Source organism: Haliotis cracherodii, unplaced genomic scaffold (genome assembly GCF_022045235.1).
Source record: "Haliotis cracherodii isolate W230 unplaced genomic scaffold, xgHalCrac1.p SCAF_12, whole genome shotgun sequence".
Taxonomy (NCBI): Eukaryota; Metazoa; Mollusca; class Gastropoda; order Lepetellida; family Haliotidae; genus Haliotis; species Haliotis cracherodii.
In genome coordinates, this window is record NW_027266267.1 from 14219225 (window position 1) to 14339614 (window position 120390).

Consider the following 120390-nt stretch of genomic DNA (forward strand, 5'->3'; position numbering starts at 1 on the left):
CTTGGTAATTATAAAACTTGAAGGCCATCTACATAAAGAACCGTCTTTGTATTCTTACTCTGTTATTGGACAAGTAACACGTGTATTCCTCAGTGTCTAGCCAGTAGCATCGGTTTCTAAAGGCACTGAACATAATTAAATTACCAATTTTAAGTTGTTACCGGAATTATTCGAGTATATGGAGTTACCCAACACGTGGACAATCTGAACACATGCTAACCATGCCTACTAATTAACGTTTTTTGTAGAAAGAAATGAAACCTATTTTGTAATAAGTCACAAATCGGAATGATTATTCGATATAGCTTGGCATACATGTACTGCGTGTGCGTAAGAATTATCGCCTGGGCCTGTGCTACTTATTGTAAAGTTATCTTTGGAATATTGTAAGCTTAATTCAATTTAATTTTTCGGTATTCTTAATCTAGGAGCGCCACGAAGACATTATTAGGTTGTTTCATAATCAATTTATTATTTCTAAAGAAAAATAAATTTGCAAAATACGTATTCTTTTGCAGGTTTCAGCCAACTATATTTGAAAATCACTAAAGTACTAAACTGTAGCCTTGTTATTTGGCAATGAATCAACCCTAATATAAGTCTTCTATCATATCCAGATACATATGTGACACGACGAATGGCCCTATTGTGCGTGTGACTGTTGCGTTTGAATGTGCCATTCGTCTGACTTGGGACAAATCTATCCAAATGTTATATCCAACCTACAGATTACAACCTCCCAACATTGAAGAAGAAATCAGTTTGGCCAACGATACACTGTACTATCAGTAACGCGAACTGCAACAATACTGACTGGTAAAGAGGCATTTTAACGATACAGAAATTCAACGTTATATCAATGTCACAGTGTGAGTTGTGGTTTGGTTGGGTGACATGCGTGTGTGATTTCTTCTGTTAAGACGACTGCCTTAATGATAAAGTAGTCAGAACGTCTGCCCAGAAACTGGAAGGTCTGTGGTTCGATTCCCGCTCGCATCATACCAAAACAAACCGTTAAAAGATGGTATTTGTTGTTACCCTTCTTGGCACACGGCATTAAAAGGACAAAAATGGTCGGATCAGAGTCGGATTTCTGTTTCAGGGTTGGGAATCCATGTTAAAACAAGGTAGAGTATCTCAGTTGGGTGAGGTATCATAATATTGCAGTCCTGGCATCTGGTTACGTGATGACAATACTTGACTTTATACGAATGTATCTTTGTTTACCCTAAACTGAGTGATCAGATTTCCTCATTTGGGTTCAACAACGAATGATGCTTCTCACCAAATAGTAGAAATAGGTTAAAGTCTAAGAAATCTGACACTGATAACACTATTTCAAGCGTAATGTTTCCATTATGTTTATATGATCATCAAAGCGTTCTCTTTATTTAGTGTGAAAATAGGCACTCGTGAAGAGCAACCTCCCCGTGGTGAGTGCTGGGTAATGCTAATAGCTCTTCCCCGTGTGGAACCGGGGTAGAATGTTTCCACAGCATCCCATTGCTGGTCGTAAAAGGCGACCGAATTGGGCAACCTGTTTGCCGTGCGTTGCGCCCCTGTGTCGGTGGAGGAAGAGAGTCTGGTGGTTGAGGGCACTGTAGCCAGGAACAGTGTTCCTTTTGCCCAACACACCACTTTAATTAAACTAACTCACTCACTCACTATTGTGAATATATGTTTATTTGTTATAATAAATATATCAAGTGACAAAGGTGATACATCAATAGACATAAGCATAACCAACACAATGTGACTGAGCTCCTCTAACTTACTGGTCATGGTCAACGTTTGTTTTCTGTAAGTGGCTGACTGTGCTTATATCATCTTACCTTATCTAGCAAACATAAAACAATATAATAAATACTTGGTGTTTTGACTCAAAGGAAAGGAATATAATAGTATATTACTGGAACCGATATCATGATGTCTACCGTCTTCATTATTTATTGCCATGGCCAGGACCTGAAAAGTAAAGAACTGGAGGAAATTAATCATAAAATATGACAGATTTTATATCAACTCACAATAGCATGGAATGCATACGTATCACATTAGAAAAGAAAGCGTATGACCCTGCTGAATGATGTATTACATGTTGAGTAAGTAATAAAGAAATTTTGTTCCACAGATGAATGCGATGCCCTTAAAGTGTTCCTTGTTACTGAACGATGTCATGATATATACATGTACCCACTTCTTTGCTCATGTCCATGGCCAATGGACATTAATTGTACAGAACTAGACGTAATTAAACCTAGAACATGACATATTCATTTCAACGCAATATATCACGAGACGAATATATGAACACTTGTAGTACATTAGAACAGAAAATAGAGCTTATGTTTAATGTTGTTAAATCGTACAAGCCGAGGTTGATCCATAGCAGTGACATATGACTTCAATCAGCGAGAGTGTTTGATGTTTTGGTTACCTTGAGAATGTGTCCCAGTGTTCTGATATGGTGATGCTCTGATGGACTCATAGGTGACAGGGGGAGTCTCTGTCATGCCTTCATAGGTACTTGTATCTGCTGCAGCATCCGCTGAAAATATTTTTTTACATATCTCATCAGCCATCCAGATCATTACTCCCTTCTTACCAGCAACATTATCTGAACTTGAATATTAGAAAAAAAAACAGTATTGAGCAGAAATTCGGCATCTACCTTTTGTATTCTCATAAATCTTCAACTCTGAGTACTGTTGTTTTTCTGATCCCTCCTCCACATGTGAATGCTGTGCTGGACTATTGATCAGATCTGAAACAAATATATGAGAAAACATTGTGAGTATTTTCACTGTCCAACAGATGTAGGCATAAGTGTATGATCAATATACCGAGTTATACCCAATTACCAGTACATACCTAATGATGAATATCCTCTGTTGTCCAGTTCTACGGTGTCAGGATTCGTGGTGCTATAAAATTTACAAGGACGGTTTCTATAAATCCATAATGGAATGGAACCATAAAACTGAGTATGTAAAATATGTTTTTAGTCATCCTGATCTTTATCTTTATCATATCTCATACATATAAATTACACTGTTATGCTTACTGTTGATATTTTGAGTACCTTTTTGGTGATGCATTTCCTGGAAATAATAATAGCACATATAGTATATAGTATATACATTATACTGTCTAATACACATGACACATCACAATAGTAAATGAAAATCCACTGACAAAATGATAAAGTAAACTGCAAATGACTGCATATAGCGAATTTTTTTAAAGTTGTCATTATATAAGTTGTCATATATATATAAATATATATTGACACATTTTAAAGTTGTCATTATATATATATATATATATATATTTTGTAAAGTTGTCATATATATATATATATATATATATATATATATATATATATATATATATATATTGACAACTTTTAAGAAAATTCGCTTGTACTCCTTTTCTGTCAATATGTGTATCTCTCTCTCTCTCTCTCTCTCTCTCTCTCTCTCTCTCTCTCTCTCACTCTCTCTCTCTTATATATATATATATAAATAAAAGGAGTATAAGCATTTTTTTTTAAGTTGTCATTTTATATATACACACACATATATATGTATTGACACACTGACAGAAAAACAGTACAATATATATATATATATATATATATATATATATATATATATATATATATATATATATATATATAATGCAACATTATAAAAAATAATCGCTTGTACTCCTTTTCTGTCAATATGTATTGTTATTTACATTAGGAATAAGACATCCTGACAATATTACTTTCAAACACATTTCTCTATATCATGGATCATCAATTTGAATTTATATCAGTTGACTCTAATTCAACTATATGTACCTTTTTGAACATTTCCGATCCTGTAGCCCCTTCTGTACAGTACGATCAGAATAATTCCCTCAATGAGCAAAGTAAGAAGCATGCCTCCTACTGTGGTTCCTGCAATTACCCCTGTACTCGTACATTCGAGGTTTTGCTGGTCTAGTGGATCTACAATATAAACAAAAACTTACAACATACAGGTACTAATCACTGTATTTAGGAGGAAAGATATTCGTGTCACTGTCTTACTTCCAACACAATACTTGGTGATGAATAGACTTGTGTCTAAGCGATAGTTCGTGCATAGTTTAATTCACGACTTAAACGTTTAAAGGCGATAGACCTGTATATATACTTGTCAACCATACTTTCTCCATTACTTGCTTGATAACGGTGTTACCGAAACGTAATTGTAATAGAGAAGTTGTTCATTCATATATCTTATCCTTACTTAGACTGTCGTTGTTCAAACGTATATTGCTTAAAACACAGCATAACCCGATTCATTCGCTCAAACTCAGACACATATGTTTACTAATGCATAGAATCCTTGAAAACCTTTTTTTTATATAAATAAAAGCGACAAAACTCTTCCATATTTCCCGACTATTTCATGAGCATGTGCACTATCAAAATGTAATGGTGCCGGGTGTTCGCGACAAGGTGAGCCTATCCTGTACCACTGGGTGCACCTATCACAAGGAAAGTTATTCCCCAACTCCAATTTTCATTAATGCTGAACAGAAATAATTACCACGTGATAAGTGATGCTGTACTAATATTTGCACACTGGATACAGGATCACATCCATTTTAAATAATAATATTTCATGTAATTATATAACATGTGATCAGTTACATTAGATATATATTACAATGCACTGTCCACACAAGTATGTATAAATTGGAAATCACTGCGTCAGAAATAAGATGGATTATTTTGGTCGTGATGTGTGACCAAACCTTAAATGCCCCAAACCTACACAAGTCCACATGAGAAATCCATTTAGTGCCGAAGCTGATGGGAATTCAATTATACAGTGTATTTAACAGATACTTAGACAAATTGTGACTCTTCTTGATTGATACATACCACTCTCAGTCGCAGTATCAACAAATACATATTTATTAGAATCCTCATGATAATTTCAGGAATGTAGTCGGAATATGTTTTTTTTACCTGTGTATGCCTAGTCACCTCCACCATCATCACATCATCAGTGTCCTCATAAGGATTATACACAGTCCACTTCCTTCTTGTAAACTGACGATTCTCAAGCAGAGATGTCTGGGGGTGTCCACCTTTGAACTCAGACAGCCACGATAACCACTCCGACGACGTTGTTGATTATCCATATATCTAAACTGGGTAGGTATATGTGGTTGCCCTTACAACAGAAGACTCACCTCCAAACATTATGCTGACTGTGTATGCCACTGACACACCTAAACCATAGTTCACTCTAAGGCTGTAGTCCCCGAAGTCCTGCTGTTGGAGGTTGGTAAGGTGTAGTCTGGCAATGACTGAGATGTCGGAGACAGGGCTAGAGGAACCAGTGAGGTCCTGGCTGCTGTTGGTGGTTCTACTCCAGGTGAATGTAGGAAGGGGGTAGGCCAGGATTGACACAATCGCCATCACATTACCACCCAGTCTAGAGACGTACTTCAGTTGCTGTGACTCATCCAGTCGAGGAGAACCTGGATTAATTTAGTAATCAACATACGTAATGCATCTTGAAGAAATACTAACATGGGAAAAGTAAAACTGAGACCAAATTGACTGTTGGTTATGTGACTGATTAAATTCCTCGAGTGCCAGTTTCAGCAATATAGTCTGAAATAATTACAATAGTATGAATACACAGTGTCATTTAGAAAGTGGTCAAATGTAACAAATGTTATATTTGGGATAAAACTTCTTTAGTAAAGTACATATTAACGTACTGTTATGGGTTGACAGTCATCAACCCATAAAGTACTAGAATCTGTACTTTACTAAGGAAGTGTTATCTCAAACATAATATTTGTTAAATTACAATAGCATTGATTAATCAAGAATCGTTCCGTTTTTCAGTTTGTCTTTGCACTTTTGCAAGATGGCTGACGTTACTTTTAAAAAGCAGGATCACAATATTACAGTTATGTAAGAAAAGACGCACGTTTCCTTCATTAACGTAGACACAGTTAAAACAAAAACTGTAAATAGCGATTATCATAATCTAAGATGCATTTAGAATATCCAAAGATTACATTTGACCAGCAACTCCAGCCTCTGGCTGACAGGTGCCCCGATGTTGTTAGTGGCAGTACAGGAGTAGTTCCCTCTTTGTCTACAGTCTGCTGACTCCAGTCTATATTCTGATGTCAGGGAGTTATCTGCCCTTGTCAACTCCTCAGTTCCATTCAGTAACCTGATGACTGATCCTGGGTTACTATCAATCAGGCATCCCAAGATCAATGGATCAGATTCGTTAACTGTCACTGAGCCATAGTTAGAGTTGGCAGTAAACTTCCTTATGCTCGCTTGGTCTGAAAAAAATGCCCAAATGCGACTTTGACGTGGAGAGCATTGGCTGTTGATTGGATAGGGACTAGGTAAAACAGGAACACCACATATGTACCATTTAGTGCCTCATGAAAGACATAATTTTGCTAATCTGCTTTACAATTGAGAAAGATATCCTTGCTTTAATGCTGCTTTTGTAACAATTAGATGTGTACTGAAACTGCGATTAGTGTCAGTGACTTTTAGAGTCAGTTGATTGGATCAGTACACGAAGGCAGTTTTACTAATACTATAAGAGGCATGTGTTTAATGTATTTTTAATAGTACAGTATGTTATTTGTTTACACGCTGCATAACTGCTGTGTGGTGTCAGGCAACAAACACATTTTGTTGTGCAAATTGTGTGAGTGGCGGGTTCTACCGGTTGGTCAGGACATGCTTACTCGTTTTTGCAAACACATTGTGTCACTGATTTTCAGCGATCCATTCAGATAATTTTCGTCGTCCGCTTTCCTTTTTACACCCAACTGAATCTATTTTGTTAGAAAACCAAGACTGGTTGTTCTCTAGCTTTGACGTTTTGTATGTATGTAAACTTTCTCCTTTTTTCTTTTTTTCACTACATTAAGATTTTCTTGTCTTGAAGGGGGAGAGTTATGTAAAACTAATTTAGTTTAGTTTATGTTTGAACATCCAAAACTGTTTGTTAAAATATATTTGCACAAGCGAATGGTGTTGTTTTTTTAAAGTTGCCATTATAAATATATACTGAACAGCATTGAAAACGCACCAGAAATATTACAAAAACAACTTGATTATTTTTTAGATCATTTACTGATTTCACAACTTAGCCCCGTGCATACCGACTTCTGGGTTTACCTTTGCGTTAAATTTTGGAAACTACTGCAACAATACAGAATATGATATTTTCTGGGATATGTAGGATCAACGTTTATGTAATAAACGATATTGAACTCCTGTATACTGAATAAAAGTGGACAAGTAAGGAAAGCATATATAGGTCATTTTCAAATACATGATCAAATATACAAGTTGCTTTATTAAGCGCCCTGCCCCAACTGGATATTTTCGGCAAGTGACCAGGACAAATTCTTAACATTACACTGTCAATATTTTCCTATGTATAATACACATTTGTCGTGGAAGGAAATTGTGTAGAACTTAATGCATAATAAACACTCAGTCATTGAATTTTGACTTTCTTGTGAGCCTTACCACGGGCATGTGAGCCCCTGAAATGATATGTGAACAAATCCATTTTTGAGGTTAGCTTGTGAGACCAATATTTACAGCGTGTTTTTTCTTTCTGAATGGTGAGCAGTGTACGACAAGATGGGATGACAAAATTTCATCAGCTCTAGCCTTTGATGTCTACATTTCCCAACTTTTAAGGGCTCTCAAACATTATCTGTTTAGGAGGATTAAAACAACCTCTCAAGACTCTTGCTGCAAAGATGTTTGAACGAGGCTACAACATTCAAGACCGCCTCCGTGGTCTAATGGTAGAGCGTCCGCCCGGAGAGCTGTAGGTCTGGGGTTCGATCCCTAGCCGCGTCATATCAAAAGACGTTAAAACGTTACTTGTTGTTAGCCTGTCTGGCGCTCGGCATTAAGGGGCTAAAACAAGGACTGGTCGGCTCGGAATATACTGTGTCTGAGTGGGGTATTCGTGTTAAACTGCGGCATGGTATCTCAGTGTGCTAGCACTATAAATCGGCATCAGTCCGGACTAGTACAAGCAGCCACACACACACATATACGTGCATGCACGTCGCTATATAAGTGCAGTAATCTTGGACGCGACGTTAAACCCCACTTCACCTCACCCTCACCTCAGTAAAGCAACGAGTTTTTTTATGGTCGACATGAACAATTGTATGAAAAGATTATGGACATCAAATTGTGTGTTGCCAATTGAAACTTCATGGATCAACTCTAGTTCGAAATATTGTAGCCTTTTGAAATGAAACCCAAATTGGAGGTTAAACCTTCTGACCTGCATATGCATCAATACAAAGGCAACAAACCCATATCCATATTCATGACAAAAGCATAAATCTATGTACAATCATACCAAATCATTTATACAAAAAAACATCCCTATTATTCGTTTACGCCCAGTGGAATCTGTTTGGGAAGATAATCGAGAATGATCATTGAAATCACGTTGAAATATTTAATTTATGAATCACTATTAAAAGCAATTCAACATCAACATTTATTATCAAAACCACATCGACATTGCATTAAAGTTGAGTGCAGTGAATGTATTATTGGAGTTTTGTCAAAGAAAATAGCTGTGTTTGTGGTAGCAAGAACAAAACAACTGTTGTTATCCTTGAGCGGTCATACCCAGTTGCCTCAGGAGTGCAACTTGAAAGTGTTTGACAGTTTGTCAGACATCATTTAATTCGCATATAGCTTATCTCCCTTCTTTTGACGCTCGTGATGAGGCTTGTGGTTTATTTGGATTGTGAGGGAGTGAACTGCGTTTTGCTCTGCTTTAAACAATGATTTGGCTGTATGATGAAGTGCTAGGAACATGTAAAGCTACATTTTACTGTTCATTCATATTGCAGTCATATTGAATGAATAGATAATTTAAAGTCAATAAGCCGATTCAGCTGATAATGCCAAAGCGGGTGCACCTAAATGTTAAATATAATATATCTGCATAGTAAATACGATTTAAATATATGTATTGTACATACTACTTGTGAACTAGCAAACAATGGAACTGTTGTCCACACTTTACCCAGCACTTGTAATTTAGCATGGCAAACTGCTTGGTATGATAGATAATGCTATTGTAGGTACTGGTGACACTTAAATTTACAAGTAGTAACACAACTACAAATACAGTTTCCTCCGCTTCTGTTTAAACAGAGAGATTGTCAAACCAGGTCATAATCCATTAAAACGAAATACGAAACATGGCTTTGGTACCCTATAAAATCTGTAACAAATTAACATTCAATTTTTGTGACTCACATTGAACGTTCACATTGACCTGGAATGCTGTCGTTCCCTGTTGTTGAGATCCCCCACTTGGTGTCAGCGTGTTGCTGACAGTACAGGTGTAGCTTCCCCCCTGACTCCTGCTGATTCTGCTTCTATCAAGTACAGCCCCAGTACTGACAGTAGAACCACCATAGGTCCAGGTGTAGCTTGTTGTTGGAGGGTTGCCTGGTGTGGTGTAGGTACTACAGTCCATGCTTAGATTAGAGAACTCTGTGACATTCTGCGCTGTCCGAAGTCCAGATATAGAAGGAGCATCTGAAAAATGGAAATTAGAAATCCATATTGACTGCTGTTGAACATTATACATGTACGTTCACTGGTTATTATCCAGTAAAACATGCATGACTCCTAACACTCTTATATAAACTGTTATGGCATGATTTTTTTCAATATACAATTTTTATAATAATAACAATAATATACTCAGTAACAAAAGTTTAGCAACACCGTATTTAAATACACAAAATAAGAAAACTGAACAGAGAAATTGGGTTTTTATTATCTTGACCATTGTGTTGTTTAATGTGACATTCATGAATGTATGACACAGTTGTGACAGTAATAGGAGAGATTAGGAAAAGTCACTCAAAGGACATGGGGGTTTGTTGACCATTTTCACACATGACTGTTGCTATCCCTCAGTAGCGAGTGTGACGCCCACCGGCCTGTTGTACCGCCACACAACGTTAACGCATTCCTCTAATGAGCTTCCTGATCTCACCAAGAGTGATGGTTGCCCATGCTTGTTGGAAGGCAAGGCCAAGGTCACGAATGCTGTTGACGTTAGGATGGTTCCTTCTTAAACGTCTCCCAAGGATACCCCAGGCGTGTTCAATGGGAGCAAGATCTGGAGATCTAGCCGGCCAATCGAGGACGTCAACGTTGTGTTGTTGCAGCAGATTCTGAGTCAGTCGAGCTGTGTGGGGGCGCGCATTGTCTTGTTGGAAGATGATGTCCAGGGTGAGCTCTCATGAACGGTAGAACCACTGGCGTTATCACCTGATCGCAGTACCGTTGGGCAGTCAGGGTGTTGTTCAGCACAATGAGGTCTGTTTTCCCACCCCAGTGGATTCCTCGCCAAACCATTTCACTTCCTCCACCATATCGATCATGTTGAATGACGTGCTAAGGGTCAATTCTCTCTCCACGTCGTCGCCAAACGCGGGCTCTTCCATCCGTAAACCGAAGGCAGAAGCGGGATTCATCTGTGAATAACACTTGTCTCCATTGTGCGTGGCGACATCTTTGGTGGATCCGTGTCCAGGCGACTCGGTCTTGGATGTGGCGTGGCGTTAAGTGGATGCGTCGAAGTTGACATCGAGCCCGCAAACCGGCTGAATGGAGGCGATTACGGATAAGCTGTGCATGTACACGTGTTCCAGTTGTGCGATGAAGTGCCTGAGCAAGTTCTGGTGCACTGTTTAGTCGATTACGTCGTGATGACGTCACAATGTAGCGATCTTCCCCTGCTGTGGTTTTACGGGGTCTACCGCTGCTTTCACCCGTCCCAGTCTGTGCAACACGTGTCTGTAGACGGGAAATTGTGCTGTAATGCACATTAAAGTGTCTCCCAACTTGTCTCAAGCTCATCTCTGCCCTTAACATGCCAATGGCTTTATGTCTGGCATTTTCAGGCATTCCTCTGCGTCGACACATAATTTAAATCGTGTAGCGTCCTGTGTTTTCCTTTCAACAATGAGTGCCACTAACGTTTCATCGAGGTTTTATAGCGATTCATATGACGAGATTCACGGGAGTCCCGATGTGAAGATGTCACTAAAAATCAGCGTAACTTGGTGTGTTGGTGCGATATGTCCTCTCCGTGAAGTCAGTGCATTAGTCCGTTTCTGATATTTTCTCATTTTCAAATAATGCTCAAGATTTGGGTGTTGCTAAACTTTTGTTACTGAGTGTAATAAAATCGTATTTAGACAATTTATACAATAAGAACAACAAACAAGTTTACTTTCGGGACAAGGCGTCGCAATTACTCACACTGTACATCCACATTGACTGAGGCCGAGTCAGATCCCCCACTGTTGCTGGCAGTACAGGTGTAGTTTCCTCCCTGACTCCTGCTGATGCTGCTTCTATCAAGTACAGTCCCAGTACTGACAGTAGAACCACAACAGGTCCAGGTGTAGCTTGTTGTTGGAGGGTCGCCTGGTGTGGTGTAGGTACTACAGTCTATCCTGAGACGGGATGACTCGATCACTGTGTAGGAGGGAGGCAGGCCAGATATTGATGGAACAGCTGAAAGAACATGGTGTAGGTACTACAGTCTATTCTAAGACGGGATGTTTCGATAAGACGGCAGGACAGATATTGATGGAACAGCTGAAAGAACATGGTGTAGGTACTACAGTCTACACTGAGACGGGATGACTCGATCACTGTGTAGATGGGAGGCAGGCCAGATATTGAGGGGCCAGCTGAAAGAACATGGTGTAGGTACTACAGTCTATTCTAAGACGGGATGTTTCGATAAGACGGCAGGACAGATATTGATGGAACAGCTGAAAGAACATGGTGTAGGTACTACAGTCTATTCTAAGACGGGATGTTTCGATAAGACGGCAGGACAGATATTGATGGAACAGCTGAAAGAACATGGTGTAGGTACTACAGTCTACACTGAGACGGGATGACTCGATCACTGTGTAGATGGGAGGCAGGCCAGATATTGAGGGGCCAGCTGAAAGAACATGGTGTAGGTACTACAGTCTATCCTGAGACGGGGTGACTCAATCACTGTGTAGGTGGGAGGCAGGCCAGATATTGAGGGGCCAGCTGAAAGAACATGGTGTAGGTACTACAGTCTATACTGAGACGGGATGATTCGATCACTGTGTAGGTGGGAAGCAGGCCAGATATTGATGGAACAACTGAAAGAACATGGTGTAGGTACTACAGTCTATACTGAGACGGGATGACACGATCACTGTGTAGGTGGGAAGCAGGCCAGATATTGATGGAACAACTGAAAGAACATGGTGTAGGTACTACAGTCTATACTGAGACGGGATGACACGATCACTGTGTAGGTGGGAAGCAGGCCAGATATTGATGGAACAACTGAAAGAACATGGTGTAGGTGTTACAGTCTATCCTGAGACGGGATGATTCGATTGGACGGTAGGCCAGATATTGCTTGGACATCTGTTTGTTCGAATATTCATTTCATATGTTGTGTCTCATATGAATACAGCTCGTGCAGTTCCCACAACAATTTAACGGTTCTTTCACTTGATGGTATACAATAATTACTGTTTACACATCACATGATACTTAAAGACATAAATTTGAGCTTTTGTTTTGCGATAAATGTCACACATATTCCTAATAATGATTCATAACAAATGACGCTGATCATATTTGGTATTGTAAAGAGAATGCTGAAGAATTTATGAACGAATCAATTAATTACAGGTGAGAAATAGCTATAGAATGATTTTTTTTTATACTATATCAACTATTTAGGGCGATATTTACATACTCATATAAGTCATTTGACGGAATCACTATGTGTATTATCGAACATGTTCTAGGTGTTATAGGTGGAATACTGCTAACCCAGCTCGTTTTAATGATTTACATAGTGTATTTGGTATTACATCATCCCCAATATATTGTTTTAAATGATGCATTTTACACGACCCACATAGTGTGCATTTAATCATTATATTTTAATATCAGAGAAAATTGTAAGATAAACTACACTAGAAATATGCGATAAAAGCAAAAACAGATTGGAGATACAGAGTTTTGATATAGTGAAAAATAAAGGAATAAGAGGAGCACAAAAAGTAATCATACGTGGGAACATACAGAATAACAAAACACATAACATGTGAAGTACACATAAAACACTACATAAGTAAAACATACTTCCTGAATAAAGGAATAAGTGAGTTTGGTGTGGCGCCACTTCGATCAGTTCTGTATTTCTTTCTTGGTGAAACTTAATATAACACCGATTCCGATTCGATACCTAGATCAACAGATCGCGATCACAGCTCAACAGTTAAATGGCACATGCGTGACAGCTTCCAAAACGTTTCTTAATGCTATCTTAAATATAACATATTATGAACCCTTGGTTAAGACTAATGAACCTAAACTCATATTTTTATGCAGTTGTTCTTTCAAGTATTATATTGGTAAAGATATGATCATTCAGAATCAATAACACAGAGTCACACAAATTTTTATGCTCTGTATAACTGTTTTCATAATAGTGTGTTATTTTTATTCCCTAAGGTAGAAAAATGTGGAAAATGTAACGTATTACACTAGTTGAGTGAGTGAGTTTGATTTTACGCCGCTTTTAGCAATATTTCAGCAATATCACGGCGGGGTATACCAGATACGGGCTTCACACATTGTACCCGGGTCGGGTCTTCGGCGTGACGAGCAAACGCTTTAACCACTAGGCTACCCGACCGCCCCTACACTAGTTGAAGCTACCACCCTCGTCTTGGAAAGGGGCGGTAAGGTAGCTTATTGGTTAAAGCGTTCGCTCGTCACGCGGGAGACCCTGGTTCAATTCTCAACATGAGCAAAATGTGTGAAGCCCATTTATGGTGTTCCCCACCGTGATATATCTTAAAGCGGCATCAGACCATACTCACTCTCACTCGCCTTTGAAATATTCATGTGTTCAAGCAAATTCGTGAAACAGTGTGAACATTTAAAATTCGGAAGGCAGGCCTTCTCGAAATTATTGATATTTTTATTTGTCTAATTGGAAACATAGACACCAACATTTCCCCATTCATTCAGGCATTTGTTTTAGAAAAGAAGCGACTAACGGGATCGGGTGACCAGGGTCGCTGACTTGTCATCGTATCCTGTATCGATGTTCATGATGTCAGTCACTGGATTGTCCGTTCCAGACTTGATCCTTTACAGACCATCGTCATATAGCTGGAATATTGCTGAATGCGGCATTTTACACACACACACACACACACACACACACACACACACACACACGTACATTCATAATAACAAACTTGCATACAGCACAACAAAGGCAATTACATCCATGTGTCTGGAAATCCTGGCATAACTGGAGGTCACCCATTGACTCTTCTATCCATAATAATGTCCATTATATACTTACACAACACAGAGGCAGTGACACTCACTTGTCCAGTATCTGACAGTCCACTCACTTCACACCTGTATGTCCCGGCATAGCTGGATGTCACGTGACTGGCAGGCAGCTGGATGTCCAGGGAGGAGGTGTAGTCACCAACAAACTCGCCCTTGTTCTGCCAGGAGTCCAAGAACACAGCTGTCTGAGCAGTCACTGATCCAGTGGCTATGTTCACAGCAGAGAGGCCCTCCCCCATCCTCCATGTGTACCCAGTCACAACATCCCCTGGTGTCACAGTGTAGTTGCATCTCAGTGTCAGAGCCTGCTGGTTGGGTATCCCTGTACCTCCTGACCCCGATACTGTCACTGCTCCCTCAACACCTGGAAATAAACACGCAAAACACGGAACATACTCACATAGGACTGTCCCTGATGTCACTCTAAAGATGATGCAAAATGCAATTTGGGCTGCACGCTGCTTTAATCAGTATTTCAGTTATTTCAAGGCTTCCTAGATCTCTGTGTGACAAGTCTCTGACGCACACGGGTATGGTGCTGACAAATCAAGTAAGAGCTAAGCCGGTTTATCTACAGCTTTCAATCTTGTCCTTTTAACAGCTGAAAAACATTTCCATGACTCATATATATTCTGTGATAATGGGAATTAGAACATCACAGCTGCAATCTTTCCTCATTAATAGTATGTTACACCGTACAATGTGTACGTGACATCAGATGTAAGATAAGAATTATATACAGAAAGACATGCTAATTGCTAATACTTGTGTAGTGTTTCTTTTAATCTTAAGCTTGACATACGTTTCATGAGGCTAACTGCAAGCAAAATCGTTGATGCGCTAGGAAGGGACGCCATTGACAGCAGTGTTCTGAAAAGGTAACACATCTTTTGCTAGAGAACAATACACATTCTCATCTGGAGAGTTACACATTTAGTTATGATCTGATACGTTCTAACCTGTAACTTTGCTTGTGCGTATTAATGAGTTATCTTCATAGCTTCTTTATGTAGCAGTTATCTTTTATGTTATGAAAGTGTAAAGTAAGCAGGTCTGCATCCTTTGATGATGGGTTCGAATCCAAAATTCATTCTCTTTATGATTTTTGTTTTCTCAGAACCATACCTTCGTTCGTGGTGTTTAAGTGGTACATGTTTCATATCAACATCACGTCAGATATTTCCACTCGAAGCTGACATGCCTTGATACTACTGAAAATCTGTTTAAAGCTGGTTGATCCCGACACTCGAACTCAATAAAATATATAAACTTAAATTAGGAGAAGAGTGGCTAGTTTGTTTTATTTCATGACATATTTGCATATATAGTTTCAGTCTGGAATCCTGTGTGAAAGATAAATGTACCTTATGATATCCACGCATCTAAGTATTGCTGAACGGATCAAGTGTATGAGTAGCTGATCGCCACCAACAACTTAAACGATAACGAAAATCGTTGACAGAGCGGGTCTCCGCACCTGGAACATTGTTCACTCGGGACCGGTGTGAGTTCCGTCACGCGATTACTGTAATTTTGTACCATTTCGACCTATTTCAACCCACAACAAAAACATTGACTGCAGTCGTCTTAAACTTTACCCCTGAGTCTTGTGTTACATCGTCCTTACTGATCTACCCATAGAGTTACTGACTCAAGTGACAGATCAATATTAGTTATTTATAGTACCTTCTTATCTGTGCGTTTGTTAAACGTTAGTTAAACTAAGAAAAAATATATCTGTTTGGAGCATGACCAAATACATTGTCTCACCTTTGTGTCAGGGCTGTCCCTCCTCGAATACGTTTTCCTATACCTGGGTTGTCAGGTGAGACCTCATAATGTGTAGTTTACTTCCTGGTTTATAAATACACCCGAGTTAACACTGAGACCACAACTCGCGTCGCAGCTTAAGTGAATAGGTAACACAACAAGTATAGTATCATTTGTTGAACACAGTGATCGAGATGAGGATCCAGTATGTTACTGGTGAAGTTTTTTTTTCCGGATGTGTTTGTATCAGTCAATCAATCAGTTTATTGTTGCTAAGGCCATAGGATCCATGTCACACACACACACACACACACACACACACACACACACACACAGACAGAGAGTTATCTGACATTGCATTTGCAATATATATATATATGACGACAAATCAAATATATTCTCAAGTATTTTTCAATTAATTTTTAACATTATAAAGTGGGCTTGGTTGTTTTTTATGACTTTACAATGGTTAGGTGCATCGGTGTACAGAGGACACACAAGACAAACGTGCTTTTCGTTTTCTAGACATACATTCACCTTCATTACCTTCAGAACACCAAATGTGTCATATCCACTTCTAAATTTTAACTAGGCCTTTCTGTAATTCAGTACATTAATGTTTTGGACGTATGATCCAAACTGATTGTTTCGAGTTTGACCGTTTATCTGTGGGGGGAGGAGGCAGCCCAACGAATGTCATGCAAAATCTCAGATTTCACAACCTTGTGTTATTTTATCGTGCCCCAACCTTCAGGCGTCCGGTCCCTGGGCTGACTTGAATACTCTCCACATTGCCTTATCTGTGCATATACAAAGACCAATACAAAACGCGATTAAGCTGGTTCCGTGTCACCGACCTTAGCTTACAATATGCGCATACAGGCGACTCGTTCGTGTTCAGAGCAACTACACGAGCAACAATGGCTTCACTATCACAGTCAGCATGACATTCAAAAGACTGAATACATACGGGGCCAGTTATTAGTTGCAATATCTGTATCCTCCGATAGCCATTCGTTTAACATTATTCACAACATGTATACATTAACCGATGGCTTGAAACTAGTTCACTGTGACTAGAACTTTATTATGCGAGGTGAGCAGTTCAATGATGATACAGCATGACAAAACCATGAGATCCCAGGACGGGGTTGGTGGACTGGACATTATTTTAGGTGTTTTCTTGCTGAACCGGGATTATATATAATTTTGGAAACCCTAATGCCCACAAGTATGGGATGATCACACTGTCCTTTTTGAAACCTTGTGGATTCAGCAGTTTATTTGTGGTCGTGAACGGATATTCAGCATGGTGTTTCTCAATTGATTCATATATTAAAGGATGTCCAACAGACTGACGACATATTTTAGATAAATCTATCATCACAATGAAGAGGTGCAGCAGACATGAAATCAAAAGTGAATTAATTCCTTTCACTGCACTGGCGTGAAAGGATATACCTACCTTTTGTCGAGCACCTGGTATTATCACTATTTGATAGTGATTTATTTCAATATCGTATGAGATACTCATATACGTACAAGGATCTTTTATGAAAAGTAACTTATTAATTTAACTCACTACAAAAGTGAATAGCAAACATCAATTAAACACTATTTATTTAGTGTGAATTACTGTTTATTTCCTGTAGGTTTTGGATCCAAAACAAACAAGGCAATGAAGGTGACTTTTTATAACCTATAGTAAGCAAAATATGTAATAAAATGCGATACTAAATCATATACAACGTCAAGCCATGTCTGTGTGTCCTTACCAGGAAGGCACAAAGAAAATTGATACAACATGCATAAAATGTCAACAGACAGCCGTGCACACCAAAACACCGACATAAAGAACACTATAATATTTGGACGAGCAAAGCTAATGGCAAACTTTGTCATTCATTGTATAGTTGCCTTTACTTCACATTTTGTGACATATAAATATGTTATATCGACGATTACAATTTACAGTCGCGACAACACACTTGGCTGCTATAGCCGTAATTATCAGTCAGGTGTGTGTGTTTGTCGAGCGCACAGGGTGTGAAGTAGCATAAACAGGGCTCACAGACATGTGTGTATAAGAAGCTATCTGATCAATGGGTCATGATCGGGGACGATTATCGCCGGTATCAGTCTTAATGACGTTAGGAAGTTCCTCCCTGTTGATCAGCCAGTGGCCACGCTGGACAAACACTAATGGAATGGTGTAGTCATATGAAAGTATGACATTGAAATGTTAATTTTGGTAGGCTAGCTCACCTGACAGGATGTCATTACAGACTATTAGTGAACTCTTACAATGTTTTAAGCACTAAATAGGAGCGCTATAAACAGTCAAATATTTTGCTTTTGGAGATCAGTCATAGTCAATCTCCTCACATCTGCTAAACAGGTAAGGTATCAACTTTTTGTAAACAAAGTTATGAAAGGGTGACACAGAAGTTTAGTACTATAAAGTTTGTGTCAGTCACTTAAAGCCCATGCAAGTGTTGGGGATATAACAATATGTTGTGCTATTTTAGAAATAAACGACGAGAGGGAGTGCAGTGCAGGGAGAAGAAACCATGATGGGTGCAGTGTTTTATCTTATGATAAACAAAGACCACGAAATATTATCGTTTATTTCTTAAATTTGATATCGATATTATGTACAGCCTCTTGAAGAGTGATTATAAAATTGTGCAATTTTAAAAATATGTTTACCCGTTTTTTAATAATGATGACTCCCTCAACAGAATCCGACCACGGCAATGTCGCTCATGTCCATGTTATGCACAGGTCGGTAATTCTCGTATATTCTTGCAATTGTAACGTCGATTATCTTTACCTTTTTCCAAAAAACGATTGTCACGCTTTTGGGTGACATCGTTCGGTGATCGGGTTTATCTGCGTTGCCCATCTTCATCCATGGGGCACAAATCACTAGACACTCCCCTCTCCAAAATAACGTCGTCCAATATACGAAGTCATCAAGTGGCGAGCACATGCTCGAATCTCCAGAAATTATGTCATAATATAACAATGCGTTTATCGTGTGATATACCACGCTTCGTTTTTCATTGTCGTTTGCGAGTTTTTTTGCGTAGCTATCTTATATATGTTAATATAATGCAAAGCAATAATATATTGAATGATAAAGGCAACTACTATAAGATAACAGTCATATGCTGACGTAAAAAAATATACTATATGAAAGGTAAACATAATTTTCAGTTCAGGCTCTGTGTTTTTCCCTCCAGTGATATCTTCACATCTAGTTCTTGTTTACTTGTTCCCATGGTCAGGACCTGAAACTGCATCACATTGAATGAAGATCCGGAAAGTAATTTCAAAGTTGTCAAACGATATCAGGGTAAACGTGTTGTACACCAGGACACAGAAGGAAACGTGGGTTTCTTTTTGAAACTTAAATGACTTCTTGTGTACAATATATTATGCAAGCTTTCATTCTTTTCAGGGGTATAAATATTCTAAATAATGGTTACCTCGAGATTGAGCGCCGCTATTCTGATATGGAGATGTGTTGTTTGACTCGTACGATACTGGAGGAGCTTCTGTCATGTCTTCGTATGTACTTGTCTCTGATTTGGGCTCGACTGAAAATATGATTCGTAACACATTTGCAAAGAACAAATCCAAATGTTACACATCCTTGTAAACGTAACACAAAGATGAATAGCACACCGATGATCTTTCAGTAAATTTCACTGCGTTTATCGATTGAGAACTGCTATAGTATATAGAATATCAAAGTGTCCATCTACCGTTTGTATTCTCATAAATCTTCAACTGTGTGTAATGTTGTTTTTCCGAAGCCTCTTTATCAATGCTTGGGTACTGAGCTGGACTGTTGACGTGATCTGTAACAAATCCATACGAACATACAATAACGGTGTTAGGGCGAAGTAAAAACAGTCATATTTGTGAACAAAACAATCTGACGAACATTACTGACTTCAACCTACCCAAGGATGAATATCCTATGTTTTCCATTTCTTCTATTTCGGGATTGCTTGTGCTACAAAAGTAAAGTGAGGTCCGTTTATGGCAATTAATAATAGAAAGGAACATATTCAATATATGATTTGTTTTCTGATTTTAAAGGACATCTACTTTATTACAAAATAAATTATTTCAAAACGTTTTATTCATACATTTAGTCTACCTTTTTTGTAAAGCAGCTCCTGCAAAGAAGAGAATGCATTATATAGTACCCTGTAATACACACATTAACATGTTGCCAAGGGAGAATATGAAATGTGAAACGTTAATGACTTGATACAAGAAATATCAACAACAGTTTGTGTTATAATCAAGTCCATATACATTCCTAAACTGTATCTGCTCATTCTGAGTCAGTGCTGATTTAGATGCGTAGGTAATTTTTACTTTCACGCATATGATTTATGTATATCTACTGAAGGCACACTGCAATGAAATATCGGCACATCACCTTTTCACTCTACTTGCAATAGTTTTGTAAGGTAAACATGAGATTTAACAACATACCTTTCAAGATGTTTCCAAACCTGAACCCCTTTCTATGGAGGGCAATAAGAACAAGTCCTTCAATCAGCAAGGTAAGAAGGAGGGTTCCTATCGTACTTCCTGCTATTACACCTGTGATGTTATATTCGGCATTGAGTGGTTGCTGGTTTTTTGGACCTGCAGTATAAAATGGGTATTATATATGAAATAAGTATTGACTTCTTTTTTTTACTGAAAACAGACTTTTGTATTTTGATCATGTGATGAGCTTGATAAAGGTGTCATTTACATCAAACCGGCTTTCTACTCCAAACTTAACTGAATGAGGGGGAGCACCAATTGTACCTATCAATCCCTCTAGAAACAGATAAAGGTACTCACAGCTAACATTGAATGTCCTGACATCAGATTGGTTGTATCCTCCATACTGCCATGCCCCCTGACACTGACAACGCTGACTGTTCTGACTCCTGCTGACAGTGAAGGAGAGAGTAGATGTCCTGGTCTGACCACTGTCACTGACCGATGCTGATCCAGTGCCCGGACAGGACCACGTGATAGTAGCTATAGGATTTCCTCCTGTCACCGAGCAGCTGATTGTCTCTGTGTCTCCTTCAAACATCAGAGTCTGAAAATTTGTGATAGAAGGGGGGGCAGGTGGGGGGTCTGAAACAGGAACAGACATGATAGTAACTGTATATAGAAATGCATGAAGCATGGATGAGACAGTGGAGGACATGACTATAACTGAAATCTTTAAGTAGGTGTTATCCACTGTACAATACCTTCTTTCATTAAACAGTATCCACAAGACATATATGAGTCAGTGGAAATATTATCTTTATATATCACTTTGCTTGCCCCTGTATCTAAAATGATCTTACAACCTTCACATGTACTTCAAATGTGAATCTGAACTGCTATTAATAAATTGTAAACACGCACACTTGACATCCAGTGATGCAGAACCAGTCTGTGTTGCTGATGTTCTGGTGTTTCTGACCTGACACCTCACTGTGGTCTTGTCTTTATTTGGCCTGAAGGTGAGAGTCTGTGACCACCAGGTAGAAGATCCTGTCACAGGCCCTGTGCTGCCACCTACAGGTGTTCCATCACTGTAGTCCCAGGTGAAGGTCAGGTTGGGATAAGCTGTGGTAGTACAGGTCAAGGTCAGGTTTCTGTTCTCGAAGGCTGTAGCGTTGTCTGGCATTGTGACATCAACCTGTTCTGGTCCGACTGCAATACAGTAATATTATGTGTATTACTACAATGTTCCATTAATAAAACTATTTCATAATTGCGGTTTTGTTGATAGTATCAAATCGTTTGGTTCTTTCAATCGTCACCAATATCTTCTGTCATAACTAGTATTTACATTGTACCATACCATTTCCGTTTGAACGTGACGATTCAGTCTTAGTTGGTTTGTTTGTATTATCAGTGTGTGACCTTTTACCGCATTGCCTCATGAATATCCGGGTTAGAATTGATCTTCAGCGACCTATGCTTGTCATAAGATGCGACTAACGGATTCGGTTGATACAATGTAGTGTGATACAGTACAGTACAGTTTAGTACAGTACATTACCTGCGGCTACACCATAATATTTACCATAAAGCATGTTCATAGATCGTTAATCAACATCAACGTGGTCTCCGTTATATTTAATTGACATGCTGTTTGCTGGAGAAATAAGTGTGATGAATGCACACCATGTGACTAGGTTTAAATCGTTGTGGTATTTTGTCAAGTAATTAGATTGAATGACTGCCTTACTGCTACCAACTGTATCCCACTCAGTGCACCAACTAAGGCTGAGGCTAATATTACGCTCCACCTATCGACTCATTGACAAGTATATATCAAACATCCAGTAGAGAGTTACTCACACCACACTCCCATGCGAGCACTGTCAGACTGTACTGGGGAGGGTGTGTGGATGTTGGTGGCTCTACAGTAGACTGTGTGACCTAGATCTGACCTCCCCACAGAGTTGAAGGTCACGGTACTGGTTGTCTGGACAGCCACTCCAGTGGTGCTGTTACTGGAGATCCCCACTGTTACCTCAACACTGTTCTTGTACCACGTGATAGTAGCAGCAGGGTAACTGGCCGAGGTCACACAGGTCAATGTCAGCGGTTGACCCTCAGCAGCTCCAACTTCCTGGTTGGCGGATGTGATGGTTGTAAGATACACACTGCTGACAGCAACTGTATAGAAAGTGTATTAATCGATGCATTTAATATGAAAATACAGTATATAACAAAATATCATACAGTCCTTTGTATTGGTGTCAATATCATCGGCATCAGTCAATGTATCCTGTTTATTTATGATGTTTTGGTGATGTTTTGGTCATTCATACAATTACTTACTTTCCGGATAGGAATAGGTAGAGTTGACGGTAGTCTGTGTGTTGGATGCCTGACAGTAGTACAGGGAGTTCCTACTGGTGCCTGTCAGCTGGTAGTTGATGGTGGCTGTCCAGCCAGTGTTTCCCTCTACTGCTGCTGGGCTGGTGGTCACACTGATCCCGTCTCTGTACAACGTCATGGACGGCGGTGGATTGGAGACAGCGGCACAGGAAATAGATGTAGTGTTTTTTGTAATGGTAACACTGCTCAGAGGAACTGGAATAATAACATAGCTTTATGGAATATGGCGGTAGGTTGGAGACACTTTCTACATATGAAGTGGTTCTAGTGCAGGTATCACGGTTTGTGTGATCCTTAAGTACCTACCACTGTGACGTATGGCGTGTCTTTGAAGAAAGGAAGCATATTATCAGACGATGTAAAATATTATTATTTTGCCCTGCAATTTATTGCGTGTAAATCTCACTTTGAAACCAGCTGTATCAGTATGTCACATTGAAACTTACAGTGATGGTTACACTGTAGTTTAACAAGACGAACACATAACATACTTACCTGGAACATCCATCAGTATCTGGTTACGCTCTATGTCCCCATAATGATGGTCACACTGTAGTTTAACCAAACATGCATCAAACATACTCTCCTGGAACATCCATCTGTATCCGGTTACGCCCTTTGTCCGTTTAATGATGGTTACACTGTAGTTTAACCAAGCATACATATAACATACTTACCTGGAACATCCATCTGTATCTGGTTACGCTCTATGTCCCCATAACGATGGTCACACTGTAGTTTAACCAAACATACATCAAACATACTTTCCTGGAACATCCATCTGTATCCGGTTACGCCCTTTGTCCTTTTAATGATGGTTACACTGTAGTTTAACCAAACATACATATAACATACTTACCTGGAACATCCATCTGTATCTGGTTACGCTCTATGTCCCCATAACGATGGTCACACTGTAGTTTAACCAAACATACATCAAACATACTTTCCTGGAACATCCATCTGTATCCGGTTACGCCCTTTGTCCTTTTAATGATGGTTACACTGTAGTTTAACCAAGCATACATATAACATACTTACTTAGAACATCCATCTGTATCCGGTTACGCCCTTTGTCCTTTTAATGATGGTTACACTGTAGTTTAACCAAACATACATATAACATACTTACTTAGAACATCCATCTGTATCCGGTTACGCCCTTTGTCCTTTTAATGATGGTTACACTGTAGTTTAACCAAACATACATATAACATACTTACCTGGAACATCCATCTGTATCTGGTTACGCTCTATGTCCCCATAACGATGGTCACACTGTAGTTTAACCAAACATACATCAACATACTTTCCTGGAACATCCATCTGTATCCGGTTACGCCCTTTGTCCTTTTAATGATGGTTACACTGTAGTTTAACCAAGCATACATATAACATACTTACTTAGAACATCCATCTGTATCCGGTTACGCCCTTTGTCCTTTTAATGATGGTTACACTGTAGTTTAACCAAACATACATATAACATACTTACCTGGAACATCCATCTGTATCCGGTTACGCTCTTTGTCCTTTTAATGATGTTTACACTGTAGTTTAGCCAAACATACATCAAACATACTTTCCTGGAACATCCATCTGTATCCGGTTACGCTTTATGTCCCCATTACGATGGCGACACTGTAGTTTAACCAAACATACATATAACATACCCTCCTGGAACATCCATCTGTATCCGGTTACGCTCTTTGTCCTTTTAATGATGGTTACACTGTAGTTTAACCAAACATACATATAACATACCCTCCTGGAACATCCATCTGTATCCGGTTACGCTTTATGTCCCAATAATGATGGTTACACTGTAGTTTAACCAAACATACATCACACAAACTTACCTGGAACATCTATCTGTATCTGGTTACTCGCTCTGCTCCCAAACTGATAGTCACACCTCCAGCTGAGTCTGTCTCTGCCGTACACGGCGTTGTTGATGGTGAGGGTGTAGTTGGTGGAGCTGGGGCAGGAGGTGGTGTAGTCAGCTGGGACAGATGGGGAGGTGGAGCTGCAGCTACCCTGACTTACACTGTAGAATGTAGTTCCACCCAGCCACCCTATAGTTGTATGTGAAGCTTCTCCTGTGAAACACATCAGAGTACAGCTTCCCCCTGCCTGCACAGAACCTCCACATGATGACGTCAGCTGATAGTTCTGGGCATTCACTGAAACAGAAGTAAATACTAGTATATTTTAACTTGATATACTGAGGTTGACAGAACGATGTCCTACCCAATGTTTCACCATATGGACAGAATCTTTATTGCTGTAAACAACTTAAAGAGACAAACTTGCGAACAGGATGTGAATGTCAATAAAGGAGCATTTAAAGAGGCAAAAATATCTGCTATCCAGTATTCCACCTATCTGACTGATTCAACTGCTTTTATCACTTACAACACATCTGATGTCACTTTATTCACGATTTGGGGAACATGTGTCTTTGTTGTCTACGACACTGCAATTCGCTCTGCAGTGTTGCAACTCTATGCTTTTCCAGATGATTGTGGGTTCGAATACCAGTTCTCCACTCATTATGTTTCTTGGTCAGTCCTTCCACACCCGCACTCGTGGGTTTCACCAAAGTGAATGTCCAAGACGTGCCTATATTGTAGGTTTCTTCATTTGGCAATCTGAGACGCCGAGCTGTAACTGAAATACTGTTCAAACCAGCGTTAAACCCACCCACTGACTCTTTTTGAAACAATTCTCGTTATTCCGTTTCTTATAATAAACATAGTACGCAGTCAGGACCTGATAAAAGTGAATATTTACCGAGATATGTTATTTTTTTTTATTCATGTTTATGATTTATGTTCACAACAATTAACCACGTGTATAAATCACACTCTTTACTATCAACATGCAGAGATACAGGGATATACCCGAAGGCGTGTCCTACCCGCTCACATATAAGTTCAATCTACTTCCTCGTTCTATTTTCAGCGACTGTATGTGTGGGGACAGAGGTGTGCGATTTATTACATTAACTCTGATAAAATAGCAAATTTAACATAAACAAGAAAACAGTCAGATACGTGTACCTACCCACGTGTTTGTGACATATGTCCACCAAGAGAGCTCCAACTGTGAGGATGAGACGGGTGTACAGCATGGCCATGTCGGCAGTGTGTGAAACTAGGTCGGGTGTCAGAAGTAATACATATTGGCGCTGGAGTACAATGTATTTAACTTCCGGCTTGAATGAATGGGCTAATGTAGACATGAAACAGGACTTTGTGTGATTTATGAACCAAGACCTAGGTCGTGTATCACACATTCTTGTAGCAGATATTAGTGTTGTGTATTATTGTATACGTATGGACTGTATGCATGTGTCTGTGTAGACATGGTATAGACGAGTATCAATTTATGATATTACAAGTAAGGTGAGTTAGTGCGTGATCGTGGCACGTGATCATCTAGCAGGACATGCGTACTCTTTTCACAAACATCCAGTGTACTCACTGGTCTTCAGTGATCCTTTCATATTATTTCCACTGCTATTTGGCTTTTACGCCTAATGGAATTCTATGCGGATAATCAAGAATAGATATCCTCAGGCGTTGCTATCTCCATTCCTAATCTCCATAGAGATGTGTATAATTTCAATTGAGAATGCTGCAAGGAGAAACTGTCAATGTATTCTTAGTCTCTTTATTGAACCAGTGAACCAGCACATATCTGTGCCTGTTTGTTACAGTCTGACTGTTGCAGTCCTTCTCACATATTGCCTTGATTGACAGGTCCTATAAACTATGATCCAACTCTCCGTTGATTGGCTACTGACGTTGTGGGCGTGTAAAGTTATGTGCATGAATTAAACAATCGCCTGATTTACGTCACGTCACAGTAAGTATTTCTAAACCTGGGATGTTCATCAATCTCGTCATTTTTGTCTGCTTTAATATATTCAACTACTTTTGGTTATTGAGGTATGAATCGAAAAGCCGATGTGCAAACTTTTGTACGAATCCGCATTCAATACATTGCAATAACAACAATCACATCACACTTTGTTTTCTTGATATCATTGACTGATACTACTGGGAAGAAATATAGTACTCACTCGATCAGTCACAAAAAGAGAGAAACTACCAGTTCAAATGAACACTTGCCTGAATGTTGGTTGCGTAAACATGGCTGAATGACTTTTTGTTATCGTTCTTGTAAGTGTATCCGTCCTTGCTAATCATCACCTCGATATTGAGCACTACTGTTCTGGTAGGGGGACGCACTGATGGCCTCGTGGGATACTTGCGGCCCCACTGTCATGCCTTCGTAGGTACTTGTCTGTTTTTCGGCATCAGCTGCAGATGTAAATGCTCAAATTGAAGCAAATCCTCTCCCACAAATGTGACCTGCATGGTACAGTAAACCTGGACAGCTAAATGTGACAACATCATACATGATAGGATCGAAATACTTGTTATTGGCAACTGTTACCTATGGGATCTTATAATCCGAAAACACCTGTCTAGGCTGTGTTGTCCTCAGTGTCTTTGGAGTTGTGTTGTCCTCAGAGTCCGTGGGAGCTGTGTTGTTCTCAGTGTCTTTGGAGTTGTGTTGTCCACGTTTTCTGTGGGAGTATTTAACTTCCGGCTTGCATGAACGGGCTAATGTAGACGTGAAATAGTTCTTAGTTTGTATTTTCCGGAATTCTTGGGTATTCAATGAATGATTGATTTAGGTCACTCGGACGACAAAACCACCACACTAGGTCGTGTGTCACACATTCTTGTAGCAGATATTGATGTTGGGTATTACTGTAAATGTATGGATTGTATTAATGTGCTTGTGTAGACATGGTGAAGATAAGTATCCATTTATGATATTATCAATAAGGTGGGGTAGTTCGTGATCGTGGCACTGATCATCTGGTTTGTTTATAGACCATCACCGCAAAGCAGGAATGGCGGGTGCTACAGGTGGGGCAAGACATGCTTACTCTTTTCGCGAACATCCAGAGTTAACACTGGTCCTCAGTGATCCATTCATATTATTTCCACTGGTATTTGCCTTTTACACCTAATCGAATTATATGCAGATAATTGAGAATGGTTATCCTCAGGCGTCGCTATTATCCATGACTTATCTCTAAAGAGATGGGTATACTTTTAATACAGAATGTTGTTACAAGGAAGGATAAACTGATTGAGTTATGCATATCTATGTATTCTTAGTCTCTTAAATGAACCAGTGAAATGTGTAACCTTGAGTATCTGGCCACTGAAATCGTTTTCAGAATGACACTGGATATAAGTCATGAAGCAACATAACAGTGCCGACATTGAGTGGTTACTCGAGCCAATGGAGTTTGCTAACACGTGGACAAACTGAACACATGCTTACCATGTCTGCCAAATAACGTTGTTTGAAAAAAGAAATGTAACATTGTTTTGTAGTAAGTCACAAATCGGAATGATTTATGTCTATAACCTGACGTGCCGCGCGTGCGTTTGTGGTAAGTGTTGTTAATCTACAGATGCAGTATTGTTGACATGTAGACTTAATTCAAACTAGTTATTCTGTATTCTAAATCTAGGAACAGCATGAAAACAACACTTGTTTGTATCATAATCAATATTTTAATTCTGAAGTCTATGAATTTGTATTCGTTGTCCCCTCTTCAGATGTTTCAGTCAAAGATAATTGGAAAACACGTCTGTCATCACAAACACAAAAATACAGCCACGATTATTCGGCAGTGGGCCAACTTATATTAGGTCTCCTTCAGAATCCTTCAGCTCATCGTCCTCTTCTGAGTCATCCTCATCCGAGTCTTCTGTCATATCTAGATCTATATGTTACAATATACCTCTCATCACTGATTTCGACCTCCCCTCGTCCTGTTTTATATTCACAAAGCGAATGGTCCTACTGTGAATTTTTCATTCTTTGGAACAAATCTATACAAATGTTATTACACCTTCAGTTTATAACATCCAAATATTGAAGAAGAAATCAATGTTTCCAACGACATTCCATGACAATGTGCACAGTAACCATATTGACTGGGGCATTTTAACGTTACATGAATATCGATGTGAACATCATTGTGAGAGTTGTGGTATGCATTGTCACTTGTGTGGTATGCATGTGTTTTTGTTCCTTTAAGACGACCGTCTCTGTGATCTAGTGATTAGAAGATCTTCCCAGAGAGTAGAAGGTCTGTCGTTCGATCCCTTGTCGCGTCATACCAAAATACGTTAAAAGATGGTAATTGTTGTAACCCTGCTTGGTGCTCGGCATTTCAAGATAAAACAAGTCCTTGTCGGTGGCTCAGAGGAAGAATACTGTTTCTGTGTGGAGTATCCATGTTTACACGCGGCATTGTATCTCAGTTGGTTGTCAATGGATGTCTGCATTTATGACAAGTACAAACAAGTAAACACATACACACTCACTCACGCACCCACGCACCCACGCACCCACGCACACACACACACACACGCACACACAAGCTCGAAAGCACGTCGCTAAATAAGGGCAATACTATTGCGACGTTAAACATTAATTCACATCACCTCACCTCTCCAATTAAGGTGAATTATTTTTCATGATATTGCAGTCCTGGCATCTGGTTAAGTGATGACAATACCTGACTTTATACGACTGCAGGGTAAAAACTAGAAACTAAAACTGGCTGATCAGGTTTCCTCATTTAGGTTCAACAAATGCTACTTCGCACCATATAATATAAACAAGTTGAACTCTCAGAAATATGAAACAGATAACAATAATTCAACTGCAATCTTTGTATTATGTTAATGAGATCCTCCTTTTTGTAATTATTTTGAAAATATATTTATTTGCTATGTGAAATATTCAGTGACAAAAGCAATACATAGATAGACATGCGAATGACCAGCATGGTGTTACCGAGCTCCTTTCATCTACCTGCCATGGTCTATGTTTGGTTTCTGTAACTGTGCCTTTATCGAGCAAACATAAAACCATGTAACCATGTTTTGTTGTTGGATCGCCGTTTAACGCCACACTTAGCAATATTCATGTTATAGAACGACGGTCTGTAAAAGATCGAGACTGGGCCAGACAATCCAGTGATGATATCATGAGCACCGATCCAACCAACTCAGCGAGCATGACCACCCGATCCCGTTATCCGCTTCTTACTACAAGTGTAGTCACATTTTACCACAAGCATGGGTTGCTGAAGACCTTTTCTAACCCGATTTTCACGGGTCTAACGATGTTTTGACTCAAAGAAATGGAATCTCATACGCCGCACGTGTTCCGTGGTCTGTTACTGGATCTGATGTAATGGTGTCTTCCTTCTTCGTTACTTAGTGCCATGGTCAGGACCTTAAAAGTATAGAACTATATATAATTCAACATAGAATATGACAGATTATATATCTACTCACAATAACATGAAATGCTAAACGTATTACATTGGGATAGAAAAGAAGGCATATGTTACTGTTTAATGGTGTTGGATCGTACATGCCCACAGTTGATCCATGGCAATAGCATAAGAGTTCAATCAGCAAGAGTGTTTCATGTGTTGGTTACCTTGAGAATGCGCCCCAGTGTTCTGGTATGGTGATACTCTGACCGACTCATAGGTGACAGGGGGAGTCGCTCCCATGCCTTCATAGGTACTTGTATCTGCTGCAGCATCCCCTGAAGATGTAATTCATTACGTATTTCAATTATAAATCCAAATCATAACTCCCTCCTTCTAACTAGTGTACTTCAATATTACCTTCACTGGAATACTTAACTTTCAACAGTATTGAGCAAAAAGGCAAAATCATTATCTACCTTTTGTATTCTCATAAATCTTCAACTGTGAATACTGTTGTTTTTCTGGTTCCTCCAAATTTGAATACTGAGCAGGACCATTTATCTGATCTGAAACAAAACAATGTGAAAACATTGTAATGATTTCAGTGTTAAATGGACGCATACATAATGGTAATTTCAGCAAAAGGGTAACACCAACTATCCAGTACATACCTAATGATGAATACCCTCTGTTGTCCATTTCTACTGTTTCAGGATTCCTGGTTCTAGGAACACAACAAGGTAGTTTACAGAAAATCCATAATGGAATGGAGCAATAAACCTCAGTGTTGAGCTAGCTTTTATATGTCTCTTTATCTTATTCCAGAATTACTCATTGTTATGTTTAACGTTTGCATTTATACTACCTTTTTCGTGATGCAGGTTCTGGAAAACAAGAAGAACCACGTGGAAAAAATGTAAAACACACATCACCCATGGCAACATATATTGTCAATCGTAAATGAAATCCACATAGAAAATGATAAAGTAAACTGTTTAAAACAACTGCAACCTTTAACAAGACGTTTGCTGGTATAACTGCGTCCTTTTCTGTCAATAATGTACATATCAATTCAACAAACAAAATTCTTACAATCTTTCTTTCAAACATATTCGCATGATGCCATTGAACATTATATTGACATTCTCCCTTTTGCCTGCAATTAATATTCAATCATTTTACCACGGAAATTTAACAAGATACCTTCTGGAATATGTCCGAATTTGTATCCCTTTCTGTACAGAACCATGTGAACACTTCCCCCAACGAGCAAGGTAAGAAGAATGCCTCCTACTGTGGATCCTACTATTACCCCTGTACATGAACAAGGAGTTTCAAGTTTTTGCTGGTCTGGTGGATCTACAATAAGAAGCAAAATATCATACAGACTTTGCCCATCACTTGTCACTATATTCAGATGAAAATATATTTGTTTTCATTTTCCTACTTTCCAACAAATTCTCATCATGCGTACATCGTTTGTGAAGCTAATTTCTTGTGTATGTCATGCTGACATATGTCCCGATCCATTCGCTCAAAACAAGCTACACATGTTTACTTTGAATTCAGGAAATCCCTGTCAACTTAAATAAAAATAGAAAATTATATTTTCGAGCATTCATTACTGGTGCATACAGATAAGTACCATTATGCTATTTTGTTATATCAGACAGAAAACGGGATAACATAACATCTCACCTGCAGACTCTATTGTGAGTGTGTATGTTACTGAACTGCCCACACCATTGTCCACTGTTAGCCTGTAGTCTCCGACGTCCTGTTGTTGGAGGTCAGTAAGGTGTAGCCTGGCAGTGACTGAGATGTCGGAGACATGGCTGGAGGAACCAGTGAGGTCCTGGCTGGTGCAGTTGGTTCTACTCCAGGTGAATGTAGGAAGGGGGTACGCCAGGACTATCACAGAAACGTTCACGTTACCCCCCAGTCTAGCGGCGTACTTGAGTTGAGTTGGGACTGTCGCAGCAAGTCGAGGAGAACCTTATGCAAAACATGTCACTGATTCAAAGCAAGGTAAACTCTGACTTGATTTGGTGGAGAAAGACACCCGATTGCTATACACATGGTAACTGTCATCTGGTTACGGAAACATACTCTAAATGAACAAATGAAGTACATACATTGAGCATATATTAAGAAGATATAGACATTATATATTGGATTGACTGATAAATTATATTAAGTAGGCTCATAATTCCTTCTATTTTCTGTCAAATTTATTAACTCTATCAGTTAATAAGGCAAGACATGTTACTGTAACATCTTAAAAACTATTATTACAACTCCCTCTCCTTCTACTACTACTACTACTACTACTACTACTACTACTACTACTACTACTACTACTACTACTAGCGTGTGGACAGATGTCAAACCCACATTACCCACATTTGACTCGCAACTCCACCGTCTGACTGACTGGTGCCCCGATGTTGTTATTGGCAGTACAGTAGTAGTTCCCTCTTTGTCTACAGTCTGCCGACTCAAGTCTGTATTCTGCTGTCAGTGAGTTATCTGCCCTTGTCAACCCCTCAGTTCCATTCAATAACCTGATGACTGACCTTGGTTTACCAGCATTATTCAACTGACACCTCAAGATCACCACATCAGATTCATTAACTGTTACTGAACCATTACGACTGTTGGCGGTCAACATACTTATACTCGCATGATCTGAAAAAAATAACCCAAATGTTGCATTTCAAATTTATACTGAATACTAGATTCAAAACGGTTAGGTGAATATGAATAGGAACAAAGATGGTTGTGAGTATGCATTTCTATTATTTGTATTATATTTCATCATTCAGTTCTATTCCAAAGTTTTCCCTAAATCCTTATATGACACCTATATCACTGAATAGAACAGAAACGATACATAAAAGTCAACACAGATGATAGAACAATGGGACCTTTTGCAGCAAGGTTCCTCCTTTGAGTGTAAATGGGATATGGTAGTTGTAATGTACAATGCATGGGTCATCTCAATCGACGTGTGACATCGTTATTGTACCTCACCCCACCATTGTCTGAAGATCACATACAGTAACTGGATGCAGAACATTCGTCATTTGAATTTAGGCAAATTAAAAACTTACATTTCCCAATGTAGTTTCTCTTTGGGGTTGTGTAACACTTCAAGTTTGCTGTTATATGACAGTCCTCATAAGGCACTTTCAGAAAACGATCATATGAACATATGCCTAATGATGTGCTGCCATCCAGCTTTAACCAATAAGGTAAAGAAACGTATCAGAGAAGGCGTCGGCCTCTGCTTGACACAACTCACGTGTAACATCCACTGAGACACTTGAGCTGTTATCAGTCCCGTGTGTATTTGAAGCCTGACACTTGTAGGATCCTGTCTGTGACCTGTCAGCCACCGGGAGAGTCAGTGTAGCTCCATCACTGTGGACTGTCCCATCCTTGAACCACTTGTATGATGTACACGCAGGTCTACAGGTGGCTGAACACAGGATACTTGGTACACTCTCTTGACCTTCCCTCCTGGTGTAGGACAGAGCTGAGGGTTGTAGGTTCACGGCATAGGGGCCATCTGTCAGAACAGTGAAACAGAGTAAACCAATGTATGTACACACAGGTGCGAAACAAAGGAAACTCTTTCCACCTGGAGTGGGGGGTTGTATGGTCACGAGGCCATCTGTCAAGTTCTAACGTACATATTGACCGGAACTAAATACACAGAGAGTTTTATAATCAACAGCGGTATAAATTGCTACGACGGCAGTCTGAGAATTTTAAACGTCGGAACTAGTTGTTTGCAGGCGACGCTGGACAGCGACTTGCGTCTGTAAAGTTTTCGTTGGGACCACGATGCTGTCGTACGAGTAGATAGCTTCCAAAGGAAATATAGCATTCCGCTTATACACCAAAGAGGCGACAACTGAATAGGAAACCCCAGCTCGCGTCGTCTCTCACCCAAAGCGGCTTAACCACAGCTACCGAGTGTGTTCTCGATTCAAGCAAAATTTAAACTGACATCACAGATTAGAATATTAATAAACATAAGTGATATGACTATTATGATAATATGTAGCGTTTGTACTTTGTAAGAAAATGCCAACATTACTCGTTTCGTCTCTTATCTCTACTAACTATCATGTTTATCACTATTCAGTGTTGCTTTGAAAGGAGGTGATGGCAGACATTTATTTAGAATATCACTGCGTCACGTTTTCGTGTAGTCCCACGCTATGGGTGAATATAACTAACTGCCCACTGTCCATGGTCAAGTAGTTGGCTACACTCCTGGGCGTATTTCTTCACTGAGGTTCGGACATATATGACCAATGTTGGCCTGGGTATAACTCGCGACGTACAAGGCAGGGTAGATACCGGCGGAGGTAGAATTTGAATTATTCTCTAACATAGAATGGTTGTCCGAACATCTGATCCCTGTTCTAGAGGTTTCGCTTGTTAAAAAATGCAACAATAAAAGTCTTCACAGCCAAATGTGAAATCATTCTCTGCGAGCATTTGTTCTACATAGCGCGGGGCGGTGGGGTAGCCTCGTGGTTAAAGCGTTCGCTCGTCACGCTTCGATTCCCCACATGGGTACAATGTGTTAAGCCTATTTCTGGTGTCCCCCGCTGTGATATTGATGGAATATTGTAAAAAGCGGCGTAAGACAATATTCACTCACTCAATCTACATGGCGCATTTGCGTAGTGCTACACATGGAATCAAGTTCAATGAAACATGGACGATATTGTATGGAACCAAATGTCATTGACTGGTCAGGTCACTGGTACAAGTAGCTACAACTATACCAGTTTGGTACAATTTGAGTAACTATCACTATATGTGATACTGCACAGGATCCTGCTTTGCATGGGATTGTTTTACAAATTGTGAGTGCTACTGAGGAAGGGGTCTACCTTATGAAGCATATTTGGAAACAACAGTACTGAATATTGGAATATTGAATGGCATTATATACATACACAGTGGCTCCATGTTGTACAGCTGGCTCCACTCTGACTCCGGACCCTGGCCTTCTGTTGCCTTACATCTGTAGTGACTGTCCCGGGAACTCACTGTGAAGGTGTAGAGAGAACCAGGGGAGGTAACTGTGATGTTAGTGTTGTTACGCTGCCAGGTGTAGGTCAAGGTCTGGCCATGGTCAGCTGGGACAGTGGTAGAGGTGGAGCTGCAGGTCAAGGTGAACTGTCTTCCAAACACAGGGGATGATGGTCCATTTAGAGTTGGTTTGGTGGGTTGACCTGTATTAAAAAAAGCCATCACTTTACCTGTACGTTCATAAAAATAAACCTTTTGGGGGGTTTGTGAATCGGGATATTACTCATTTATGTCTGGATTCATGGATTAATACAGAAACTTATTACGGAAAATGCATGACCATTTTCTTTGCTTATTGTGGTCCATAGACATCGAGAGTCAATTGAACGTCACTCATATAGCTTATACATTCAGTGTATACACGTATGTAAAGATTGGAGTATCAACAGTTACAAAAATACAATAAGATGAATTACATCCGGCATGAATGCCTGAATGAGAAAGACCAACAAATTATGCCAGATTATTTTATTGTTGCTGTAATTGATGCAATATCACAAAACATGTCGGTGTTCAAGAATGCAAAGCCTTCATTCTTGGGGTAACAAAAGGGTCGGATCTCACAGTCTCGAATATGTTTCTAAGTATAAATATCACAAACATTACTATTGGTACGTTACTATTATGCATTGCTTATGGGAACAAGCGACCCAAACATTTTAATTCAAGTTTGTGGCCATAACTTGTCACTTGATTGTCTTTGTTATATTTCATGCTTCTGTCAAGTCTCATCACCTGATTTGAATATACAAAGTGTCCAGGAAGAACACATTAAAGATTGTTCAACTTATATGCCAAATTATGCGAACCTAATATTATCTCCCTAAAACCAAGAATAGTACGTTTCAGGACCAGATTTTGAATGCGAAGATATACAAATATGTTTAAATTATAAGATGCAAGTGATTTCGTTCTGTCTTTTTGTTTCCTTAAACTGAGAAAACATTAGGACACTTCCGCTAACGAACAACTGTTTCCTGATTGTTTGAAAATAGAAAGTGCGGACCTTGTGTTCCATTATTGGCTAAACGATGTCGCTGATTTCGTATTGTTGTCTACAGTTGTTTGTGTTAATGATTAAATAAGCAGTTTGTAAAAACATTATTGCTGAAATATTTAACTATAACAATTGACTTAAATATGTTTAAGTAAACATATTAAAGTCAGTTCAAAAATAACATTAATTCTAAAGGCTCTCACTAAGTCACAAATGACAAGTAGTAATTGGTAATGTGATAAAGGGAATCATACATTTTAGTCGTTTGTAAATGTATTAGCCACAAATATGTAGCGAAAACATCATGTTTTATCTCTGAGAAAAAGGAAACAAGAGGCAGAGGGGTTGGCATTTAGAAAAAAAACATACCCGATTGTAATCTTGGAGACAAAACCACATTGCCAGTGAGTCAATATACTGTGTCTGAATATGCTAAGAATTCATGTTTAACTGCCACTTGGTATCTCAGTTGGCTTTGTTATATTATTATTATTTATTTATTTATTTATTTATTTATTTATTTATTTATTTATTTATTTATTTATTTATTTATTTATTTATTTATTTATTTATTTATTTATTTATTTATTTATTGTAAATAAACACATCACTTCCTGTACTGATTTATATAACTTGTTTTCATACAGTATTTGTAGCATGCATGTATTCCCTTTGAACTGAGTCACTTATCTGTGAACAATGTTAGACCGTTGTGCAGTTGCTTGCACAAGATTTTGTAAATATGTTCGTGAAAAGTGAGACCTCGTCCTGCGTTGTCTGAACGTGGATTTGACTTTTCTTAGCCAAACTCTCTGATGTGAAGCTGACACTTTCAACTAAACCCCACAGATGTCAAAACACGGTAATTAGGGGTCTGGTCACTTAATTTAAAATAAAGCATACGAAGTAAGTATAAGCAAATCAAAATCCAAATTTGGGAAACCACGTGACACCAGTTAATTTGTAAAGTGGACTTACCAAGAACAACCAGCTTCTGCCCACACTGTGGTATGATGCCAAATACTCCATTCCTCCCACATAAGTAGTCCCCAGCATCAGATCTGACAACACTCCGGAGGTCAAAGGCCATGATCCTTGGGTTAGCAGCTATATTCCCGGTGTAGGTCACACGAGCTGTGTAGTCAGGTGCTATCTGGTGGTTATTGTTATTTGAGCTGGACAACAGTACTGCACTTCCAGATGGACTGATGATCCATAGGGAAGTGAGAGCGGAACTACCTGTTACAGCTGGCACCTGCCATCTGAAGCTGGCTGTCTGAGACTCCCTCACTACCACTGGGCTGGAGGACAGTTGGGAGGCTACACCTGTCAGGAATACAATTGAATATGAACACTTGGAATACACTATATGAAACTGAGGATGCCTCAGAGTACCTACGTCACTTTGGTCTCTAGTCTCTAGTTGACACGCCCTGATAACCATGTTTAAAACCAATGCACATATGTATTCATTGTCCCTGGTAACTTTAGTATGGCTGTTAGCTTTGTGTCTATTAATAAGAAATTAACTCACCATTGAATACTATTCCCAAAATGTAAATTGTCCTGACTGCCGTGTAAAATTCAGTGATTCTACTAGTCTCTGTCGACATATTTCTGAAATAGTACGGATTGTCTATGAGTAACTGAATAATATTATTAATGTATTTGTATTTCATTGGGACCATACTGTTGCTGTGATAAAACAAAACATCTCATTCCTTGCATTTTACGTGTCCATAACCATCTAGCTCTATCATGAATATTATTCACAAATACATCATGAAATGAAAAAAGGATTGACATAAACATAAAGTGTTACATGAGTACTAAAACATTCTTTTATTTCATTTTTGTGCCAAGAATTTAAGCGGCGTCTGATGTCTGGTAAGTGTCTTCTACGTTATATTTCAAACAACAGCCAACCTTATAAACGTGTTTGTGTATCATCTCTATTCATAGTTGAAATGTTGACTTATGTGAGCATGAATTAGTGAAGTTTATAAGTAAAAAGGTGAATCAGTATGAAAGATACAGATAAATACAAAGCTTGTTAAAACTTTGGATAGTAAATTCAGATCTCCCCTTAATGTATCGCTTATAGCCAATGGTTTAAAGCAATGATTTAGTTATTGTGGTGAGACATATCGAGTCATCAACATATATGAATATGTCTCCAACTATTACATAGCTTTGTTTGTTTTTTTAAACTATTTGTTAGATCAGAGAGAACAAACACTACAGCAATGAAAAAGTAATATATTAATAAGTCAAACACATATGCTATATTAATCCGCATACCACATGCAGAAATTGCCAAGGTGTGTGCAATACATACACCATACACCGTTTATATACGTCAGCTTGGTGGGCTTTGTATTTTTAGACGTCGTTCACAGTACATACAGCTACATTTGCCCTAGGGCGTTATAAACATATGCTTAAATCATAATTTTAACAAATTTAGAATTGCGGTTGATAACTGTCCTGCTCACTCCAGTGTGAATGATCTTACCAAGGTTGACTTAGCTTCTTGTCCCCCAAAACATGACTAGCAACCCCAACGTGATGGATCTGGGTATTATTCAGAACAACGAACCAAAAGTTACGTTCTTCGAACCAAGCCCACGACGGCGTATTATATGCTGCACTGTCATGCTTACTAGGAATTAGAAATAAGCCAGCGACACTGTTTTCGTCACGCAGCCTTCACATGACATTGCAGAGTACACACTAATTTTAGATTTTATGGTGGGTCAGTTGATGCTCATGTTTTCAAAGACCTACCTTGTGTGAGATTCCTGTAGTGAGTTCCAATGTAGGCACGACAGACATGCAACCCTAGCACGCACACAGAGTGACAGGTTGAAGTTGTCCCGTCTAGATTACCTCCTGGTGAGGGGTACTCTGTGGTTACCGTGACACTGTACGTGACAGATCTACGAAAGCTCAGTACGCACTTACACGCATATATTGATCACGCCCTGGCTAGTCGTACATTCCTTGTAACTTGTACCGACCCGGCGTGTTTCCGGGTAGAAAGTTCGAGTATAAGTTGTGTACACGACATACGTGCAAGCCTATTGAGCACGCACTGATACACAGGGAATGCAGGGGACTCATCAAATTGCCACCACCTATTGTTTATTCAGTTGACTGAATACGTCTCTATTGCATAGTGTTGTGTCACTTTACCTTATTTATATGTGTTGTATAAAGATAAGCGTGTTAACAATGAGCCCTACAGCCAATACCTTTCCCCCTTCACAGTTTTAAATATGGAGCCCTATTAGGCACACAAGCAGAGATACGTATGGTTTTATCTGGTGTGCTCGAGTTCATACCACGACGTCGTGATCACGAGACACTATGTTGTGCGAGTATAATACGGACGCGTTGCTGATGTCGCGAGCTCGAGTTACTTCGGCTTTGGGCAAGAAACCAGAGCTTATGACAATTCAATGCTACCGGAGAACAGGACATGCAAATTGTGTGAGTGACAGGTGCTACCGGTGGAGAAGGACATGCTGACCTTTCGCGAACATATGGGTATCATGACTGATCCATTGATATGTCTGTTATCACTACTGTCCCTTTACCCCCAATGAAATCTAGTTTGACAGTATTCGAGACCGATTTTCCTCTAAAGTTGAAGTTTTCAAATGCATTGTTCATTGAATGCAAAACCATTTCCAAAAAGTCTCTCCTAAAATCCCTTGTACTACAACATGAGCATGTGTTATTGAATCACTATAAAATAATGTTGTCACCAGGTGTTCACGAAATTGAGAGCGTATCCTTCCATACGGTGGTATCCGTCACAAACACATGCAAAGGCAAGTCAACTATTCAAACGAGAAAGCATGAGAACATATGGCACAAGTCAAATAAGGGAATTGCATCGGACATGATTTATGTCACTAATGCTTCAAATTTGAAATGTCCTTCACCTGACTGCCATACTATTTATTTAAGGTTTACTACGGCCTTCAATGCTGAAACCCTGATCAAACTCCTTTTGATAATGAGCCCTTTGGCTCTCTTCGAAAGCTTGCTAAAAAGGGCATACACGTTTCCATGGACGGATACAATGGATCTATCTATACTTTAAAGCGGGTGTTAACGGCGGCTCATCCATAGATATACTTTATTGTTATGTTGACGTGTTGATAGGAAAGTAACATCACTCACATATATCTAATTGTCAGTGCCTGGTTGTGTTACTGGAGAAATGCAAGTGACTAATGTAAATACATACGTATTTTGTTACAATCATGTCAGGATTTCGTTTCTGAACGAAAGGACACATTCAAATGTTATTACAAATAGCCGGGGGCACGGGTGGCCCAGTCGTCTAAGGCGCCGCGATTCGCTGTGCAGAGTTGCGTCCCTTCGGCACGCCAGAAACCTATGATTGTGGGTTCGAATCCAGGTTCGCCCCGATTATGTTTCTAGGTTTGTCAGCACCATACCCGTGCTCGTGGGTTTCACCGAAGTGGTAAACGTCTGAGACCTGCATCACTTCGGGCTTTCCTCCCACATTAAGCTGACACGCCGTGATATAACTGGAATACTGTTAAAAGCGGCGTTAAACCCAACTCACTCACTCACTATTACAAATAGCCCGTGTGACGTGTCACACGCCTGTCCTCAAAAGAAATTGTTATTACAAATAGCTGAATAAAACTTCATTCACATGCCTTTAGTTTATTCATGAAATCTCACTACTGGCGTCTGACTTAATGCAGGTCACTTGAAAAATGTTATGTGTAAATGTATATGATATCGATACATAAATAGTGTTCCAAAAGACTCGAGGGGCACGTCCCACAATAAACCGGCTGACAGTGAATGTACCTTACCGGCATAATGTTCGCCTCATAATTTAAAATATCTTAATCCGTTTGGCTTGGAAACCGTTTCACGGACAGCTTCACAACGACCAGAGGAGGTACCGGTTGACCACGAAGTTACATCACTGGCAAAGTTCGTCAATTTATTTAAAATGTCTTAATCAGCATAGCTGGTGTCCCATTTTACTGACATCTTGACTGTTGGCCGAAGACACACAGAGCAGTGCTTTACACTCGGATACGCACGTGACAGGCGTTCAGTTTCAAGGTAACACGATTACATCATTGTATCTACATACACTGGTAAGAAGTTCGGCATTCCCCAGTAAGGTGTACGAAATATGTACCTTATCTGCACGTTCACATTCAGTAACCAATCAGAAACGATTATCCTAATGGAAAGTAAAATTTCTGTGAATGATCATATGGCGTAGACCGCAACTAGGCAAGGATCAGATGTTGCATTTATATATAGTGTTTAATACCAGCATGACATATTAAATAGGATGTGTCACTGTGAATTTGACTATCAGGGAAAGTACTAAATGAACTGTATTCAGTCATATCGTGACTCAACGAGGAAAACTAGATGCAATGTATAGACTGTCAACATACACATTATCCTCTATTGTATGTATGTAGGAAGTTGTTTACTAACAAAAAAAAGGTTGTTAGGAAAGAGAACAAAACACACGTCATAGAGTGAGTGAATCATAATAGCCATAGAGACAAGTATACACTTTAATCAGTTAAGCAGGATAAATATGTCTATGCATCCAAAGTACAAAATATAGCATGGGCCTCACCGTCAGACACTGAAACAAGCATGTATATTTTGCAAATCAAATTGATTTATTGTACACTGTGAGCAGATCCGCAAGTATGATGTCGAATCTAAAATTGTGTTTATAATAGGATTCAGATACATACATACACATCATCACGTTAGAAATATACTCTTAAAAAACTAGGGGACACTCACAAATAGCTTAAACTTTTAGTTTCTGGTAATACTTGTGTGATAAGAATGAATGAATTGGGAACGCATGACAAGAGGTATTTGTAGTATGTTGGTCCCTGTTCAACAGTCTGCAAATCGTGGTTGAGCCTATTGGTATTGCAAGTGACTTCTGACAGTTTCGAGTATGCCATTAGCCCGAAGACGCTCCCCGTGTTGTAGACGCCGCACACAAACAATGAATGAACCAAGTAAATCACAACTGTATGATGAGCAGAATCAATAAGACTGACAGAAATAATGGTCCATAGAGATTAATCGACCTTCCTTGAAAGTGTCCAAATCAGGAATTACAACTTACACACGTGTGTGACGCTCCTGAGTAAGGCCCGTGCAAACTATTTGATGTGTTTGGTTGTTATGTTTTACAGATATAAAGAATCTTGTACGCGTTGTTTGTCGTCCGTCCACACTTATCTTAGATCTAATACCTCGAATTAACATTTGTATACATTTCATTATCTCCTTCTCCTTAATTTTGTATATGCAATCCACGAAATTTGGTTTTAACAGTGTAGAGGTTGTCAAGAGAACCCACGAGACGCTCGAATCATCGAGTCACGTGTCATGTTCACAACGTTATATCAAACGACTCAGCAGATGGTTGTTCACTTTTGGTTAAACCATTGTAGACAACACAGGTTTCCCTTATCGAATTTAATTCTAAGGATTGACTGTTTGTTTTCGGTTCATTGAGGTGAATCACATGACTAGAAATGCCGATGTGAAAACTTTTGAAAGAATCGCATTCCTCACATTGCAATAACAACAATCACATCACACTTTGTTGGAGCATGGATCATGTTTTCTCATAACTGGTACATGTTTTGCATTTTCATTATATCCCTGACTGGTACTCCTGCGAAGAAATAGCGAAACTGAGAGCTCAAATGTAAACGTTCCTGAATCTTGGTTGCATAAATTTGGCTGCGTGGCTGATATTTCTGTGATCGTTCATGTAATTGTATCCTTTCCGGCTAAGCATCACCTCGATGTTGATCACCACTGTTCTGGTAGGGCAACGCACTGATGGCCTCCTAGGTCACCGGGAGCGTCTCTGTCATGCTTTCGTAGGCACTTGTCTCTCCTTCGGCACCAAGTGCAGATGTAAATCCTAACATTGAAGCAAATGCAAATGTTCCCTTTTCCCATTATGACAAGCATCCTTTCCTACAAATGTTACCTGTATGTTACAGTAAATCTGGAGAATTAAATGTGACAACATCACACATGATAGGATCCGTCATACTTGTTACTGGCAACTGTTACCTATGGGATCTTATAATCCGAAACCACCTTTTGTATTGTCATATATCTTAGCTGTGTGTAATGGGGTTTGTCACATTCCTCCTTCTTAAAGCTTGAATGATACTGTACTCCACTGACGTGATCTGAAGCAGACCATTATGGCTATCGTATTATAAGTGTATTTTCGACTGAGAAGTGTCAAGAAGACACCCTTGTTGTAAGATGTTTGACGGATATTTAACGATTTTTGGCTAAACACACACATCTTCTTTACGTTTGGTCAACACGATACTAACAAGTGTGAAGTTATGACGTGTTAACTGCCTGTCTAGGTTGTGTTTACCTCAGAGTCAGTGGGAGCTGTGTTGTTCTCAGTGTCTGTGGGAGTTGTGTTGTCCACAATTTCTGTGGGATTAATCATCACTGTCTGTGGGAGTTGTGTAGTGTTCACTGTTGTGGTAGTTGTGCAGTGGTCACTTTTGTGTTAGTTGTGCAGTGCTCACTGTTTGTGGGAGTTGTGCTGTGCTCACTGTCTGCGGGAGTTTTTCATTGTTCATTGTCTATTGAAGATGTGCAGTGCTCACAGTATAAGTGACTTGTGCATTGTTCACTGTCCGTGCGAGTTGTGCAGTGTTCACTGTCTGTGGGAGTTGTGCAGTGCTCTCAGTCTATGTGAGTTGTCTAATGTTCACTGTTGGTTGGAGTTGTGTTGTGCTCACCGTGTGTGTTATTTGTGCAGTGCTCACTATCTGTGGGAGTTGAGCTATCCTCACTCTCTGTATGTGTTGAGCGATCCTCACTGTCTGTGGGTGTTGAGCTATCCTCACTGTCTGTGGGTGTTGAGCTATCCTCACTGTCTGTGGGTGTTGAGCTATCATCACTGTCTGTGGGTGTTGAGCTATCCTCACTGTCTGTGGGTGTTAAGCTATCCTCACTGTCTGTGGGTGTTGAGCTATCATCACTGTCTGTGGGTGTTGAGCTATCCTCACTGTCTGTGGGTGTTGAGCTATCCTCACTGTCTGTGGGTGTTGAGCTATCCTCACTGTCTGTGGGTGTTGAGCTATCCTCACTGTCTGTGGGTGTTGAGCTATCCTCACTGTCTGTGGGTGTTGAGCTATCCTCACTGTCTGTAGGTGTTGAGCTATCCTCAGCCAGACACAGCCAGACAAAACTGCAGTTATAGGTAACTGTACTGTTATTTGTTCAGTGCCCACTATCTGTGGGAGTTGAGCTATCCTCACTCTCTGTATGTGTTCAGCGATCCTCACTGTCTGTGGGTGTTGAGCTATACTCACTGTCTGTGGGTGTTGAGCTATCCTCAGCCAGACACAGCCTGACAAAACTGCAGTTATAGGTAACTGTACTGTTATTTGTGCAGTGCCCACTATCTGTGGGAGTTGAGCTATCCTCACTCTCTGTATGTGTTCAGCGATCCTCACTGTCTGTGGGTGTTGAGCTATCCTCACTGTCTGTGGGTGTTGAGCTATTCTCAGCCAGACACAGCCAGACAAAACTGCAGTTATAGGTAACTGTACTGTTATTTGTGCAGTGCCCACTATCTGTGGGTGTTGAGCTATCCTCACTGTCTGTGGGTGTTGAGCTATCCTCACTGTCTGTGGGTGTTGAGCTATCCTCACTGTCTGTGGGTGTTGAGCTATCCTCACTGTCTGTGGGTGTTGAGCTATACTCACTGTATGTGGGTGTTGAGCTATCCTCACTGTCTGTGGGTGTTGAGCTATCCTCATCCAGACACAGCCAAACAAAACTGCAGTTATAGGTAACTGTACTGTACTACAGCTGGACCAAAACAGGTTGTTTCCAGACAGACAGACAACACTGCAGTTTCTGTGTTTCTAAGATTATAAGTTCATATCCACCACCGTCAATTACATCTATAAACATAGCAGTCGTCGCCCACATACTACATCTGTAAATATATCAGTCCATTTCCTCCACGTCAACTACATCTGTCAACAAAGCAGTCCAACTACATCTGTGAACATATAATTTTTTCAACGTCAGCTTCATCTGTGAACATATCAGTTCATGCCCTCAAGTATAGTGAGTGAGTGAGTAGGGTTTTACGCCGCTTTTAGCAATATCCCAGCAATATCACGGCGAGGGACACCAGAAATGGGCTTCACACATTGTACCCATGTGGGGAATCGAACCCTGGTCTTCAGCGTGACGAGCGAACGCTTTAACCACCAGGCTACCCGACCGCCCCCCTCCAGTATATACTGCATATTTTGTGTATGTCAGTCGTTGCCCATTACCAATAGAGCATTGCACTTCAGTAATCACACTAGGTGGTCGAGGAAATTGGGACCATTTCCTGCCGTATCGGTATCACCCGCCACTCACAAAGTGCATATAACGGCTAAGCATGTGCTTGTTGCCTGACGCCGCTCAGAAGTACTAAATCATAAGTAAAGCATGGATCAGCAGATGGTAAATAACTAAACGTGGTTAGTATTAAGCACTCACTAGCTACATTTGAAACCTCTGATTTCTGCTTAAGATTTGTTTCATTTAAATCTTCAGTCCTTGTAGCAAGCGACACTAATGATGAGCAAACGTGGATTGGAGTCCAGTCTTTGGTTTAATGTTAAGCCCATTGTACAAAGGTCCATCAACTACTCAGAAATTCCTTGCTGTGTTCGCGAACATGTGCTACTTTTCGTTTAAAGCGCGTGCTACATTGTACCTGAAATATTGTGAAATGCAGAAACCTAAAGCTGGAGCAGCTGGACTATATGCTCGACATAAAGGAAACGTTGACCCTGTTTTCATGTAGCCATGTGTATAGTCAGGAGAATGTTCAATTGTAGCTCAAACATATGCTATCTCTGTGATAACCAAACCATTGCTAACCCTTTTCACTGATTATCAACAATCTATTCACATAAGTTTCACCAATGTTGTACCTGTTTAACTCAATGGAATCTGTTTCAGCAGATGCACGAAATTGATTATTCTCTGTCTTGATGTTACGTATTTACAGAAATAAATATATACATAAATACATAAATACAGTTTAGTCTGTGTATTCTTACTCTGTTTATTGAACAAGTGAAATGTGTAATGTTGAGTATCTGGCCACTGACATTGTCTTGAGAATGACACTGGATATAAGGTGTGAAACAACATAACAATGCTTACCTAAAGTGGTTACTCGTGTATATGGTGTTGGCTAACACATAGACAAACTGAACAAATGCTGACAAGTCAACCAAATAACGTTGTTTGTAAAAAAGAATGAAACATATTTTGTAATAAGTCACAAATCGGAATGATTTATTTCTATAACCTGACGTGCTGCGTGTGCGTAAAATATATCGCCTGGCTTTGCAACAAGTATTATAAATCTGTTAATGGAATATTGTTCACATGTAAGCCTAATTCAAATTAGGTATTCAGTATTCTTAATCAATGAACAGCATGAACACAGTTAGTTGCATCATAATTAATATCTCATTTCTTAAGTCTGTGACGTTGTATTCGTTTTTCCCTTCAACACGCCTGTCGTTTATTTACTGTTAAATTTTAGTGACAAACATAAAGGCGACACGCAAACAGACATGAGCATAACCATCTCCTTTAACTTACTCGCCATGGTCCATGTTTGGTTTCTGTAACTGTCCTTGTATCGAGCAAACATCAAACGATGTAATGAAACAGTGAAATGAGTGATAAAGATGTTTTGTTGTTGAATTGTTGTTTAACGCCACACTCACCAATATTCCAGCTATATAACGATGGTCTAGAAAAAATCGAGTTTTGACAAGAAATTCCACTGATTAACATCAAGAACATCAATCTACGCTATTGAGATACGATGACATGTATCAACCAAGTCAGCGAGCCTGACCACCCGATCCCGTTAGCCGCCTCCTACCACAATGGAAAGCCGTCTTTTACGACGATCATGGTTTGCTGAAGACCTATTCTACCCCGGATCTTCATGGGTCTAAAGATGTTTTGAAATCTAATATGCTGATTTCCTTGGTCTGTTACAGGAAATGATACAATAATGAATTCCTTCTTCGTTACTTATTTCCATTGTCAGGACCTGAAAACAACAGAACTACATGTAATTAAACATAGAATATGACAGATTATATGTCAAGTCACAAGAGCATGGGATGGTAAACGTGTTATATTAGGACAGGAAAGAAGGTATATGCTTCTGTTTAATAGTTCTGTACATGCACACAGTTGATCCATGGCAAAGACATAAGATGTCAATCAGCAAGAGAGTTTCATGTTTTGGTTACCTTGAGTATGTGCCCCAGTGTTCCCGTATGGTGATACTCTGATGGACTCATAGGTCACAGGGGGAGTCTCTGTCATGCCTTCATAGGTGCTTGTTTCTGCTGCAGCATCCGCTGAAGATGTAATTCATTACGTATTTAACAACAAATCCACATCATTACTCTTCTTAATAACACTTCAATATTAACTTCACTGGAATACTGATATTTAAATCAGTATTGAGCAAAATGACAAAAGCTTTATCTACCTTTTGTATTCTCATAAATCTTCAACTGAGAGTACTGTTGTTTTTCTGATTCCTCCAAATTTGAATACTGGGCAGGACCATTTATTTGATCTGAAACAAAACAATGTGGAAATATTGTAATGATTTCAGTGCTCAACAGCCCCATACACATTGGTAATTTCAGCAAAAGGGTAACAACCAATAACCAGTACATACCTAATGATGAATACCCTCTGTTGTCCATTTCTACAGTTTCAGGATTCCTGGTGCTGCAAAATTAATAAGGTCCGTTTCAACAAGAAATATAATGGAATGGACAGCTAACCTTCAATATGTAACATACGTCTTTAGTTATCTTATTAGGGCTTTTTTACCTTATTTAGTATTTTCACATGTTCTGTAAATTGTTATCTTTAACTCTGACATTCATAATACCTTTTTCGTAATGTAGTTTCTGGAAAACAAAAATAGCCACATGGTACATAATGTAAAACACACATCACACATGGCAATAAAACTCGTCATTCCCAAACTGTAAATGATTGCATGTTTATAGTATTAACAGATTTTAAATTGAAGATGAAAATGTGTCTTTTCTGTCAATATCAATGTCGAATACATGCTAATTAGGAAATCCTAGGCCTGACAATTAGATTTTCAAACCCATTCATCAATATAATGGAACATTGTTATGAAATTATTCCTATTGACAATCGCTGTACAACGGAAATTTAACTATATACCTTTCATTATATTTCCGAGCCTAGGCTTGTATACCTTTCTGTACAATACCATCAGAACAATTCCCCCAATGAGCAAGGTAAGAAGCATGCCTCCTACTGTGGATCCTGCTATTAGCCCTGTACACGAGCATGGAGTTTCGAGTATTTGCTGATTTGATGGATCTAAAACATAAGCCAAAGATCATAACAGACGAATGCTAATCGTATGTCAGTGTAAAGGGTCGGATGAAAGGGTATTCGTGTCCAGTTTCATACTGTCAAACAAACTAATTGGTGATTGTTGGGTGATGACACAGAATACATATGTTCGAATCTCAACATATGTGTAAACGTGGTGGCTGGTATCATTGATACTGACACTGTAGATATGTAGATCACAACTCATTGGCTCGAACACAGATACACATGTTCACGTTGAATGAATAGAACCCTTGGAAACTTCATTAGATATAAGGAACATAACTTCAAGTACTTCAAAATAAGAAATGAAAAAGATTAGTTATAATTGTGAACATAAACAAGGAAAAAATGAAACTTCCAAATACAACATATGCTGATCTATTCAGTTGATTATGGTGATGAGTTGTTAATTACGTTTAACTGAAAATCAGATCAATTCATTTGTGATTCTGCTTGAGTGACACATACCTCCAGCAGTCCTAGTTTCTACTAATACATATCTGTTAGAATTCACATAGTCATTTCTAGCATGTAGTCGAAATATGTAAATATCTCCTGGTGTAAGCCCAGTCACTTCCACCACCATCATCTTGCCGGTGTCTGCATAGGTCTTGTAGACAGTCCAAAGTCTTGTAGCAAACTTGAGATGCTCGAGCAGAAACGTCTGAGGGTTTCCACCATTGAAACCAGGCAGCCACGATAACCATACCGACGACGTTGTTGCATTATCCAGGTCTCTAAACTGTGTAGGCATCTGTGGTGGCCCTTACAAAAAGATATAATGGGAAAGGGAATGCTGTCATAGCTTACTCGGAGAATTTTGTAATGTTAAGCTCTTCATTTGTACAATGACGATGCAATGATTACAGAACAGTCAGAGAAAGACATTGAAACTTATAAACAAGTGCAACCTGAAATAGTGAATGATAAATGAGAATGTCACAGCTCACCTTCAGACACTATGCTGACTGTGTATGCTACTGAACCGCCAACACCATTGTCCACTGTCAGTCTGTAGTCCCCGAAGTCCTGCTGTTGGAGGTTAGTAAGGTGTAGTCTGGCAGTGACTGAGATGTCTGAGACAGGGCTGGAGGAACCAGTGAGGTCCTGGCTGGTGGTGGTGGTGGTTCTACTCCAGGTGAATGTAGGAAGGGGGTAGGCCAGGATCGACACAGACACGTTCACTTTACCACCCAGTCTGGAGGCGTATTTTAGTTGCTGGGCAACTGTCTCATCTAGTCGAGGAGAACCTGGTTAAATGTAGACAACATATGCAATGTCTCTAGAACAAATAATATCGGATAAGTGTAGAGTATGATGAAGACCAAATGTATTGATTAATTAGAATTATTCATCGGGAGCCTTCTTTTCAACTCTGCAGTATCAACATAGGGGGCATGATAAAACAAATACACAAACGTACCGTAGGCTTGCCCTTTCCTCAACAGTGCTATTTTCATAGACACAAACATCAATGGGAATCATCACAACACTACCATTTGTATATAATATCCAAACAGATTACATTTGACCAGCAACTCAACACTCTGGCTGACAGGTGCCCCGATGTTGTTAGTGGCAGTACAGGAGTAGTTCCCTCTTTGTCTACAGTCTGCTGACTCCAGTCTGTATTCTGATGTCAGGGAGTTATCTGCCCTTGTCAACTCCTCAGTTCCATTCAGTAACCTGATGACTGACCTTGGGTTACTATCAACATGGCATCTCAAGGTCACTGGATCTGACTCGTTAACTGTCACTGAACCACCGAGAGAGTTGGCAGTAAACATACTCACATTGGTTGGATCTGAAAATATAACAGCGTGAAAATCTGTGGTTCGCTTTACAATTGTGAAGATAATGCATAACAAAGTTTATTTTACTGGAACCTGAAAAAGCAATACGTGAATTGTTCAACAATCTCGGTTTACATCGTTGTAAAGAGATGCCATTCGCGAACATTCATCGACTCCCCCGCCTAGGAAACTGGGAAAGGACGAAGGACGCCCCTAATCCAATCGTCGTGAAATTCGTGTATATGCAAGACAGGAACGACGTGCACCAAGCATCCTTCAAAGAATGGAAAGTTCTCAAGGAAAAGAAGTTTTCAATCAGGACGGATCTCCCGGTGTCGCTCAAGAAACGACGATCTCACTTGGCAGCCCGGGGATATGAACTTCGCCAGAAACTACACGCACAAACTCGGATCCTGGAAAAAGGGATTGAAGTGTCACTACAGATTCGAAAGGACAAGTTTTCTGTATGGAAGGAGGTACAAATGGACGATAAGATCGAAAATATTAAACTGTAAGTTACGTATATGCTCCCGGGAATGCTTGTAACAATCTACCAGTCCAAACGCGTGCCAATGTTTACAAACAAACCCACATGACTATCACATGACCATCACGTGACGAATACGTCACGGAAGTATCGATTGCTTTGTGAAAACGTATAGTGACTTTGCGTTGTGGTGAGTATTGAAGGCACGAAATGTTTGGAAGGAGGTTCAAATGGTCGTTTAGATCGAGAATATCAAACAGTAAGTTATTTATATATGATCCTAATAGCTTGTAACAATCAGTCAATTCAATCGGGTGCCAATATTTACAACCAAACCCACATGACTACCACGTGACGAATACTTTCCGGAAGTGTAGATTTTGTAATGAAAACGCGAAGCGATGTTGTGTTGTGTTACAACAAATGAAGGCATGAAAAAGGTATTTTCTAAACCCACTTTGGGTCTTTTACCTGCTTACTGCAAGTTATGACATTGCCTTGTCTTCTCACAGTTTCACTTATTATGTATTTCATGCTACTGCACTATGTTCGAAGCCAGAGACCGAACATTCGTTATTATGTTTGCCATACAAGTGCTGAGGAATGTTGTTGTTTTTTCTGTAAGGAGAGGGGTTAAATTGCAGCGCTAGAAATTTGGCACCAGTCCTGTGGTCCATGCCATGCTGCCGAATGGTCAAGGTATCCTAGGGGCTAGTGGAGAGTGGCCCATTTTAGGGGTTTTGCTGTGTGTAAACATCGTAGGGACCGGTGGACAAAAGCAGTTAGTTTCTAACCCTGAATTGGAGGATGAATTCGAAAACAATATAGTTTTGTTTGTTTGTATGAATCCGATTCTCTAGACATGACCAGTCTGCATATACCATGTTAAGATTTAGTAAAAGAAAACCGGCAGTGTTGAAGTATGTTTGTACATTTCTGTTGTTGACATTAGTTTACTTATTTATTATAAACAAAGGCAGATAGCAGGGCATATCTTAGTTTTACACTTATGGAGTTTGTTTTAGTTACAAAAAAATATATTTTTTCCATTCCATCATCTGTCTTTATTAATTCATGTGTAGGTATAACACATTTTTCATCAAACTTCACAGATGGATAGTAAGATTAAAATAGTCTCAGCTAATTGTAGAGGGCTTGCAGAAAAAAGTAAAAGACTTGAAATTATGAAAATTTGGCGCAAAAAGAAGTATTCTGTAATATGTTTCCAAGATATTCACATTTCTGATAAAGATAGAGACATATTTAGAAACGAATGGGGACTTAATTGCATTATAGCTCCTTTTACAACCAATTCTAGAGGAGTAGCTATTTTATTTAATAACAACACTGAAATCAAAATTCATAAAAGTTATATTGACAATAAGGGGAACTATATTATATCAGATATAACTATTGATGGGACTAAAATGACATTGACTAACCTTTATGGCCCAAACAAAGATGATCCTTCATTTTATATAAAAATATTTGATTTAATTGAAGAATTGGGAAACGAATCAACGATTGTATGTGGTGATTGGAACCTGGTATTAAATCCATCTGTAGATCTAGAAAATTATAAACATATCAATAACCCTAGTGCAAGAAAGATTATTACAGAGAAAATAGAGCAACTTGATTTAGTAGATATTTGGCGAGAACAAAACCCTGACAGCAGAAAATTTACATGGTGGAAAAAGAACCCAAAACAACAGGCTAGATTAGATTATTTTCTTATTTCACAGGATTTGTATATCCTCTCATGCGATACGGCTATCATGACAGCGTATAAATCTGACCACTCCCCAATAACATTTTCATTTTCGAACGCTTTAAGTAAAGAGAGGGGGAGGGGATATTGGAAGTTTAACACCTCACTATTGCAAAAAGAAGAGTATAGTAAGATAGTCAAGGAGACTCTAAAAGAAACATAACATGAGTATGCTGATAGCAAATATACTGAAGAGGAAATCGATTCTCATATTAAAAATTCAACATTGCAACTAAAAATTTCTAATTGTCTTTTTCTGGAAACTTTCTTAATGAAGCTAAGAGGTAAAACTATCTCTTTCTCTTCCTTTTTAAAGAAAGATAAGAACAAGAAACTAAAAGACTTGGAAGAAAATATTAGGGTTCTGGAAGATAAAATAAGAAATGATTTCCAAAATACAGATGAAAAAATATTTTCCGATCTATCAACAATGAAAAAACAGTTAGAAAAATACCATGAAGAGGAGGTAAAAGGATCCCTAATTAGGAAAAGAATAACCTGGTACGAAGAAGGAGAGAAACCTACAAGCTATTTCTGCCACCTTGAAAATAGACATTATACCACTAAACTAATTAATAGCATTAAAACAGAAAAGGGTGAAATTATTACGGATGGTAAAACAATCTTAGATGAATTAAAGGACTTTTATTCTAAACTATATAAACAGACCTACAATAATAATAATGTTAATAATAACCTGTTAGAAGAAATCAACACACCTATAATTAGTGCAAAAGAATATCAAGACCTAGAAAAAGATCTCTCAAAAGAGGAAATTAAAAAAACAGTCTTATCTATGAAAAATAATAAAAGTCCAGGAATAGACGGTTACCCTATAGAGTTTTTCAAATTTTTCTGGAATGATTTAGGAGAATGGATATTTAGATTCATACAGGAAACCTATGATGACAACTCATTATCATGTACAATGAACAGGGGAGTCATCACCTGTCTTCCTAAACCAAACAAAGACAGAAAATTGTTAAAAAACTGGCGCCCAATCTCACTACTAAACGCTTTATATAAAATTATCAGCTCATGTATTGCTAATAGAATTAAAAAAACCTTAAATACAATCATACACCATAATCAAACAGGATTTATTCCAGGTAGATGTATAAGCGAAAACACTAGGAAGCTCTATGATATCATCTTTGAAACCAAAAGACTTAACAAACCTGGCCTACTCCTACTAATAGATTTTGAAAAGGCTTTTGATACAATTTCTAAATCTTTTATAACACAAGTAATGACAAAATTTGGTTTTGGACCGAACATCATTAAATGGGTAGGTATTTTGACTTCTAATACCACTGCATCTGTTATTCAAAATGGACATCTATCATCATTCTTTGGGCTTGAGAGGGGATGTAGACAAGGAGATCCAATTTCACCCTATTTATTTATTATTGCTGTAGAAATTCTAGGTATTATGATAAGAACAAATCCAGATATAAAAGGTATAACAATTAACGATAAGGAAAGTAAACTAGGTCAGTATGCGGACGATGCTCAATTATTTCTAGATGGATCTGAAAAAAGCCTTAATACTTCAATGGATACCCTCAACAAATTCTATCAAATGTCAGGACTTAAAATAAATGTAGAAAAAACAAAAGCAATTTGGATAGGATCATTGTCTGAAAGTAATCTAGTTTTAGCACATGACTTTAAACTTGATTGGTATAAGGGAGATTTTGAAATTTTAGGGATAACTTTAAATGCTTCATTGAACGACCTTTGGGTAATCAATACTAGAAAAAGAATAGAACATATTAATAGACTACTAGCTAATTGGCGCAGAAGAACCTTAACTCTTATTGGAAAAATTACGGTTATCAAAACTCTTGCTATATCAACTCTGGAACACATCTTCTCTGCTCTACCCAATCCACCCAAAGCTTTTATTACCGACCTAAACACATTAATTTTTAGATTCCTTTGGAATAACAAAAACGACAAAATTAAGAAATCAACTATTAGCAGCAATTATGAAGATGGAGGTCTAAGGATGATAGATATTGAATGTTTTATCAATGCACTCAAACTATCTTCATTACAAAAGTATATAAAAAAGTATGAAGATTCTATAACAATCTTCCCTCTAAAACATCTTTTCAAACTTGGTTCTCATGCTGTAGAATGTTTATCTAAACATGACAACCCTTTTTGGAGAGATGTATTGTCTGCTTGGAAGATATTTTACCAAAAAATGAGTTTGTATGAATATGATTTAGACCACATTCTGAATTAACCACTCTGGCTGAACCATTTTTTTAATTCATCTTATATTATAAAAAAACTGGTTTAATCGAGGTGTTTAGAGTCTTAGAGACCTTTGCGACAACAACGGTTTTCTTAGTTTTGAAAATTTCAAACAAAAATATAAGATCCAGGGAGCTTTTCTAGACTTTCAAAAATTACTGAACAATATTCCAAAGAGTTGGAGATTTCAAATCAGAGACAAAACCCTTGATGTTAATGTAGTTAAGCTGAACAATGTATGTAAACACTTCTTTAATAACGTTAAAAAATCAAGGACTTTTTATGATGAACTGATTAGGAAGGATACCATACCGAAATCATTAGAATACTGGAATATGGTTTTTCCTCAAGTTTTGGATTGGAAAAATATACTTCTATGTTATAGAAATTGCACGCGCGACTGTAGACTTTTAGATTTTCAATATCGATTTATAAACAGAATAATTTACACTAAGAAAGAATTATTCAAGATGAAACTTGTCGATGAAGATATTTGTACTTTCTGTAAAACTGCTTCTGAAGATATGTCTCACGTATATTTTGATTGCCAATCTGTTCAACAAACTTGGCTTAAAGTTGAAAACTTCCTAAATAACAACATGCAAACAAATTTTATCCTTTCGAAAGTTAATATCTTTTTTTGTGTGTTTCCAATCAAAACCATGTAACAAATCATATTATTATATTAGCAAAAAGATTCATCTACATATCAAACATAAAACAACAAGATTTATCTTCCGAGCAATTTCTTTCACTACTAAAAGACACAATTTGTTTGGAAAGTTTTATCGCTAAAAAAAATAATCAATTTAACCAGTATGCTCAGAAATGGCAAAACTTACAATTCATAATCTAACGAAGCAGTTGAATCATACTTCCTGTTAATTAGTAATCATTTATTTCTTGTAAACAAATATTTATAATCTCCCTCTCAGTTTGAGAAAACGATACATCCAACACAACCTGCCTGTCCTCACCTATGAAAACTAGAACTTGTGTTAATTCTGTCTTATATGTACATGTTAATACCTACACTTGTAACAATATATATGGAATGGAATAATAAAAAAAAAAAAAAAAAAAAAAGAAGAAGTTTATTTTACTTTTCACTATGTTAAAGGATTGTAATGTGTAGATTATATACTTACACTGAACATTAACACCGATTGTACCACTGTCACAAGTGTAGACTATATACTTACACTGCACGTCAACACTGACTGTAACACTGTCACCAGTGTAGACTATATACTTACACTGAACATCAACACTGACTGTAACACTGTCCCCAGTGTAGACTATATGCTTATACAGAACATTAGCACTGACTGTAACACTGTAGACTATATACTTACATTGAACATCAACACCGATTGTAACACTGTCACAAGTGTAGACTATATACTTACACAGAACATCAACACTGACTGTCACACTGTCACAAATGTAGACTATATACTTACACTGAACATCAACACTGACTGTAACACTGTCACTACTCCCGTGGGTATTAGAAGGCTGACATCTGTAGGAGCCTGTCTTAGATCTGTCAGCTTGTCCCTGGAGCATGGCTCCACTGCTGAAGGCTGTTCCATTGTGTAACCACATGTAAGTACATCCGGGTCTACAAAGGGCGGAGCACGTGATTGATGGAAGAGCCTGGTGTTCTGTCACAGTGTAGGCGTAGGTTGGGGGAGTTAGGGAGATCTGGTAGGGCCCGTCTGGAATACATGGCAAAGTGGCACTGATCCCGTGATACACAAGATATAATTATAGCTCCAATAAGACACATAATACGTGTGTGTGTGTGTGTGTGTGTGTGTGTGTGTGTGTGTGTGTGTGTGTGTGTGTGTGTGTGTGTGTGTGTGTGTGTGTGTGTGGCTGTGTGTGTGTGGCTGTGTGTGTGTGTGTGTGGCTGTGTGTGTGTGGCTGCATGCATTAGTCGGGACTAATGCCAGTTACAAAGTGCGAGCCCACTGAGATACCATGCCGCAGTTTAACATAAATACCCCACTCAGACATTTTATTGGTGATGCTTTGAAACTTTATGCTGCCACAATCCATGTAATACTGCAATACAAACTTTCTATTTACCTCGTAATTTCAACAGTATTTGTTCATAAGTCCTGCAAGAGGTCATAGGAGACTACAAATCCCCTCCCACAAATTCATAAAAATATGTCAATAATACAGGGATTTTTCTGATGAATGCATTTTGTCTTGTCTTGTTTCGGGAAAGATAGTGGTTTATTTCGGGAATATATCATCCGCCTGATGTGTTATGAAATGAAATGTGACAAAGAAAGGCCAGGTGTTATTACATATGTACATATATTTATTTATTTGGAGCCCTGCGATAGAAACAAAGCTAGAGAAACAACTCATCACATTCGATTAGGTATTTCAACAATTCAGCGAGTTTGAAGATATATTGTGTGGATGCTTGTCTGGTGTTTCTTGAAAACTCGGCTGGGTCCATCGGGAGTAGATTATCAGTAGATAATAAGAGACAAGAGTAAACGTAGACATAGCGTACAGTTGCACAGTGCTACCGACGCCCCCATTCGAAGGACCAGTTGATGACCAGAAATTGACCCATAATGATTTTTAAACAGTTGGTGACGTACAATTTACTTTAGTAGATCCCTGAACTGCCTATAACATACGAACGGCCAGACTATTTCAATAGCTAATGTCACTGACGCTCTCACCTTATTTCTTTGAAAATAGTTCTTCTAAATGTAATTCTTTTTGTTTTATTAGTGAATGTTTGATAACTGTTCATATTGACAATTGATGATTGAACTTTACATGAATCAGTACTTACATTGTGGCTCCATGTTGTACCCCTGGCTCCACTCTGACTCCAGACCCTGACTTTCTCTGGCTCTACATCTGTAGCTGTGACTGTCCCGGGAACTCACTGTGAAGTTGTAGGGGGAACCAGGGGAGGTAACTGTGATGTTAGTGTTGTCACGCTGCCAGGTGTAGGTCAAGGTCAGGCCATGGTCAGCTGGGACAGTGGTAGAGGTTGAGCTGCAGGTCAAGGTCACTGCCTGGTTGTAGACAGGAGTTGTTGACACTGGACGGCCAGGAGTGGTGGGCTTGCCTTTCAAAAGACATCATGTGTAAAATAGGAGCTTGTTCATGTATACAGCTTAACATGTAAAATAGGTATATATATATATATATATATATATATATATATATATATAGCGTGGTTGGGTGGGTGAATACTTAAGTATGGTTTGTGCCATTTTAGCAACATTCCACTAATAACACGAAGATGGTAATGTTTTCTTCTTTTATCCACTTGGAGAATATAACTGGAGCCTTCCATGTAACCATGATGTATAACCATCTTCATACTGACAAAATGTTATGAATTGTATTAACACTTATCATCCACTCTTAAAGATAAGCAGGCGTGAGAAGGTTGTGTCTTTTACACTTATAACTGCCTCCGTGGTCTAGTGGTAGAGCGTCCGCCCGGAGAGCGGAAGGTCCAGGGTTCGATCCAGGGCCGGGTCATACCAAAAGACGTTAAAAGATTGTACTTCTTGTTACCGTGTCTGGCGCTCGGCATAAAGGGGCTAAAACAACCACTGGTCGGCTCGGAGTCAGTGTACTGTGTCTGAGTGGGGTATTCATGATAAACTGCGGCATGGTATCTCAGTGAGCTATACTTTCAATAATAATAAAACGAGTTTTGAAAGCGATACACAAAGTACACCCTCCCCTCCTGCATCCCCGTCTTATTTAACTTTGAACGTTTGGAACATATAAGTTGTTGCGTCTCATATTTAGAGGTCTGGGTGGTTCAGTCGTCTACATTGATGCAATTTGCTGTGCAGAGTTACGTCCCTACTGTGTGCCAGAACCCATGGTCGTGGATGTGAATGCCTGAATCGCCCTGATTATGTTTCAATGTTTGTCAGTCCTAAGCCATGCTCGCAGATTTCACCGATCAGGATAACTTCGGGATTTCACCGACATGAAGATGGACTTCCGAGACAGAACTTAAACACTGTTCAAAGTGACATATATCTTAACCCACACACTCACTCTCTGCCCATTTCATTTCATGTTTGGTTATTACACGTTCGCTAACTACTCCAGCCAGAAACTCTTAATAACGTATTTGATTTATATAATAAGACATGAATGTGGATCTATTTTCACATTGATTGACCAAATTACATTTTCTCTGCTTAATCAATCATGGTGTTGAGTTGGATCAAACCAACAGATAAGATACATTAACGATCTCAAATCTCTTGTGTGTTCAGTCAATTTTGAACAAGTCTGCGAATTCTATTATGTTCTGCAAGTTTATTGTTGAACGGAATTATAATGCACACTCGATAAGTCGAGGGACACTCGTAATTCCGTTCATTAAATAATATCTTAGAATTACCTTTATTGTTTCCCGGGGGCGGTCGCGTAGCCTAGTGTTGAAAACATTCGCTCGTCACGCCGAAGACCCGACGTGAAGCCCATTTCTGGTGATATTGCTAGAATATTGCTAAAAGTGGCGTAAAACCATACTCACTCACTCACTATTGTTTCTCGGTTGTAAGTTAGTGGTTAGTAATGTTTTTTTTATACACGTCAAGAGGTTACAATTTGCGATACTCATCAAGAAACATATTTACATTACCTAAACCCAACAGTAGTTTAAAGAACGCCTTTGAATGAATAAATAATATTCTTGCTCAACTGAAAATATATCAGATTAACTTTTATACGGTTATACTACATCAAGTTTAATTTTATTTTAAATATGAGTCTAATATGTACGTGCCAAAACCACCAAGAAATCTGTAGTTGAGAAAAGTTAACAACATTAGGACAAGTGAATGCTGGCGGTCGGCTCAATACGTTTGAATGGCATTTGTTTATTTGCATGTAATCCATTCAGTCATCAATATACCAACTGTTTAACTGCAGTCTGTTATCAGTTGAGTCAGGACGCACTTCTTTGTCAGATTTGGGTCATCGTGGCGAAATAGACTGTACAATCGTGAGTTCGAATTCTACATTGTGAATTTTTGTTTGTCAGCAGCACACACGTCTTGTGGATTTCGCAAGAGTGGTAAGAGTTTAGTAAATGCCCTCCCTCATGTATAGTGTTCACTCACTCACCACAATCACTATGTTGCCGTCAATGGATGGGCGTGTGTTCGAGATCGGGTGGGGTGGTTTTTGTTTGGATTTAAAAATTTGTAACCTAGCTCTGTCTTGGATGAACGATACGTTTTGAACTAAAATATACTTTGCTGTTACAACTTATCCATTTGTAAATTGCATTACGTTTGCAAGTATCCTCCTGGCAGCAATATCACATGGGTTTTAACCAGTGTTGCCTTGCATTCATCTACATAACCATCGTTGGTTACCTGCAACATCTAATATTTCTAGAGTGTGGTTTTATGCCGGTTTTAGCAATATTCCAGCAATATCACAACGGGGGACACCAGAAATAGGTTTCACACATTGTATCATGTGGGCAATAGAACTCGGGCGTTCCGCGAGATGAGCGGAGGTTTTAACCACAAGACTACCCCACCGTGTCTAATATTATTAGGGACAAGGAATGCAGGTATTGTCACAGAGTAACACCTCTTTCATTTTTAAAACAAAGTTTCAATGTTTACATGATCAGGACACGTGATCAAAGTCACGTGATGGAACATTGGTTTTGTTTTCAAACTGCCCTCGTGGTTGTATTTGTATTTAAAGGAGGACTTATGTGGCCTGAAATACATGTTTGTGCAACCTCGTGTCTATCATATGTAGGATCTGGTTTGCTGATCTGTGATGAACAATGTAGTGCAATCCACCAATGGAGGACATACTTTAATCTGTGTGACAGCCGTCCTAATGAGTGAGAGGTCTACCCTAATTACAAAACACGGGCGATTTACATTAATATTTAACCATATGTTTTTACTTTTCTGTGGAATATGTATGTGGAATTTAAAGACGACTAAACTATGTTTGTCATGTACGAAACGGCAACGAATCAAATACTGAGTAGCCACTCACCCAGGACAACTAGTTTCTGTCCACAGTTCTGTATCACATTACCAGGCCCTCCATTCCCACACGTGTATGTCCCTGCATCAGATGTCTGGATGTTGCTGAGGGTGAAGGTGACATTCATGGCTGCTATGTTCCCCTGGTACACCAGTCTACCTGTGTAGTTGCCAGTGGAGAGGAATACCCCAGGACCTGTCACTATGAACACAGCAGCACCAGCAGGACTGACAGTGTAGAAACTATTCCCTGGCCGCAGACCTCCCGGTGGAATCTCCCAGCTGAACCTGGCTGTGTCAGACACTGCAGACAACACTGGACTAGCACTGGGGGCACCTGATATAACACCTGCAGGAAGAAGATATATCTAGCATGTAGCATGAGATATGAGCGTACATAACGCCAAGTCGAATCGTGCTCTGTTGTGATGATTAAACAAGAAGACATTCTATTTACCATAAGTATGTAATTTTATATAAGTATATAACTCAGTAAAAATATGTAATCATTACACATGTGGGTGATACGAATTAATTACCTGCAATCACATATAATATAGTAGCAGAAGCTATCTTCATCATGTCTGTGGTCTGTCAAATCGATGAGACCTGGAATATAGGTTCATCATTTATCAGACATTTAGATGTTGTTTTGAGTATCTGAGATGAGATGCATATGAGAGAAGGATCGTGTGACTGTCTTACCAGCTGTCTAGTTTTGTCGTGATGATAATGTGTGTGACAATTGTCGTTAATGTATCAGACTGTCAATTATGCATGGGAAAAAATATGTATTTCACACTGAATGCTAATGGACGATTCAGATGAATATATGCGTTTTAACTCCCCCTTCATAAACTTCAACAAGATAGTATAATTTGTTATCATATTGTTAACTGTACTAAAACAAACAATAATTAAACATTAGTGTGATATACGTCCACATGACATATTTGTGATATCATACCTATATATGAACAGGGGCAATCGGGTAGCCTGGTGGTTTAAGCGTTCGCTCGTCACGCCTAAGACCCGGGTTCGATTCCCGACATAGGTACAATGTGTGAAGCTCATTTCTGGTGTCTCCCGCCGTGATATTGCTGGAATATTGATAAAAGCGGCGTAAAAGCATACTCACTCACTCACATAGTGAGTGAGTGAGTTAATATTTAAAGTCACATCGGCATTGTTTCAGCCATATCGTGACTTGAGCAAGTTATGCATTTATATAATATCTTAAGACCTCTCGTCGAAGGACAGTATAACAACTAGCAAAATATCACAGATTCTAATTGTAAAACTAGTTTCAGAAAAATAAAATAATCAGATTATAACAGACGACACAATATAAAAACGGGCTATAGATCATCAGCAACTGAATGCAGACCACCATACTGGGGACCATGGGGACTTACACTCACTCACATATATGAACACACCATGGGCATGATGCTGAGAAACAAGAATAATAACAAGGGGGATCTTGACTTCGAACCCACGATCATTGGATCCTGGCATGCCTAAGAAAGGCCGCCCCATGACTGAAGGAAAGAAAATCATCCTGATAAGATGAACATACATACTGGTACAAGACGTCAGTGAGAGGATAGTTTTAATATCTTCATCAAAATTTTCTGCATTTCCAACGTCAAATGAACCAAAGCAATTATCTCGCCTTAACAAAAATAACGTACCTAGTTACAAAGTTACCTTTGAGGCCAGATTTGGACAAATACGCTTTAAAAACATCAACAACTATAAAATGTCATTCTGATGTCACTGAACATGAGACCTTAGTTTAGTGGACAAAGGGACAAAACTCTGCATAGCCTATAGTACAACAAAGACAACCCCTTTCATATCCGTGTGTCCAGTTACTAGATTGTACCTGTCAAGATATGTGTTTTCATTAACCCTTCACGCACAGACAATTAACACACAGGTAACACCTATGTACCAATAGTACATAGTGAAAGTACTCGAGTATGTAGATATTGTGGGTTATTCCCAGATGTGTTGTGTCATGTGTGTTCAACATGGTGATACAAACAATCGTAAACAAATAATATGGCATGTGATAAGGTTAGAAATATGTACTTTACACATACCTGCTGAGACTTCAGTTAGTCAGACACAAATGTCGTCGTGTGTGACCGGGTAGCTCAACACGGAAGTAATATACAAGGTTTACATGCTTATCAGCCGCTTTAAACGAGTTCAGTTGTGTCTAAATATAGCGATCTGTGGCATACGAATGCATGTTTAGTGTTACATACGTGAGTGAGTGAGAGAGTGAGTGAGGTGAGTGAGTGAGTGAGCTAGTAAACGAGTGAGTGAGTGAGTGAGTGAGTGGGCTAGTAAACTAGTTAACTAGTGAGTGAGTGAGTGAGCTAGTGAGCCAGTGAGTTGAGTGAGTGAATGGCAGTCATTAGATTGTCGTGTCCAGATTCGATTATTTACAGACCCTCGTCATATCGCTTGAAAATTTGCTGAGAGCGAATTTAAACAAAAAACAAAATTACAATTCATGTATTCATCACCATTCATTCACCATGTTATCAATGTCATGTAGTATTTCCTCCAGATTACCTACCCAGGAACCTTCTGGGGCGGTGGGGTAGCCTAGTATTTGAGCGTTCTCTCGTCACGCAGAGGGCCCAGATTCGATTCCCAACATTGTTACAATGTGTGAGGCCCATTGCTGATGTCCCCCGTCCTGATATTGCTGGAATATTGCTAAAATTGGCGTAAACCCTCACTCACTCACTCACTCACTCGGGAACCTTCTGAGACTCATTAATCTTTGATATCTACCTACCTAGATATGCTTTTCTGTGAGAGGAGAGGGGAGCAAGCAAGTGGTTCATTTGTAACTGACAACGATATTGCATGTATACACAAGGTTTGGATATTATCACGTTCACACATATCTACATATACGAATTAATCTATTTACATGGCATCCAATCGTGGGGGGTTCTTGTCTTGTATGTGTAACCACCTGTATAAACAGGGATATTTTAACTGTACGAATGGGTGGATGGCAACGTTCAGCTTTTCACCATGAAGCTTCTTGGTTGAGTTGAAAGTGGCAGGCAACTGGAAATTGTAGATGCCATATTCCTCGACTTGAAGTTGAAATTCATGATAGGAAAATCGACAACACCCTCTTGTTGTAGATGACGATACAGTGACTGCCATCAAAGTGAATAAGTATTCACATTTCCAGATAGGAATTTGTGCCAAGATCCTTTTGCATATGTTTTTCACTGCTTTGCTACACGGGTTAGGATATGTCTTTAGTCCAGAAACAAAAACGTAACCTGAGCAAATATATTAATCATCTAAGTATAACTTGCCCATGTTAATTGGCCGTGTATATGCAAACATAACACTGATCAACAACAGTTGTCACTTTCTTCTTTTTATTTGTGCATGTGATGCCTATGTGTTAAGACCAAATACACGTAAAATACTAAATATATAACCTAATACCGATCAGTCAGGAGTTAAGTCAAGAGCGACTAATCAGCTTCTGTAGTTCCGTATTGGAGATGGCAATTATCAGCCCCATACCATGCAATAGTAGGCAGCCCAACGAATGCCATTGCAAACGACAATTTACTACCCTGTGTGCTATTAGATCGTACACTAGCCACCATGCGTCCCTTTGCTTGACTGAATATTCCCACATTGTCTTGTCTGTGGATATTCCGACCTTGGCTTACAATGGGCCCATACAACCGACTCTCTGGTGTTTTTAGCAAGGTTCAATAGCGCCAACAGGTTCACTATAACTGTGGCCTTGATATTGAAACGACTGAATAGATAAGGGGGCCATTCCGACACCCACACATTGAATACTATTCACAACATGTTTAGATTAGCCGATGGCTTGAAAATATTTCACTGTAACTATGGTAATATAACATTGTGTAAACAAAAATGATGATTTTTACAGGTGTGTGAGTGGCCCGGACGTTCGCTCACCAAACTGAAGAAGCTTTTGAATTAGGGAGGAGTTTTGCTATAGTTCCCGGAAAGCTTAATGTCTAATGGTATTGGATGATCACTCCGACATTTTGAAACCAGGGTCTGTGCAGCAATACCAGTAAATTAGTTTCTTTCTGATACATTTTGCACAAGTGTTAAACTATTTCACAATATAAAATGTTATCAATCATATTTTATGCCAAAATATTAACATAGCATGTATTGTCCCATTATGGTGTCATAAGTGTGGATTTCTGCGATGTAGTTAATATGCGTTTCTGGTTTAATCAATGTCAGAATAACCCATTTATTTCGATTAGACAGTAAATGAACAAAATTGCATATTTTAGAAAAGAAAAAAAACGTTTGGTAGTCTGAATACGGACCTAAGTCTGGTAATACCATCTCAGTGTATCAAAAATGGAATATTTTAATTTTACAAACATGAACTAAACAGAATTTGTTGAGTGTACATCAATGTTTATTGCTCATGTGAGTCAATCAACCAGCAAGGCAAACAGGCAATGCACATGTTAAATTTGATTTGTTGTGGCTGATCCTGCTTGTGAACTTTAAAAGTGGTTGCAAATTGGAATGTTTAAATGTTAATATCTATAGGGCGTCAAATGAGTTTACAACTTAATGTCCCGTTTATGTCTCAAATGGAATATGGTACCTGTCCCTAGTTTAAGAAACATTATTTTACCAGGGACGTAAACTTGGAATGGACAGGAGTTGAGTAGCCTACTTTTTACAAAGGATGAATAATTATCTACACAATTAAGCAATGTATGTGTGTCTTTACAATGAAAGCAAATTGCGTGTGAATTCAACATGTACAAAATGTAAACAGAGAGCCGCATCGCTTCCGAAGTGCACACCAGAACACCCCTGTGAACTAAATATAGACCACTGACTTTTTGGGGACATCATAGCTAATGGAAAACTTGTGTCATGATATCATTGCCTTTAGTTCCCTTTTTGTGGTACATCAATATATCAACTCGATGAAACAACACGATCGATGTATGTTGAAATGACTGAAGTTCATTTGTTGTTGCGAATACACAGCTTGGCTGCAACTGCCGTACTGATGAGTCAGGCTAACGTCACTTGTGTGCGTAGCGCGCTTGTTTGCAAAATCATAACAAAGGTCTTTCAGACATGTTCGTGCAATAATCAAATTGAAGAAAAAGTCATGAACTTTTCAGATGGCTAAGCTACTAGCCAACCTATCTGACAGGATTTCATAAATGATAGACAAAATACATATGTACATATGTAAACTTTTTATTATTGCTAAGTTAACTTAAGTGTGCTTACTTTTACAAATATGCAAGATCATAAAGAGGAACGCCCTATAGAGTCAATATATTTTCCTTTTTGAGACATTCATCGAAACGTCTCATTACATGTGCTCCTCTCTTATATCAAAACCTCACAAAATGGTGATCACTATGAGGTGTCCAAAAGTATAAAGTTTTATAACATATAACAATCTCTTATGCCATGTGAAAGTGAAACATAATAAATAACAAAGGTAAATGCTATCATATAAGTCATATGCTGACATGAAGATTACACTATGTGAATGGTTAACACAATTTTCACTTCAAGCGCTCTGCATTACTATCCAGTGATGTCATCACATCCAGTGCCTGTTTACTTCTTCCCATAGTCAGGATCTGAAACTGCATCACATGGAATGAAGATCTGAAAACTAATGTCATTATGTCACATTATTGAGGTACAGACTGTGCCAAAAGTCAAAATATTACAAAGTTGACATATCTACATGAGAATAGGGGAGGAAACATAGCTATTTGTTTGAAACTGTAGATCGCTTCTTGTACACACTTTAGTATTCGAGCTAACATTGTTCTGAAGCGTATAGATATTACAAGCTGTGGATACCTGAAGGTTGGGCACCACTGTTCTGGTAAGGAGATGCGCTGATGGACTCGTAAGATGCAGGAGGCGCTTCAGTCATGTCTTCGTAGGTACTTGTCTCTGCTTTTGCCTCGACTGAAAATATGATTCGTAACACATTTCCAAAGAACAAATTCAAATGTTGAATACTCGTCTGAACGTAACACAACGTTTAATGGCAAACCGGTAATCAGGCAGTTTACGACTGATAACTGATACGTATATAGAAAGTCAAACTATACATCTACCGTTTGTATTCTCATAAATCTTCAACTGTGTGTAATGTTGGTTTTCCAACGCCTCTTTATCCATGCTTGAGTACTGAGCTTGACTGTTGACTTGATCTGTAACAAATCAATATGAACATATAATAACGGTATCAGCTCGGTGTAGGCTCAGGCATATTCATGACCAAAACAATCTATCTGACCAGCATTGCTGACTTCAACCTACCCAAAGATGAATATCCTATGTTTTCCATTTCTTCAACTTCAGTATTTCTGGTGCTACAACAGTAAGTAAGATCGGTTTATGACAATTAAAAAAGGAAAGGGGCACCTTCACATCATGCTTCTTCTTTTTTAAAGGACATTTACCTTATATCAAAGGATTTTTTTATAAAACGTTTTAGTCATACATCAAGCCTACCTTTTTTGTGAAGTAGTTCCTGAAAAATAGAGACCACATATAGTACACTGTAATACACACATAAAAAATCAGAATTTAAAAAGTGAATGATATTATCCAACACACATGTTTTTCCATGTACATTACTTGATATTTCATAATATGGCTGAATAAAACAATATACTGCATAGAAGCAGCTACTGGTCCACAACGGTATATCTTGTTATAAATTCTATATTAATTTCCAAATTGGATGTGCTCATTCTGTCACTCAGTCAGTAATGATTTAGATTCGTTACTTACTTTACACTTTTACACATATAACTCATGTTTAGCGATTGAAACATCCCGTCTGTAAATGTCGCCACCCCACTCCAGATTCTACCTGTAATACTTTTATACGATAAAAATGATATTTGACAATATACCTGACAAGACGTTTCCAAACCTGAACCCCTTCCTATAGAAGACCGTCAGAACTAGCCCTCCAATCAGCAGGGTGAGAAAGAGGGTTCCTATTGTGGTTCCTGCTATTACACCTGTCATGTTACATTCGGCATTGAATGGTTGTGGGTTTGTGGGACCTGCAATATATTACAAGTATCACATGAAACATGTATTGATTTCATATTTACTGAAGACATGCTTGATATAGTTATCATACATCATACATCGATTCTAAAATGCCATCGATTCCAATTACAACGCAACTTATTTCCATGTCCATGCCCACATACAATGACAGCAATGCATCTCTGCAGAGGTCTAGCGTTATTAACTATGACATTTAGCTATTGTACAACACTGAGACAGGATAGGTTGCGGTAAAAGAGCCTGTCAATATTTTTACTCTATCCTCAGCAATCAATCGGACAGGAGATCGCACACCTGAAGATGTGAAGCCACCAATCTACCGTCACCTTTTGGTGGCTGATTCGTGTTACATCCTTTTTACAAATTGTTGGACAAATAAGTGATATAACAGGTGTGATGAACATTAATTTTTTTATTTATTTATTTTTTTTTTTGGGGGGGGGGGGGGGATTTTAGGCAATGCTGTAAATTCGTGGCATGTCCAGGAACCCCTGACTTCAGACATGCTACACACTCCATACATCTATTAATGAGGGGGAATTAACCTTTGCACCTATCGCTTCCTCAAGAAACAGTAAAAGATCCTCACAGCTAACATTGAAGGTCCTAACATCAGAGAGGTTGTAATTGTATCCTCCATACCGCCACGCCCCCAGACACTGACACTGCTGACTGTTCTGACTCCTACTGACAGTGAAGGAGAGAGTAGATGTCCTGGTCTGACCACTGTCACTGACCGATGCTGATCCAGTGCCCGGACAGGACCAAGTGATAGTAGCTAGAGGATTTCCTCCTGTCACCGAGCAGCTGACTGTCTCCGGGTCTCCTTCAAACATCACAGTCTCAAACTTTGTGATAGAAGGAGGGTCAGATGGGGGGTCTGAAACGGGAACAACCAAGACGGTTACTATAAGTGAGTGAGTTGGGTTTAACACCGCTTTTAACAGTACTTCAGTCATATATCGGCGTGTCAGCTTAATGTGGGAGGGAAGCCAGAATTGATGCAGGTCTCAGACGTTTACCACTTCGGTGAAACCCAAGAGCACGGGTATATTGCTAACAAACCTAGAAACATAATCAGGGTGACCCGGGATTCGAACCAACAACCATAGGTTTCTGGCGTACCCAAGAGATGCAACTCTGCACAGCGAATAGACTACTTGGACCCCCGTGCCCTGGTTAGTATAAAGGACAGTGCATGAAGTAAGAGATGTAACAGTATCACAGTTAACCTTCCTCGTTTGTCATCATACAGTGAGCAAAGACACTATATGATGTCCAGCCGTTGCAGGGAGGAAGAGTTGTGCATGAAGTTTCTGTTTTGTAACTTCTAAAGGAACTGATAAGTTCCCCAATGTTCTGGATAATTGAAAAAAACATCTTTGAACACTCACACTTGACATCCAGTGACACAGAACCAGTCTGTGTTGCCGATGTTCTGGTGTTTCTGACCTGACATCTCACAGCTGTCTTGTGTTTATTAGGCTTGAAGGTGAGAGTTTGGGACCACCTGGTAGAGGACCTTGACACAAACTCTGCGTTGCCACCTACAGGTGTTCCATCACTGTAGTCCCAGATGAAGGTCAGATTGGGATAAGCTGTGGTAGTACAGGTCAAGGTCAGGTTTCTGTTCTCAAAAACTACACTGTTGTCTGGCATTGTGACCACAACTTGTTCTGGTCCGACTGGAAAACGGAATAATAAAATAAAACTACTATGTTGCCAGCTTGATTATAGCGTTGTTCTGACAGACATATTTCAGCGCTCACGAAAGCTATAGCATTGCTCTATCAGACTGTATCTGTCCACCAATACATATATATCTACTACATTAAACATTCAGTGTGGCTGTGACACCAATCTCCAGTGTGGCTCTGTAAGAATAAATCTACTTTGCAAAGCCTCTCGCGTAGTTCTACCCCCACAAAGGCTCTACAATTGCTCTGATAGACCGCGTCTGATCCCCTGATAGATAAATGGCTACTTACGACAAACCTTTAGTGTTGCTCCGTTAGACTGGGACTACTTACACCAAACCTGATAGATACATGTTTACTTACACAAAATCGCCAGTGTGGCTCTGTTACACAGGGTCTACTTACACTAAACCCCAAGTGCGGCTATATTAGACTATGTCAACTTACACCAAACCTCCAGTATGGCTATATTAGACTATGTCAACTTACACCAAACCTCCAGTGTGGCTCTGTTAGACTGGGTCTACTTACACCAAACCTCCAGTGTTGCTCTGTTAGACTGTGGTGATGTCTGGCCGTTAATGTTTTCAGTCTGACAGTGAATGCTCCTCCCCTGGTCAGTCTTACTGACAGTGAATGTGACGGAGCTTGTTGTCTTCACCAGGACACCAGATGTCGTCTCTGTGCTGACTGTAGGTGTCGTTCCTGATGGCAAGGTCTCCCATGTCACAGAAGAAGTCGGGAAGCTGGCTGAAGTCACACAGGTCAAGGTCAGCGGTTGACCCGCTGCTTGTCCTATCATCTCATTATCAGAGCTGATGTTCGTCAGGGTCACAGAGTTTACCGGGACTGTAAGACATGAAAAAAATGGCACTTGATATCAAATAGCAGTCCTTTACATATCTAAACATTAACTTTTCCAAGGCCATATTATTGTATATATCTGAATTAGTTTGGTAAATCAATATTACACGTAATAATGTGGTCATGCTGGCATAAAGCATGTAAGAAAGAAGACGTCATGTACCCATTTATAGAAGAAACAAATCGACACGTTTCCATCATAGCAGATAGTAACAGGAAGTGAGTGAGTTAATGTTTATAGTCCAACCGGCAATATTTCAGCCATTTCGTGACTAAATCAAGTTATATATTAATGAAACATAAAACTGAACTGTGAAACCTGTCAACGAAGGACAGTAAAATAACTAGATTACCACAGATGTAGATTTAAAACTAGCATATCATCATAAAATTTGAACTATTTATAACAATAAACAATAAAAAATGGGCTATAGACCACCAATAACTAAAGGTAGGTCACCATACTAGGTACCATGGGAAATAGTAACAGAATTGCAGAGATTGGAAAATGGAATTGAACGAATGGGAACTGCAACCAGTTTTTTGTTTTTATTGCTTGTGGTAAACATACTAGTTTATGAATATGTTGTTGACAAACTGTGACAGCAACTAGACTGTAACCACATTTATTTGGCATGGATATGATGTTTTTCTATCATGACATGTTGGAATCCTGCATTTTGATTGGTCTGCCAGGTGTGGGGAATCTACATGCTTTTGCTGCTGACCGACTTGTCGAAAAAGAAAATATTTCTCAGGAAGCACTTTTTTCACGGAATCAACGAGTAGGATATGTATTCTTGGCACTGGTAGATTACAGACTGTGAGGTCGCGTTTGTCGGTTCACAATGTTTTGGCACACGTATCAGTAGAACAATATGAACTCATATAAGTGGTGTGTATTTCATAATATTTCAATCGTTTGGCCAAAGAGATATGTATGGATAATTAATACAAGGTATCTGCAGGATATGTAGGCAGTTGTTATTTTATGGTGTGAATTACAAAAACAAGAATACCGAGAATAAACTCCATTCAACACAACTAAAATATTACACTCAACCAATGCCACGTCACTTATAATGCTACCTTTTCTTGGTTATTACGAAATATTTCAATGTAATGTTCTCATATTCTCACAGTTCGAGAGACAATCCTATTTTCAACAGAGGAATTTTGACATGAAGTGTACAAGTATCGAATCTATGTTCAAAACGTCTTTACCTAAAATATAACAGGTTTATATCTTCCCACTTCTATGTTTCTTATTGATATTAACATCGATTAATATATTTTGAATGCTCATATAATGCCATATGTAAATGTGTGTCAAATCAATGGTTATTAACAAACACTGAACTCCACCCAAGTATGTGTATCATTTCATCATCATAATTTATTGACATGGTCAATGTTCCCGTTGTTAAGGCAAAAATATTAATAGACCCCGCTTCGGAACTTCTTAATTCTGGCATCTATATCTTAAACGCCCTGGATGAGAACGATCTAGTGCGACATACACAGAAAATAATCATTAAACGTTTTCTGAACTTCCAAGAATTTGCCAAGAACTCTTTTTGCTCTCTGTGCTCTACTCACCAGGGAACTGTATTACGTTTGAAGTGATAGATTTTGTGTACGTAGGCGGGTCAAAGGAGTCATGTTCCAAACTGACAGTGAGAGACACCTGTCTGTCGTAGAGACTGGCTGTGTTTCCTGGAAGAGACAGTGTGTTGGTTGTCTGGACCTGGCCTGATGGACATGATCCCTGGGAGGAAGATGTACTGCTTGGACGGACGCCACTCACACCCTGTAAATATAAAACAGTAGTTGGAGAGACTGGCTGTGTTTCCTGGTAGACAGAGTGTTAAAATCAGATCTATGTTCTCGCTGCCGCTAAGCAAAGATCTGAGGACATCCCATTACGGATCACGTCACGACGACCTTTCGCGAGTGACCGACGACTGAAATGACATCAGCCAAGTCGACATCAGCCAATTAGAAAGCAGCGTTTTCGAGCTTTACGGCACTCGTTTCAACCTGGCGACTTCCATTTCTGTCTACGCTTGAAAAATATATTGACACAGTTTTCGATTATTATTTTTAAAACTGAACAAACGAACATTCCGGAATGTCTAATATATGGTTGAGTGTGTATGCTTCCTTCGAACTGTGCAACACGTCCTCCGTTCAAATGTTTATCTCACGGAAACGAGAGATAGACGATAATTTTGACGAAATCAGTCGTACGGGCCGTAGCTGTAGTTCTGAATACCCTGTGTTAACGTTTTCGAGGTTGCACGATTAGAAAAAACATTCCGACTGTCACTTTCATGATATAGTAAGCGACGTTTTGATTGGTCGGATGAAAGGTCGTTCAGACGTGACCCGTAATGGGATGTCCTCAGATCTTTGTTTTGCGATAGTGAGAACTAAGATCTGATTTGAATGAGATTGGATTCCTATTTATTTTCTGACTAGATAATGGTAGCAAGAAGAAAAACAACTGGACAGAGAGTTATTCTGTTTCAAAGAGAGTTTATCGTCACAATTTCACAACATGATTGATGTTATATTCGGATTGTGAAAATGATGGTAAATATGTCATACAATTATGAATAAAGTAATAATAGATTGATTAATAGTAAATAAAGGTAACATTTCGTAGGATCAAATAATTGAAACGATCTTTTAAACTATTTACTGCTTGCAGAAATGGGCCTGACCTTAGTGTCCAGTATGCACCTTTTACAAACAAAATGTACCTTTTGTTTGTTGTATGAACAGATTATGGGTTACACAGCTGTCATTACATCTCATACGCAAATGATTAAGACATTACAAATAGCTATGAAAATATGTTAATACATAATTGTAATCCATATCAATATTTAGTTGTATGATAACAGTTCAAACATCGTTGTTTTTCAAGAGAGTGGTGCATGAGGTGTCTAGTCAGTTCCTGTAATCACAACATGAAACTTTTTATAAATCGAGCATAAACGGCAGGATCCGACCTTGCTTTAGTACATACTATGTTCATTTTCATAATGTCACACAACCTGCAAGAGCGAAGAGTTCGAGTAATGCAGAATATATATCACCAATGAACAAAATGAGGCCTTGTATTGAAAGAAACATATTGTATACTACTTTCTATACTTACTATATTTCATTTAGTAGTATGGTTGTAATGAGGTTCAACCTCACTGAATTACTGCTATAATAACAATAGTAATAATAATGATAATAATAAACAAGGAAACAAGAAATTCAGGGTATTGACACCCTCACACGAAGAATCATGTCAGACAAAAGGTCCAACCACCCTCGCTCTTCCCTCAATCGCTTATATTTACCAATTATGATGGGAGGGCGTGGTTTGATTAATGTGGAGGCTGTTCTGAAAGAATTGTTTAGTGCACTTTTGCACACATTTATTTGTCTGATGATCCTCTTGTGAAGCATGTCAAGAATCATGATGAAAACAAGGCATTCCACATTTTCCTAACCAAGCCAAGGATGTGGGACATAATCTCAATGTCGGTGTTGATTTTGTTGATGGTTCTGTACTGCTGTACTGTACGGAAATGAGTGTCAACCAAGCGAAGTGCCATATCAAGTCGGTCAAGGGAAGGCTATCTGAAGACCACTGCATCGAGTGTATGTGCAGTGTTTTGAGAAGATCAACAACCCTGCAGTCCTTCGCTTGGATGAAGTGGGCTGGCCTGAAAAGTGAAACAGAAGGCTTTCTGTTTGCTGATCAGGACCAGTCGCTTTGAATTCCCACTCGAAACCGTCAATGTGTGATTTTGCATCAAAATGTAAATGTGAAATGTAGAATTATGTAATGAATTTAATGAAACTGTCCAACACATTGTCAGTGGATGCCCAGCATTGGCACAAACACAGTATCTTAAGCGACAAGATGGAGTGGCTCGATCACTTTATTACCGTCTTCGCCATGCATGTGGTCTTGTAATTAAAGCGACAAACTCTTTTCAATATCCAATAGAAACTTGTGCATAAAGCAGAGTCGATTGTAAGATTTCGGCTATTTCATGAGCAGATCAATATATATAATATATAATACCAGGTGTTCGCGAAAAGGTATTTTCTATGATGATTGTCTTTTTGTAAACATGGTGACTTTAAACTTGTAAAAATGTTAAGTTTACCTTATTTAGATGTTTGTTTTGTTATGAAGGTTAAATGATTCTGTTTTGGCGGATTAACGTATCATAAATACCTAACTATTGAGCTGCTGGGGCGGCCAGTTATATTTTTTCAATTGTTCAGTGGTTCATTTCCTTGAATGTTTAGCGAAAATAAAGTTGATATGCTGAGTAGATTAGAAGATGAGTGATACGGGACGGGCGGATGGGCCCATCAGAAACAGACATCGGCGATGTCACGGTAAACTTAAAATGAAAGGGCCATTACCTGATATTACATTATATTAAAAAAGCCAATCATACAAGATGAGGGAAGCCACCTATATGAACACATATTTCCCTACCTGTTGGTATCTCCATGTGATGACGGCGGCAGGGGCAGCACACGGGGTGGTAACTGTGACGGAGATGGTGTTCTGTGGGGTCACGGAGGACGGGAGAGAAGTCAGTTGTGGAGAGAATATCACAGAGCTCCAGTCCAGGACAGCTGGTAGGAGGAATGATACAATTAAAATTATGATAGAGATATTTAAAAATCACACAGCCTCAAGAATATATGTCAACACAGGACCACACTGCATGACAACTCTGAATGTTTCAGCATCTGATCCGTACATTCAAATTGATATTACTATGAAAACCAGTATTATATAAAAACAACATTCCAGACTATGTTATAACAATGTATGTAATGACTCGTAGAACTAGAGTGAGTGAGTGAGTGAGTTAACATTTAACGTCACATCGGCAGTATTTCAGCCATATCGTGACGAGAAGTACATTAATAATACATAAATGTATACAATATAAAAAGCTGTCAACGATGGACAGTAAAATTACTAGAATATCACAGATTAATATTTAAAACTAGCATACAACTATAAAAGATATATATAACGGTACAATATAAAAAAGGGCTATAGATCGCCAGCAGCTGAAGGTAGATCACCATGCTAGGGTCCATGGGGACTTACAGTACTTTTGCTACCTGCATGGACCCCAGCCGGATTTACATCATCCCTTCCGCTGTTGGCGATTAATGACAAATTTAGCCAGAATAAATGAACATATATACTACGTCTAAAAACGAGCAGAAATAAACATACTTTGAAAGACGTGGTCTTACATACCCTCTCAGGGGGACAATAATTTTACACTACTTTAACCCCCTTCGAGGATATAGCCACTAACAATCTCAGTTACTGAATAATTCTACCAATTATAAAAGTTATTTATTTAATTACAAACTATTACAATCAAAATTTATGCAGTAATTCGATTTCCTTTAAAAAACCAATAATTAAATGACTACTTACCTGATAAAAAAGATCCTTGATACATGATACCTTGAAATATTGATCCCTTGTGATGGAAAAATCAATGCAGTCAAGCAGGACATGCTTGACCGTGATTCTTTCATCACAAGGGACACAGAATGGAGGATCCTCACCTTTTAAAATATATTCATGAGTATAACGTGAATGGCCAATACGACATCGTCTTAAAATGACCTCTTCAAATCTGGACTGACAGCCCAAGTAGGTATAACCGATATTCGCTTTTATTGCATGTAATTTATTTATACCCACTTGGGTGTCCCACTTCTTCTGCATTAGATCTCTGATGTAAGATCTAATGACAGGTTTATAATCACTGTATGGTAAAAGAAGTGGTGTCACAGATTTGTTGAGTGCTGCTTTTGCGGCAGCATCAGCCAGTGTGTTACCAACAATCCCAACATGGCTTGGTAACCAACAAAAAACGATGTCATATTGGCCAGTCGCAAGATCATTAAATAACTCAAGAATTTCAATTAAAAATGGATGTTTACATGACATATTTTTAATAGCCTGAAGGCATGAAAGTGAATCTGAAAAAATAATGAAGTCTTTAGATTTTGATTTCTTCTTGATATAGTGTAGTGCTGTTAAAATTGCGTGCGCTTCTGCTGTGAATATTGAACTATTATCGGGTAAACGTGAAGATACTGTTCTGGATCCAATGATGGTGGCACTAGCAACTGCGCCACCATCCTTGGATCCATCTGTAAATATAGATTTATATGTGTCATAAGTGTTTCTTAATTGATTGTATTCTTGTTTGTAAATAAGTGGATTTGTATCAGATTTCTTAAGTTTAGTTAATGTGAGGTCTACAGTTGGTCTTACCATCTGCCAAGGAGGCGATGAAAATAGTTTTGTGGGAGCTATATCCTGAAAGTTAATGTTCGCAGCAGAAATGACTGATTTAATTCTTATTCCTAGGGGTGGAACAAGAGATGTTTTCTTATTGTAAATATCTTCGTACAGAGGATTAAATACGCAATTAAAGGCTGGATTTGACTGATTGGAATATAATTTAGTGATGTACTGTAAAGATAGTTTCAGACGGCGTTGTTTAAGAGAAGGCTCATCCGCCTCAACAGACAGACTTGGAATAGGAGAAGTGCGAAAGGCTCCAAGGCAAAGCCTCAGGCCTTGGTGATGGATAGTATCAAGTTTTTTTAAATTACTTTTACAGGCTCCACCATAGACGATGGAGCCATAATCAAGTTTGGAACGGATCAGTGACCTGTATAAGTGTAGGAGGGTTGTCTGATCCCCTCCCCACTTGGAATTAGATACAACTTTTAATAAATCAAGCGCCTTCAGGCATTTAGCTTTAAGTGATTGAATGTGTGGTAAGAAAGTTAAATGGCTATCAAAGATGAGTCCCAAGAATTTGGCCTCCTTTACAACTTTGATAGGGGTGCCATTCAAAAATAATTCAGGGTCTTTATGCGGCTTATATTTTCTGCAGAAGTGTATACATTTAGTTTTAGACATAGAAAATTTGAACCCGTTTTCGAGAGACCATTTATGAATTTTATTGAGACAGATTTGTAACTGCCTCTCTATGGTATGCATATTTTTACCACAACAAGATGCATTAAAATCATCCACGAACAGTGATCCATCCACTGAATTACTTAAAACCTTGGACAGACTATTAATTTTAATACTAAACAAGGTGACAGACAAGATACTGCCTTGTGGGACACCCTGATCCTGATTATAATGGTCAGACAGGGTTGTACCCACTCGGACTTGAAATTGTCTGTCTGTTAAAAACTGAGATATAAAATGAGGTAAACGACCTCTCAAGCCAAAATCATGTAAATCCTTCAAAATGCCATGCTTCCAGGTAGTATCGTATGCTTTCTCAAGATCAAAGAAAATTGATACTACATGTTGTTTATTAACAATAGCATTTTTAACATAGGATTCTAACCGTACTAAATGATCAATAGTACTTCTATTTTTCCGGAAACCACACTGAATATTAGTGAGAAGGTTATTGGATTCCAGATACCAAACTAATCTATTATTCACGATTCGTTCCATGGTTTTGCAAACACAACTGGTTAACGATATAGGGCGATAATTTGATGGATCTGTATGATCCCGGCCAGGTTTTGGTATGGGGACTACAATGGCATTATGCCACGAAGGAGGAAAATTCCCTGAAGTCCATATTTGGTCAAAAATGTCTAAAAGTGTCTCAAGACATGATTTAGGCAAATGCTTTAATAACTGATAGTGGATATTATCATCACCTGCTGCAGTATCATGAGCTTGCTCAAGAGCGGTATGTAGCTCATGCAATGAAAACACTTCATTGTAATCTTCACCATTGTTTGAGTCAAAATTAACATTTTTCTTTTCCTGATGTTTCTGATATCTCTGAAATTCAGGAACATAATTTGAAGATGAAGAATTTTTGGCAAGAGTTTCGCCAAGTTTATTTGCAATATCAATTTGATCAGTTATACAGCAATCACCGTCTTTAAGATGGTGTACAGACGATTTGTAACCTTTGCCTTTTATTCTTGTAACCATGTTCCATACCTTGGACATGGGTGTCCGTGAATTGATTTTAGAGACATAGTTCCTCCAAGATTGACGCTTATTTTGCTTATAAGCACGTCGTGCTTTGGCACTAGTAATTTTGACATTATTCAAATTATGAACAGTAGGGTGTTTGCGGAAAAACCTTTCCGCTTTCTTCCTACATTTTCTTGCTTGTTTGCAGTCGTTAGTAAACCATGGTTTACGAATATGAGGATTTGCAGAGGACTTAGGAATTGTTTGGTCAGCAATATCATTAAGTTGAGCCGAAAACAATTGAATGGGATCGTGTACATTTCTGAAATTTTCAGGCTTTAATTGTTCAGTACATAATAATTCATACAAAGACCAATTTGCCTTTGTAAAATTCCACCGCGATGAAGGGGGGTCATCATTCGGTTTCACAGCTTTTAGAACAGTAGGGAAATGATCACTTCCACAAAGGTCGTCATGTACGGACCATTCAAATTCATTGTAAATATCTGAATCTGTAAGGGATAGATCAAGTGCAGAATAACTTCCCGTGGCAGGATGTAAATAAGTGCTTGAATCGTCATTAAATATACATAAATTATTATCTGATGCAAAATCTTCAATGATTTTCCCCTTATTGTTGGTATTTGGACTTCCCCATAGAGGGTTATGCCCGTTTAAATCGCCCATGATGATGCAGGGCTTCGGGAGCTGATCATATAGCTTCTGAATATCAGACTGTTGAAGAGCAGACGAAGGTGAAATGTACAAAGAGCACAAAGTAAGTGTTAGGTGCAAAGTTAGTCGGACTGCACAGGCTTGAAGATTAGTATGAAGTGAAACAGGGCTGTGGATCACTCCCTGCCTCACCAAAATCGTAGATCCTCCCGTAGCTTTATTTCCCGGTGGAGAAAATGAATGATATGACGTGTACTGACGCAAATCAAAGTTGTCGGTCTGCTTAAGATATGTCTCTTGGAGACATAGTGCAGATGGTCTAAAATCTTGTACCAACAATTGTACCTCATTAAAATTCTTCCTGAGTCCTCTGCAATTCCACTGAATCAAATTTAGGGAGCCACTCATGGAGGCTCAACTGGGGATCTAGAACGTAAGGAATGGCCACTACCACTTACTGGGTGTGATGGAGTGACGTCCATATCAAGCGGTTCAAACGAATTGTGAACCGTTACAGGGGTTTCTAATAAAGGAGGCACCTCCACATGCTGGAGTGCCCTGATTTTTTTCCTCAACTGTTTCTTTTTCTTATTTGTCATGGGGATTGTCTCAATTTCATGTTCAGATGTTGGGTCAGATGGTGGTTCAGATGGATCTGGTGTTGCATTCTCTGTCTGAGAGGCTGATGTACTCGTCTGTCTATTTTGCGTCTCATCAAGTGTGACCTGTGGATCTGTCACCCAAGATATGTCAGTTTGACATGAAATAGAAGATGTTGTAACCTTGGGAGCATTTGGAACAGGAGCATGAGAAGAAGAAACTGCAGCAGAATAAGAATGAGGTGAAGATGGAAGAGGGACTAATTTCTTCGCTTCAAAAAAAGAGATATTGTTGGTGTACTTAATTTTGAGGATTTGCGACTGATGTTCAAATTTTGGGCAGGATTTTGATGATGCTAAATGTGGACCATCACAATTGGCACACTTGATTTCATTTGAGCACTCAGGGCTCTCATGAGCACCACTGCAACGAATGCAGACAGTTTTGTGAGTGCAGGTCTTGGCACCATGGCCAAATAGTTGACATTTAAAACATCGGAGTGGGTTGGGTATATATACCTCCACACCGATGTTACAATAGCCTGCTTTAATTGATTTGGGGAGATTAGAGAGTCTGAAAGTAAACAGGTAAGTGTTTGTTTTGATAATATTATTGTCTTGTTTTCTAGTGAAACGTTTCACAGAGGTAACGCCTTGATTTGTCAATGCTGCTGTAATTTCTTCTTCCGTCATGTCAGACAGACACTTTGCACGATCTCTAACAATTCCTCGACAGGAGTTCAGAGACTTGTGCACTGAAACAACAACCTGGGTGTTAACAAACTGCTGGAGACCCAGCAGATTGACAGATTGCTGTCTCCGTGCACATTCCACAAGAAGCGAACCATTTCGGAGACGAGTTACGTTTTTTACTTCTCCACAGGCACTCTGAATGCCCTTGGAGACAGCAAAAGGATTTAGTTTAAGAGGGTTTCCATCAGAAGACGAGATAACTATGAACCTAGGCCAAGAATTAGCAACATCTGGAGAGACATCTTCATCAGACGACAAAGAGTCCACATGGCGACGTTTATTCGTTTTCAAAGAACCAGGAGTTGGGTTGTGAGACATGGTGTGGTAATAGTATTCGGCACCCCTGATCCCCACCCGCCATCGAGTGTCAAAAAGGACGACGCTGCAGTGGAAGCCAGACTACAACACCAGGGCTACAGGGGTGGTATACTCCAGCAAATACAACACGAATAGCTACATTTGTCTACCAAAAAGAAATGTCCAGCTGGTTCGGCCCGTGACAGAACAATGGAGACATATAGAATTCGGAGGTTGACATCACCAGATTGGCCCATGAGCCACCGCCTTCTGGCATAGGACTCTAGGCAATAATTATATTGGCATAAGTTGGAATATCATATTACATCATAAAAATTGTTAAAGATGATATAGATCTAAAGTGGCACTTTTCCATGCACAGGGCATGGCGTGACCAGCCGATTGATAGAATCGGGCCAATTCTACCACCCGTCTAGGTGAAGTAAGGGTCGAAGTGGTGTGTTGGGCAAAAGGAACACCGGTTCCTGGCTCCACTGCCCTCAACCACCAGAATCCCATCCTCCACCGACACAGGGGCGCAACCCACGGCAAACAGGTTGCCCAATTCGGTCGCCTCATACGACCAGCAATGGGGTGCTGTGGACAAATTCTGCCCCGAGTCCACACGGGGGAAGAGCTATTAGCGCTACCCAGCACTCACCACGAGGAGGTTGCTCTTCACGAGTGCCGTAGAACTAGAGAGGGAGTTGAGTTTAACGCTGTTTTTCTCTGTATCCCAGTTATATCCCAGTTTATTTTTGCTGTAAGTTATTAAACAATTGCAGGCTTCATTACAGCTGTTGTAGTATGAAACATATGATCATTTAGGTATCTTTAACCGAAATACATGAATTGATAGTGATTCAAAAACACATGCTAATGATAGTGTTGGATTCATACTATAGACTATTCTTTTAGTAGAGAGTGCCTATGAGTAAGAAAGGGATTGTATTTATTATCTTTATATGTATTAACCAAACTTTTTTTTATTAGTTTTAATCATTTTAACACAAACCTTGGCTTTCCTGAAAGGTGCGAGTTGTTGTCTGCTATCAAGTGTTATATATTTATTAGTTTGATTTTTTTCCATTTATCAACATGTAATTCAAACACATATAACGTACCTGCAAACTGTGACAATGCGATGTTATTTGATACGGTACTGTTATATTCACATCTCCATGTCCCACTGTCTCTGGTGGAATTGAGTGACCTTATGTCAAGAGTCAGGATCCTGGATGTACTGTCCAGACTCACATTGTATCCTGAGACACCTGTTCCACAGCTGCTCGTTGATATACAGCCTCCCTGGTTAGAAGTAGGACCCTTCACGAAGATAGCAAGTGAAGTGATAGCTGCATCTAGTGTACAGAAGATGCTGAAACCGTAACCCTCCACAGGAACACGTCTGTTGGTGGTAAGAACTGGAGCTGAATCTGAAACAGTGTGATACACATCTGCGCCAGTTAGTATTTCACAAGTTTCGCCTCTTGCACTAATGTGTGAATCTTCAGTCTCTTCAATTTCTTGATATTATGACATATAAATATTTATTCTGAAGTGTGGCATACAATGTAAAGGTGCAAATGGGATATATAAATTATGAGTCCCTGTCAGAGTATATTTGTATTATTGCTGGTGTTTTCCAAACGTTTCAAATACACGATTTGTGAAAAAAACGGTATCTTGTTGGGACTAATGCAGTAATATATTTATTCCCAATTTTCACATTTAACATTGGCTAAATTGAAGACATCGCTGATATAAGGGTGAAGTAGGAATTCAAGATTCCTTGACGATGATCCGACCAGATACTGTTTTCTCACAGAGCAAACTAACATGCAGCATTCGGCCAAACACGCATTTGGAAGACAGCTTACTCTGCTTGCCTAATCGAAAATGTCACGTGGACCCACATTCGAAGCGAAACGCACTTAAACCTTGCTATAGTGAATATGAACTACGTCCAAAATAACTGTTTGGCAAACTACTATTGTGTCAATTCAAAATAAGCTTCCAGACAGATGATTAATTTTTTATGAAATCCATTTTAATTGCCGTTAAACAACACCATCTGTTCCATTTATAAGTTCGAAAACTTCACAACACAAGATTAAATCGAATGACACTTGGTCCTACCAGGGCTACTGTTATTTGCAACATGAAGTCAAAGATTGCATACCGTCGTGAGAGAAGCAAATTCGTATGCAGTTTAATTAAGCAATTTGCACTGAATGTACATAGCTATAGAATGACCTGCGAGGTACGAACGATAACGGAAAATATGTCAAGAGTGAAATTAATGTCCAAGCTTTATCAAGGAACTTAAACATTTATTTCACGAGTGACATATTTTCCATAATCATTCATACCGAGTGGGTTATTATTCATTACACATAATCATATTAAGGATTAGTTTATAGAAGAATATTACTATCGCCAATCAAATATCAACTGTTTTGTATCAATCCGCATATGAACCAAAGACTGCCCACTCAATCACACCCCATTACGCAGTTAACATGTTGGTACGCGTGAAAAATGTTGTTCTTTTAAAACAATTTATAGATCACATTATTGCACTTAAATTTCTGTCTGACTGACACAGTATACTCTATCTGACCTTGATAACAAAAGACATGTTTAAAAAAACAGGTTTTTTTAATCAAAGCTTGCTTTGACAAGATCTCGCTATTGTCAGAAAGCCGCCGACGAGCAACAGCATGGACATACATTTCAAATTGAGAATCGGAAACACGGAAAACCGTCAGTCTTTTCACGTGTTGTTCGAAAACAATGCCAATACCTATAACAAGCAATCAATTTATTCGGTAATAAGGCCTCAGGCCCACGTCTTGATATATACAATTTAGTTTCACATCAAGTGCTGCATGAAATAATATTTACAGGTAAGAAGAATGAAAGCAGATAGCATTTTTAACATAATTGGCTAAGTTCTCAAGGCGGTTTACATCAGAAGAGTTTAACATTCTAACCAGTGTGTCTTTACGATTATTTCCAGTAATGAAGTCTAAATATGGGAAATATTTTGAGCGAATATCTTCGTAAATAGGGCAAACAAGAATGAAATGAATTTCATTTTCAACTGCCCTCAACTTGCACAATGGACAAAAACGGAGTGTCTTATCGATGCCATCCCTCCTTCCTGTGTTATGCATAATTCCCAGTTCTCAAATACGTAAAAGGGTAAGCATACGTCGCTTTTCTTATGATAATACATTTAATAGATACGGTTCAAGTGATAATGATGTCTTAAATAATGAATACAGTTCTAATTTCGAGCATCCAGACACTTCAGAATACCATGATTGTGCATGACAGTCCTTAACCCTCAGTATAAACTCACTTATAAAATATTCAGGATCACCAGCACCTTGAAATTCCCACACATGTCCAAAGCCTTGAGAATATAACATATTCTTAATAGCAGAAACCCATGTATTCCTACCAACGGCATCAAACCTAACTAACATATCGTAACACCGTTTTGGAAATCTCCTTTGAGACATATTAAGAAGCTTAAACCAGTATCTTAAACATCTTCTGTTAGAGTCAATATAAATACCATATCGACCACATTCTCCGAGCACTGCAACATTTGTGGATTTGGAACCGATACCCAAAACAGATTTAGAAACCTCCCTTGTAAACGTACGAGAAACAACCATTAATGAACCACCAAAATCTCTGAACCATATGAAATAATAGGTTTAATCTCAGAGTCGAACATTTTAAACAACACTTTGGGAGCGATATTTCGATATTTTTATAACTGAGCTGTTTTATTGGAATTGAAGCTTTACTTGCTTTAAAAAGTAATGTCTGAACTGTTCTCGACCAAGACAGCCTATGTAGAAACCTTGACAGGCATATGCCCCAGTTTCCATTTCTCGTAGTTCCTTAACTTACCACCATTACGAAAAACTAAGATATCAGTTTTATCCATGTTAACTTTTAGACCCCATTTGTTACAAAATGTGTGTAAAACATCAATCTTCTTCTGTAGTTCAAGAACTGAATCTGCAAAAATACACAAGTCATCCGCATATAAGAGAAGAACCAATTCCAGTAAATCCTCATGTACAAATATCCCTCTACCACCACACTGCTGGATGTCCTCTTCCAACTTGTTTATGAATAACGAAAACAAAAGAGGACTTAAAACGGACCCTTGTCGTACACCACTGAGACTGTTAAAATAATCTGAGATGCTACTCCATGAAATTTTAACACAAGCGATAGTTTTAGAATAAATGTCCTGTATGATAGTAAATATTTTCCCATGAATTCCATTTGAATGCAGAACAAACCAAAGAAGATCCCTATTAATAGACTCGAAAGCTTTCTGAAAGTCTATGAACATACAGTAAAATCTTCCTTTTGACTTAGACAAATATTGCTGCACTAATGATTGAAGAATAAACATGTTATCCACTGTGGAATATCCTTTTCGGAAGCCAGCCTGACATTCCGGGAGCTTATCATATAACTCAACAAAATGCTTTAATCTATTATTCAAAACCTGGGTAAAAACCTTACCACAAATATCCATCAAGGAAATGCCTCTATAATTGTTAATAACATGAACATTACCTTTCTTATGAAGAGGGAAGATAATACTTTTAGACCATTGATCTGGAAAACTGCCTCTACATAGAATGTTGTTTAGCAAACTGTCAACACCCTCATTGTTACACACATGACAATTCATTCTATTAACTGGATGTTCTGTAATAACAGCTTTGCAGAACGCAACAAGATCTACATCAGTTACATTATCAGTAATATTCAAAACAGTTTTAAAGTTATCAATCCACTGAGAGACACCAAAACTTGGTGTTGTTACGGGTTGCTTCCGTAGGTGAAATGTCGGTTCGGACCAAAATGTTTTTGAATTTCTCTTATCATTACAGGAGTTGAGAATATTTACAATAGCAGATTCTTCAAATACATCCTTTTTTTCGCCGGCATATTTCTCAGAATTTATTGCGGACTACATGAAAGTTCTTTAAAGTATCTATATCTCCACTAATTCTAAACATGTCTAACAGTTTGTATTTGTAGCATTTCATATTTTCACATTCTGCATCAAACCACGGCGAAGAAACACACCTGCTAATGTTAGTGTTACGAATGTTGCTTAGAGCCATACCACTGTCCCCAGCATACTCTTGAATTATCGATGTCAAATGTTCAACCTTTTTAGAAGAGGTAGTACACTGAGATATATCTCCAACTGGCATCTCAAGTAATCTGTCTTTCAAAGGTACATAAAAAGGTTCAACGTTCTGAGAGCGCCATATATATTTCGGTATTGAAACGCTTTTTTTCTATTTGATCTGCAGGTTTTGTCACATTAGGTCTACACTTAAGACTACAGTTAACTGGGAAATGGTCTGATTCAGTACGTGTCTGAACAGTAAAGTCTGATAATGAATAAAAGAAATCAGTTGAAGCAACAAAATACTCGACAATGCTGGCCCCAGTGTTTGGAAAACACGTGAATGATCCCTGTGCATCGCTGGTAAAACGCCCATTTAGAAAGTGAATATCGTATGTGCAACAACATATATGTACAGAAGTCATGTTTGTTAGAGGAAAGTGTTAAAACTTTGAAATGTACGATTGCTGTCACAGTATCGGATTGAATGACCCGACTTGACTAAAATATGAAACAGCCAAAACCAGGAAGGACAAGAGAACAGGCGTTACAGTTTAGTACGGACAACAAATTGTATGAACATGGTGTTTGATTGGTGCGTTTGGGCGATCGGTTTTTTTTTCATCTGGGTTTTTTATCATCAAATTTCATTTTTTCCGGACAAGATTAAATTTTAGAAACTTTAACAAAACTTACCCAGATATTGAAATGACAACTTTTCATGCAAGGGTTACTTGGGGTGACGTTTTTTTTTGTGGTGCAAACCGAACTTGATGCGTGTGGCTATCTTCTTTGGTTTAATATAGTGTTTATGAATATGTCTCGCTCACATGAGTTTGCTTCAGTTCTGCCTTGTGGCTGCAAAATGAATGACGTCTCTCGATTTTTTATGAATGAAATAAGTAGTCCCGGTTTGACCGAGGTTACTGTTATCCAATCAAAACAAATAAAACAAGGTCAACCTCGTACAACACACGTGTGACGTACGGATTTAGTATCTTACCACCTGTATCTTCACCACGTAGGTAATAAATGTATGTTTACACTCATGTACGTGACAATATGACCAAACATGTTTCATTCATATACACTTCACGGCTAGTTTGCATTTTGTGTCGTTTGAGTGAGTGAGTGAGTTAATATTCAAAGTCACATCGGCAATATTTCAGTCATATCGTGACTTGAACAAGGTATAGCACATATAACAACTGTCGTCAAAGGACAGTACAGCGACTAGCAATATACCACAGATTATAATTTAAAACTAGTTTTAGATCAATAAAATGATTGGATTACGACAGACGACACATTTTAAAAACAGGCTATTAATCACCAACAACTAAAGTTAGGCCACCATACTAGGGACTATGGGGACTTGTGTCGTGTGAGAATCGAGACTGTTTGTTCACTAATATTGATGTTTTATATTTACTATGGTCACAGAGACCGTATGTGAAGATGGATGAACACAGTTATCGGGACGAACGTCTCGGAAACCATATATTTCTCGGTTTATTGTAGATGCACAGTATTCATCAGCCATCTTGTCTTCAGAATGTTTCATAGATATGTGTTTATAAGATGTATTTTGAACTTGCCATTACCAAGACAAGTGTATTGTGCGTTTGTTAGTGACAGCTCTGTCGGGTATGACAATGCGGAAAGTCTTAAAACTAGAGATGATGCCAAACAACACCCGTAAATCATTCTATATAGACGTACCTTGATTATACGTCTACCTTTATTAAACGTTGATGATTCTAGAGAACAACACCCCCTTTCTTGCTTACGCGCCAGGGTCACATTGCAAATAGGACAGGGCTTGGAATAGTAGTGAGAATAGAGCTACAACCATTTAGCACTTGATCCGCCCTGCGTAGTAGAGGTGTTGAGCAGGTGACGTCTTGTCTTAACGTTGGCAATCTGTGCGTAAAATTTAAACTTTAACTGTGTAGAATGTTATCGAGTGTCGTCGATGTTTCTACTGTTCTACTGTTAGTAGTCAGGTTTGGTTCATACTCTAAAAATCATTAAACTTTATTCTTAGGTTTAAAGGCGACTTGCAGTTACTCACAGACTCTATAAATGTACTCCGGCTAAAGCAGGAGTTTTATCACATAGAACTACGGCGGATATTACTGACTGACATCTGTTTATCTCACATAACTAATTGTGCTATACGCACATGTTAAATCCGGAAGATCGCCTGAGCCCTTAGGAACACGACGAATGAAATAATGACCAAAGGCAGACAACATGTGATTCGTATATTGATCATGAAAATACTAAGATAATAAGTTCTGTTAAAACTGTGATATCCCTCACGAACGTAACATCACTTCACATGCTTCGAAAGAAAATCGCACGTATGTGTGGCATTTGTCACTAAATATTGTGACCACACATATAGTTACAACTCTATCTTCAAAGTTTCAGGACAATGTGACAAAAATGAAAGCAAATGTCATCTGATCTTTACACTATGTAAAATGACTGACTTCATTATAGATATCATCTGTTTGTTGATAATCAGATAGGACAGTTAGGCAGAATGTAGGCATCCCCATGGGCAAAAATCGAGAGTCTGTCCGGAGAGCGGAAGGTAGAGCGTTCGATATCCAGCCTCGCCAAATGATAATAGTTGTTGTTACCGTGTCTGCCACTCATCATTAAGAACAAGGGATGGTTGGCTCGGAAAATACCGTCACTTAGTGAGGTATCCATGTTGAAATGTGGCATGGTATCTCTGTGGGCTAGCACTATAAAACACGCCCTATATAAGTGCAGTAATTTTGAATGACGTTAGACCCCATTTCGCCTCAAACGTATAGTCACCAGACTGATCATCATGCAACCGACCATTGAGAGTATGGATACCAAATGCTCGACAATGTTCGGCTGACTTAAAGCCGTAGTTGTTATTTGTTAAGTTATCCATTTACATTCTGGAACACATCACTTGGATACTCCGAGTTAACAAAAGTTTGGTTAATGTTCCATTTGTGCCACGAACCTTGAAGATTTTGTTAAATACATTGAAACTAGAATTCTAATGTTACAAAGTTAAGGAGCCTTACTTCCTACCTTGTGATCTCACCGCAGTTCTTATTAATAGCTTGGTTATGTGAATAACACACACTATTGTCCAACCATAGTGATATTAAGACATAACTGCTAAGCATTGTAAAACATTTAGCCATTACAGTTATAGAAAATACACCAGTATCTGCATTTCTTCTAATTTATCTAATCCAAAATACACCAGCCATGAATCAGAGTTCGCACGCGCATGCACGAGTATTCACTTTATCTTACGTTTCCTTATATCAAAGTGATAATCTTATTTACGGGAATTGTATATGACATTATTTTATGTCATGTAAACATTTATTTTCACGACTAGAGATGTGCTAGCATCCGTAGTACCTTTACTACTTTTGCATTATTTCATTTGGCTTTCGTCATTCTTTCCATTCAGGGACAGCGGTTGCCACGAGGTCTCTAAGTGTTGCAAATTAAGGCGCGAAATGTTGAATCTTTAGCCGTGACATGATTCCTGTATCGTGGGGCGTTCGGGTTTCTGATCATGTTCTCAGGTCTGTCCCCGCCTCACTCATGGAGTGAAACATGTTTCACAGAAGTAGTTAACCTAAATATCCAAGTAATCGTATGACCAGTAATCGATACATGACTCTACCATAGATATATGTACCATGACTATTACAAAGATACACGAGTTCCGATCATAACTAGCAGTCCCCTTACCTGTACGAGGAATCTGTCCTACATCCATCAGAATCAGAAGTGAAATGTATTTGAGATATCCACAGGTTAAAATTTTAGACCTGACGCTCACACATACACAGTGTTGTCATCTGAAGTGTACTTTTAATTCTAATGTACTTACGGGTAGGTGGGACAATATGTAGGTCAGACCTATAGCGAGATATAAATAGATGAGCGCGCCATACCCACAGATCATATGTATTCTACAGCCAACAGCGCATAACACATTGGTCCTAACTATCTGACACATCGTTTCTAAGTACTGCTTATATCCAATACGTCCCCCTGAAACAACCCTGAAACAAACAATGTGTGGCGTGTGAGAAAGTCGCGGACATAAAAACAAACCAGACCTCTATCTAGTTTCTAATCCCAACTTTATAGTTTCGTATTTGCACATCGCGCAGGTCACGCAGGCCACGGATCAGAGTGAGTGAGTGAGTTGGGTTTAACGCCGCTTTTAACAGTATACCAGTTATATCGCGGCGTGTCCGCTTAATGTTGGAGGAAAGCCCGAAGTGATGCAGGACGTTTACCACTTCGGTGAAACCCACGAGCACGGGTATGGTGCTGACAAACCTAGAAACATAGTCGGGACGAACCGGGATTCGAACCCACAATCATAGGTTTCTAGCGTGCCCAAGGGACGCAACTCTGCACAGCGAATCGCGGCGCCTGAGACGACTGGGCCACCAGAAATATAGCAATGTTGATCAGTTGGATTAGTGACTGAGTTAGGCAGCATGATTCCTTAGAGTTTCTAGGGCTTCGGTCCTGTCCCACACTGAAGCACATGTACCACATGTGGTGCCCCCTCAGTGAAGCATCAACAATTCTGTTGTCACACCGCCTAATCCGGCACATTGGAACAGATTCCATTCGTATTTGACGCATCAGTGACAAAAATGATGTCCAATGCAAGTCCTTATTTTTACTTTGAAATGTGTTTGTGACGGGGGCCATTGGTTGGGCAGGATACGCGCTCTTGTTATGGTCGGAATTTTCAACTGACTGCATTTGGCAAGGGTTTCTTATGAATATGGAAATTGTTTTGTCACTTTTATTTGATACTTGATTATGGATTATCACAACATACGATTTTCTATAACTCACATTGAGATAAGCCTCGCATTGTTCTTGGTTGAATAACCCATATCAGTACGATACGACATCAACACAGTCAGCAATAACAACATTGAGCTTTTTGTATCAAATTATACAATCGAGCATGCTCTCTCTACGTAGATTTCAAAGAGTGTCTAACAGCTCTTGCTCAAAAGTTCTTTGCATGTATAAAACAACATTTTGAATTTTTGGATTCGATAACAATTTATTATTATCTACACCGGAGAAGATTCTGGGAACTCCCAGATCATACCCCTTTTGGTAGATTCTGGAAAAGTGGGGTAGACTCAGGGAAGTCCCCAAACTCTACCGCTTATACTCTGAAGGGGGGTAGATTTGTGTACCGGTTAATTTGCACCGGGAATCGGTGTTTGACACAACACCGACTGAGAAAGTCAGTGTTAATTTTTACCATGTATCACTGTTTCGATGCAACGTCGACTGTGTAAGGCAGTATTAAATTGTACTGGGGAACCACTATTTTGACACAGCATCGGCTGCGAAAGGCAGGGCTCAATTGTAACTGGGAATCACTGTTTGTCACAACGTCGGTAGTGCAAAGCAGTGTATGTTTGTACTGGGGAATCACTGATTTGACACAGCATTATTTCACACTGTGAAGAATCGATAAACGTAATAGCTTAGTAAGTATCACTATGTTTCAGTATTCAAATCGAAACGATCGTTGCAGTAATTACTCGTACGTTAGTTCAAGTCAGGCAATGGTCACACTTGTCAATTTCAGACAAGCAACAAATATATGCAAAAACAATTGCATAAAGGGTATTTGTGGACAGGTTTACGGATGGTCCTAACCAATTTTAGTCAGGGAAGAATATATTTGATTGTGTGATTGTGTGCAGGATGTACTTTGAAAGATTAAAACATGACCAGAAGTATGAAGTTCTTGTACCTAGAACTGACTTTACATTATTCCTTACATTTACATAAATAACTAGCAAACACAAAAACTACAATCATTCTCATTAGATACCATTTCTATGGTATCTGGCCAAGCGAAAGCGAGTTCAGATATCATAGAAAGTTCACGAGTGTATAGAGGTTATCACGCGAGTGTGTTTGGGGATAGTAAATATCCTGCATTAGGAATACACATTGTATGTACAGAGCCTTGGCGAGCTAAAAACATAGTGTTTATTCCTAATACAGGATATTTACCATCCAAAATCACACAAGCGTGATAACCTCTTTATCATATAATGTCATTCTTTAATTCTGTGCTTGAAAATCGCTTTCCCTCTCTCACAAACATTACCTAAACATTGCGACTTCTCCTGGAATGCGGGCATTAATATTTATACGTCACAGGGTAAGAGGTGTGTCAGTCGGACGGTGACAGTAGCCAATATAGTTCCAACTGAAATCTGTTTCTTATAGAGTGGCGAAGCAACATATACGCAAAACAACAATTGTTTTTTACTTGCATTTCGCGGCAATCAATCGGTCTCCGCTAGAGTAATTGTCCTTTGTCAAAGCGAAGCTACTCTAACCCCAGTCTATGAGATGTCACAGCCACGCTCAGAAACGATTTGATGGAATATGGTGCTTTATGTGCCTGTTCGGTTAAAGTATTACAAGCTGCGGTCCCAATTAGCTGAAGAGTTATCATGAGACCCAGCTATTTATAGGAGCTAACAGTCTTAAGTGGTACATTACGATATGTCCATCTTTCGTATCTAGATAGTCTGCCACCATTTCTGAATACAATAATGTTAGTTTTGTGTGTGTATATTTCAATTCCCAATCTTTTACAGTATTCTGGCAAGAGATACAATCGTCTTTGTAACTTCTTAATAGAATCTGCTACCAGTAATAAATCATCTGCAAATACTAACATAATTATGTTATACATTTTCTCTGATATGAACACGCCTTTGTCTAGCTTAGAACTAATAAATTCCACTTATTCTTCAATAAAGACTGAAAAAAAGTAAACGACTGAGAGTATATCCTTGTCTTACATTGACGGAGCACGCAAAAAACTATAAACATATACATACTCTGAATAACCCTAATGAACTTACTGTGAATACCATTGTTGAATAGTAAAAACATCATCTTATTTCTATTCACAATATCAAAAGCTTTCCTAAAGTATTCTTCGACCGCCTCCTTGGTCTAATGGTAGAGTGTCCGGCCGGAGAGCGGAAGGTCCGGGGTTCGATCACCGGCCGCGTCATACCAAATGACGTTAAAAGATGGTACTTGTTGTTACCCTGTCTGGCGCTCGGCATTAAGGGGCTAAAACAAGGACTGGTCGACTCGGAGTAAGTATACTGAATGGGATATTCGTGTTAAACTGCGGCATGGTATCTCAGTGAGCTAGCACTATAAATCGGCATCAGTCCGGACCAGTACAAGCAGCCATACAAACACACACACGTAAATGCACGTCGCTTAAAGTGCAATAATCTTGGACGCGACGTTAAACCCCATTTCACCTCACCTAAAGTCTTCGAAAGCACAGAACAAATTACGTTATTTACAGGTAATGTGTTTCTGTACTAACGACTGTAAAACGAATATGTTGTCTGCAGTGGAATGGGTTTTTTTGGAACCCAACTTGGTATTCTCCAATGATATCTTTATCTTCAAGGAAAGTATCCAATCCTTTTATCTAGAATAAAGGCAAAATTCTTACACATGGTGTAAAGTAATGAGATTCTTTTATGGTAAGTAGGGTCTTCTGTTTTGCTTCTCTTATGTATGTGTAATATGATCATGATGATTGTAGCCCAAGCACCAGGAAAGTTACATGTCATCAATATTGAGTGAGATATTGAATTATTTTAGAGAACTCTGAGAGAATACAATCATCCCCTGGTGATTTAGGAGTTATAAGATTATCTATCGCATGTGATATTCACAAAATGTAATATCTGATGACAGATCATCAGGGTGCAGACATTTTTCACAATCAGTAAATGTATGTATTGATAAGAAACTCTCCACCTCGGGGCTAGACTCTGCATCCATCTCCACGTTCATCTGTTGGTTTAGTAGATTATTGAAGCGTAGCTGCCAAAAAAAAACAAGGATATTGTTACATGTGAAGGACGATTTTTGAATTATTCTGTACAAATTTCAAAACGCTCTCACAATTGCGTGATATACATAAAGTGTTACTAACTTTCAATATAAAATTCATAACTTTTTTACGACAATTATTTTTGAACTTTATTCTGACTTTTTTTTACATCAGAAAGCTTTTTTTATTTGGGCTAAGGCGGAAATAGGTGGAATAAATTCAACAGGGCAGGAAATGTCCTCATCAATCGGTAGATGGTCAAATGAGTAATCCTCAAGTCACTCAAGTTACCCGTTCTAGCAATCATGTCTCCACATAGTGTTAGGACACTGTCCGGATGCTCTTCTTAAAAAATAGCTATTCATTGCTCCAGACCGTCAATATCATCGCGTTACTGGTGGAACATAAACAAAGAGCAGTATCAGGCGTTTTCCAGCAATGCAGTATGTGTTATGAAGAAATAGTGTCGGACATTCTAAACCCGTTAAAATAACTTACACAGGTCACATTTAATATATACTGCGAGACCTCCGCTATAGCGACCTTATTTCTCAGTCTTTTCGACTGGAAACATGAATATTCGCGAAATATATGTGGAACCTCATTTAAACTTTTTGCCCATGTTTCCAACAAGCGGAATATCTGTATACTAGAAAGGAAACTGGCAAAGCCAAGTATGCTTAGCTTGTATAAAGTCTGTTTACGTTCCAGTTAAGGATGGAGCACCCATTCGGGGTTGCATCACAAGTGTAGAGGTGCCTTGAGTGCCTTGAGTCTAGGCCGAATCTCTGTGCAAATACTGCATCTTTGTCATCTCTCGATACAAATTTTGCAATGATTGGGGCACAAGACTGTCGTGAACGTAGCCTGTGTGTTGTATCAAACTGTATATTTCAACTTGATGTTCAGTCATATCTAGGTGGTGACGTGAATAACTGTCACTCTTGTCTAATGCATTGTCTGGTTCCCAAATCTTCACCGACTGTTTGTCAAGTTTATGATTCAACTCTGCATTTCTCGTTTCATGCTAGCTAAGTGCTTATCTAAGTTTAATGACTGAGCATCAACCTTTTTGACAATAGTTCAGATAAGTTTGTAAGTAAGTCCTACTATTTGTTCCGATATCACCAGTTCTTGTGACGGTCATGGATTACTGTCCATGTCAATGGCTAGGGTCACTGTGTTTGTGAAAAATGAAAGCAAATGTCATCTGAAGTTCTCTGAGAAAACAATGTGTGAAATGAAGGACTTCCACCTACGTACAATTTGGTGGTAAGACATTTCAGCAAAAAGTAGGCATCCTTATTGGCAGCAATTGTTCTCCCCTTCTTTCAGATCTGTTTCTTTATGCATATGAATCAGAATTTCTGTTCGGACTGGCAATGTCAAAACAAGGTAATTTGGCCAAGAAGTTTATCATAAACTTCAGGTATATCTATGATCTGATATCGTTCAATAACAACCAAACAGCCCATTTCCTTCCACTGATTTACCCACCTGATCTAGATATAAAGGAGATCAGTGAGACCACCTCATCTGTTTCATATTTAGATTTATGTATAAAGATTCAGAGTGACAAAACACTCTCCACAAGATTGTATGATAAGAGGGATGACTTCAACTTTCCAATAGTCAACTTTCCCTTCATGTCGAGCAATATTCCTGCCTTTTGTGTTTACATTTCGCAGCTTTTGAGATACAATCAAGCATGCTCATTCTACCGCGTGTTGTCAAAGTTGTTTGATCAAGGTAACAATATTTCCAGAAGTTTCATAATAGTTATGTGGAGGACATTTCCAAATTTGACGCATCAGTGACAAATATGATGTCTTGGGCAGTTCCCTATTTTGACTTGTACCATATGTTCCTATTTTTTTCAGGTGAACAGTTGATTTGCCTTGCATGTCTTTGTGACGGGTGCCACCGGTGGTGCAGGATACGCTCAACCTTTTAGCCAGTTTCATACTATTTGATAGTGATTCATAAACACATGTCGGAAATGTGCAATCGACTGTGTATTGGATGTGGAAAGGGTTTTGTTGCTTTAATTTATAACTGATTCTGTGTGCCAGAAACTTATGGTCGTTGGTCATGACACCAGGTAACACACGTCACTCACACATGTTCTGGAAAAAGTAAGAGTTTGCTTGTTGCAATACAACTGCACGAGATGGCAATATTCAGCCACCATACTTTACACAGGAGGAGGCAGCTCAACGAATGCCATGCAAACTCTCAACCCTGTGTTATTTTATCGTGCCCCAACCTTCAGGCGTCCGGTCCCTTTGCTGACTTGAATACTCTCCACATTGCCTTATCTGTGCATATACAAAGACCAATACAAAACGCGATTAATCTGGTTCCGTGTCACCGACCTTAGCTTACAATATGCCCATACAGGCGACTCGTTCGTGTTCAGAGCAGCTACACGAGCAACAATGGGTTCACTATCACAGTCAACATGACATTCAAACGACTGAATAGATAAAGGGCAGATAATACAGTTGTAATATTCTGTCTCCTCCGATAGCCATTCGTTTAACATTATTCACAACATGTATACATGAACCGATGGCTTGAAACTAGTTCACTGTGACTAGAACTTTGTTATGCGAGGTGGGCAGTTCAATGATGATACAACATGACAAAACCATGAGATCACAGAACGTGGTTGGTGGCCTGGACATCATTTTAGGCGTTTTCTTGCTGAACCGGGATTAAATATCATTTTGGAAACCCTAATGCCCACAAGTATGGGATGATCACACTGACTTTTTGAAACCTTGTGGATTTAGCAGTTTATTTGTGGTCGTGAACGAATATTCAGCATGGTGTTTCTCAATTGATTCATATATTAAAGGATGTCCAACAGACTGACGACATATTTTAGATAAATCTATTATCACAAAGAAGAGGTGCAGCAGACATGAAATCAAAAGTGAATTAATTCCTTTCACTGCCACCGGCGTGAAAGGATATCCCTACCTTTTGTCGAGCACCTGGTATTATCACTATTTGATAGTGATTTATTTCAATACGTTTATGAGATACTCATAAACGTACAAGGATCGTTTATGAAAAGTAACGTATTAATTTAATTCACTACAAAACTGAATGGCAAACATCAATTAAACACTGTTTATTTAGTGTGAATTACTTTTTATTTCCTGTAGGTATTGGATCCAAAACAAACAAGGCAACGAAGGTGACTTTTTATAACCTATGGTAAGCAAAATATGTAATAAAATGCGACACTAAATCATATACAACGTCAAGCCATGTCTATGTGTCCTTACAAGGAAGGCACAAAGAGAATGGATACAACATGTATAAAATGTCAACAGACAGCCGTGCACACCAAAACACCGACATAAAGAACACTATATTACTTGGACGAGCAAAGCTAATGGCAAACTTTGTCATTCATTGTATAGTTGCCTTTACTTCACATTTTGTGACATATAAATATGTTATATCGACGATTACAATTTACAGTCGCGACAACACACTTGGCTGCTATAGCCGTAATGATCAGTCAGGTGTGTGTGTTTGTCGAGCGCACAGGGTGTAAAGTAGCATAACCAGGGCTCAAAGACATGTGTGTATAACAAGCAATCTTATCAAAGTGTCATGATCGGGGGCGATTATCGCCGGTATCAGTCTTAATCACTTTTGGAAGTTCATGCCTGTAGATCAGCCAGTGGCCACGCTGGACAAACACAAATGGAATGGTGTAGTCATATGAAAGTATGACATTGGAATGTTAATTTGGGGAGGCTAGCTCACCTGACAGGATGTCATTACAGACTATTAGTGAACTCTTACAATGTTTTAAGCACTAAATAGGAGCGCTATAAACAGTCAAATATTTTGCTTTTGAAGATCATTCATGGTCATCACCTCGCATCTGCTCATCTACTAAACAGGTAAGGTATCAACTTTTTTGTAAACAAAGTTAGGAAAAGGTGACACGGATATTTAGTACTATAAAGTTTGTGTCAGTCACGTAAAGCCCATGCAAGTTTTGAGGATATAAGAATTTGTTGTGCTATTTAAGAAATAAACGACGAGAGGGAGTGCAGTTCAGGGAGAAAAACCATGATGGGTGCAGTGTTTTATTTTATGATAAACAACGACCACGAATTATTATCGTTTATTTCTTAAATTTGATATCAATATTATGTACAGCCTCTTGAAGAGTGATTATAAAATTGTGCAATTTTAAAATATGTTTACCCGCATTTTAATAATGATGACTCCCTCAATAGAATCCGACCACGGCAATGTCGCTCATGTCCATGTTGTGCACAGGTCGGTAATTATCGTATATTCTTGCAATTGTAACGTCGATTATCTTTACCTTTTTCCAAAAAAATGATTGTCATGCTTTTAGGTGCCATCGTTGGGCGATCGGGCTTATCTGTGTTGCCCATCTTCATCCATGGGGCACAAATCACTAGACACTCTCCTCGCCATAATAACGTCATCAAATATACGAAGTCCTCAAGTGGCGAGCGCATGCTCGAATCTCCAGAAATGACGTCGTAATATAACAATGTGTTTATCGTGTGATACACCACGCTTCGTTCTTCATTGTCGTTTGCGGGGTTTTTTTGCGTAGCTATCTTATATATATAAATATAATGCAAAGCAATGATATAATGAATGATAAAGGCAACTACATAAAAACATATACTATATGAAAGGTAAACATAATTTTCAGTTCAGGCTCTGTGTTTTTCCTTCCAGTGATATCATCACATCTAGTTCTTGTTTACTTGTTCCCATAGTCAGGACCTGAAACTGCATCACATTTAATGAAGATCCGGAAACTAATTTCAAAGTTGTCAAACGATGACAGGGTAAACGTGTTGTACACCAGGACACAAGAGGAAACGTGGGTTTCTTTTTGGAACTTAAATGACTTCTTGTGTACAATATATTATGCAAGCTTTCATTCTTTTCAGGGGTATAAATGTTCTAAATAATGTTTACCTCTTGATTGAGCGCCGCTATTCTGATATGGAGATGCGTTGTTTGACTCGTACGATACTGGAGGAGCTTCTGTCATGTCTTCGTATGTACTTGGCTCTGATTTGGGCTCGACTGAAAATACGATTCGTAACACATTTGCAAAGAACAAATTCAAATGTTACACATCCTTGTAAACGTAACACAGAGTTGAACAGAACACCGATGATCTTTCAGTACCTTCACTGAGTGTATCGATTGAGAACTGCTATAGTATATAGAACATCAAAGTATCCATCTACCGTTTGTATTTTCATAAATCTTCAACTGTGTGTAATGTTGTTTTTCCGACGCCTCATTATCCATGCTTGGGTACTGAGCTGGACTGTTCACGTGATCTGTAACACATCCATACGAACATACAATAACAGTGTTAGGGCGGAGTAGAAACAGTCACATTTGTGAACAAAACAATCTGACGAACATTGCTGACTTCAACCTACCTAAGGATGAATATCCTATGTTTTCCATTTCTTCTATTTCGGGATTCCTTGTGCTACAAAAGTAAAGTGAGGTCCGTATATGGCAATTAATAATAGAAAGGAACATATTCAATATATGATTTGTTTTCTGATTTTAAAGGACATCTACCTTATTACAAAATAAATTATTTCAAAACGCATTATTCATACATTTAGTCTACCTTTTTTGTGAAGCAGTTCCTGCAAAGAAGAGAATGCATTATATAGTACCCTGTAATACACACAATAAACATGTTGCAAAGAGAGAATATGATATGTGAAACGTTAATGACTTAAAACAGGAAACATGCACAATAGTTTGTGTTATTATCAATTCCATTTACATTCCCAAACTGTATGTGCTCATTCTGAGTCAGTGATGATTTAGATTCGTACGTAACTTTGACGCATATCATCCATTTATATCTCCTGAAGGCACACTGAAATGAACTATCGTCACATCACCTATTCACTCTACTTGCAATACTGTTGTAAAGTAAACATGAGATTTGACAAAATACCTTTCAAGATGTTTCCAAACCTGAACCCCTTCCTATAGAGGACCGTCAGAACTAGTCCTTCAATCAGCAAGGTAAGAAGGAGGGTTCCTATCGTACTTCCTGCTATTACACCTGTGATGTTATATTCGGCATTGATTGGTTGCGGGTTTTTTGGACCTGCAGTATAAAATGAGTATTATATGAAATAAGTATTGACTTCTTTTTTTACTGAAAACAGACTTTTGTATTTTGATCATGTGATGAGCTTGATAAAGGTTTCATTTACATCAAACAGGCTTTCTACTCCAAACTTAACTGAATGAGGGGGACTTACCAATTGAACCTATCAATCCCTCAAGAAACAGAACTCACAGCTGACATTGAATGTCCTGACATCAGATTGGTTGTATCCTCCATACTGCCATGTCCCGTGACACTGACACTGCTGACTGTTCTGACTCCTGCTGACGGTGAAGGAGAGAGTAGATGTCCTGGTCTGACCACTGTCACTGGCCGATGCTACTCCAGTGCCCGGACAGGACCACGTGATAGTAGCTAGAGGATTTCCTCCTGTCACCGAGCAGCTGACTGTCTCCGGGTCTCCTTCAAACATCAGGGTCTGAAATTCTGTGATGGAAGGAGGGACCGGCGGTGGATCTGAAACAGGAACAGCCATGATAGTAACTATACATAAATATGCATAAAGCATGGATGTGACAGTGGAGAACATGACTATATCTGAAATCTTTCACAAAATGTCTAAGTTGGTGTTATCCACTGTACAATACCTTCTTTCATAAACAGTATCCACAATACATACAAGAGTCAGTGGAAATATTATCTTTATATATCACTTTGATCGCCCCTGTATCTAAAATGATCTTACAACCTTCACATGTACTTCAAATGTGAATCTGAACTGCTATTAATAAATTGTAAACACGCACACTTGACATCCAGTGATGCAGAACCAGTCTGTGTTGCTGATAATCTGGTGTTTCTGACCTGACACCTCACTGTGGTCTTGTCTTTATTTGGGCTGAAGGTGAGAGTCTGTGACCACCAGGTAGAAGATCCTGTCACAGGCCCTGTGCTGCCATCTACAGGTATTCCATCACTGTAGTCCCAGTTAAAGGTCAGGTTGGGATAAGCTGTGGTAGTACAGGTCAAGGTCAGGTTTCTGTTCTCGAAGGCTGTAGCGTTGTCTGGCATTGTGACATCAACCTGTTCTGGTCCGACTGCAATACAGTAATATTATGTGTATTACTACAATGTTCCATTAATAAAACTATTTCATAATTGCGGTTTTGTTGATAGTATCAAATCGTTTGGTTCTTTCAATCGTCACCAATATCTTCTGTCATAACTAGTATTTTCATTGTACCATACCATTTCCGTTTGAACGTGACGATTCAGTCTTAGTTGGTTTGTTTGTATTATCAGTGTGTGACCTTTTACCGCATTGCCTCATGAATATCCGGGTTAGAATTGATCTTCAGCGACCTATGCTTGTCATAAGATGCGACTAACGGATTCGGTTGATACAATGTAGTGTGATACAGTACAGTACAGTTTAGTACAGTACATTACATGCGGGTACACCATAATATTTACCATAAAGCATGTTCATAGATCGTTAATCAACATCAACGTGGTCTCCGTTATGTTTAATTGACATGCTGTTAGCTGGAGAAATAATTGTGATGAATGCACACCATGAGACTAGGTTTTAATCGTTGTGGTATTTTGTCAAGTAATTAGATTGAATGACTGCCTTACTGCTACCAACTGTATCCCACTCAGTGCACCAACTAAGGCTGAGGCTAATATTCATCTCTAACTCTCTACTGGATGTTTGATATATGCTTGTCAATGAGTCGATAGGTACTCACACCACACTCCCATGCGGGCACTGTCAGACTGTACTGGGGAGGGTGTGTGGATGTTGGTGGCTCTACAGTAGACTGTGTGACCCAGATCTGACCTCCCCACAGAGTTGAAGGTCACGGTACTGGTTGTCTGGACAGCCACTCCAGTGGTGCTGTTACTGGAGATCCCCACTGTTACCTCAACACTGTTCTTGTACCACGTGACAGTAGCAGCAGGGTAGCTGGCCGAGGTCACACAAGTCAAGGTCAGCGGTTGACCCTCAGCAGCCCCAACTTCCTGGTTGGCGGATGTGATGGTTGTAAGAGACAGGTTGCTGACAGCAACTGTATAGAAAGTGAATTCAAACATGCATTTAATATGAAAATACAGTATATAACAAAATATCATACAGTCCTTTGTATTGGTGTCAATATCATCGGCATCAGTCAATGTATCCTGTTTATTCATGATGTTTTGGTGATGTTTTGGTCATTCATACAATTACTTACTTTCCGGATAGGAATAGGTAGAGTTGACGGTAGTCTGTGTGTTGGATGCCTGACAGTAGTACAAGTAGTACCTGTCAGCTGTCAGCCAGTGTTTCCCTCTACTGCTGCTGGGCTGGTGGTCACACTGATCCCGTCTCTGTACAACGACATAGACGGCGGTGGATTGGAGACAGCGACACAGGAGATAGATGTAGTGGTTCTAGTTATGGTAACACTGTTCAGATGAACTGGAATAAAAACACAGCTTTATGGAGGTAGGTTGGAGACTCTGTCTACATATGAAGTGGTTCTAGTGAAGGTATCACGGTTTGTGTGATCCGTAAGTACCTACCACTGTGACGTATGGCGTATAACTACAATCTAAGCTCTGCATACACAAGGAAGGAAGCAAATTATAAGACGATATGGCCTGCAACGTACTGCATGCATATCTCACTTTGAAACCAGTTCTATCAATGTGTCAGTTTTACATTTTTACTGCATGTGTATATGTCACAGTGAAACTTACAGTGATAGTTAGACTGTAGTTTAACCAAACATACACATAACATACTTACCCGGAACACCCATCTGTATCTGGTAATGCTCTATGTCCCCATAATGATGGTTACACTGTAGTTTAACCAAACATACATCAAACATACCCTCCTGGAACATCCATCTTTATCCGGATACACTCTTTGTCCCCATAATAATGGTTACATTCACGCAAATCCATCTGTATCCAGTTACTCTCTTTGTCCCAATAATGATGGTTTCACTGTAATTTAACAAAACGTAAATCAAACATACTTACCTAGTACATCCATATGTACCCGGTTACTCTCTCTGCCTCCAAACTGAAAGTCACACTTCCAGCTGAGTCTGTCTCTGCCGTACACGGCGTTGTTAATGGTGAGGGTGTAGTTGGTGGAGCTGGGGCAGGAGGTGGTGTAGTCAGCTGGGAGATAAGTAGAGCTGCAGCTACCCTGGCGTACTATGTAGAATGTAGTTCCGTTCAGCCACTGTATAACTGTATGTGAAGCTTCTCCCGTGTAACACATCAGAGTACAGCTTCCCCCTGCCTGCACAGAACCCCCACATGATGACGTCAGCTGATAGTTCTGGGCAGTAACTGAAACAGTTGTTCCACCATATGGACACAATCTGTAAACAACTTAAAGTGACAAACTTGCTAACAACTTGGGAATGTCAATAAAGGACAATGTAAAGGCAAAACTATCTGCTATCCGGTAGTCCACTTGTCTGACTGCTTTTATCACTTACTATACATTTGATATCACATTTATTCACGATTAGGGGAACATGTGTCTTAGTTGTCTTTGACAATGCAATTCGCTCCCAAGTGTTGCATCTCTTAGCCTTTCAAGATACATATGATTGTGGGTTCGGATATCAACTCACCCTCATTATGTTTCTCGGTTTGTCAGCACCACACATGCGCTACTGGCTTTCATCAAAGTGAATGTCCAAGACGCGCCTCAATTGTAGCTTTCTGAGACGCCGAGCTGTAACTTAAATATTGTTCAAACCAGCGTTAAACTCACTCATTGATCCTCTAATAAACAATTTCCGTTATCCCGTTTCACCTGATAAAAGTACATATGTATTCGGTATTCGGAAACGTAAGTATGATTTCTATATATCCATCACTATAATACCGCATAGATACATCACGCTCTTACTTACTAACATGCAGAGGTTCAGGGATATAACTGCAAGTGTGTCCTACCCGCTGACATATACGCGTGCAATCTACTTCCTGGTTCTATTTTCAGTGAAGATATGTGTGGGAACTGAAGTGTGAGATTCATATCGTCAACGTGAAATAAGTCCTAACACATTAAAAGCACAAGCAGTCAGATACACATACTTACCCACTTGTTTGTGACATATGTCAACCAACAGAGTCACAACTGTGAAGACGACATGTGTATACAACATGGACATGTCGGCAGTGTGTGAAACTAGGTCGTGTGTCAGAAGTAATACATATTGGCGCTGGAGTACAGTGTATTTAACTTCCGGCTTGCATGGACGGGCTAATGTAGACGTGAAATAGTTCTTAGTTTGTATTTGTTCGGAATTCTTGGGTATTCAATGAATGATTGATTTAGGTCACTCGGACGACAAACCACCACACTAGGTCGTGTGTCACACCTTCTTGTAGCAGATATTAATGTTGGGTATTACTGTAAACGTATGTATGAGTGTGCTTGTGTAGACATGGTGAAGATGAGTATCTATTTATGATATTACCAATAAGGTGGGGTAGTTCGTGATCGTGGCACGTGATCATCTGGTTTGTTTATAGACCATCACCGCAAAGCAGGAATGGCGGGTGCTACCGGTGGGGCAAGACATACTTAGTCTTTTCGCGAACATCCAGAGTTAACACTGGTCCTCAGTGATCCATTCATATTATTTCCACTGCTATTTGCCTTTTACACCTAATCGAATTATATGCGGATATTTGAGAATAGTTATCCTCAGGCGTCGCTATTCTCCGTTACTTATCTCTAAAGAGATGGGTATACTTTTAATACAGAATGTTGTTACAAGGAAGGATAAACTGATTGAGTTATGAATGTCTATGTATTCTTAGTCTTTTTAATGAACCAGTGAAATGTGTAATCTTGAGTATCTGGCCACTGAAATCGTTTTCAGAATGACACTGGATATAAGTCAGGAAGCAACATAACAGTGCCGACATTAAGTGGTTACTCGAGCCAATGGAGTTTGCTAACACGTGGACAAACTGAACACATGCTTACCATGCCAAATAATGTTGTTTGAAAAAAGAAATGTAACATTGTTTTCTAGTAAGTTACAAATTGGAATGATTTATGTCTTTAACCTGACGTGCCGCGCATGCGTTTGTGGCAAGTGTTGTTAATCTATAGATGCAGTATTGTTGACATGTAGACTTAATTCAAACTAGTTATTCTGTATTCTAAATCTAGGAACAGCAAGAAAACAACACTTGTTTGTATCATAATCAATATTTTAATTCTGAAGTCTATGAAGTTGTATTCGTTTGTCCCCTCTTCAGATGTTTCAGCCAAAGATAATTGGAAAACACGTCTGTCATCACAAACACAAAACTACAGCCACAATTATTCGGCAGTGGGCCAACTTATATTAAGTCTCCTTCAGAATCCTTCAACTCATCGTCCTCTTCTGAGTCATCCTCATCCGAGTCTTCTGTCATATCTATGTTACAAGATACCTCTCATCACTGATTTCGACCTCCCCTCGTTCTGTTTATATTCACAAGCGAATGGTCCTACTGTGCAGGTAACTGTTGTTGAATTTATCATTCTTAGGAACAAATCTATACAAATTTTATTACACCTTCAGTTTATAACATCCCAATATTGACTAAAAAATCAATGTTTCCAACGACACTCCAATGTGCACTCCAATGTGCACTGTAACCATATTGACTGGGGCATTTTAACGTTACATGTATATCGATGTGAACATCATTGTGAGAGTTGTGGTATGCATTGTCACTTGTGTGGTATGCAAGTGTTTTTGTTCCTTTAAGACGACCGTCTCTGTGATCTAGTGATTAGAAGATCTGCCCAGAGAGTAGAAGGTCTGTGGTTCGATCCCCTGTCGCGTCAAACCAAAATACGTTAAAAGATGGTAATTGTTGTTACCCTGCTTGGTGCTCGGCATTTCAAGATAAAACAAGTCCTTGTCGGTGGCTCAGAGGCAGAATACTGTCTCTGTGTGGAGTATCCATGTTAACACGTGGCATTGTATCTCAGTTGGTTGTCAATGGATGTCTGAATGTATGACTAGTACAAACAAGTATACACATACACACTGACTCAGGCACACACACACACACACGCACACACAAGCTCGAATGCACGTCGCTAAATAAGGGCAATACTATTGCGACGATAAACATCAGTTCACATCACCTCACCTCACCTCCTCATTTAGGGTGAATTATTTTTCATGATATTGCAGTCCTGGCATCTGGTTAAGTGACGACAATACCTGACTTTTTACGACTGCATGGTAAAAACTAGAAACTAAAACTGGCTGATCAGGTTTCCTCATTTAGGTTCAACAACAAATGCTACTTCGCACCATATAATATAAACAGGTTGAACTCCCAGAATTCTGACACTGATAACAATAATTCAACTGCAATCTTTTCATTATGTTAATGAGATCCTCAAAGCGTTTTGTGTAATTATTTTGAAAATTATTTATTTGCTATGTGACATATTCAGTGACAGAGGCGATACATAAATAGACATGCGAATGACCAGCATGGTGTGACCGAGCTCCTATCATCTACCTGCCATGGTCGATGTTTGGTTTCTGTAACTGTGCCATTATCGAGCAAACATAAAACCATGTAAAAATGTTTTGTTGTTGGATCGCCGTTTAACGCCGCACTCAGCAATATTCAAGTTATAGAACGACGGTCTGTAAAAGATCGAGACTGGACCAGACAATCCAGTGATGATATCATGAGCACCGATCCAACCAACTCAGCGAGCATGACCAACCGATCCCGTTATCCGCTTCTTACTACAAGTGTAGTCACATTTTACGGCAGGCATGGGTTGCTGAAGACCTTTTCTAACCCGATTGACACGTGTCTAACGATGTTTTGACTCAAAGGAAAGGAATGTAATGTGCTGTACGTGTTCCTTGGTCTGTTGCTGGATCTGATATCATGAAGTCTTCCTTCTTCGTTACTTATTGTCATGGTCAGAACCTGAAATTATAATAAACATAGAATATATATCAGATTATATATCTACTCACAATAACATGAAATACTACACGTATTACATTGGGATAGAAAAGAAGGCATATGTTACTGTTAAATGATGTTGGATCGTACATGCCCACAGTTGATCCATGGCAATGGCATAAGAGTTCAATCAGCGAGAGTGTTTCATGTGTTGGTTACCTTGAGAATGTGCCCCAGTGTTCCGGTATGGTGATGCTCTAATGGACTCATAGGTCACAGGGGGAGTCTCTGCCATGCCTTCATAGGTACTTGTATCTGCTGCAGCATCCGCTGAAGATGTAATTCATTACGTATTTCAATAATAAATCCAAATCATAACTCCCTCATTCTATCTAGTACTTCAATATTACCTTCACTAGAATACTTAAACTTCAACAGTATTGAGCAAAAAGGCAAAATTGTTATCTACCTTTTGTATTCTCATAAATCTTCAACTGTGAATACTGTTGTTTTTCTGATTCCTCCAAATTTGAATACTGAGCAGGACCATTTATCTGATCTGAAACAAAACAATGTGAAAACATTGTAATGATTTCAGTGTTAAATGGACGCATACATATTGGTAATTTCAGCAAAAGGGTAATACCAAATAACCAGTTCATACCTAATGATGAATACCCTCTGTTGTCCATTTCTACAGTTTCAGGATTCCCGGTTCTAGGAAGACAAAAAGGTAGTTTACAGACAACCCATAATGGAATGGAGCAATAAACCTCAGTTTTTAGCTAGCCTTTATATGTCTCTTTATTTTATTCCATAATTACTCATTGTTATGTTTAACGTTTGCATTTATACTACCTTTTTTGTGATGCAGGTTCTGGAACACACCCATGGCAACATATATTGTCAATCGTAAATGAAATCCACATAGAAAATGATAAAGTAAACTGTATAAAACAACTGCAACCTTTAACAAGACATTTTCTGGTATAACTGCGTCCTTTTCTGTCAATTATGTACATATCATTTCAACAAACAAAATTCTTACAATATTTCTTTCAAACATATTCACATGATGCCATTGAACATTATATTGACATTCTCCCTATTGCCTGCAATTGATATTCAATCATTTTACCACGGAAATTTAACAAGATACCTTCTGGAATATGGCCGAATTTGTATCCCTTTCTGTACAGAACCACGTGGACACTTCCCACAATGAGCAAGGTAAGAAGAATGCCTCCTACTGTGGATCCTACTATTACCCCTGTACATAAACAAGGAGTTTCAAGTTTTCGCTGGTCTGGTGGATCTACAATAAGAAACAAAATATCATAACAGACTATGCCAATCACTTGTCACTATATTCAGATGAAAATATATTTGTTATCATTTTCCTACTTTCCAACAAATTATTTTGTTTGATTTTCATCATGCGTATATCGTTTGTGAAGCTAATTTCTTGTGTAGGTCATGCTGACATATGTCCCGATCCATTCGCTCAAACCAAGCTACACATGTTTACTTTGAATTCAGGAAATCCCTGTCAACTTAAATAAAAATAGAAAATTATATTTTCGAGCATTCATTAATGGTGCATACAGATAAGTACTATTATGCTATTTTGTTATATCAGACAGAAAACGAGATAACATAACATCTCACCTGCAGACTCTATTGTGAGTGTGTATGTTACTGAACTGCCCACACCATTGTCCACTGTCAGACTGTAGTCCCCGAAGTCCTGTTGTTGGAGGTTAGTAAGATGTAGCCTGGCAGTCACTGAGATGTCTGAGACAGGGCTGGAGGAACCAGTGAGGTCCTGGCTGGTGCAGTTGGTTCTACTCCAGGTGAATGTAGGAAGGGGGTACGCCAGGACTGTCACAGAAACGTTCACGTTACCCCCAAATCTAGCGGCGTACTTGAGTTGAGTTGGGACTGTCGCAGCAAGTCGAGGAGAGCCTGATGCAAAACATGTCACTGATTCAAAGCAAGGTAAACCCTGACTTGATTTGGTGGAGAAAGACACCCCATTGCTATAGACATGGTAACTCTCATCTGGTAACGGAAACATACTCTAAATGAACAAATGAAGTACATACATTGAGCATATATTAAGAAGATATAGACATTATATATTGGATTGACTGATAAATTATATTAAGTAGGCTCATAATTCCTTCTATTTTCTGTCAAATTTATTAACTCTATCAGTTAATAAGGTAGGACTTGTTACTGTAACATCTTAAAAACTATTATTACAACTCCCTCCTTCTACTACTACTACTACTACTACTACTACTACTACTACTACTACTACTACTACTAGCGTGTGGACAGATGCCAAACCCACATTACCCACATTTGACTCGCAACTCCACCGTCTGGCTGACAGGTGCCCCGATGTTGTTACTGGCAGTACAGGAGTAGTTCCCTCTTTGTCTGCAATCTGTCGACTCAAGTCTGTATTCTGCTGTCAGTGAGTTATCTGCCCTTGTCAACTCCTCAGTTCCATTCAATAACCTGATGACTGACCTTGGTTTACCAGCATTATTCAACTGACACCTCAAGATCACCACATCAGATTCATTTTATTGTTACTGAACCATTACGACTGTTGGCGGTCAACATACTTATACTCGCCTGATCTGAAAAAAATAACCCAAATGTTGCATTTCAAGTTTATACTGAATACTAGATTCAAAACGGTTAGGTGAATATGAATAGGAACAAAGATGGTTGTAAGTATGCATTTCTATTATTTGTATTATATTTCATCATTCAGTTCTATTCCAAAGTTTTCCCTATATGCGTATATGACACCTATATCACTGAATAGAACAGAAACGATACATCAAAGTCAACACAGATGATACAGCAATGCGACCTTTTGCAGCAGGGTTCCTCCTTTCAGTGTAAATGGGATATGGTAGTTGTAATGTACAATGCATGGGTCATCTCAATCGACGTGTGACATCGTTATTGTACGTCACCCCACCATTGTCTGAAGATCACATACAGTAACTGGATGCAGAGCATTCGTCAATTGAATTTAGGCAAATTAAAAACTTACATTTCCCAATGTAATTTCTCTTTGGGGTTGTGTATCACTTCATGTTTGCTGTTATATGACAGTCCTCATAAGGCACTTTCTGAAAACGATCATATGAACATATGCCTAATGATGTGCGTCCATCCAGCTTTAACCAATAAGGAAAAGAAACGTATCAAAGTTGTCGGTTTCTGCTTGACACAACTCACGTGTAACATCCACTGAGACACTTGAGCTGTCATCAGTCCCGTGTGTATTTGAAGCCTGGCACTTGTAGGATCCTGTCTGTGACCTGTCAGCCACCGGGAGAGTCAGTGTAGCTCCATCACTGTGGACTGTCCCATCCTTGAACCACTTGTATGTACACGCAGGTCTGCAGGTGGCTGAACACAGGATACTTGGTACACTCTCTTGACCTTCCCTTCTGGTGTAGGACAGAGTGGAGGGTTGTAGGGTCACAGCATAGGGACCATCTGTCAGAACAGTGTACACACAGGTGCGGAAACAAAAGAAAACTCTCCAGATCTTCCCACCTGGAGTGGGGGGTTGTAGGGTCATGAGGCCATCTGTCAAGTTCTAATATACATATTGACCGGAACTATCTACACAGAGAGATTTATAATCAACAGCGGTATAAATTGCTACGACGGCAGTCTGAGTAGTTTAGACGTCGGAACTAGTTGTTTGCAGGCGCAGCTGGACAGCGACTTGCGCCTGTAAAGTTTTCGTTGGGGCACCGACGCTGCCGTACGAGCAGATACAGTTCGGAGATATCTCCCAAAGGGAATGTAGCATTCCGCTTATATACCAAAGAGGCGACAACTGAATAGGAAACCCCTGCTCGCGTCGTCTCTCACCCAAAGCGGCTTAACCACAGCTACCGAGTGTGTTCTCGATTCAAGCAAAATTTAAACTGACATCACAGATTAGAATATTAATAAACATAAGTAATATGACTATTATGATTATATGCAGCGTTTGTATTTTGTATGAAAATGCCAACATTACTCGTTTCGTCTCTAATCTCTACTAACTATCATGTTTATCACTATTCAGTGTTGCTTTGAAAGGAGGTGATGGCAGACATTTATTTAGAATATCACTGCGTCACGTTTTCGTGTAGTTCCACGCTATGGGTGAATATAACTAACTGCCCACTGACCATGATCAAGTAGTTGGCTACACTCCTGGGCGTATTTCTACACTGAGGTTCGGACATATATATATATATATGACCATGGTTGACCAGGGTATAACTCGCGACGTAAAAGGAAGTGTGCAGGCCTGATAGGCCGGGTAGATACCGGCGGAGGTGTGAGTAGAATTTGCTTTATTCTCTAATTTAAAATGGTTGTCCGAACATCTGACCCCTGTTCTAGAGATTTCGCATGTTGAAAAATACAACAATAAAAGTCTTCGTCACCAAATCATTCTCTGCAATTTTTTGTTCTACGTGGCGCAGGGCGGTGGGGTAGCCTAGTGGGTAAAGCGTTCGCTCGTCACGCCGAAAACCCGGGTTCGATTCCCCACATTGGTACAATGTGTTAAGCCTATTTCTGGTGTCCCCCGCCGTGATATTGTTGGAATATTGCAAAAAGCGGCGTAAGACAATACTCACTCACTCACTCTACATGGCGCATGTGCGTAGTACTACACATGGAATCCAGTTCAATGAAACACGGACGATATTGTATGGAACCAAATGTCATTGACTGGTCAGATCACTGGTACAAGTAGCTACAACTATATCAGTTTGGTGCAATTTGAGTAGTAACGTAGTAACTATCACTACATGTGAGACTGCAAAGGATCCTGCTTTGCATGGGATTGTTTTACAATTTGTGAGTGCTACTGAGGAAGAGGTCTACCTTATGAAGTATATTTGGCAACAACAGTACTGAATATTGGAATATTGAATGACATTGTATACATACACTGTGGCTCCATGTTGTACAGCTGGCTCCACTCTGACTCCAGACCCTGACCTTCTGTTGCCTTACATCTGTAGCTGTGACTGTCCCGGGAACTCACTGTAAAGTTGTAGGGAGAACCAGGGGAGGTAACTGTGAGGTCAATGTTGTCACGCTGCCAGGTGTAGGTCAATGTCAGGGCATGGTCAGCTGGGACAGTGGTAGAGGTGGAACTACAGGTCAAGGTGAACTGTCTTTCAAACACAGGGGCTGATTGTCCAGTGAGTGTTGGTCTGGTAGGTTGACCTGTATTAAATAGGCCATTACTTTACCTGAACGTTCATGAAAATAAAACTTGTTTATTTGTTTGTGTAGCGGGATATTACCCATTTAAAGCTGGATTCATGGATTGATACAGCTTATTACGTGAAATGTATAACCATGTCTTTGCTCATTATGGCCCATAGAGATCAAATGTGATGTCCAAATTGAATGTCATTCATGTGCTAGCTAATATATCCATTGTATACATGTGTGTGTAAGCAGCAGTATCAATAGCAGTTACAAATACGAGTACAATACGATGAACGAAGGAGTGACTGTCTACTGACAACCCCATCACAATACAACCCACCCTACACAAGGCATGAATGTCTTAATCAGAAGGAATAACACACTGATCGTTTAATAGTTGCTGTAAAGATGCAGACTAAATGTCAATGCTCATGAATCCAAAGTATTCATTCTCGGGAGCAACAAAATGGTCTGTTCTCACTGTCTCAAATATGTTTATATCTATAACTATCTTGTCGTAACATTCAAAATCATTACTATCGGTTCGTTATTAATATGCATTGCTTATGTGAACAACCATTTTAAGTCAAGTATGTCGCTATAAACTTGTCACTTGAATGAGTTTGTTATATGTTACGCTTATTTTAAGTATTATCACCTGGTTTGAATATACACGGTGTCTAGGAAGAACACATTTCTCAAATAATTAGTTTTGTTTGAACAAAAATATGCCAAATTATGCGAACCCAATATTATCTTCCTAAAAACCAAGAATTATACGTTTCCGGACCCGATAATGAAGGGGAAAGTATTCAAACATATTTTACTGTGTACAAACTTTCTACATTAATGACAATCTTAAAACTTATCGAAATGTAATAAAATTCTGCTTACGAACAACTGTTTCCTGATGGTTTGATAACAGAATGAGCGAAGCTTGTGTTGCATTTTGACTGCTGATGTCGTATTGGTGTCTACAGCTGTTTGTGTTAAGGATTCAATGAGCACCCTGTGTAATTAGTTGTGTTAACTTTCTATAACAATTGACTCAAATATATTTAAGTAAAAATATTTAAGTCAGTTCAAAAGTAACATTATTTCTAAAGGCTTTCAGTAAGTCACATCTGACAACTAGTAATTGGTGATGTGATGAAGGAAATCACACAGTGTAGTCATTTGTAAATGTATCAGCAACAAATATCTAGCCAGAACATTATGTTTCTCTGAGAAAATGGAAACGACGTGCCTTATTGTTGACATTTAGAAAAAAAATCTCTCTCGCTCTCTTGCTTGTTTTGTAAATATGTTCATTAAAAGTGAGACCTGGTCCTACGTTGTCTGAAAATGGATATGACTTTAGTTTTTTAGCCAACGACTTCGATGTCACGCTGACACTTTGAACACAGCCACAGATATCAAAACAAGGTAATCAGGGGTCTGGGCACTAAATTTAAAACAATATACACTAAGTAAGTAAAGGCAAATCCAAATCCAAATTTGGGAAACCACGTGAAACCAGTTATTTTGTAAAATTGACTTACCAGGAACAACCAGCTTCTGTCCACACTGAGGTATGATGTCAGCTATTCCATTACTCCCACAGGTGTAGTCCCCAGCATCAGATCTGGCGACACTGCGGAGGTCAAAGGTCATGACCTTAGGGTCAGAAGCTATATTCCCGGTGTAGGTCACACGAGCTGTGTAGTTCCCTAATGTCAGGTGGTCATTGGTATTTGAGTTGACCACGAGTACCTGAGCTCCAGACGGACTGATGACATATAGGGCAACGAACCCCCTGTTACAGCTGACACCTGCCATCTGAAGCTGGCAGTCTGAGACTCCCTCACTACCACAGGGCTGGAGGACAGTTGGGAGGCTACACCTGTCGGGAACAAAATTGAATATGAACACATGGAATACACCACCTGAAAATGAGGATGCCTCACCGTACCTTTTGGTCTCTCCAAGTTGACACGCCCTGATAACAGTGTTTAAACCAATGCACACATGTATTCGTTATCCCTGGTAACTTTAGTATGGCTTTGCTAGTTTTGTTTGGATTAATATGAAATCAACTCACCATTTAATAATATTCCCCAAACGTAAATTGTCCTGGCTGCCTTGTAATATTCAGTGATTTTACCAGTCATTGTCGACTCATTTCTGAAATATAACGAATTTTCTATGAGTTACAATAACTGATTAGGATAATTATTGTATACATGTATTTCATTGTGATCATACTTTTGCTTTGATAAACTCAGGTAATTCAATGACTTTAACATGTCCATATTCATCAAGCCAATTTGAAAATATAATTCACAAATACAATGCAATTCAATACAAAAAGGATTGACATGAAAATAAAGTGTTACATAAGCACTAACACATTCTTTTATGTCATTTTTGTACCTAAAATTTATTGTCTGGTAAGATTCGTCTACCTTCTCCTTAAACTGTAATCACAAATATATAAATAAATTCCTCTGCTGGTCACCAGGTTATTAATTTCTCTTACCCGAGCAAACAACAGCCAACCTTACAATAGTGTTCGCAGAGCACAACTATTCACAGTTGAAATGTTGACAAATGTCAGCATGAATAAATAAAATTGATCAGTAAAAAGGAGAATCAGTATGAACGGTGTGGATAAATACAAAGCTTATTCAAACTTTGGATGATAAATTCAGATCTCCCCTTAATGTATCGCTTAAGCCAATAATTCAAAGCAATGATTTAGTTACTGTAGTGAGACTTCAACATGATGAATATATCTGCACATATTACTTACAATACACAAGGTTGTTTTTCAAAACCACTGTGAACTCTTTGAATTGATCGGAATGAACAAACAGCACAGCAATGTAAAAGTAATATATAAATAAGCCAAACACATATGATATATTAATACGCATACAACATGCAGAAATTACCGAGATTTGTCAAATTCATACACCATACACGTCAGCTTTGTGGGCTTCGTATTTTTAGACGTCCGAAATATACAGAAGGACGGACAATCCGTCACTCATAAAACTCACTTTGACTGAGCGATTAAGTCAGCTCATATTGAAATTAATTCAGCATGAGCGTCTATCGTGATACGCCTGAAACACATTTTAGTTAATTCAGTTCGGTCACATTACATGTAGCTACAGTTGCCTATAGGCTTTATAAATATATCCTTTAATGACAATTTTAACACATTTAGAATTCCGATTGATAACTGTCCCGCTCACTCGATTCTAATGATGTTACCAATGATGACCCTAATCTTCTTGTCCCACAACACGACCAGCAACACTATTTAGAACTTCGAACCAAAAGTTATGTTCTTAAAATGAAGCCAACGACGCCGATTCAAGCTTACTAGAAATTAAACAAAAGCCAGCGACACTGTCTTCCTCACTCAGCCTTCACATGACATTGCAGAGTACAAACTAATTTTAGATTATAAGGCGGGTCAGTTAATGCTCATGTTTTCAAATACCTACCTGATGTAAGTTTCCGGTTGTGAGTTCCACTATACGCACGACAGATATACAAGCCAAGCACGCACACAGAACGACAGGTTGAAGTTGTCCCGTCTAGATTACCCCCTGATGAGGGGTACTCTGGGGTAACCGTGACACTGTACATGACAGATCTACGAAACCTCAGTACGCACTTACACGCATATATTGATCACGCCCTGGCTAGTCGTACATTCCTTGTAACTTGTAACGACCCGGCGTGTTTCCGGGCAGAAAGTTCGAGTATAAGTTGTGTACACGACATACGTGCAAGCCTATTGAGCACGCACTGATACACAGGGAATGCAGGGGCCTCCTCAAATTGCCACCACCTATTGTTTATTCAGTTGACTGAATACGTCTCTATTGCATAGTGTTGTGTCACTTTACCTATTTATGTGTGTTGTATAAAGACAAGCGTGTTAACAATGAGCCCTATAGCCTATACCTTTCCCCCTTCACAGTTTTATATATGGAGCCCTATTAGGGACACAAGCAGAGATAGGTATAGCTTTATCTGGTGTGCTCGAGCTCATACCACGACGTCGTGATCACGAGACACTATGTTGTGTGAGCATAATACGGACGCGTTGCTGATGTCGCGAGCTCGAGTTACTTCGGCTTTGGGCAAGAAACCAGAGCTTATGACAATTCAATGCTACCGGAGAACAGGACATGCAAATTGTGTGAGTGGCAGTTGCTACCGGTGGAGAAGGACATGCTGACCTTTCGCGAACATATGGGTATCATGACTGATCCATTGATATGTCTGTTATCACTATTGTCCCTTTATCCCCAATGAAATCTAGTTTGACAGTATTCGAGACCGATTTTCCTCCGACGTTGAAGTTTTCAAATGCATTGTTCATTGAATGCAAAAAAAGTCTCTCCTAAAATCCCTTGCACTACAACATGAGCATGTGTTATTGAATCACTATAAAATAGTGTTGTCACCAGGTGTCCACGAAATTGAGAGAGTATCCTTCCATACGGTGGTATCCGTCACAAACACATGAAAAGGCAAGTCAACTATTCAAATGAGAAAGCATGAGAACATATGGCACAAGTCAAATTAGGGAACTGCATCGGACATGATTTATGTCACTGATGCTTCAAATTTGAAATGTCCTTCACCTGACTGCCATACTATTTATTTAAGGTTTACTACGGCCTTCAATGCTGAAACCCTGATCAAACTCCTTTTGATAATGAGCCCTATGGCTCTCTTCGAAAGCTTGCTAAAAAGGGCATACACGTTTCCATGGACGGATACAATGGATCTATCTATACTTTACAGCGGGTGTTAACGGCGGCTCATCCATAGATATACTTTACTGTTATGTTGACGTGTTGATAGGGAAGTAACATCTCTCACATATATCTACATGTCAGTACCTGGCTGTGTTACTGGAGAAATGCAAGTGACTAATGTTAATACATACGTATTTTGTTACAATCATGTCAGGATTTCGTTTCTGAACGAAAGGACACATTCAAATGTTATTACAAATAGCCCGTGTGACGTGTCACACGCCTGTCCTCAAAAGAAATTGTTATTACAAATAGGTGAATAAAACTTCATTCACATGCCTTGTTTATTCATGAAAGCTCACTATTGGCGTCTGACTTAATGCAGGTCACTTGAAGAATGTAGTGTGTAAATATATATGATATAGATACATAAATAGTGTTCCAAAAGACTCGAGGGGCACGTCCCACAATAAACCGCCTGACAGTGATTGTACCTTACCGGCATAATGTTTGCCCCGTAATCTAAAATATCTTAATCCGTTTGGCTTGGAAACCGTTTCACGGACAGCTTCACAACGACCAGAGGAGGTACCGGTTGACCACGAATTTACATCACTGGCAAAGTTCGTCAATTTATCTAAAATGTCTTAAGCACATAACTGGTGTCCCATTTTACTGACATCTTCACTGTTGGCCGACGACACCCAGAGCGGTGCTTTACACTCGGATACTCACGTGACAGGCGTTCAGTTTCAAGGTAACACTATTACATCATTGTATCTACATACATTGGTAAGAAGTTCGGCATTTCCCAGTAAGGTGTACGAAATATGTACCTTATCTGCACGTTCACATTCAGTAACCAATCAGAAACGATTATCCTAATGGAAAGTAAAATTTATTTGAATGATCATATGGCGTTGACAGCAACTAGGCAAGGATCAGATGTTGCATTTATATATAGTGTTTAATACCATCATGGCATATTAAATAGGATGTGTCACTGTGAACCTGACTATCAGGAAAAGTACTAAATGAACTGTATTCAATCATATCGTGACTCAACGAGGAAAACTAGATGCAATGCATAGACTGTCAACATACACATTGTCCTGTATTGTATGCATGTAGGAAGTTGCTTACTAGCAAAAAGAGTTGTTAGGAAAGAGAACAAAACACACATCGCAGAGTGAGTGAATCATAATAGCCATAGAGACAAGAATACACTTTAATCAGTTAAGCAGGATAAATACAAAGTACAAAATATATCATGGGCCTCACCGTCAGACACTGAAACAAATATGTATTTTTTGCAAATCAAATTGATTTATTGTACACTGTGAGCAGATACGCAAGTATGATGTCGACTCTAAAATTGTGTTTATAATAGGATTCAGATGCATACACATCATCAAGTTAAAAATATACTCTAAAAAAAACTAGGGACACTCGCAAATAGCTTAAACTTTTAGTTTCTGGTAATACTTGTGTGATAAGAATGAATGAATTGGGAACGCATGATAAGAAGTATTTGTAGTTTGTTGGTCCCTGTTCAACAGTCTGCAAATCGTGCTTGAGCCTATTGGTATTGAGCCAGTTTCAGGCATGCTAATAGCCCGTAGACGCTCCGCGTGTTCTAGACGCCGTACACAAACAATGAATGAAATCAAGTAAATAACAACTGTATGATAAGCAGAATCAATAAGACTGACAGAAATAATGGTCCATAGAGATTAATCAACCTTCCTTGAAAATGTTCAAATCAGGAATTACAACTTACGCACGTGTGTGACGCTCCTGAATAAGGCCCGTGCAAACTATTTGATGTGTTTGGTTGTTATGTTTTACAGATATAAAGAATCTTGTACGCGTTGTTTGTCGTCCGTCCACACTTATCTTAGATCTAATACCTCGAATTAACATTTGTATACACTTCATTATCTCCTTCTCCTTAATTTTGTATATGCAATCCACGAAATTTGGTTTTAACAGTGTAGAGGTTGTCAAGAGAACCCACGAGACGCTCGAATCATCGAGTCATGTGTCATTTTCACAACATGATATCAAACGACTCAGCAAATGGTTGTTCACTTTTGGTTAAACTTTTGTAGACAACACAGGATTCCCTTGTCGAATTTAATTCTAAGTATTGACTGTTTGTTTTCGGTTCATTGAGGTGAATCACATGACTAGAAAAGCCGATGTGCAAACTCTTGAAAGAATCCGCATTCCTCACATTGCAATTTCAACAATCACATCACACTTTGTTGGAGTGTGGATCATGTTTTCTCATAACTGGTACATGTTTTGCATTTTCATTATATCCCTGACTGGTACTACTGCGAAGAAATAGCGAAACTGAGAGCTCAAATGTAAACGTTCCTGAATTTTGGTTGCATAAATTTGGCTGCGTGGCTGATATTTCTGTGATTGTTCAGGTAATTGTATCCTTTCCGGCTAAGCATCACCTCGATGTTGATCACCACTGTTCTGGTAGGGCAACGCACTGATGGCCTCGTGGGTCACGGGGG

General features: G+C 39.0%; 7 protein-coding genes and 1 pseudogene across 7 annotated transcripts; all 8 read right to left on the reverse strand.

Annotated features, from left to right (window-relative positions):
- Positions 1-1901: 1901 nt before the first annotated feature.
- On the reverse strand, positions 1902-16314 carry LOC139458192 (cell adhesion molecule CEACAM2-like). Its single transcript, XM_071239526.1, has 13 exons — positions 16265-16314; positions 15297-15364; positions 14502-14858; positions 11372-11629; positions 9347-9631; positions 6079-6357; positions 5236-5526; positions 3848-3997; positions 3083-3101; positions 2872-2924; positions 2672-2764; positions 2438-2548; positions 1902-1965 (listed from the first exon to the last, which is right to left on the reverse strand). The coding sequence occupies exons 2-13, from the start codon at positions 15349-15351 to the stop codon at positions 1943-1945; spliced, it is 1974 nt and encodes a 657-aa protein (XP_071095627.1). The 5' UTR covers positions 15352-15364; positions 16265-16314; the 3' UTR covers positions 1902-1942.
- Positions 16315-19534: 3220 nt separating this feature from the next.
- On the reverse strand, positions 19535-26333 carry LOC139458186 (uncharacterized). Its single transcript, XM_071239520.1, has 12 exons — positions 26261-26333; positions 25054-25377; positions 23135-23389; positions 22649-22969; positions 21704-21994; positions 21140-21424; positions 20780-20935; positions 20436-20454; positions 20236-20288; positions 20035-20130; positions 19756-19872; positions 19535-19563 (listed from the first exon to the last, which is right to left on the reverse strand). The coding sequence occupies exons 1-12, from the start codon at positions 26331-26333 to the stop codon at positions 19535-19537; spliced, it is 2019 nt and encodes a 672-aa protein (XP_071095621.1).
- A 1067-nt stretch (positions 26334-27400) lies between these two features.
- Positions 27401-47378, reverse strand: LOC139457057 (cell adhesion molecule CEACAM5-like). Its single transcript, XM_071238500.1, has 16 exons — positions 47365-47378; positions 44475-44926; positions 44099-44160; positions 39657-39730; positions 38171-38253; positions 37615-37962; positions 35504-35782; positions 33829-34095; positions 32928-33212; positions 32223-32519; positions 31728-31883; positions 31390-31408; positions 31196-31248; positions 31001-31090; positions 30749-30859; positions 27401-27522 (listed from the first exon to the last, which is right to left on the reverse strand). The coding sequence occupies exons 1-16, from the start codon at positions 47376-47378 to the stop codon at positions 27401-27403; spliced, it is 2712 nt and encodes a 903-aa protein (XP_071094601.1).
- A 169-nt stretch (positions 47379-47547) lies between these two features.
- LOC139458189 (protein turtle homolog B-like) lies at positions 47548-62130 on the reverse strand. Its single transcript, XM_071239523.1, has 13 exons — positions 62073-62130; positions 61544-61882; positions 58323-58604; positions 56959-57216; positions 50705-50983; positions 50130-50429; positions 49648-49944; positions 49000-49161; positions 48692-48710; positions 48473-48525; positions 48278-48367; positions 48033-48143; positions 47548-47827 (listed from the first exon to the last, which is right to left on the reverse strand). The coding sequence occupies exons 1-13, from the start codon at positions 62113-62115 to the stop codon at positions 47805-47807; spliced, it is 2256 nt and encodes a 751-aa protein (XP_071095624.1). The 5' UTR covers positions 62116-62130; the 3' UTR covers positions 47548-47804.
- Positions 62131-67148: 5018 nt separating this feature from the next.
- Positions 67149-70335, reverse strand: LOC139458190 (V-set and immunoglobulin domain-containing protein 10-like). The gene is made up of 8 exons (XM_071239524.1): positions 70071-70335; positions 69266-69556; positions 68511-68666; positions 68104-68122; positions 67909-67961; positions 67704-67799; positions 67441-67551; positions 67149-67217 (listed from the first exon to the last, which is right to left on the reverse strand). The coding sequence occupies exons 1-8, from the start codon at positions 70333-70335 to the stop codon at positions 67189-67191; spliced, it is 1020 nt and encodes a 339-aa protein (XP_071095625.1). The 3' UTR covers positions 67149-67188.
- A 561-nt stretch (positions 70336-70896) lies between these two features.
- LOC139457058 (uncharacterized) lies at positions 70897-91446 on the reverse strand. The gene is made up of 6 exons (XM_071238501.1): positions 91367-91446; positions 90547-90626; positions 82724-83035; positions 75757-75899; positions 72837-73047; positions 70897-71222 (listed from the first exon to the last, which is right to left on the reverse strand). The coding sequence occupies exons 1-6, from the start codon at positions 91444-91446 to the stop codon at positions 70897-70899; spliced, it is 1152 nt and encodes a 383-aa protein (XP_071094602.1).
- Positions 91447-99515: 8069 nt separating this feature from the next.
- Positions 99516-105061, reverse strand: LOC139458187 (V-set and immunoglobulin domain-containing protein 10-like; annotated as a pseudogene).
- Positions 105062-106247: 1186 nt separating this feature from the next.
- Positions 106248-114914, reverse strand: LOC139457059 (neural cell adhesion molecule 1-like). Its single transcript, XM_071238502.1, has 7 exons — positions 114638-114914; positions 112827-113108; positions 111102-111425; positions 109506-109802; positions 108307-108396; positions 108057-108167; positions 106248-106324 (listed from the first exon to the last, which is right to left on the reverse strand). The coding sequence occupies exons 1-7, from the start codon at positions 114912-114914 to the stop codon at positions 106248-106250; spliced, it is 1458 nt and encodes a 485-aa protein (XP_071094603.1).
- Between the last annotated feature and the right edge of the window lie 5476 nt (positions 114915-120390).

Excerpts from the sequence above, each read along its gene's own strand:
- LOC139458189 (XM_071239523.1), bottom strand. The coding sequence starts at position 62,115 with ATGATGAAGATAGCTTCTGCTACTATATTATATGTGATTGCAG. Across the intron at positions 50,430-50,704 it reads TGTTGAGTTGCTGGTCAAAT|GTTCTCCTCGACTAGATGAG; the intron begins GTAATCTGTTTG and ends ACATTTAACCAG. Across the intron at positions 48,144-48,277 it reads GATTTATGAGAATACAAAAG|CGGATGCTGCAGCAGAAACA; the intron begins GTAGATAAAGCT and ends TTACATCTTCAG.
- LOC139457059 (XM_071238502.1), bottom strand. The coding sequence starts at position 114,914 with ATGGCAGGTGTCAGCTGTAACAGGGGGTTCGTTGCCCTATATGTCATC. Across the intron at positions 113,109-114,637 it reads ACAGAAGCTGGTTGTTCCTG|GTCAACCTACCAGACCAACA; the intron begins GTAAGTCAATTT and ends TATTTAATACAG. Across the intron at positions 111,426-112,826 it reads GTACAACATGGAGCCACAGT|GTGGGAAGATCTGGAGAGTT; the intron begins GTATGTATACAA and ends CCCCCACTCCAG.
- LOC139458192 (XM_071239526.1), bottom strand. The coding sequence starts at position 15,351 with ATGGCGTCCCTTCCTAGCGCATCAACGATTTTGCTTGCAGTTAGCCTC. Across the intron at positions 5,527-6,078 it reads GCTGGAGTTGCTGGTCAAAT|GTTCTCCTCGACTGGATGAG; the intron begins GTAATCTTTGGA and ends AAATTAATCCAG. Across the intron at positions 2,765-2,871 it reads CAGAGGATATTCATCATTAG|ATCTGATCAATAGTCCAGCA; the intron begins GTATGTACTGGT and ends TATTTGTTTCAG.
- LOC139457057 (XM_071238500.1), bottom strand. Across the intron at positions 34,096-35,503 it reads GTACAACATGGAGCCACTGT|ATGGCCCCTATGCCGTGAAC; the intron begins GTATGTATATAA and ends CTGTTCTGACAG. Across the intron at positions 27,523-30,748 it reads CACTGGGGCGCATTCTCAAG|CTGATGCCGAAAAACAGACA; the intron begins GTAACCAACACA and ends TTACATCTGCAG.
- LOC139458186 (XM_071239520.1), bottom strand. The coding sequence starts at position 26,333 with ATGGCCATGCTGTACACCCGTCTCATCCTCACAGTTGGAGCTCTCTTG. Across the intron at positions 22,970-23,134 it reads TACCTATTCCTATCCGGAAA|TTGCTGTCAGCAGTGTGTAT; the intron begins GTAAGTAATTGT and ends CTTTCTATACAG. Across the intron at positions 20,131-20,235 it reads CATAGGATATTCATCCTTGG|ATCACGTCAACAGTCCAGCT; the intron begins GTAGGTTGAAGT and ends GATTTGTTACAG.
- LOC139458190 (XM_071239524.1), bottom strand. The coding sequence starts at position 70,335 with ATGCCAGACAACAGTGTAGTTTTTGAGAACAGAAACCTGACCTTGACC. Across the intron at positions 68,667-69,265 it reads TAGGACCTTCAATGTTAGCT|GTCCCACAAACCCACAACCA; the intron begins GTGAGGATCTTT and ends AATATATTGCAG. Across the intron at positions 67,552-67,703 it reads GATTTATGAGAATACAAACG|TCGAGGCAAAAGCAGAGACA; the intron begins GTAGATGTATAG and ends TCATATTTTCAG.
- LOC139457058 (XM_071238501.1), bottom strand. The coding sequence starts at position 91,446 with ATGGAATCTGTTCCAATGTGCCGGATTAGGCGGTGTGACAACAGAATT. Across the intron at positions 73,048-75,756 it reads TCACATGGAGATACCAACAG|GGTGTGAGTGGCGTCCGTCC; the intron begins GTAGGGAAATAT and ends TTATATTTACAG. Across the intron at positions 71,223-72,836 it reads AAACGTAATACAGTTCCCTG|TCCCGGTAAACTCTGTGACC; the intron begins GTGAGTAGAGCA and ends CATGTCTTACAG.